General features: G+C 39.8%; 2 protein-coding genes across 31 annotated transcripts; both read right to left on the bottom strand.

Moving 5' to 3' along the window:
- Positions 1-8,125: 8,125 nt before the first annotated feature.
- synpo2la (synaptopodin 2-like a) lies at positions 8,126-19,064 on the bottom strand. Its single transcript, XM_066680106.1, has 4 exons — positions 18,963-19,064; positions 15,211-15,362; positions 14,044-14,729; positions 8,126-10,668 (listed from the first exon to the last, which is right to left on the bottom strand). Exons 1-4 carry the CDS (start codon positions 19,062-19,064, stop codon positions 8,126-8,128), a joined length of 3,483 nt encoding a protein of 1,160 aa, XP_066536203.1.
- A 7,283-nt stretch (positions 19,065-26,347) lies between these two features.
- camk2g2 (calcium/calmodulin-dependent protein kinase (CaM kinase) II gamma 2) lies at positions 26,348-114,544 on the bottom strand. Of its 30 annotated transcripts, XM_066678590.1 has the most exons (23): positions 114,428-114,544; positions 110,732-110,826; positions 71,732-71,791; positions 67,705-67,759; positions 67,436-67,501; positions 61,461-61,533; positions 57,738-57,840; positions 56,451-56,534; positions 56,270-56,364; positions 55,927-56,049; positions 55,594-55,677; positions 55,207-55,249; positions 54,839-54,901; positions 51,614-51,654; positions 44,573-44,653; positions 41,626-41,670; positions 40,607-40,661; positions 34,461-34,565; positions 30,147-30,275; positions 29,320-29,395; positions 29,076-29,170; positions 28,701-28,949; positions 26,348-27,269 (listed from the first exon to the last, which is right to left on the bottom strand). In XM_066678590.1, exons 1-22 carry the CDS (start codon positions 114,490-114,492, stop codon positions 28,717-28,719), a joined length of 1,869 nt encoding a protein of 622 aa, XP_066534687.1. In that variant the 5' UTR covers positions 114,493-114,544; the 3' UTR covers positions 26,348-27,269; positions 28,701-28,716. The 30 variants fall into 30 exon arrangements, with proteins under 30 accessions (XP_066534687.1, XP_066534658.1, XP_066534655.1 ...); XM_066678561.1 differs by lacking the exons at positions 30,147-30,275; positions 44,573-44,653 and adding an exon at positions 50,796-50,828; XM_066678558.1 differs by lacking the exon at positions 30,147-30,275.
- Between the last annotated feature and the right edge of the window lie 838 nt (positions 114,545-115,382).

The raw sequence follows: 115,382 nt of genomic DNA, 5'->3' as shown, positions 1-115,382 counted from the left end.
TTAAATACAATTCTTTTGCATTCAGACCTACTGCATGTTTCAACACTAGCTTGTATTTATGCAGAATATATAAAATTGAAAGAGGCAACTTTATCCAAGTACTAACATGCCAAGACATATGTCTTGCTGGTTTTGATGGAGGTGGTCAATTACTTTTCATTCAGTCATTCATTGTCTGTAACCGCTTATCCAGTTCAGGGTCACGGTGGGTCCGGAATCATTGGGCGCAAGGCAGGAACACACCCTGGAGGGGGCGCCAGTCCTTCACAGGGCAACACACACACACACGCACAATTTTGAATCATCAATCCACCTACCAACCTGTTTTTTTGGTTTTTTTTGGAACACGAGAGGAAACCAGAGCTCCTGGAAGAAACCCACATGGACACAGGGAGAACACACCAAACTCCTCACAGACAGTCACCTGGCGCGGGACCAACAACCTCCAGGTCCCTGGAGCTGTGTGACTGCGACACTACCTGCTGCAGCACCCTGCCACTCAGGGATCAAGCCTCCATAAATTTACAAGGACTTCTTTTAAAATGTAACAGTTCAAAGTAATGTGCATTTCATTTTTATTTACCTCATTTAACATGTCTTTCCACGTCTCTTCTGTTGTCTCCTATCACATGATGATGCTCCTCACTCTCCTATTAGATAAGATCATCTCTATGGAGGAGCATGTTTTTGCAGATCCTGGGAGTCTATCTAATGATGCAGGAGGGCACTTTCTCCACCACATTCAGCAGCTCCTGGAAATGCTGGAGGCCACAAAACATCCAAGCCCTCCCCTGGAAACCCCTGCTCCATCACACACGTACAACTCCCACCATTTAGTTAGTTTGTTAGTAACCATTAGTTTAATTTTTCTTTACTGTATGTATTATAAACATGGTAAGATAGTATAATATAGTATTAGATACACTAAAATCAAATATTACAGATAAACCAATCAGCCAAAACATTAAAATAAAGACCTATTCTTCTACATTTATTGTCAATTTCACATTCTGAACATGTTCTAATAAAAGTATTCAGAGCAAAAGATCTGAACAAACCACAGTCTGCAATTGTAGAAGTACAGAGTGCATACATTATGCACAGAGCTGATAAAATGGACAATGAGATCAGAAATTAGGAGATAATTTTAATGTTATGACAGATTGGGGAAGACCTCCACCTACATTGTTTTGAGTTAACTTTCTTTTGTTGTTAATAAAATTAGGAAAAAATAATATTTGACCAATGCCAGTTTATGCTACTTTACATTTCATTTACATAATGTTCTAGTTCTAGCTACGTCTAGTTCTAAATCGTTGCTAAATCGTTGGAAGATAAAAAATGCAAAAAGGTTCATAGCTTCATACTTTTCCTGCAAATTCCAACTCTGGCCAATCGAGCACATTGATATCACTCATCTTAGCATTAATAAAAATATAAATGTATTAAAAAACAGTAAAAATGCTTAACATTGTGTTAGCAAAGTTATGGCTTGCTTATAGATATATATAAGTGTCAATGTCCTTTTTTAAAAGTGGTGTATTATACTTCAAGGAAACTTCTACGATGGTGGACAAAGGCAGTACTCTGCTTGTTTACATTCTGAGGCTAAGTGCCTTTTAAGGTGGAACGCCGTGTTTGAGAGGAAAAAAACTCTCTTGTTTGTACGTGGATGAAGTTTAACTTGTAAGTTTTTATTCACTGTTGGATTTACCTCAGAAACTCATTTGTTTCGTAGCACTTCCGCTAATGCGGTTAGCCGTTTCCTGAATTTGGAGTCATTTCCACCTTAAGTGACCTGAAACAACAAAAGTATCCTCATTTAGGTTCATGCATTTCAAGTCATTAAAAAATAATAATAATAAAAATAAAATAAAGGGCGTTGTTAAAAAATGAACCATTTTTCTTAAAAAGCAGAGATGTTTCTGTGAAACAAAATGAAGAATCATATAATAAAGTTGTAAATAACATGTTTATATAAGACGGGGTAAGATAAAATAGATTAAATAGTATAGGACCACAAAATTTTGTGAATGTAAGTGTAGTATAATTTAGGGTAAGGGTCCTTTACTGACCTGCACATTCATGTACTGAGTGAATATATTTAAAAAAAATAATAATAACACAATAATTCAGCAGAAGTAAAGTAATTACAACTATGCTCAACAATAAAACAACATTTCATAAGGTGGCTGAGCTGAACAGAATTAAGTCAATATTTAGTTAAATAAATATTTTAAAGCTATGCAAACTGCACTGACAATGTACAAATTAATTGTATATAAATGGCTTTGAAGTCTCCAGGGACAAAGAGTAAGTAATAAGATTAAAGTGAACATGAACATGAAGTAATACTTATAATATTAATCTAGGGTCTGTGTGATATATTAAACACTTACAGATGTTGCCTTTGATAGGACAAACAAGCAAGATTTCAAGAGATTCATTTTACTAACCAGAGGGATTTTTGCTGTTACTAACTTCCCCAGCAGGGGGTGCTATTTAACACAATCTGGCTGTTTATTATTAACGGGTAAGATGTTGTAAGCTGTTTTTAAATTTGATAATAGTAATTTTAATATATTCTATATACATACTGCTACAGCACAAGTCTGGTCATAGCATATTTCATTACTTTATATTATTATTTTTGTTTACTGCATTTATAATTGTTTACCCCTATTTTCTCTTGCTCAGTAAGAGATAGTGAGAGACGAAGGATATTTTAGTTCATATGGAGGAAAGGAAAGTTGTTTAGATTTCCAATCACTACTAAACTGATCAGGGGGAGTTTACACAAGTGTTCCACGTGGATCGAACCACGTGGACCAGCTGTGGATCATCTGCAGTTTATCTACCAGTCAGGCAATCATTTACTTACTCCACAAATCCCACGCTCATTTGAAAGGGCAGGAAGCGCTGTTAGAATCATGTTCTTTGACCCGTCGACTTCTTTAAACACCATAAGGCCCACTCTATTAGGGAGCATTGAAATTGTCACAACCTACTAGAACTGGGTGTTCATCTAAACAGTAAACTGGACTGGTTGGACAACACACACGCACTGTATAAGAAAGGCCAGAGTAGCCTGCACCTGCTGAGGAGGCTCCGGTCCTTTGGAATACAGGGTGCACTTCTCCACTCTTTCTATGACTCTGTGGTGGCATCAGGCATCTTTTATGGTATTGTCAGCTGGGGAAGCGGCATTACAGCAGCTGATAGGAAGAAACTGGACAAGCTCATTAGGAAGGCAAGTTCTGTCCTGGGCTGTGCATTGGACTCAGTGGTCAAGGCCAATTTGAATTCATAATGAATGCCGGTCAGCCACTACAGGGGACAGCTGCAGTACTGGGCTGCTCATTCAGTGAAAGGCACCTCAGGAGAGATAACTGCTGCTCTTTTCTACCTACTGCTGTTAGACTCTACAATCAGAACCTCTCCAAGCCGAGATTCAGACACTGTCATAAACAAAAGATGGACTCATAACTCACCCTATCTTAAACACTCTACATGAACCCATAACCTGTTCTATCACTAATGCACTATAAGGACCCATACCCTATCCTTAACTACTCTATTTAATGTGCAATATTTGCTGTGAAGGACTGGCGCCCCCTCCAGGGTGTGTTCCCGCCTTGCGCCCAATGATTCCAGGTAGGCTCTGGACCCCCGCGACCCTGAACTGGATAAGGGTTACAGATAATGGATGGATGGGTATTTTGTGGAACATTCCGTGTTAATTGTAATCGCAAGTCTTTCTACTTTCTCTCATAACGGTTATTAAAGTAAGATTCAGACAGGATTATTCTTACCTTACCGGACGTGGGGTGAAGTAATTATTACCAGATTATCTCAGAAGTTTTAATCCCGTTCAAATAGACAATCTCAGACATTTTCCCGGAATGCGCGCTCCCGTTTCAGGAAAGACTCCTGAGCCGTTTAACGAGCAGTAAAAATTAACCCCGTGTTATATTAATCCGGCGCGAATTGCCTTGTGGGATAACATTACGTCATATAACGGGGAAAAGGAGCTTTTCGCGGGTTTTCTTGAGAACGGAGGAGATGTATGACGCGTTTAGTGTTGAAATATATGGTTTAAGTAAAAGCTTAGCGGTTAAACGAAGCACCACTAGAAAACGACCTGGAGATTACGTATTGTTATGAACAGGTGTTCTACTCTTTAAATGACCATTAAACTGTTCACAATAAGTTCTAATAGCTGTGTTAAGGATAAGTAAAGGTTTGGCCATCTTCTTGTTTGCCATGTAACCTAAAACGGCAAGTTTTCGTATTTACTCGCGTGGGCCCCCACGTGGCCACCTGCCCATAAAACCCGTGGATAATTTGGGACTGGCTACACCTCATTACCTGTACAACTCTCTTGACTGCCAATGTCAGTATTTATGTAACTGCTGTGATAGAACAGTACCTACAATACCTACACAATTTATGTGCTATATCCATGCTGTGAAGTTGTATAATGTATAGGTTTTATTTTTGTTTACTTATTTTATTTCTCAGCTAATAGATGTTTACATATTTGTCTACAGCATATCTTATATTTTGTATAATGTGCACCGATGTCTGCTTTTTATTTACTTATTTTTTAAACTCTGCTGCTGTAACAATGCAAATTACCCCAATGGATAATAAAATAATTCTATCATCACTTCAGTGTTGAGTAACAGAAAGGTTCATCATGAAATGTAAATAATATTTTTTAATTTGGTATTAGGCGGGGCGGCACGGTGGCGCAGCAGGCAGTGTTGCAGTCACACAGCTCCAGGGACCTGGAGGTTGTGGGTTCGATTCCCGCTCCGGGTGACTGTCTGTGAGGAGTGTGGTGTGTTCTGTCTGTGTGGGTTTCCTCCCACAGTCCAAAAACACACGTTGGTAGGTGGATTGGCGACTCAAAAGTGTCCATAGGTGTGAGTGTGTGTGTGTAGCCCTGTGAAGGACTGGTACCCCCTCCAGGGTGTATTCCTGCCTTGTGCCCAATGATTCCAGGTAGGCTCTGGACCCACCGTGACCCTGAACTGGACAAGGGTTACAGATAATGAATGAATGGTATTAGGTGTAGACTGCGGACGCATGACCTAGAGTGTGAAGCAGCAAGACAAAACCTATTATCATTTTTATTTCAGCTTGACTTTAAATCAGAACTAGAGAAAGAGCTCCCTGCTGTGTTCAGTTCTACACACTGCACATTTGTTTTTGCCTCTTCAAGGAAATTTGTAATGTCATTATTAGATGAGTGTCATGAAAAAATAATCAGAGAGACACAAAATTTAAATTAATTTTTTTTATTTCATGAAAAATAATATTTTTCCATCAAGTCATTCAATCCACTAGAGTCGCTCCCTAAAAATCTATTCACTTTTACACTCATTTGTACTCACCTAAGAGTCTAAATCAGTTATATAAAGCCCATACACATCATAAACAGTAGTGCCATTTCAAACTGACCGCTCAGCCCAGTGGACTAAAACAGCCACATTCATTGGGTGAGTTTGCAAATAGCTGCGCATCATTCACTATGAAGCTTTAATTGCAGTTCACAGAGTAAAACAGAATTCAATTAAGAACACTAAACAGACACATTCATTACGTAACATTTTCAGTGCTGTATCTTATTCAAGTTTTGGCAAGTCCGTTCAAATAGGTCAAGATCAATCAAGAAACTAATCACTTGAGCTTTAATCCCTATTTTCTCATATATTCTCTCAGTAGCTCACAATAACTTTGGTATTATCTGAGTTCCATACAGATTTCTTTAACAACTTCCTATCATTTCCCTCAATGCTGCCTGAGAACAGCTCGGCCTGGCCTTCTATTTACCTTCCTCTCTAACTGATCGCTCAGGGAACTCACTCAAATATCACATCCAGTTACCACAGACTGGTCTCAAATTCCTCTGCCTCTTTGTCATCATACAAATGTCCCTATATGACATGACCGTGGTGACTATCAGAAGGAAAACCTGATGCCTAATCCCAGTGATCCAGTGAATAACCCTCATAAACTCCTGAAGCATTAGCCAAGAAGTGTCACCGGCCTCGCGGTTCAGGTGTCACCGGCCTCACGGTTCAGGCCACTTCGGTTTCTGAAATGTACTATGGGACGTATCACATGTTGGTTTGACCACAGAGTGTGAAGTCACCATTCAAATAAAATAAAAAAATCACATATGCTTTTTCTCTATGTCATCAGTTTAATATAAGTGAGCAGTTCATGAATGCAACACATCTAGTCAGGACCCATTGGGATGATCCCGGTTAGCTGTTTACTTTGCTCCCACAAATAGGCTCTGACACTCATGCACCTGTTCCGTCTTGACTGTGCCAGAAGAGATATCGTTTCTGATAGGCCTGTGAGAGCCAGCATGGCCTACAGCTACACTCCCAGGGCTGCTGCTTCCATCTGAACAATGCTCTGCCAGTCTGTTTAAAGACCCAGTAAAGGTGTCAAAAAACAGAAAATTCCTGGTGGATTAGTGTGGCACATTTTATCAAAAACCCTTAACACATATGTGTTTTTAAGGAACACTAGGTAATATTTTTTCAATCTTCAAATTACCCCTTCAAAAGAGAGCTGGACGATATGGCCAAAATTTATATCACAATATATACTCTAATTTCTGTCAATATGATATAAATCCGACATCGATTTAAACAATACATAAAGCCACAGAAAAACTGCCAAGAACTGAAATCAACATGAGATCACCATCAAACAAAAACGTTTTGGATTTGTCCAATTAACTAACATTAAGTTAAATTGCAGTGAACTGATGGCGGAGCCCTGTAATGACCATCAGTGACAGATGCAGTAATAATGTGTACTGAAATACTGAACATGTGTATAAAATCATATAATTGTTACTGAAACATTGTATATTGCGATATATATTGATATTGAATTATTGTCCAGTCCTACTTCAAAATCACTGCAATGCTGCACAGACCTGTAACAGGGAGAATAGATCCTCCTAGTACACACTGCAACTCTAAGGGGAGCCCAGTAGCAAAACAAAAAAGAAAAACTACCTACCTAAACTTACCCAGTGTTCCTTGAAGTCAAGGTTGTCAATGTAGTTCATTTGCCACAGTGTTGTTTATAGGATTCTCTAGTGCTCCCCTGTCTGTAATCCCCTGTGACTTAGGGCTGCTCTGTATAATGCTGTGATGATCTATATGTTGTTAATGCTCTGATCTGAAAAATTATCTTAAGAGTATAACTAAAGGAACGCTAGGTAGTATTTTTACATTACAATTACAGCTCCAATATCACTGTGATGCTGCATAGGACTTCGAAAACTACACTTTGTAACTTCTGGAGGAGGGTAGGAGTGCTGTAAAAGTGAACTACACTCTGCAATTATGCTTATTTTTTTTATTTACGCTCCTCACGCTCCCCCTAGTGAAATTCATTTTTACAGCACTGTACTGAAATCAGGGCGGCACGGTGGCGCAGCAGGTAGTGTCGCAGTCACACAGCTCCATGGGCCTGTTGTGGGTTCGATTCCCGCTCCGGGTGACTGTCTGTGAGGAGTTTGGTGTGTTCTCCCCGTGTCTGCGTGGGTTTCCTCCCACAGTCCAAAAACACGTTGGTAGGTGGATTGGCGACTCAAAAGTGTCTGTAGGTGTGAGGGTGTGAGTGAAGGTGTGTGTGTCTGTGTTGCCCTGTGAAGGACTGGCGCCCCCTCCAGGGTGTATTCCCGCCTTACAGATAATGAATGAATGAATGAATGAATGTACTGAAATCAGTGTGGTGGAGGAGGGAGGGGGTCATTTCTTACCCTCTTCCAAAAGTTACATGGTTCAGTTTCTGCAGTTGCCGAGTACAGAGTAGCAAAGAGAGAGGCTCTATTCTCCCTATTACAGGTCAGTGGAGCATCACAATGGTTTTGATCCTGTTATATTAAGGTCAAAATATTACATAGTGATCCTTTAATACAGTTGAAGACTGACCGGTCAGAGTACCCCCCTCGGCTACATTCAGACTCAGATTTCCAAATTTAATATTTAACTGAACTTAACTTCTATGATTCTCTTTTGCTCTGCTTCTTCAGAATGCTTTTTTGATGGAAGCATGAAAGGGGGAGGATTTGGTTCTTTGCATCTTTTCAGTGGTGCAGGGCACCAGGCCTCCAGACATGGGGCTGTATGCCGGCTCGTGAGGCAATAAAGTTAGGCTTGGGTGCCTGCACCTGAACCCTCAGAGGATTGGGGGGCAAGGCACTGAGTTCAGGAGCACTCTTGAACTGTTTGGCAGCCTGGAGTCCCGAGTAGCTTAGGCTCAACATGCTGGACATTGGAGCGGGTGGTGAGTAGGGGGTCGGGAGAGATATAGGGGTGGCCGAAATTTTGGGGAGCTCTGGCAGACCTGGGGCTCGTGCCTGCATGGCTGTAGGCTCAGGCACAAGCTGAGGTGGAGGGGAAGCAGGTGTCATGGGTGGCGAAGTCATATTAAAGCGAGATATAGGGTCACCAAGTGTGGTTTGTGCACGTGGAGCAATCACAGTGGTGGTTAGGGTGGAGCCTGACATAGGCGTAGGTGTGGAGAAGCGTTTGATCTCATACACACGTGCTGTTTTTACAGGTACCTGCCTAGGTGTGGTTAAGGTGTGGCCCTGCTGTGCTTGCCTCTGCTGCTGGTAAGAGGGACCTGTGTTAAAGCTGAACATGGCTGGGTTGAGTTGGTAAGGCTGGCGCCTGATGAAGTCTATGGCCTTGATACCTTCTTTTTGCATCCCATAACCACCCCTACCCGCCTTAGAGCCACGCTCAGTATGCTTTGTGCCCCCACGCTGTAATCCTAGAGGACAGGAAGGGGACAGAAGTGGGTTGTACCCGATTGGTGGAGGAGCACGCACATTTGGGGAGTACTTCCACTGTGATGCTGTGAGTGAGGACTCTGGTGGCTGGACCATGGCCGTGACTGACTGAGGTTGCTGAGGCTGTACATACAGATGTGGTTGTTGTTGAAGTAGTAGTTGTTGTTGTTGCTGGTGGTTTACGGGTGCAGAATCGACGACAAAGTGATCCATGCGACTCTGCCTTCGTGCAAACAGCTCAGCCCCCTTCCCTTCTGCCTGAGGAATCTGGGTCACCTCTGTGATGACACGTGGTTTGGGAGCCACTGGTGGCGGCATTCTTACCCTCCTGTTATCTATGTCATAAGAATCCTCTTCAAAGGTAGTAACAGGGTCGAAATACACATGCCTGGGAGACTCATCCAGATTATGCACCAAAGATAACAGGTCAGGATTGGGCGAGTTCTTCTTGTTTTCTGTTGCCTTGAACATTGGCTTAAGGCCACTACGGCGACGAGCCACTTGAAGGATGCCAGTCCGGCCTCCAGCCCCTGGGGCTTTATCTCTGTACGCTACAGGAGACAGAGGAGTCATGGGGCTAGAAGGGGTAATTGGACTTGCAGTGGTAATAGGGGCAGCAGAAGGAGGGGGGATCATTGTAATCTCGGGGGAAGGGGTCACAACGGGAGCCATGGATGTTACGGTGGTGTGGTCAGTGGCTGGAGCATGAGGAGCAGTCATAGTAACAACGGCAGGCAGAACACTTACATCAGCTGGTACAGATGGAACAGCCATATTGTTGTCCATTGACGAGGAAAGATGTACAGGAAGGGATTCCACAGGTGCTGGTACAGCAACCGGAGGTGGGAGAGGGGCAAAAGTAGGCACAGTGGCTATTGTGGGGGGCATTCCAGGAGGTACAGCAGTACTTACATGCTCAGCTGTCATACTGGGAGGTGCAAAATCTATTGGTTTCTCCTCTGATGTGAACGTAGGTGCTGCCACTGCTATTGAGACGGGTCTAGCAGCCTTTTTAGCAACAGCAGGGCGGAACACAACGGGTGCAGTGGATGCTCTGTGGCTAATGAACCCAGGGGCAAAGGGGCGGGCTGTGCGGTTTAACACAGAGCTAGCCGGCAATTCTGGAAGAGCAGTGGGAAGAGGAGGCATCACATCAGACATAGAACTTACTTGCTGATTTATTAACGGCATCTCAGTGGTTGGTACTTGGAGTGGCATCTCTGCAACTGGAGCCTCCTGGTACAGCATTAACTCAGGTGGTCTGGCAGGTTTTGGTGCAACTGGTGGTGGCTGGGCACTGGGTTTCTCTTTCGCATACATTTGCGCAGGAGTTCTGGTCTGTGTTTGGCTTGGCATTTGATACTGTTGGACCTGAGCAGCGGCCATCTTCTTTGCGTGCTCCTCAGCTCTCTTCCTCTGTTGCTCAAATAGCTGGGCACCCTTACCTGTAGTGTCACTCAGGCCAGGGCTTGTAGCATCCTCTGCTCGCTCCCCTTCCAGACCTCTGGATGCTGATTTTTTATCCAGCATGTCCAGGACTTCGCTATCCCAGACGGGATCGGGTGCTGCACTGAATCCTTCCTCGTCAACCTCTGATTCACTGCCCAGGAAGATACTGTCCTCCTCTTGGGAGTCTAGGTCTTGGGAGTCTTCGTCCACGCTTCCATAACTTGTAAGAGTGTATTTCTTGGAGCGCTGGCGGCGTTTTTTGAACATTAGAACGCCCTTCGAGTGGGGGTTAGGTGCATCCGTCAGCAGGGAAGCAATAGTGCGGCACTTGGTCCGGGCCTCCTTTACCTGCTTGTCTTGCAGTGTTTCAACTCGGTTCAGCTCTGAATAGGGAAAATAATATGTTGTCAACAAATTTATATATTTTATATATATATATATATATAATTATTCCAAGAGTATGACGAATACCCGTGCATTTGTTCAATGTCTGATGGTACCACTGTGGGATGTGGTCCCTCGTTTTAGCTTCCAACTCAGCTCCATTCCCTGCCAGATATAGGCCTTTTATGGGCTGGCACAGTGTGTAATGATGCCCTCCCCCATTGATACACAACCAGATCTGACCTTTTAGACCTCAGATATCATTGTCTAAATCAGCCTGAGAAGATGTTTTTCAAGCATCCATGCATTCCACATGCTACTGAGGGGCATCTTATAAAAACATATCTCTTAACCATGACTCCATGGACCAGAAAAATACTTTGTAGGCCTGTGGATTGCCAAATTAACAACAGTACGCTAATGGCTCTCTTCCATTGCACGACTTGGATCTAATCGACTCTTGTGGTTTCTATTATGTAAATTTGGTACCTGGTACATTTCTTTTAGTACCTGCTCTCTCTTGTTGTTTCATACAAGTCGAGAAGGGACCAAAACGTGACGTGAAGATCTTGTGTGCTGATTTGGCTAGAGAGACTTTTCAAACACAACAAAATATAGACATCCACACATCCAAATACAAAACGTTTGTAAAATCTCCAAGCTACAGTAGAGATTCACATTTGTTTTTAAAGGACTGATAATGGCAGCACCTTGGTCTATTGAAGAAGTACAAACGTCGGTTGGATTGGTGGCTGATGAAAGACTTCATGCAGCAAGAAACAAAAATAATTCCACTGATCTGTTGGAACTGCTGCAAGGCAAATCTTTGTTCATTCCCATAAACTACACTTGAATTCGACTAAAGTAACTTCTGCCGTTGTTTCCTGTGGTTACCTTTTGAGACAGTGTTTTATGACATGACCAAACGTTGGTACAATTCGGATATTGGGAGCGTTGCTAGTGGAAAATTGACCATGAGTACAGCCAGGTAGAGTAGGTGCCATGCAGTGGAAAAGCACCATAACAATACTTAAGCACATCAGTCAAGTTTTAGAAAATCATTATTGCATCTTAGTGTCTCAGGTTAGAGCTTGAACTAAAGCATTTTCTCGAACATAATGAGTTTGATCTCAAAGGGGTATTTCTCCGGTTTTCAGGAATTGAAGGCATAGGAGTCATTCAGAGTGGTTTGATGTGAAATGCTTTGTTCTAGAGAAGCTTACCCAATCATAATTATTCACAGCAGTGGTGCCAGGAACAAGATGTTAATACCTCTGAAAACTACCTTACAGGAAAGTCACAAAAGTCTATTTTAAATCCATCCACACGACTGAGAGGCAGACATATACCTCTATGCTCCACTAAATAAGATATTATATGATATAACTCAGTTCACAGCTCAAAGACAATCTTGACAATGTTGGAGCTCAGTCCAGTGTTGTGCAGAGATTTATGGGAGTTTACTTATTTTACCTTCTAAAACAGCACCTCCTCAATTATCCATGTGCAGGATGGCTTATATTTTCATGTGCCGGTCCAGATTTCGGGGCAGAGCCTAGCTTTAGAAATGTTCAGTATTTCTCTTCCTCTTTCAGTCACTGTACATTTACGTGAAGCCCTTATTTAACACACAGTTTTACTGTCTAATTGAAGCTTAATGAGCAGTGTTCATTTAAGTCCGTATTTCTCCAGCGACACAAACATGAAATGCAAAACCCTGCTGGCCAACTGCCCTCGCATCAACAAACACAACTAGGATTAATGAAAAAGGTTCTAATGGTAACTGCTTGTTGTGTCTGGCAATTATAGACAAGCACATGCTATAAATAGAACACGATAATGTGAGCGTAAATGTGTGTCTTGTGGAGGGTCTTTGTGCAGTTATATTTGCAAACCCAAACAAGTGCAGGAAGTGAAAAGCACTGAAATAATATATATATTTATATTCCTAGATTCCTAGATATATATAATATTTGAAAGAAGAGGTGGAAAGGTTTGAGGAGGTGAGAAGGCTGCATAAGAGAGGAGTTTGGGGTTTGGGGGTGGGAACTGCTACTTGACACTAGAGAGCAGCTGGAGATGCTTTGGCCGTCTCATCGAGCCAGTGCTCAGGTTATCCTCCCACAGAAGCGCAGTACAAATATAGACCCTCAGTTTGGCTCAAAGAGCCACCACAGGCAGCTCTCTTCTCCTCAAGTGGTCCCATGAAGACTATCACATTGCCATTTAATAAAATATGCTAACTACATTACCTGAGACAAGTGGTGACATTCAAAGCACAAGCCACACACAAAGGCAAACCAGCTGTTCTGGTGGGTAGTTCTGGACTTGATCCAGGCTACTGAAGTGCCACTTCAATGTCCTTTCTAAAGAGCGATATATTCTAAGTAAAGAGACCCACTCAGAAATACCTGTCATGCATCTCAGAGATAGACTCATGAGAGGTCATTATCACTATCGTTTATCCACACATATCCCAGGTTAAATATACATTATAATGCTTATTATTCAGAACGTATAAGGAACCATTCTGCAACTACAATTAATCTAATGTTCACAGCACAGTCCCACATTCATTTCATAATTCAGCAATTAACAAAACTATTATTAACAAAACTAAAATTAAAAAGTTACACTAAAATTTCAGGTTTATATTTTTTACAATAATAATTGTATTTTTGCTCTTGAACCCACCCTCCTCCAGAAGTTACATAGTGCTGTTTCTGCAGTGCTGGGCCTGACGTAACAATAAAAAAGGCTTGATTCTCTCTATTACTGGTCAGTGAAACATCATAAACAATTTAAGCTGTAATTTGAAGGTAAAAATACTACCTAATGTTGCTCTAAAGGAACACAAGGTAAGATTAGGTGTTGCACCTGGGCTTCCCCTGCATTTGCAGAGTGTAGTTATGTTTTCCAGTACTCTCCTCCAAAAGTTACATAATGCAGTTTCTGCAGTGCTAAGAATGGAGTAGCAGCAGAGACAGATAGTCTTTTCTCCCTATTACAGGTCAGTGGAGGATTCACAATACATTTTGAAGCTGTAATTTTAAGGTAAAAATACTACCTACTGTTGCTTTAAAAGTTGCTTGTACTTTCTGCTTCACACAATTCAAGGAATCTCAAAGATATTAAGGTTTGGGCTCTGGTATCGTCAGTCCATATTAATGCTGTGAAGAGTAATGGTTTAATTAAAAATTAATGAACAATTATGTGAACATAATGGCTGCCTTGAGTGGACATGACATCAGTGGAGGTTGGTCTCTGGGTTTTGCACAGCACTGTAGTTAATATGACGTTGTTACGAGAACGAGGAGAAAGTGTGGTCTCACATATGGGTCTTTATATATGAAGGGCTTACTACATATACTCACTGGCTTGTTTTGCTTTGTCCATGTAGGTCATTGTAAGCTCTTCATCTACTGGTTTGTCGACTGGCCCCACCATGGGCACCAAATGTCGCCTTGAGCTCAGCATCAGTGCCTCCTTTGCTCTCTGTGGAGAAACCAGAGGAGGAACGCTGGTGGGCTCCTGGAACCCAGAGTCTTCCTCCATCACTGCAGGGCTCTGGTCATCTGCACTCATGGAGGAGGTTTCAGTGGAGGTGTTGAAGGACCAGCTGCCAGCCGGAGGAGGCTGGTAAACCACTTCTCTGCGAGTAACCCCATGTAAGGTGTCCCCTCCTGCCTCCGCTGTGTGAACTTGGGCGTCTGGTGCGCTGTCGTAGCCACTCATCTCTGACGTTTCTCCTTCTGGGGAGGCCCGACCCGCTTTCCCTGGCGCGTTACTGGGGCTGCGTCGCTTCGGTCTGCGTTGTTTCTCATGGGCTCCCACATCCGCATCACTGTCCGTCTCTCCGTAATAAGCCTCACTGCCCGGTGGTGAGGTCAAGCCACTGCGGCCAGCGGGGGATATCATTGAACTGCGGTGGACTTGTCGAACGCTGGCCTGCTGGGCTCTGGATGGCGACTTGGCCCTAAGGGCAGCTCGGTACTCTTTATCAATACGGGGAGAAGGAGCTCGTTGCACCAGAACTACCGACTGGAAGCCAGCCGGCGTCCTGCCACGCGTGTAAAGAGGTAAAACGGCAAAGGGCATGTAAGTAGTACGACAGTAATACAAAATTGTAACTGATATTTTTTTAAATTAAAGGAACACTACGTAATTTTTTTTAATGTAATTCATTTTTACAGCACTTTACTGGAATCAGTGGGAAGGGGGTGGGAGAGGGGTGGTTTCCTACCCTCTTCCAAAAGTTACATAGTGTAGTTTCCCACAGTAGCATTGACAGAAGCACTATTCTCCTGACTACCAGACTGTGAAGCATCATAATGATTTTAAAGCTGTAATTTTAAAGTAAAAATATTACGTAGTGTTCCTTTAAACACTTGTCGTCTATAACATACTAACGCAACTAATAATTTCTGGTTTAAATATATATAAAAAAACTTAAAATATAAACATAATTCAACACAGTTTACACATGAAACTAATCACTGTTATTTGCCTTTTATTTTATAAAGAAAGAGGAAATGATTTACCTCTTTACCCGGATGCGCAGAGCTCCAGGGATGCTGTCAATAAGGTTCATGGCCTGAGCGTGAGACAGATTCCCGCAGGAGCTGTCATTGATGGATACCAGCTCATCTCCCTCCCGCAGTCCCGCTCTGCATGCCTTACTGCGCTTCCGCACCTACTCCAGCAGAGAAAGAGCAGCAGAATTGAACAGGGCACTTACATATTCAAGTCAAACATTAAAGAGTACATTATGAATGTAACATGTAATCCAGAATTGTTGGCACTCCAAATATAGAAGATCAAAAAGGCATTTTCAAGCAGTTAGGTGTGGGAGTACGTTTAAAAGCATTTTCTTAGTGTTACAGAAACTGTAATTCAAATAGGTCTATTGTCATTTTATGGTAACAGTTGCATGGTAAAATTAAAAATGACAGTTGTCTTTATTCAACAAAAAATTAACCTAAGAATTAAGTCTGAAATTGGCAAGTGAGAATATTATTTTGAGTTCCATCAAAGAAAAAGCGCTGCGCAAACACAAGTGCATTCGCTTGTTTTGTTCTTGTGGACAGTATCGTATCCAAAAATACGTATGAGTTTGTCTTTAGAAGAGTTAAAGATTGTTGATGTTAATGATCATGAATGTAGAACTACTTAATTACTACTTAACTTTTACTATTTTGAATTTACTGATTAAATTCAATGATTCATTATCTGTAAGCACTTATCCAGTTCAGGGTCGCAGTGGGTCCAGAGCCCACCTGGAATCATTGGGCGCAAGGCGGGAATACACCCTGGAGGGGGCGCCAGTCCTTCACAGGGCAACACACACACACACACACACTCACACCTACAGAACTTTTTTGAGTCGCCAATCCACCTTACAATGTGTGTTTTTGGACTGTGGGAGGAATCCAGAGCACCCAGAGGAAACCCACGTGGACACAGGGAGAACACACCAAACTCATCACAGACAGTCACCCGGAGCGGGAATCGAACCCACAACCTCCAGGTCTCTGGAGCTGTGTGACTGAACACTACCTGCTGCGCCACCGTGCCGCCCCCTTTCAGTGATAATGTTATTTAACTATAACTACAACAACAACAACAACAACAAAAGACAGTTTTTTAAATGGCCACAACAAGGATCTACCACCTTGATTCATACTGGAGATTACATCATCTTATTTGACTCTTCCTAAGAAAAACCCACCCTTGGTATTTGTTACTAAAAACCCTTTTTGTGGCTGACCCGAAGACAGTTTTTGTGTTACTCGTGTGTGACATTTACAGTTAGTCATGGAGGATAATAACCTTGTTTTATGCTCAAAATGTGGAACCAACCTTCATAGGTTCTTCACAGGAACAAAATGAATGATGTCACTATTTTCCCAAATACACTCTGATTCAGGCATTATACATTTGAACAAAGTCTGGGGGTAGTACATAGAAATAATATATAAAGCAAATAACTGGGTAATGTCTGTATTTGTTCATTTTTCAATTCACTGAATCATTCTCAATTAAAACAATGTTTCTGTTCTTTTATTTTTAAAGAGTTTCCTCCCTGATATTAAACACCCTCCACCCCACAGTGCTGACCAGGTAACCCTCCAGATCCAAGCTCAACAGGCTTGTAGGAGAACACCAACTACCCAGATCCATTATTTTACCCGGTGCGGACTGATAGCTCTCCTTCCCACCTGGAGAGAACGAGTGCCCTCTTGGACCCCTGGCCTAGACTGTATTAAAAATGTACGAATGCCAGTTAGGTGGCAGTTTCAATGCTGTTGATCCTGACGATACTTCAATGAACAATTTGAAAGGTTAGCTTTATCTAGAACCTGCTGAATGCAGTGCTACTCAGCAGTGACATGGCTCTGTATGAAGCACACAGATAGAGCAGCACATTCAGGCTAGGATCATTAGTGCTGTTTGTGACACACTAAGACATTAAAATGCCAGCCAAGAGAGGGCAGTGCTCAGAGCCTGGTTCCAGCTGGCACCGCCAAAACACATCTGATAAGGTCAGTTCTGATCAAGTCATTTCCCTAAACCTGGAATTATTACAAACTCTCTAAACACTCCACTATCTCCAAAACCACACGTTGATGTCCAGTTAAAAACATGTATCTCCAGAAATAGTATCTTTACAGGAGAAGGGGAAAAAAACTGTAAAGAGAAGTCATTTTGGAGCGAATCTCTAAACTTGGGATCTGGGAAATCTGTGTGTATACCTAATCGCACATTGGACGTCAGTGTTTGTTAATAGGTTTCGACACACCTGCTCATACATCTGATTTGAGATCAGTCTTCTCCATATCAGAAGATTGTTCTGACTAAGAAATAGCAGAGAAGGCAAATTCAGGATTACAGGGTCAAGTCCTTGTCAGAGAGAACTCTCCTGAGATCTCTGAGGCTGGTCTGAGATGATTAAAGTAGTCAGGCAAAAATACTTTTGCCACCTCTGATCAATAGCAATGTGATCTGAGATATAGAGCATGCTCATGTCTCCAGTCTCATGACAAACACTAACACAAGCAGAAAACCTCAGAAACTTTGCATCTCAGTAGTCTCCAAAAGACTACTGAGCCAGGACTCAGATGGACACAGACATATGTGTGAATACAGCCTGTGGTCTGAGGCTGGGTGCAGGTCTAGGATTAATATGAAATGTTGGTGATATCTCACTGGTGTTCTATTATGCTATGATGAGATTCTCGCCCAATGTGACCTGTGCATAACACCCAAAACAGTCTGAGTGGCAAACGTTCATCTGACATTTGAGATGTCTGCAGTGAGATTAGGGTAAGAGATAATAAGATTTCGGCATAGTCAACACTCGGTAAACCCAGCTGTAACTGTGTGCTTATACAGGGCAACAGATGATATCCTGTCCAGAGATAGGACCCCTGCTCCAAAACAGGAGAAAGTGGATTCCTCTTAAATATAACAGTAACAGGAGCTTAGCATTGCTGGGAAAGTTCTTAATGGGGTCTGCGTCTGTGTGAAATTCTACTATGATGTGTATTCTCTACTGCAAAAACAGAGCAATATCACTTTCAGAAGCTCTGGCAGCAAACAATCATTTTCACTACAACATCTGAACACAGCAGCTGTCCTTCACATTGTGTGAAAATGTCTTGATGAATTGGCCAATAGAAATGCTCCAAGGTTTTTTTTTTCCCCTTCCTCTATAAAGTTGCTATTTTGGATATACACGGTTTACTTTGGAGAGGGGCGATATATAAACCAGCTTCTTTTTTTCCCAACATGCAGGACCTATTTGTGTTGGCCTCCTAAAGCCCCCCCAACCCACAAACCACCAAACAAACAGAACCAGATCATATTCAACAGATTTCCCAACCGAAACAGACTGGACTTGGGTTTCCGTGTCATGTCAGTTCAATAGAAAAGCAATATATTCAGCCTGTCGTATCATGAAATATGTTAATGCCATTAATCCAGCAGACATTAGCAGCAATGTTAATGTGGGACTGCTCTGGATTCTGAGAGATGAGTTTAAAGTTCACCGTTCTATCAATCACTTGGCTGTCTTCATCAGCGATCCATTCCAGATGAGGCACATGACTCACTGCCCTGTGCCTCAGGCCTCAAAACATTTGAGTTGGTCCAAAGAAGACCAATAATCGGCTTTATTAAATCAACGGTGGGCACACACAGTAAACACATGAATATATAAGAGGTACTCTGGACGAAGGAACAATTTCAAAACACGCAGAGCTGATAGATCTGTTAGTGAACATGTGAACCATACCTTGGCAACCTGCAGGGGTCTTTGGTGCTGCACTCCCCCCTGTAGCCTGAAGCCCCATGGAGCTCCTCCGGACAGTGTAATGACGACCTCCTCCGCCACCATGGCTCAAAATCCGATGCTTCTCTCTGCGTTGTCTGGGGGTTGGAGCTGGAGGGGACCTCAATTTTGTTTCAGAAGCCCCATGTTTTGTCTCAGGGCCCCCTCAGAGGACAGCCACATTCTACAGCCACAAACAATGTTCCTGAGAGCACTATCTGTTTGCCAACCTGAATCCTCTCGCTCTCTTTCTTTTGCACAAAGACTCACACATGCCCCCCTCCCACTCTCTGAGCTGGAGATTGGTGATAGGGGTAGAGCAGTTAAAGAGAGTTAAAATAGAGAGAGAGAGAGAGAGAGAGAGAGAGAGAGAGAGAGAGAGAGAGAGAGAGAGAGGATTTGGAGACATCCACGTTTGCTTACATGGTGGAATTCAGTGCTGGTTGAAGGGAGGGCCTAGTAACACTTGTCCTGTCACTCAAAACAAACTGACTTTAGAGAGGATGGAGGGTAAAAAGGGGAAGGGGCAGGGTGATGTGCTAAAAATAGGACGCCTTACCAACTGTAGTAGGTTTGCAGACACATTAATACAATGCAAACACAAAACCAAAAGTCACAGCTCTCCCTGTTTATGCACATTTAATATGCACACTTATATACTTTGTTACAGTTGTTACTGAAGCCATCATGTAAAATTTAAACTACTGTACGTAGAAACTGCTGACAACCGAAACGATAATAAAAGTGCAAATATTTCCAATCAGGTTTAGTGCATGATACAATTAAGATTATCATTCTGCCACAGGCAAGCATTCCTGAACAGGCCCAGGTGACCCCACTTTTGGCTGAATACTAACTAGAATTTCAACAGGAACAGCAACTACCTTTGGCAAAACTATGGAATCCCCACCCTTAGAGGAAGATCACATAGCCTTTTATTTTTTAACAAGTAAACAAGTCACAGATATGGCACTAGTTTTGTGTAATAGTGGAACACTCCAGCTGCGTGACACATACCTTAAAGGAATTAAACTACGTGAATCAATGGCAGATTTTCCCTGATCAGTTAGAGAGAGGAAATGGGGAATCACTAAATGCTAAGCAAATAGTGGAATCATCTTTGTGAATTCCATTTTCTAAACCAAATAACATCACAGTTCTCAAAATGCAAACTAGTCTAGGAGTTTTTGCTTTTACAGACGTTAATAAACCGCTGGGCTTGGCTAAAGGAATGCAAACACGGTCCCACCAAGAAAATGTCTCATAGAAATACTTAGAAAGAAAGAAGGAACACCTTTATTGATCCCCTTAGGGAAAGTGCTTCTCTGCATTTGACCCATCCATGGTAGTAAACACACAAACACACACTAGGGGCAGTGAACACAAACACAACCGGAGCAGGGAGCTGAAACTTGGGGGTTAGGTGCCTTGCTTAAGCCGTATTTCAGCCGTATTTCGTATTTCTGCATTTCAGCCGTAAATTATGCAACTTTGTCGAAATGTGCTGCCATACTGTACTTTTATACATAGTTTAAATAAAATAGTCGGTAAGCTAAAAGTAGTGTATCAGAAAATACCCAAATCCCTCTATTAAAGAAATGATAATATTACTACTGTGATAATTAATGGTTTTATAGGTTTTTTTTTTTTTTACATTTAATTCGTCGTGTACAGTTTTGGAACACTCAAACTAATAATAACAGTAAACTACAATTTTGTTATGCGCCGGAGGAAAACGTTTAATACGACTAACACATTAAAACATAAAACATTTTTGTCTGAGCATGCGCTCATAAGGTATGCACAACTCGTCAGAACACCATTCATTCATTCATTATCTGTAGCCCTTATCCAGTTCAGGGTCGCGGTGGGTCCAGAGCCTACCTGGAATCATTGGGCACAAGGCGGGAATACACCCTGGAGGGGGCGCCAGTCCTTCACAGGGCAACACACACACACACACATTCACTCACACCTACGGACACTTTTAGGTCGCTAATCCACCTACCAACATGTGTTTTTGGACTGTGGGAGGAAACCGGAGCACTACCTGCTGCGCCACCGTGCCGCCTGTCAGAACACCAGTCCCAGGAATTGAACCGACCCTTAGGCCTGTCATGGAATGTGGCAAACATTTAACTTTGTCTGTACATTTTTAATCACTATTCAAATTACCAAAAGAAACCCATTTTCACCTCTCGTTGTTTAGTTTTGTAGCACTTGCGAGCTTTCATTCAGTTAGTGCTCTCCCGAATGTAGAGTCAGTTCCATCTACAGCAAAAATGTCAATATTACTCACTTAAGGACCAGGAATAAAGCAATATCCTCATCTCGGTTCATGATTTTCAACATTTAGGGATCTCTCTAATGACTCTGAAGCCTTTTTTAAATCATTTACAGGCACTGGGGTTTGTAAAATCATTAAACCAGGTTTGAGCATTCAGACTGAAGAGACAGCACATGGTGAGGAAACATCTTCCAAATTTCATAAAAAAATATTTTTTGATTTAAACAAAGCTTGGTTATGCCATATCTGTGATTTCTTTATTTGCTACCTGTTAAGTCCCTGTGAAGGACTAGCGCCCCCTCCAGTGTGTGTTCCCGCCTTGTGCACCATGACTGAAGAGACACTGAACTGGGTAAGAACAAAAGAGTACAAATACGAATACAAACAATGAATGAATGAATGAAATAACTGAGTGAAACACTTCTAATTCAAACAAACAATTCCATGATTTCTGCCAGGGCGTCTAAAGACTGCGACATCTGCATTTCAAAATGTGAAAAAAGACATCAGTAAATGGTCAGAAAATATTATTGAAAATGTACATTCAGTGACAGATGATTTTGCCAACTGTGCTATTTAAAGAAAAACAGAACTGCTGACTCTCAGGCGACAATTTCAGAGACTAAATTATAGTGAAGTTACAGTGCATAAACCTATAAAACCAAATGTACATCTGAGATCTCAGTGACACAGAAACCTAAGCATTGCTCTACAGAAATGTGAAAACTGAGATCATTAGTTGAGTGCTTCCAAGTTCTCCAATGAGTGTATCAGTATGTGTGAGGCGTATATCAAGAGAACAGTACATGCCTGAATATCTCACCCTTACTTTGTGCTTTGGGTGGCTTATTTATGCTGTGGGGGCATTCTGCAGCTATAGATGTGGTACAGAGGGAATGTTCTCTTAACGTATACATTTTCTTTCTAAGGTATGTTCTGTGATAGTGTGAGAAGAAAGTAGTATACAACACTGACAAATTCAATAGTTAATTTTGAAGACTCAAGTGTTTAAAGTTGTTATGCTGTTTTTTGACTGTGGGGGGCAACTGTTGCCTTCTTTATAAACTTGACAAAGGGTTTCAAAGCTGGGATGTGTGGCCAATAGAGGATTGTGTGCAAATCTCCTCAGCTTGCACTGGATTTCCACACATTCCAGTACTGAGCATGTTAAATCTGCCAAAGTGACATATTTTTTTCCAGCAGCAGGACTTAAGCTCTTTGATCCACAGTGTCCAAAATACTCATCCCTTATTTAACATGACAAACCATCCCAGATCTACAATAACACTGTTGTGAGTGGTTTTAGATGTTTTGGATGAATATATATTGGAAAGTCATATTTTCGGTACCATAGTGAATGTTATTTATGAAGACCATTGTGGTCATACAGATTAGATATTTTGGGGACCATCTAATTTAGCAGCTTTTCAGAGGGAAAGAAATCAGCCTGTTTTTAGTGAAACAATGTGAATTAAATGGTATTGTTCCTTATAAAACGGATATTTCCACACAGTACATTAATATGTATTTTATGTATATTTAATAAAATAAATAAATTATTCATTAGTAGTGAATCAGGCACCATCATGGTGCACCCTTTTTGGACATTCAGTGAAATAATGGGGGGATTACTAATGACAGAGGCTCTGTTCTCCCGATTACAGGTCAGGGGAACATCACAGTGATTTTCAAGCTGTAATTTTAAGGTAAAAATACAACCTGTGCTGTGTCCAAAACTGTGCCCTACTGGCCATATGGAACAATATTTTGGGGTACCGACATTCTGTAACAATCCCACATTGCACTGCAATACATAGGGTACAACACATGTAGACTGACACTAGTGACCCATAATGCACTGCGTTGTTTGGTTAAAAACCTGCATGACATACTGTCCAAATTGTTGACTACCCTCCTGATTTCAGTTTTATGAAGTGCACTGTATAGTGAGAAATACAGGGAAAAGTGAATATAGAGCCATTTCAGAATCACTGGTAGTGTTCCTTTAAGTACAACATATTTTTATGCACCCAAATCTATAACTCTACCGTTTGTTTATTAAAACACACGTTACAAAGACTGAACGCATATCCAAATACTACCTGAGACATTATAGAGATGCAGAACAATCACTGAGGGCTATTCGAATGTTCTGAGCAGGTTTAAAAGACAATAATTACGATAATTTTAACGATAATCAATTTATATATAAACTGTGTGATGTAGTATGTGTATATAGTTTAGAAACTGGCAAAATGGGCTTTTCTAAATCTGATTAAACAAATGTTTGTCAGGAATTTGTATGTTTGATGAAATAAATACATTTATTAAATCCACGCTGAAATTGAATACATCCACATTACCCAAACCTTTAATATTCTCTGTGGATTAACTCTGATCACCATTAGCCCCTTAGTCTTATTGTGTGTATTATAGCAGGGTTTAGAGCATGAACATTTCAACACAGACACTATGTTTAAATGTTATTTTTATTAAATACTTTCAGACATTTCAATAATAACAAAGCTATTATGAAGATCTACTAACATTCAAACAAACACTTGATATTTTTAAACTCATGGTTTCATTAATCGTATGGTCATGCAAAAATCCAGCATCCAATTAAAACTCAGAGTATACTCATATGTAGCCCCGTCATATGGTTACAATGCAATAAATTGACTAGAATCTGGGCAACATACCAAGCTAAGGCTTTGTTAACCTTATTTTCTTTTTTTTTTTTAATTATTTTTTGTCTTTTTTAAACATCACTTCATTTTAGCATTTGAAACAGAGCCATTTTTCAATTACCTTGAGAATGCAGGTAACATATACATATAGATAGATAGATAAGATTTCCATTTTTAAGTAAACACAGACAGTGAAAAATATTACCAGAGTAGACATGCATATTTTCCTCCTTCTGTCCAACTGCATATATGGTTTGGTTGTTAAAGTGAATGGCCTTTTTGTATATTTTTTTGGAGTTTTCAGTTAGCGTATCTGAACTCTCATAAGCAAACAAAATGCACACTAGCTTTTCCTGTAAATCTGGAACAATCTTCTCCATTTTCTTCATCTCTTTGTAATTAATATGAAGTTTCTGTGTCAGACTGTTTCGGGTTAACATTCCTCATGACCGTGTGGACACACTGGGGACGAGCGGAAAGGACGGGCCTCGGGGCAGGACGACGGAGTCAGAAGAGACGCTACTCAAACCAAAAACGACTGGAACTGTACACACTGCGCCAGGGCGTGAAAGAAAGGGTGGAGACGTGGAGGGTCACAGTGCCTCGCTGTGTGCTCTGCGGTGGGGTCGTGTCTGATATGTCTAAATGAGGAGGGCAGTGGACTTCATTGATATTCCTTTTTTTTTGTTCTTAACAGTCTGATGAACTTTCTCACTCTGTTAATTACAATGGAAGAAGCGGAATGGCCCTAGAACACAGTGGAAAACTCTTTTCCCCATTTGGAGTCACTGATATTCACTTTTTTTTCTTTTTTCTTTTTTTTCTACTTTGCCACAGTGAAATAAAAAAGCAGTATTTGGATGTCACACAGAGATACGCACACAGATATGCCTTAAAGGGAGCACATTGTGTCTGAGCATTAAACACAGCTACGCCGGTGAGAGGAACACGTGATCGTCTGCTTTGTGAACTCACGTTTTACGGCATGATTGGCTTCTAGCAGTGAACTGGAAGTCCGTGAGGATGGCAGGATGAAGATGGACAGAGAGGGCGTGCGAAATCGGCACAGCCTAAGCTCCACCCACATCTACAAACGGGCACTGCATTAGTATTTACAACAACAGAATAAAAATGATCCAGAAGATACACCAACACTAAGAACACTAACGTTAGAACATTACAACACAAACTGCACAAAAGGGACAAAGAAACCCAACTGCCTTTAGCATGACCTGGTGTCACTGCCCTTCCCTCTCTTACCTCCAGTCTAGAGGTGGGTACATACTACTTATTTTAACTCAAGTTCACGTTCTTGTGTAAAGGTTTGGTGGTGTTGTACTCTATTAAGTAAGGTGATAACACTTGCAGTTATACTCAAGTAATTTACATAGACTCAGTAACATTGCCAGCATTCAATGTGAGAGTGTCTGCTCTGCTTTGTGATAGGTCACATCCCACACTTTCAATGATTTATTATTTAATTTTAGAAGAAAAAGAAACCAAATGTGAAGAACAGAGACGTACTTACTTCAAATGAATTTCTGATAGTTTTGCACTTCTTCTAAAAAAGATTTTTCTGCTCAGCTGCTCTCACATACACTTGTGTATAGATTTAGTCTACTCTACCCACCTCTACTCCAGGCCAAAGTCAGATTTCCTTTTCTTGTTTCGGGTCTAACATGCTCCGGCGTCGCTCGCAGTGAGCCCCAGAGAAAGTGAACAGGACGCGAGAGAACTGACAACAACACACGCAGACCAGACCTCAGACGGCAGACAGGCAACACACGCAGTGGGGGTGTGTAAGGGCTATGGGCTGGTGTCAGGGGGTCCACCTGGAGAATGGCCCCTCAGGGAGGGCTTTCATAACCTGAAGTTGCAGAAAGAAAAGTCCACGCAAAGTGAACAGAACAGCATAGCGTCTCAGGCTTATGTGCAAAACAGTACAGGCCATTTCAATTCAATTCAAACATGCTTCAAACAATACAGAAGGTAAAGCAAAAATGATATGCACAAGCGGCCGCGGCCGTGGGAAGGTGATCTACGTGTCTGAGAGAGAGAGTGCGAGATAGGAAGATTCAAGAGGAGAAAGAGAGAGCTGAGAGCCAGGTTTATATGTGAGTAGTGTTTATCTCTCCCTAGTGGCCAGGAGGAGATGGTGAGCTCAGAACACGCTGCTAAAGTGAAGTGAGAGCATTCTGCAACTTCAGGTTCTGAGGATACTGATGGTCACGGCTGCAAAGAGACAAGCAGGTGGGTAAACTGACCCAGCTCACATGCGAGCTTTAAGCAGGTGTGTGTATGAGTGTGTATAATTGGCTAACAAGCCAATAAAAACAAGTGTATATATATATATATATATATATATATATATATATATACACACACACACACAAACACTCTTGCTCTCAATATCTCCCTTCCCTATACACCAACACTAAAGATCCTTTTTGATTTTAACTTTCTCTATAAATATTCATGTATACACAACTATATTAAACCGTTCCCCACTTTTAAAAATCAGCTTTTTTTGATAACACAAAATAACTTTTAAATACAGCATTATTCAGGAGATTAAAAACCAAACAGTTCCAGAAAATAACACAAAATACTTAAAAAAACCTAAATAAAATGTACACCCCCTCCCCCACAATTCCAACCCTATCAACATACGGTAAAAATATTGTTAAAACAAGTTCATGTCAATATCTAAATTCTACACTTTGGTGGCTTTACTTCTGAAATTAAGCAATCATTATTTTTGTTTAGCCCCCCTCTAATATTCCATTCATATTACTTCTCATAATATCCCCAAAAAAGTAAAAGAAAAGATACAAAACCAAACAAACCAACAAAAAACCCCACCAACATCCACTGAAGCAGTGGCTTCTCCTTTTACAAATTCACATTTCTGATTCCAAACTGCCATCAATTTCAGCCCTGTTAATAGTGTGAGGATTAACAATCTCAAAATCTCAACATGGTACAACATATTAATACTTTAAACACTCTCTCTGAACGACGGGCAGAAAAGATGGGATCATGGGTAAAGGACAAGACAGCGCCCCCTGTGGGCATCAGAAGCATGCAGCATCCGGAGGGCGGGGCCACTGCCACAGCCGGCCCCACGTCTAGCTACGGTTGGACTGAAGTGGTGGCCACGGTTGGCTTTTAAATATATATATATATTTTTAAACTTTGTTGCTTTATTTTTTCCCCCCTCATGTTTTCTCTTCCGGCCGGGCTCCTGGCGCCAATCCGGCCACTGAGAAGAAATGCTCCAATCATCCAGGCAAGCTGAGGAAAAGATACTGAGGTTTAGACATGTATTTGAGGCAACAAGTCTCACGAAGAAACTGATACACTTGAGGACACAACTGCTCGGGTTGAATGACACAGGATTTTTAAAAATTTCATTATTATTATTGACACAGCTGGACACATTCAGAGTTAATCAATATATCATCATTCACAATTAGTGTAAGTATAAAACCTGAGGTAACTTTCAATGCCAATCTTTATATATACATTCCCTGGGTGCTCATGAGTTTGGATAAAACTGATGCAAGTTTACACCTACTTCACACAAGACTTTACGTTATTCACGCAATGCTGATGAATCCAAGATTTTTATCCACATTTATCTGATCAGTTTATAGCAGATGATGTCTTAATTCCATTAAGGAAAGACAATTAACATAATGGGATATGAGCTATCAGCTAGTGTTTGAAGGGAGTGCCGGTTTGCTGCTTTTTTTATTCACCAGTTTAACTGTAAAACCGTAACAAGAATAATATATCTTTTGCAATGACAAGCATGTGCCAAGCATCAAATAAAGATACAAAGTGTACTTTTTTTGTGCTCTTAACATTAAATTAAAAGTGGCACTAAGTAGTATAAGTGGCACACCAATCTGGAAGTGCTAAAAAGAGGGACATTAATCAGCGGTGCTCATTACAATGCCATGACCACACCCAGACAAGTCTCAGGTTGTTAAGCAACGTATCTGTCATAGGAACATATTGTTTTCATTCAAATTCTGTTTGATGCATGCCATGAAAAATAAATAGAAAATATTTCAAACATTAAAGGGACCATCTGTAATACTGACAGAAAGCATTTAAAATGGCTACTGCAGTGCAAATTCTAAACACTGGAGTAAACTGCCTCATGGATTGCCGGGTTGATGAAAAAGAACCTACATGTGCCATAATCAACATATTAATATATTTATTGTCATTTTACTCTGTTTCTGATCATGGAGATTATCAGAAAGATGCTGAAGTTGTTAGATGCTCTGTACACCTGACCACTTGCATAGTTGAAGCACATTGTGTTTGTCTGCTATTGTGCTTCACACCTAGCAACGCAGGGTGTGGAAATGGTACTGGGGATTGGGCAGTGGGTGCGACCATAGGCCGAGTTCTGATTTGGAACGGACACTCATCACAAAGGAACATACTGTCTGTACACAGTAAATTCACTGCTGTGAGAGATGCCAATGAGACACACTGGTCATTTTACAATTAATTACAGTAAATATATTACATATAGCTCCTTTTACAGACTTCAATTTTGTCTTTGTACCTGCTTTTTTTTGGTTTTGCATTAGAGATGTTTTAAAGCAAAACACCATACTATGCAGTGTGGGGATACTCCAGGCCTTCTGGCAATGCTTATGGAAATTCATCTGTTGACATTACTGTTTGTGAAGTGTCTGGTGGTACCTGTGCCTGGTGTTGTTCACTGTAAAGGTGCAGCAGGTGCTCCTGAGCAGTGGAAGTGTACATTAAGCCACTTTGCATCACGGCGATGCCACACGCGTGTCTCTTCTGACTGGCAGCTGCGTGGACGGCCCTGGCTATCTATGTACTGCGTTAGCCGAATATAGGCGATGCAGGCCGCATCCTCTCCGATCAAGTGAACATGAGGGTTTAGGATGGTGGTGTGCACTGGCTTGCTGTTCTTACTCAAGACTGCAGAGACATACAGAGTAATTGTAATATATTAAAAGGTAAATCTGGTAAATCTGCACAGTTTAGTGTCTCTAAATTCTTAAACCTATCTGAGAGTACATTAGACACTGTGAAGGAAGTACTCACGATTCTCAAAGTAGAACTTGTGAAAGTCCATGCCCTCCACCAGATTGCCCAGTGCCTCAGGTTCAAAAGAGGTTAGACCCGGGTCACAAATTCTCCTGAGAAAAAAATAAACTTTAAATGTATTACTGAAGTATTTACGAATATGTGTCTATTTACTGTCCTTTACTTACTGCTCTAATATCATTTTAGAAATGCTTGGTGATTAGAGATATAAACGGTCCAGATAATGAGTCTGGAAACTTACGTGTAGGCTTCAAAGTCTCCATTGTTGATGGCCTCAATCAGCTGTTCAGTGATTTTAATGATCTCCTGCTTGCGTGCTGATTCCCAGAGAAAAAGAATGGTTAAGAAAATGAATAAAGCATAGTTTATAGATTTATTTTAACTGAATGAATTTTTAAACTGCATGCTAACCAGTCCCACCCCATGCAGATCCCAGGCTGTCTACCCTGAGCACTGTCTCTTGCTACATTAGCTGTCCTATGAGATGCCTGCGATGCTAAACGCTACAAGAGGCAACAGGAATGTAGATGTAATCTGGTTTAAAGCCTCCAGAACCTTTCAGTCCAACTTTTAAAGTCAAAATGATAGAATGATATTGAGTTATTCCAAAACACAACACAGTGAAGAGCAATTCAGCTGTCAGTTGTGTAATTTGTGAAAAATTACAAATACAATGACACATGGAGAAACTTCAGGACACGTTTGTTTACATGGTGTGTTCCTTGGAACAATCTTTGGAACTAAGAGAGAGGCACCTCTTGCCAATGCTGCAAACAACTCACAGTAGAAGAAGTTCAAACAGGGTACGTTCTGAAGGAAAGAGCAAGGTTACACTAGGATTTATGGCTAGGGATTTGTTTTTCTGTGGGAAAAACATTAGAAAGTCTAGACCTGACTGATAACATGCCATGGATGACTTGTTGTGTGAGTGCTGCTAATGTAAGTGTTAGAAGTGTGCTCATTCATTATGGATAAGGCCTTCCACAAGTCAACCACATTCTAATAGGTCTCTCCTCCGAAGGCGCCACACATATGGCTCGTTCGACAGCTCCTGAGTCTAGCACTTACACTGCTGCGAGCTGCTGCCTGCTGCTGCTGCTCCGGAGGCTGGGGCAGACACAGCAGGCTCCAGCTCAGGACAAGAGCTCTGCCCTGTACTGCTCCATGCAATACGCTGCACATCAGGCTGCACCTCAGCTGTAAGACCATGAACCAACTACAAAAACACAGTCCACTCACGCTAAAGTCACAGCACACCAGCACGAGGGGAGCAGAACTAAGAGGGTCAATCTGTCTCAAACCAGATTTAAAATAAATAAATAAATAAATCGCTTTCAGGAGATACGTATATTGATTTTGTGCAAATGGTCTTCCTCTAATTCTTCATCATAGGACACAAGACGGAAAGTGACACTGAGGGCTTTAAAAACTCTAGAGAATGACAATGATTCACCACAGAAACCCTATCTGCCCTATGGAGGTTCTGATTATTGAACAGGGTGAAAGGGGGCTAATAAAGTATGCAGAGAAACAGGTGCACTAGAGTACACTCTCAGAAAAAAAGGTATGGTCGAGGTACATTATTGGTCACTAAAGGTACAAACAGTGTAAATGTACCTTTAAAGGTACAACAGTGTTTAAAAATTTCAGCTGTGTTCCCTAAAGGTACATTACACTCTCAAATATAAAACACACAACAAAAGTCCTGGAGATGAAACGTGGCGTATGAAATCAACACAACTTACTACAACTATAATAGAATAAGGTACAATTATGTTCCTTAATTAAAGGTACAAATATGTACCGTTGAGAGTGCCACCACAATGACAGCAAAAGGTACCACAGTGATACCTTTCAGACAGTGCACATTTGAAATATTTTGGCACTAATATATAACGATTCTTTTTTTACAGTAAAGCAAACAGTTCTATTACAATACACACAACAATACATAATGACATAGGAACACTGACCCCAATTCAAGGCCCCAAATAACAACACTATCAGTGAGACCATCAGCTGGAAGGTCTTTAGTGATTTCAGACAGACTGACCCATAAACAATTTTCACACAATCACTACAGAAACTATGTCTAAAAGAAAAACACACGTAACAAACCACTTCTCACTGCAGTCAGTAAACCACACCAACACAACTCAGGTTTGAACATATACAGGAAGAGGAGATGATTATCATATGAAAAGCAGTATGAGAAATCATGACACAAGGCTCCAGTAACACAGAAATATTTAATCAACAACGGTATAACAGATGAGGTTTAAAGGAGTACACAAAGCAGGCAGCAGGTGGCAGCAGTCACCCACTAACTACAAGCCTCAACCTAGCAGAAATAGCAGAAAACAAAAGCACAGATAAGACTGCCAGTACAGGGCTGTAGGGGATACAACTATTACTATATAGTAAAAGTATTAACTGAATAGATACTAGGGCCAGAGTAGAGGTAAACGAGCTATGTGAAACGGCTTACTGAACAATAAACACCACCATAAACTATTTATTTGCTAATTAAGGAACAGTGTTTTGGTTTTGGTATTCTAGTGCACTGTGTTTGAAATTAAAAGATAACTTTAATGTTAAAGGGTTACCGAAATCTACACAAGATATCCAAAAGTATGAACACACCCATTCCAACAGGTGAATTCAGCAACTTTAATATGTACAATACAGACATCTGCAACTGACTGGGAGCACAACGGTTACATCTTGATAGCAAACTTGAAGCGAAATGGGAATGTGTGGAGCAACCGCACAACAATACAAAGTGTTGGCTAGAATTATCATTATCTGTAAGAACTTATCCAGTTCAGGGTGGCGGTGTGTCCAGAGCCTACCTGGAACCATTGGGCGCAAGGCGAGAATACACCCTGGAGGGGGCGCCAGTCCTTCACAGGGCAACACAGACACACACATTCACACCTATGGACACTTTTGAGTCGCCTACCAACGTTTTTGTAGGAAACTGGAGCACCACGTGGAAACCCACGCGGACACAGGGAGAACACACCAACTCCTTACAGACACCTGGAGCGGGATTCGAACCCACAACCTCCAGGTCCCTGGAGCTGTGTGACTGCGACACTACCTGTTCGCCACCGTGCCGCCTACAATCAATCATCCAACACAGAATTAATCAATCAACACATCAGAACCTGCCCTCACTCATGTTAATGTGGCTGATCACAGTCAAACCTCCACAATATTGCACCACCAAGAAAAGTCTTACCAGAAAAGTAGGAGCTGTTAATAGAGTAAACAGAGACAAACTCCTTATTAATTCTCTCGATTTCATTTGTTTAAGATCACCTACATGTAACCCATTCAGAAAAGATAATCCCTGTGAGCAGAAGAGCATTATTATAAGCCTTTTCCGTCTTCAGAATCTCAACTATTTTTCTTATTAAGTCCTATCAAATGAAGAGTACCTGGGAAAGATAAGCTGAAAAAAAAATAATTCCAATATTTGATATTGTAGGCCAAGAACACACTTGCGCTCTCTGGAAAACCTGTCTCAAATTAACCTCTTTTCATGAGGCCATTAACCTAGAGATCCACATAGTTTTCCCATCAACTGCCTTGGTTTTTTCAACCTTTGATTCTCATTCAAGCATGGCACTGAAATGTGTTTATTACATTAAAATACATATAAAAAAACTCTCTGGTCCATGCTGTTTCTTTCTATGTGCCCAGTGATTCTAGGTAGGCTCCACAACCTGCGCAACCCTGAACTGAATAAGAGGTTTACAGCGGTTATGAATGAATGAATGAATAAATGAACTCTGTACTCTATATACATTTTACAACTTTCAAATGCTCCGTACTGTTCTTGATTTTTAACTAATCCAGTCTTCCATTGTTCTTCCATGTATTCTTTATCATTGAAAGCATTCTTTTGTCACCCACATCTATGGTCTTCTGTGCTCTATCAAGCTTGTGTACAAACCTCAAGAGCGGATTCTTTCTTGTTGCCAGTGTAGCAAACAGCTGATTTTGGCACAACTAATGTTTTGGCTACGTCTCTGACTGATTAATTAGGATTTGTCATCCTCGCGGTGGCCTGCTTCACTGGAACTGACACTACATTGGTCTTCAAAATGGCAAAAGACTTCGGCTGTGGACGATGTGTCTACGGAACGTTTGTGAAGTAACAATAAAACGAGAAGAACCAACCGAATGGCCCACAGAGTTGTGTTTTGTGTAAAAATGGAGTGTGATTCCTGTATCAGTGACTCAAAATAGATTCAAAATTCTCAAGAGTGCTGACTTAGTAATTGTTTCTTTTCCTAAAGTACATTTCATTTCAAATTCAGTGTGTGGAATATTCAAGTACTGTTTTATTTTCCCTTCAAAATCAGTCTTTCAGGCAACTGTGAACGCAGCGATGCACCAGTTTTTCTTATAAATCACACTGCTGAGGGTCCACTGATTTGCTTCTTTCATATCTGATGTAAGATGACTGAGATTACTTCAAAAACCAGCAAAAAATGTTCAAAAGAAGACAAGAGTATATGAGTGATGTGTTCACACATGTAATCTCTGCATCTGAGTGCAGGTTCCAGTCCCCTGCCTTAGTATCCACACCAGACAATGTCAATAAGAGTGATTGGACAAGATTCCTAACACTACATTCCCTGACATCTTAACATGATTTGAACTGGAAGTCGCTTTGCTGACTGCTGTAACATGAAGGTACTCTATTGTACAGTCTCTACATGTACTGCACGTCCTGATATTGTCTCTGCACAAGCTTTATGCACAAATCTCATAATCAGTCAGTTCTCAGTGTCACATATTATAAATGAAAAGGTTATTTAGTGTAGTCACTACCAAGGAGTAATGATGAATCATAAGAATGGAGTTAAAGGAGTGCAGATTGCAACACTGTTAGACGGGTTCAATCTACACATTAGTACATGTATTCTTACATATTCTATTCAAAAATTAAAAAGCGTAAATGTAGAAAAACACTGACAAAAGTAATGTTTTTTTTATATGCTTGTCATAAATCATGTTTTACATATAGTATAAAATTAAACAAAACAGCATGGCGTAGACGCTATTAAAGATCTGTATGTACACACTCCAAATTAATCAGAAGTATTTAACAAATGAAGCAATGTTTTTCTTCATTTTTGTGTAAAATGACATCACTATTTGAACAGTGACTCTTTTAGAACACTGCATTTGTGAAATGGCGTCAGAGAAGAGACAACAAAGTCAGAGGTTTAGAACTACAGAGAGGAGCAACACTGTAAAGATACGTTTCTGAGATCAGTTCAGATCACTGTCTGAGGAAAAAGGGACAGTGGGAAAAGTGTGAGATCTAAGGTCAGAAACAGGTCGCTGTCATGGAAGTAGACTTACTGGGCGGTAGGAGTGGGGGAGGAACCTCAGTCTGAGGGGTCTGTTCCTCAGAGGCACTGCATTGGCTGACCACTGCGCTGTCACTGCTAACCTCGCCAACTGATACTGACACAGCCAGTGAAGAAAAACAAGAACACGTGATGTGCTTGAGGTGTAATTCATGTATGCTTGTTTACTCTCCTCCTTTTACAGTACAGGGGAAAAAATATGATTTGCTTTGCTTATGGACTGTGTGTAGCTTCTGCTATTTGTCTGGCTTCATAAAACAAAACAAGAGCCAAATGAAACCAGTAAATACACAGTTACAAGCTTTAAATAAGATTCATATTTATCCTGTTTCATACAGGTTCCTGAGTTTGAAATTTCACATCAATAGACTGCTCTTTCCTTTGTTTGCTTGTATTTAATTGCTCGTGGTTTTACATAGCAGTCAAAAGACTGTTAAATTTACATTTTATTTAATAACTAAGACTTACATAGCAGTCTTTGGATGCAAAGATTACCATTTTACCGTTTTTTAAAACATAGAATTTTTACAAAATTTCAAAACCAAAACTAGGGCTGTAAGTTAGAAATATAAATATAAACTGTTCCATTAAAGCTGTTAAATATCATTATAAAAATCAGAAGTGATAAATATATATACAAAAATAAGGCTGAAAAAGGACCCATTATCATTATAACTGAACGGGTTATTTGAGAGTTCTTTGTGATATAATAATGAATAAGAATTGCACTTTTATGACATCCCATTTAAAATCCATAGGCATTAATATTAAGTTGGTCTCCACTTTGCAGCTACAAGAGCTTCCATCTATAAAAGTCAGGCAGGTAATGTTCTCCTGGCACTCACCAAACCCAGACTGCTCATCATTCAGACTGCTAGATAGACAAGTGTGATTAGTGACTGCACGAAAGACCTTTGCACTGCTCCAGAGTCCAGTGGTGGCATGCTTTACACCACTCCATCTGACGCCTGGCATTGTGCTAGGTGATGTAAGACTTGCATGCAGCTGCTCAGCCATGAAGTCCATGCCATGACGCTCCAGGCGCACAGATTTTGTGCTGAAGTTAAAGCCAAAGGAGGTTTGGAACTCTGCAGTTACTCTTGCAGTGTCAGCAGAGCGTTGGCCAAACTGTGCCTCAGCACTCGATGACCCCACTCTGTAAATTTACATGGTCTGCAACTTCTTGTCTGAGTTGCTGTGGTTCCTAAGTACTTCCTCTTTTCAATAATACCACTCACAGTCGATCTACAATAGAGTACATTTCACCAACTTACTTGTTGCAAAAGTGGTGTCCAATTACAGTACCACATTTGTATTCAGTGGGCTCTTAAGCTCTTACACAAACATGGTTTAGTGCTTGATTTTATACTCTGTGGCAATGGGGCTAAAAGAAACACCTGAATATAGTGATTTGTAGGTGTTCCCCAATGCAGTTTTCCATGCAGTATTTTTTTATTCCTTAACAAATTACTAATGGTGATACATATTTGTAGTGACAGTAGAAGTTAAATTATATTATTAAAATGCAACATTGGGAATGAGGTTCAGGTCTGTAGCATTTTGACAAGCTTTAATTAAATGCTGTCCATTAATTCAAACAGCAAGTTTTTTTGGGGATCCCATGATACAGTGGTTTGTACCTACCAAAAGAGGAAGGACAACTGGCGAACCAACAATATGGTCACAAGCACCTGAGGTGCTCTGATGTGGGAGGGGGGTGAAGGGTAGACTGTTTGGCCTGATCCAACAAAAGATTAACTATAGCACTAACCACTGCATACCCCATAAGATCTGCCGTTTTGGAAATGCTCTGACAAAAACATTATGATCACCACAATTTAGCCCCTGTCAAAGTCGTTCAATTCATAAGCTTGCCCATTTTTTTGGCTTCTAATACATCAACTACATGAAATGACTGTTCACTTCTTGCCGAATATATCCCACTCCGTGAGTGGGTGCCACTGTCAATCCATGTTATTCACCTCACCTCTCAGTGGTTTTAATTTTGTGGCTAAAATATGTACGCTGTAAACTAAAGGTCCCCGTTTATTAAGGCACTTCTACACCTTGATAATGTAGGATATAAATAAAATTGTAACATGTGATACAAAAATTGCCCTAATTTTAAAGTTCTGAAGTTTGATATTAAGAAAAATTATTCATCTTTTAGCCTTACAAGAGATTTTGATAGAGCAAGTGGATACCAATGGCGAACATATGCACTAGGAAATGAGGAATCTACCCAAGGATCTTTGAGGCAAGAAAATATCAAGCATTGGTGGGTCTGGTGAGTGCCCTGGCCAAGAGAGGTGATCTGTGAACATGTTTTCAAATAACATACTCCAATATGTTTAGCTTTTAACCGAATGTAATGTGTTAGTTTGTTCAATTACAAATGGTTCAAGGTTTGAGTGATAATGTTTAGCTAATTTCAGCCAGAAATTCAGGGATTAAATCATCCCTGAATATAAATTTCAGTAAGCCTTGCAGCTGCTGCCACAAAAACACAAGCCTAGAAAGGTCAATGTCGATCAGCCAGTGATATTTGGAGCTGGCACTGTGCATAATTCCCCACTGCATGTTTTCGTCACAGAGTGAGAGAGAGTGAAAGAGAGAGAGTGTGCGGGAGAGTGCAAATATGGTATAAACTCTGAAAGACGGCTCTGTCCAGGACAGAGTCTCACTCTGGTACAGAATGTGGGATCGTTGGGCTATTTCTCAAGAGGAAACAGGAGAATTATGAGACTTTGACAACCCAAGGTAGAAAAATGACTGCAGCCTTCAGTCAGGATGGGATTAGGTTAAATTATTGTAAATTTGTCTATTAGAAATGTACAATTATACATTAAAAAATGCACAATGCATAAATGTGTACAATCGCCACTAAACATTTGAATATGCAGCAGATTAACAATGCTCTTTAATTCACAGTGGGAAATAAACATGTTTATGGCAGTTTGAATAAGAGGACATAGTCCCACTAAACATCTTGTAATGTGCTGAAAGTATTTACGGTACCTAAATCAATTAACCCTTTAAACTGCAGGGTTAATCTCAATGTTTATCTTTAAGTGCTTAATATCCCATTTTGAATTTAATATTATTTTTTTGTAATTTTCAAGTGTGGATTCACACATCAACGTAGTGCAAACAGACTCAGTACCATCTTTTTAAACATCATTTTGAAACATAACCTCTCAAAACACTCTCTCTCTCTCTCACACACACACACACACACACACACACACTCCTTAATCAACTACACTAAGCTCTTAGTTCATTATTCCATTACCACTCAGACGAAATGTCTTAATTCATCAATGTCCTGCGAGCTCCTGCAGGCACAGTTACAGAAGCTGAACACCCACAGCCTGCTCTCTATAGCTTTGCCTGCACTGATTCCTGATACACAGCAGTCTGTATGACCCCATTTTGTTCCTCCACTGCAGGCTGGACCTGCCTCCTTTTTAGCTGCTTCTGGAGAGTGTTATGCTTTTAAAGCTGTCAGCTGCAGAGGTTCTCTCTCACACATACGTTCACATCTCTCTCATTATAGCAAAAAAAAAAAAAATTAATTCACTGTAAATATCACTTTCTGTCCCTTCCTTTTGTAGTGCCTCTTATGGAGGCAACTTGATAATATTATCTATGTAATTATAAATAACAAAACAAGGCACATCAGTAGAGCAGAACACTCTACCCCACTTATAAAAACATAAGTGTAAACTAGGATCATTCTCTGAAATACTGATTTTCTCTCTGAATGTATTAAATGGTTTTCATGTTACATAATGTTTTTAACTTTTAAATCTATTGCTTCATATACTGTTCCTCCAAAATAAAGAAACTGCCTGGATGCTCGTTCTATGCAAACTCAGATCTTTCTTGCTTTTATTAAATGCTTAAGCTACTGAAAAGATGGGATGATGGCTCGAGAAAAAGCCAAGAAGTTCAGAAGAGCTGTCTACAAATGGAGCTGTTTCGCACGAGCATTTTCAATGCATTAAACTGATGAGAAAACTTTTAAGCTTCAAAAACATGTGCTTTTCTGTGAAGTTCTGGCAAATGAGAGTTTAAAATCAGTCAAAATGTATGACACATGGCGATCAAGGTTTGTTCCCCCCTTTTCCACTTCAACCGTTTGGTTACTCTGACGTCCCTTTGGCTTTGAGTGTCTAATACATATGTAGATTGCTTATTTTGAGATTGCTTATATGTATAAATACACAGCACTGGGCAGGGGTTTCAGTCATCTAAGATAATTATATATATTTATACTAATGCCTTCTCAATAAGTGTGGTGCTTGGATAAAGTTATATATAATCACAGTAAATGCAAAAAAATAATAATATGAAACAAGAAATATGAGGTTTATTTTTTCTATAAAGTAGTAGGTGTGAGTGAGTTTGAAGAACAATGTTTTGCTCAGAATCTCCTTGATTGCATGAATTTGTTAAATCAACAGCACACAATATTTAAAATAATTATTTATTAAATAATAAATACTAGGTACTGGACGATAACCTCAAATAATACGGAGTGCCACAAGGACAGATTTGGAAAAAAAGTTAAACCAACACTTTCACACACAGAATATCACACTTTACTGGAATAAAGTTATTTGGATTTATTCTAATGTTTATTGTTTGTTTGTTTGTAGCAAATAAACACTTACTGCTCAGATAAATAGCTTTTTAAATAACATAATCTCTGGTGCCTAAAACTTCTGCACAGTAATATATATATAATTTTTTTTTGCTTTTCTTTGCACTTGTTAAAAAATTAACTTTACAACTTTACAAGTTCCTAACGTGTGTTTATTGATAGTCAGAAAGCATGTTATTTCTTACTAATTGAAGGAATAAGGTTTAAAACACCCAGACGGTGTTCGGAAACTGTAATAGGCGTCTTACATGCGACGTAGATGGTGGACAACAACTCTAGAAGTTGCACTTAATTTAATGCAAAATGACGAAAAGGTGTGTTGTTTTTGGCTGCAATCATTCAATGTACAGTGGGACATCTGTGCACAAATGGCCCAAAGATCCCAAAATATCCAGAAAATGGACTAAATTTTAAACGGGCACTTTGGAAAGGACCATCCGCTCACTCTGTTATCTGTAGCTCATTTCACTGGCGCTTTTCCAACAATATGGGCATGTAAGGACACTAACGAAAGCTGTTCAAGAGCCTCTGTAACATGGAGGTAAACAGGGTAAGGACACTTACTTCGCCTGTTTTAGTTGGTGTTAGTTAACGTTAGCTTGACTCACTAAACTCGGTGGCTCAGATTATACTCGGCTACGTAGCTGCATTACGGAGGTTTATAGTGTCGGATGAATTCGAGTTCGACTTCGATCACATTTACAAGAATAACGGTACCTCTAAATTTGAGTTTAGCTTATTGCCAGGCTATTGTCATGAATAATGTTGGTTATTTAGCTAGATACTGTCATAACAGTCAGTCATAACGGTGTTTTACCGCGGCGTTGTTCAGCTGTTGTCCACCAGTGACGTCACGGTTGCGTTCCAGAATTTCCGTAGCGAGCTCGGGTTTTTCAGTCAATTTAATAAAATTCTCAGTTTTAAAGCAAATTAAGCTGCGATTTTCATTTTAATTCATATTTATATATGAATAAGTAACTATATATATCAGTAACTACAATAATGTGAAATATTCATGGAGGTCCATTAAGTGGTGCTTAGCCTTTAATGCTTGAGGGAGATTAGCCATTACAGTGTGCTGTCAAATCAGTGGGTAGAGAAAGAGAGGGCTTGCAAAAATTGACCATATTTTATGATGGGTTCACAAGGCAACAAGTTTAAGAAGCTACTGTCGTCGACTGCTTATCAATTTATTGATACAATTCAAATAACAAGAAGAATAAAATATTGTTTTGTTTGTTTGTTTGTTTGTTTTTAACCATGTGCTGTAACATGTCGTGGGTGCATTTTTTTCTGGTTCCAAAGCTCCAAGGAAACTAACTATATGTTCTGCATTGTAAAAATGTCTTTCGTAATTCACATTAGTCCCTTTAAATCTAAAAGTCATCACTGTCTTCTACTCTCATCTTCTGTCTAGTTTCCCCAAATAGAAGAAAAAGGCATGCAGAGTACATAAAGGGTTGATAGTGTACCTTTCCTACCTTTCATGTCCTCCTCTTCTGTAGTGTTACAACTCTCTGTGGAACCCTGCAAGACATAAAAGAGATGGAAGGGGGAACAAAAAGGGTAACAGAAAGAAAGACAGCAGAGGGACAGAAAGGTCAAAATCTAAAGGGTAATTTAGGTTGACTTCCATTATGTTTGATAGACACTGCAGCCCTCCATCCTCCCCACAAACATACCACCACACACACACACAAAGACAGACAGACACACACACACACACACACACACACACAACCACATACACTTTCTCAGTGGAACACACCAAGCCCTGCACAAACCAGCCAAGTCCAGCGAGAAGGCAAGCTCAATAAACCAGCCACCATGGCACACTGAGTTAACTGGGGGTCACACAAGTGAATGTGAATTCAGTTCCTATATTTACGAGTTAATAAACTAAGTGGAATCCAATACCATTTACGATCACAGTGAGGGGAGACGGCAGACAGGTGAGAATACCTGGACAAGAGTGTGAGAGTGGGGCCATCAAATGTGAGTTAAGCCAATTAAAAATCTAAAATCTGTGTCATTCAAAAGTTTGGAATCTATGTTTTGCATGATACAAACATAAATGTTACTAGATGGTAAACCTGTTTATATGCATAGCATGAGTGGATATGGAAAAAAATAATATACAGAAAATCTCACAATGCCAAGATGAAGTTCATATTGTTAGGTAAGTAACTTGAACTGTGTGGGGGTGTTATATTGAATAGATTATTATTCACATATTCAATAACATTTCAAACTCTGCTATTATAAAAAAAAAACATTTATGTGCGCAAGGGTTCCAAACTTTTAAATGGTATACACCAATTTAATTTAAACTTATATAAAAAATGTATTATCTGTATTTAAATGACTTCTTCAACTGGCTGATTTGTGATTCCAAAGGGGCCCAACCCTGCAAGCGGCAATGGTGCAGTATTAGTGGTGTTAGGTTGGTGGACTGCAGCAGGCAGCAGAGCTGGCAGCTGAAGCAGCTTACCTTGATGCCATCGGCTGGGTTGTGCACAACAGTGGTCTGTGGTTCCTGAGAGAGGTAGGAGACAGTTGACCATGCAGAGGAGGGGGCAAGGGGGAATTAGACAAAGCCCCAAACTCTAAATATCTAACAAGCTCGCTCAATACTAGACTGCTGTTACTAAAGCAAAGCGCAAATGCTAGAGCACAGAGATCAACACACACTGAAGGATGTAGAAAGCACTATACCAGAGCTATTTGGAAAGAACTGGGGCTATGTTTTGGCTAACTGAAACTCGAGTATGCAGAGAAGCGATTATGAGAGCAAAGAATAGGGACGTACTTATTGTACCTTTACTACTGGCACTAAAAGCTGCAAAAGCTGACAGCACACACTACATCATTCATTCAGTCAAAGGACAAAAGCTGGATACATTTTCCAAATAAGCACTCACCCCACACACACACACACACACATTCACACATGCCCAATCACCCCTCTACCAAGCAAAGCAGATATGTGAAGATGCAGTCCCTACATAGTGAGCCTTCTCCAAATTCCCTTACAGCAGTCTAGCAATGTGGAAACAGGTTTAGCCACTACTGCATATTGGGCTCCTCTCTCTCTCTCTCTCTCTCTCTCTCTCTAATCCTGTTGTTACAATAGACTTAAACATCTTTTTTCAACCTGGCTTCGTCTGGGGTGCCATCAAAAGGATTCGAACCTGACACAAACATAAAAATGATATTTACATGATTTGAGAATAAAGTCTGAATATTTAGAGGAAAATGTCAGAAATATTCCGTATTCACTTTTTCAGTATTTTTATTGGCGGAACTGCACACGGTCTACAGAGTGGGACAGTGGGTTGATGTTGCGAGTGGCATAGTGGACGCAGCCAAAATGTAATTTAATTCTCAAGTAAATAATTTAATAAAAACTCCATGTGATCTGCTGTTGCCATAACTTAATTTGCAACATAGATTGTATTTAAAAATATGACTGAGAATGTGTGTGTGTGTGTGTGTATATGTTTTGAGTGTTAAATGCAGAAAGTAAGTTTGGGGTTACTTAAAATGTTGCATACTTTTAAAGCGTACTGTGATCGAAAGTGGGGTTGATTAGAACCATTCATGTGAATTAAAGTCAAATTAAAACAGCAAAATAATGCAGGCCAATATGGAGTATATGCTCCAATTTAAAAGAATAAAATAAGAGCCTGCCCAGGTATATTTGGATGGATTAAGCATTGGCTAATTTTTGTTCCATTTTTAGTTCTCATTATACAGTATGCAGCAGTGAGCCGCATTTTCAGGAGTTAACAAGCAGTCACAAATTCCATGCAGTGGACTCAAGGAACAAAGCCAGTTCTTGCAGTCAGATCACGTTCCAACTGGAGTGAGGAGATACCTCATACAATTTAATAGCCTGGCATATTCATGAGACTACAAAATAGTTATTTCACATAGGTAGTCAAAAATATCAATGCAGATTCCCCACTATTACACACTAAAATGAAGTGTTGAAAAGTAACTAGTAGCCAGAAATAATCAAATCAGTCAGTAGAATTGTTTTTTACATATACACTATATATATAATGGTTTCTGTATGTTACTTGAAAATTTGTAAGTGATTTTGGTGATTATTTTTGGACTTGTGCAAATGTGCAATGTGGACTTTAGTATTGATTAATTATTATTATTTAGATATTTATTTAAAAAAACCCAAAACAAAACAAATCAGGCTCAGCATTAGTCGATATAATAGAACATGAATTGGGGGGGGGTGTCTTGCTTATTCTTAACGGTTCATCAGTGTAAATCTGTTGTGAGGCTCTTTATGACAGAAATATGTAGCAGAACAAAATGCTGAGTGCCTACTCTAGTCCTCTACTGTAGTGCCCTCCCTACAGAGGAGCTACAGGGCTCAGGACCACATTGACTGTGACATTTGGTGAAGTGCTGCAGTGGACAACCAGGCGCTGATGAGGGCTGTGATGTTACTGTGAGAGAGAGAGAGAGAGAAGCAACCTTGGAGAGAGACAGAACGAGAGACAGACGCACTCAGCTTCACAGCTACAGGGTTTCCCTTCTGTCCCTGCGTGCACTCCAAAAACAAGCCGCTCCAAACAGACGCCAAGGGGGACAGTGACAGAACGCCCCTGCAGCTCTCTCACATTTGTTCCATTTTAACTGTTCACCCTTCTCCCTTTCTACAGAGAGAGGTCTTTGTTGCTTACAGCTTTCAGAAGCCCTTGGACCATTCCACTGGGGCCATGTACTAGTGCTAGCTGTTTTTATTGATGCCATTCGTTATCCTTAATAACAAAGTAATGTAACCTTGACAGGGAGCCAATTAAGAAGACATTTGGAGATCTGTTTCTTTATGCTTTTGGAACACATCTGAACCTCTGGAGACAGGGAAATGGATCTAATCTAATCTATATCAGGGACTGCACCTTCTGAACAAATAACATTTCTCCTTCCTAATGCAAGGAGATCCAGTTTTACCCATAGGCCCTTCTGAGACTGCTGATATCTGGCAGATAATGGCACATATCCTTCATAATGTTTCCAATGGTTTCACTGACCAACTTGATTGTATTTTACAGAGGTATACACACGTTTACAATCTACAGAAAACTGATAGCAAGGGACCCTCTTAAGAAGGGAACAGGGATGTACATCACTTCAGGGCCACTTCTCTGAATGTACTGGTCTCAGGGAGAGGGCAGACGGGTAAAACCTGACTCAAGGAAGAGAATGACAAGCACAGATTTGTAGCTTAAGTTTAAGTCATCAAAAACACATCTCCAAACGGAGGGCGGAAGGGAGGGATGGATGTCGGAGGGAGGCAAAAACCAAAGAGGTGAGATGAACCCATGGAAAAACTACTAAACACAAAGGTATGGGCTGCTAAAACAATCAGCATGAATGAAGCAACAATGAAGAAATAAAGAGAGATGAGGTACCATTGGTGCTGTGGATGATATGCTGCTGTCTTTGGTGCTGCTGCTGCTTACTACACTGTTTTTATTGTTGTTTGTCTGTGGCTGGGGTAAAAACAAAAAATAAACAAAAAACAAAAAACAAAATGATTTCTGTTCGAGACTTTCCAAACCCAATTAGCACCAGGGCCCATGTATAAGTACAGAAGAGCTGCACTGGTCAAGCCGCTCCCCATACAGTCCCCAGTGCTTTCTACAATAACACAACAGGAATTATCTTCAAGATCTAACTGTACAGGGCAGGCAATGTGAGAATATGTCATTCGTTTTGGAGGAAACTGCAAATGTTTGAAAGGATAACGTGGTGTATGTGTGCTTCTTAAATGGCTAATCATTGCTCACTATGTTATTACACTGAACGATCACTGCATTAGGAACATCTACCTACATTCATTCCCCATCTTATCAGCTCCACTGACCATACAGGAGCTCTTTGTAGTTTTACAACTACAGAGCGTAGTCCATCTGTTTCTCTGCATACTTTCTTATCCCCATTTCACCCTGCTCTTCGACTGTCAGGACCCCAACAGGACAACCACAGAGAAGGTATGATTTGGGTGGTGGGTCTTTCTCAGCGCTGCATTGACACTAACGTGATGGTGATGTGTTAGTGTGTGTTGTGCTGGTACCAGTGGATCAGACACAGCAGTACTGCATGAGTTTTTAAAGACCGCAGTGTCACTGCTGGACTCAACAGGTGAGATAATGTCTCTGACTTTACATCTACAAGATGGACCAACGAGGTAGGTGTGTCGACAGAGTCAACAGTGAATGAACACAGTGTTTAAAAACTTGAGCAGCACTGCTGTGTCTGATCCACTCATACCGGCGCAACACACACTAACACACACCCACGATGTTAGCATCACTGCTGGGTGGTGGAGAATGATCCACCACCCAAATCATACCTGCTCTGTGGTGGTTCTGACCAACAGTGTGAAACAGGGCTATGAAAATATGCAGAGAAACAGATGGATTACTGTCTGTAATTGCTGAACTAAAAAAACATGCTTCTTTATGGTCAGTGGATCTGATAAAATGGACAATAGGTGTAGATACAAGGTAGGTGTTCCCAATCTAGGGCTGCCCCGAATACCATTTTTTTGTGTTTCGGAGCTTCGGCCGGGATATTCGTCAAGTATTTGAATACTCTGAGAGCAGGGTGGTGTATATTGTTGTCATTAACAAAATGTTTATAATTTTGTATAATTGTAAATTGTTATATTGTCAAGGCTGAATACATGTGGAGTGGAGGATTGCCTTTATCGCCACATTTATCAAAAAAAAAAAAAAAAAAAAACAACGAATATCCGAATCTCAAAATTATAAACCGAATACCTACCCAACGAACAGATATCCGAATATTCAGGGCCAGCCCTATCCCAATCCAGTGATCGATGTGTGTAGAAGAGCAGTTTCAGAAAGTAAAAGCAAGTCAGCCATTAGCACAATATTGTTTTTTTGGCTGATTTGTGTTACCATTTGGGAGTCTGGCAGGTGCACTCAGACTATATTTGAATCCAATAACTATATCATATATATATATATATATATATATATATCAGCTATTGGTCAATTTGACTGTAAAGAAAATGCAAAATCAGCTACACATTCACAGCCGTGTACCTCTAATTTCATAAAGGTATATAAATAATTAATCCTTTCACAGGTTTGTAGATTTACAGATCAGATTAAGTAAAGGATGGTCATTCTCCTGTGTGGAAATATACTGGTACCTGCCAAGACAAAAAATTACTGCACATCATTTACATTTACAACCCTGTAGCTACCACATTATACCTGATGTCAAAATACATCGAAAGACAATGTCAAGATTTAAAAAAAACAATTCTACAGGTCCCTGGCAGTCCACTGGTGCATGCAGTGAAAGGCTTACTTAAACAGGTTGTTGCTTAAATAGTTTAGAATATATGGTTTCCCTTAAGGTAAAAACTAAAGAAAAGAGAGTGTGTTAAGGGAGTTAAGCAACAGTGTGTGTTTCTGTCTCAGCCCCAGTTGATTTAGAAGACAACTAGATTGTTTTGATTTGGGGTTTGGGGTGGCCGGCATTATTAGCCCAGAATATTATTACTATTATCACTACAATTTTATTTTATTTTATTATTACTACCCCTTTCCAAGAATATAAATAAAATTACAGATTTTGGGGATAATTTTAATTTTTATAATTCATATAAACCATCTATGTATGTGATACACCTCTTGGTAAAAGACAAACAGCAGAAAAACTGCCGAAAAATGCACATAATATGGACAGACAGAAGCATGCATCACTGCTCCAGATATTTTCTGAGTGTCCTTAAGATTCAAGTTAAAGTGGAGCACAAATGTTCTGTTCTTACAAAATAAATTAATTAAAAATAAAAATAATAAAATAAATAAAACAGTGCCTTTACAGATACTGTTTACAGATAAATGAGTATATTTACTTCTGAGATACTCATTCTCTCCTGTCATTCTTACCAAGAACTTGCAGACAAAGAAGGATGATTTATACAAAGAAACAGAAAACACTGTGAAGTTAAAGGGAAGTTAAAGAAAAACACTGCCTAGCTCTTAAAAGAAGAAAGAAAACAGACACACCAGACAATAAAATCAACAAAAACGCAATAAGAAATTATGCTAAAGACAGACAATTTTATGCAGACATGGAGAACTATATTATTTACTGACTGATTTTCTCTGTGACGTAGTTTTTTAATAACCCACTCAAATTGCGGTCTACAACCACACTTTCTGAAAAGGTTCAATAAATCTGAAAGAGGAAAGAGTCCTCATACTGAAGAATATGAGGGTTCTGAAATTTGATCCTCCCACCTTAGTCTGCGGTCAGAAATCCTGCCTCAAACCATGACAGAGAGAAATGTGCAAAAAATATGCTATGCATCTTTATATTATTTGCTTCAAATCCAAAGAGAGGAAATATTCCTTCAGTTTTGAGGAGGGAATAAGTTAAAAATACTTATCTTTGATCCGCTGTTCAACAATTGGACTACAAAGACCCATGCCTTAAGTATATGAATGATGCTGCCTGCAGTCTCTCCAGATTTAAAAAAAATTCACTTCAGCATACAATCACATTTCCAGAAAAGCTGGGACATATTGTAAAATGCAGGAATCTGAAAAAATCAAGTATCTATGAGGTGATAATTCTCATGAACCATTATTTAACTGACAAAAGCATAAAGAAACTATTTCTAATGTTTTCACTGACCGACTTGATTGTATTTTGCAAAAAAAAAAACAACAACATTCATCTTTACCACTGTGTTACATCACCTTTCCTATTGATTACACTTTTTTGACATTTAGGATGAGAATTAAACTTTTAACATTTGATGAGAATTAAAATTACTTAAGTTTGGGAGTGGAATTTTTCCCCAGTCTTTCTTATCGTGTGCTATCACCACTGTCTGATTCTCCTTTTTAAGAAACCAGACGGATGTAGACTGCAGACAGTGCAGCCAAACACATGCACACTGTGTCTATGAAGCCACGCTGATGCAGCAAATGCAAAATGAGAATTGGCATTGTCCTGCTATGATACCACGGATAACTCGATGAGGGCATATTGTCTTTCATAAATCTGTATATATACATCCACATCATGCCTTCACACATATTCATGTCAGCTTAGCCATAAGCAATGATGCACGTATAGCATCACTCTCACGAGAGGGAAAACAAATGTTAGGACCAAAATTCTTTGCATTGAGAAATGTTCTTTCTGAACGGTTGCCAATTTTCACACATTTGGCCCAAAGTGGTGAGCCATAACTCCTCTTTGCTAGGCACGACTGGGCCTTCAGTGGACGCTTCCTTTATATTTATGTTATATTGGTTTATATGAACTAAATACATAACACTCGGGTCAGTAAAACAATAGAGCTAATTTTAATTGTAGATTTGCCAGTTAAATATTTATGAGAATGAACAAATCATACATTCTTGGTATTACTGCATGTAAAATCTTGTTTTGGAAAGAGGATTGTAGTACTGTATGATACTGCAGTGGTCTCCAACTCTATGTCCCTGCAGTTTTCACCTTCAGCCCCAATCTAACCCACTTCTATCTCCTAAATCTCAAAACTCAAAAAGAGGGAATAATAAGATGGATCAGGCAGATGGGTCAATTACGGATGGAGCTGAAGATCAGGTTTGGTGACCACTGCTGTATGGTTCTGTGAGGGAACTCACTAAGCTGTGCTCAGTCAGTGTGATGGGGAGACAGCCAGCGGAGTGAACGTGTTGGTGTGTGCATATGTGAGTGTGTGTATGTGGTCAGGCTTGAACTCGTGCAGAAGAAGCAGGGAATGAGTGGTGTGTATTGTGAGAGATGACTTCACATGCATAGATAAGCCTGGCCTTGGCAAAACTTGGCCTAAATCATTGCAGACCAGAAATAAACTAGTTCCATGTATGCAGTTGTAGTCACTTCATGTTAAAGATAACAGACCATTCACATTCTTACAAAGCTAACGAAAAGTTAAATATACAAATTCTATTAATAATAGGAATGTCAGAAGACTTCAGTAGATACCATGTATATATATTGATCTTATAGGTGTATACAGTCTCTGAATTTCATTTTGCACAGATTAAACAGATTTCAATTCATATTTGGAGAACTAAAATGTAGTGTTATTTATTTATGTGTTGTATTGCTCACAGCAGTATGTTATTTCTGTCTCTGATTTTCACATGTAGGAATAAAAGTCACAGGAATTGACAGGAACTGTTGCCACAGCCTATTAACTGCAATCTACCAAAGACAGAAGAGCCCTCTTTTCAGAGGAATCAACCATAGTTCCATTTGGTAAATAAGCATGACAGGGCCAAAAAAAAAATAATAATAATAATAAAAATAATAATAATAATCATTATCATTATTATTATTATAATAAAAAGGTAAATAAAATAAGAATATGGAAAGGGCCTTTTATACTATTGCCCAGCCACGTCTGTCACAACCTAGAAAGCAATTTCCCACATAAAACAAAACAGAAATCCCCTCTTTCATAAGGGGTGGGCAGTGTGTGTATGTGTAAGTGTGGCTAAGACTATGTGTACTGCAGTTTATGGAGTTCTGTGGAAAAATGAACCAATAAATAAAAAATTAATAAAACTAATTTCCAATTGGAAAATTTTTCTCACTTGGATTGTGACCAATGTCAGAAATTCTAGAGAGGTATAATGCATTCGGCTAAGGAATAATGGAAGTGTGTTTCCTGTACGTACTCCCAATACATTTGGGATGAGAACACCAGTACCACAGTAATGCACTGTGGCTGAATGCAATCAAATCTCAAATCTCATTTTCATAATTTTCACAGCATTCTACCCACTTTTGGACATATATTACATATATGATATTTTCTTTGTTGTTTTTTTTAATGTGTGAAAAGCAGGGTAAAACTGCACCCATGAGCTGAGATTTAGAAAAGAAAAATCCACATAAATTACGTGTTGAAAGGAAATATAATGATGAGATGGTGACTCCTAAACAGAGTTTTGCAGGAAGCGCTCATGTTACAATTCCACAATCTAACCATTAAAGGGCCTGATATGTAGGATTACGGCTACTAAGCAGAAATTGCTTTAGATAACAGAGGGGAGGGCTGGAAAAGTGCTCACAGGCTTGGACACATGGCCAGTCTGTTTGGGGTCAAGGTGAGGGGCTCTGAGACGGGGAGAAAGACAAACCGCATCATGCTTGACCTTACTGCTAAAAGAGGCCCTAGGATGTACTGGTTGCAGCATGTAATGAGACAGCAATTTGTGAAAGGTCCACTAAGTAATAAAATTCAATTCAATTTCTCTAATGACACTCAGATATTATTGGCTGACAGCTACTGGATTGTTGTGAACAGGAAGCGAGAGCAAAACTCAACTTAGTGGACCTTGAAAGACAGTCTGATATGTGCACAGACACATGCTTGGGTGTGTATGTGTATAAAAACAAAAGGGTGGACACAGCTGTGGTGATGCTTAAACTGACAAGAGCTAATGAATGTCCACAACAGGACGACAAAAATTAATACATTAATTAATTTGTTTAAAAAGAAAAATAAGAACGAAATATTCCACACTAGAATTTCAACCAAGTAAAAGAGATACAACTACAGAGAGAGAGGAAAAGAGGGGAGAGACGTAGAACAGATCTCACCATCAAATAAACACTGGAGCTTGACTTCCTTTTCTGAACAGTGTGAAACATAGGAGGTAAAAAACAAGGTAGCACAGGAGCACAGGAAAAAAAAAAAAAAAAAAGAAAAGAAAAAAAAAAAAAAAACGAAGCCAATGAAAATAGAGATAGTAGAAAAAAGCTGCCGATTAGATCTTAGAGACAAAGCGGGGGAAAGGGGTACAACAGTCACAAAAAAATTCAGAGTGATGAGTGAAGGGGAAATTAAACAAAAAAAATAACAAAAAAGTTTAACAAGGTTATTTAATTGAATTTAGCTGAATTGTTATTTACCTTTCGAGACACATAGTTTTAAGCTCTAGTCAAATAATTATTCACTGCATGCACTGAGACTTGGACAGGGAAGAGTAGGTCTATCCACTTCAGTAGACTTACACCTGGTTAATTGTCCTAGCTCTGAGCGGTAAACAAATGAAAAACTGAACAAAGGAACAATCACAAAACTGCCCGACTTGTATTTCGTAAAGACTCCTTATTCTTTCATTTTTCAAGGTAAAGACCTTCAGATTATGGCAAAGCAGTCAGGAAATGAAACGTGCTTTAGGTTTATGTGAATTAAAAGCAGACTGCATAAAGCTGCACTAACAAGAATTTAAGAAGTGAATATAAACACAAAAATAAAAAATTTTAATAAAATTAAAGGTGAAAAAAAAACATTTCAACATAAATACTGGGAAAGAATCATGTACTTTTTTATGTCTCCTATTCTACATGTGCTTATATGTATGAGTGCGAGAGAGAGAGAATGAGAGAGAGATAGAGAGAGAGTTATATCTTACCTTCACTCCATCAGACTTTTTGTTCAGTAAACTTTTGCATGCTGAAAAACAAACAAACAAACAAACAAACAAAAACAGTTTATAGAATGTAATATGTAATGAACGTCAAAATGTAATGAATGTAAATGTCTATTAATCACAATAAAACATACTGTTGTAAAAAAAAAAAATACAGCAACAGAAAATCGCCTTCTACAGAAGAAATAGCAGAAATTTTGTCTCTAAATGGAAAGTCCATCAGACGGAAACTTTCCTGTTCCCTACCAGCACTGAGCCCAAAATCCTCCAGATCTGCAGTGAAATGAAGAACTTGATCTTCCACCAATCCACCAATGGGGCATTCTCTCCCTTTCTAATCCTACTGACCAAATATATTCTACATTGGCATGCATATAGCTTTCATATGTATATCACTCCTCTACTTTACCTGCATGCCCCTTTAAGACACACACATGCATGCTGTTACAGAAAGACAGGTACATGTGCACACAGAAAACACTGAATAACTGCAGACACACACAAAAAAACAAACAAAAACAAAAAAAACGACAGACAGTGTCCTGACAAACACACAAAAAAATGACAGATATTAATATTATAGCAGACTTCCCAACTTTTCTTGATCCTAAAATTCCCTTACCTTCCAATGTGCAAAAAAGTAGGAAGGAAGGCAAGAAAAAGAGGCTGAGATTAGAAGCAATCAGTAATTTTGTTTTGAAAAGGGGGGAAAATTAGAAAAAATTGGTAGTCAAAATAAATATATCATGCTTGGTCCATGCAGCAAGGTGGCTACTGCCTCTACATGCAGCTCTGGATAACACAAGCAGATGCCTTTACTGCCTCCAGTGCAATTGGAGTAATGCAAGACAATTGATTAACAAAAAGTGTTATTTTGAGTAATAACATAAAACAAGGTTGGGAGCTCTGGTCCTCTGATTCCCTGCACGGGCACCTTATTCACCTCTTGCAGTTCTTTACCATGTTTACAATCTTCCCCTGTAAATCATTATAATCTCAGATGTCTAGTCTACTCATTAGCTACAAGAAAAAAAGTGGTTGAAAAATCTTCCATTCATGTTCTATACTCATTAAAATCGTGTCTTAAAGCCATATTCTCAAATCAAACTTTTATTTTTATTTTCAGATGCTGCCCTGGAGATCCTTATTAGAAGTTAAAGTTCAAAATAATGTTCAAAGTTTTCAAAAAATAAAAAATAATAAAGATAAGCTTGCTAAATTACATGGTCACCTCCAGAGAACTTTTCACCACCAAGATATGAACAATAAATCAAGAGATACACCACCAGGCAATTTTCACACCTCCTCAGATTTCTGGAGCATCTAGGGAGTGTTAAATCATAACGCAGACAAAAAAAAGCAGAACCTAATGTCTGCACAGAATCCTATGCTGGATTCATTAAAACACACTCAGGCAGACTTTAGCCTCCAAACAACTGAACCAGAAGATATGCGTTTAGGATATAAGTGCAGGACTCAAAGGACTATTCCAATGCATGCACACACATATTCCTGGACACATGCTGAGCAATGAAACATGTCTGATCAAACATGTGTTAGCCCTATCAATAACTACCTGGTCAGTGTGTCCTACACAAATAAATACATATTTAATAATAATAATAAAAAAACCCATGCTGACAGAGTTGCAAAAACAGAAACATACATGAACTCTCATACACATTAATTTTAACATACACTTTCATCCTTTCTCTCCCAAACTGTACAAGCAACATGGCATTGCAATACACATCTGCATTCAAACCCACTTTCACACCAGTGCTCATGTGTGCTGTGGTATGATTCGCAAACAGGACTGAGGCCTGGGGAGTTGGTCACCGTAAGACACAGCATGATAACGAATTCAGCCAACAGCGCTCAAAGAAATTTACTCTCAACAGTGCACTGTGGCCTTACGGTGTCCCTGATCGACAGGTCAAAGCCTTTTAACTGGCCCTCCACCTTTACATCACCCTTCACCATCTTCACCAAGCCCATTCCTTCAAAGATATTAAGAAAGAATAATGCATTCTGGGGTCATATCTCCTACAATGACAACTGGTCTGCAGTAACAATATCTTTTAAAAAGTTTACATGGCCAAACTTGTTTAAAAGATGTTGCTGTGTCATGTAGGCTTTGGGTAAAATTAGGACTTGGCAGCAAATACAGGTCTTTTTGAGCCTAAGCTTGATCCAGTTCCATGAAGCAAGGAAGGCTTGTCCATAACAGGAATGACAAAGTGTGGGGACTCAATTCCACTTCAACCAATTCAGAATGTTTATTAATGTAAACATTTACATGAATTTCAATTGAGAAATATTTTACACTAACCCTGTAAACTGTAAGGAGACAGTTTTAATATGTATATACTATTAATTGATTTAATATGTATATTACTCTCATAATTACATTAAAGGCAACATCAACGATTCTGCGTAAACTGCAGTTCTCTGCTTTGTTTACGTTCATAAGCTCTGCTTCTTTTAAGTTAGAACAGTTTGTTTGAGGATCAAAACAACGTTGTTTGTACGTGGCTGATGTTTAAATTGTCTACGTTTTTATTCACCGCTTGAATTACCGCAGAAACTTTGTTTATAGCACTTTAAGTCTGCGTTTACTTTCATGCAAATAGCCAGCTCCAAATTTAGAGTCAGTTCCAATTTAAGTAATGAGAAAATAAGTCAATATTACCCATCTATGGAGCAATATCCTTATCTCGGTTTGTGCTTTCCAATGTTTGGTGTTCTCTCTCATTTCTAAACAACTCCAGATTGTGTTTCTCTGCCGTTAGCAGAGAAAGAGAGATGGAGGCAGCCTAGCATATCGAACCAAGACCATTTTTCAAGCCACGTACTGATACAGGGGCTTCGTAAAAACACATTCAAACAGGCAAACAGGCTGAAAAGCTAGCACACGGTGAGGGAACATCCTCGGAAGTTTATAAAAAAAAAATGTTTTGACTACAACAGTTAATGTTGCCTTTAAATAACAGTAACATAGTAAAATTCCTAGTGTTTGAAGCTATAAAATCTCACCTGAATTGCCTGACGTGGAATTAAACTGGCCCCAACACTAGTGTGTGTGTCTGTGGGAACATGTGCAGTGCAAGTGGGTGGGTGGGTAAGCAAGGGCAGGGCATTCTCCCGCGGGCCACACATGCGGGCAGAGCGAGTGTTAGAGGTGGACAGTGCCCTCTTCACACCTACCTTCCTGGGCCAGCGCAGCCGTGCTGGTGGTGGGGGCGGCGGGGCTGGTGTGCTGCCGGCCCACTATTGGACAAAGAAGCATGCTGTTGGGTGGGGCTAGTCTAAGAGGCCATAGCTCACCACACTTATGACAAGGTGAGTACACCCACATAACACAAAGCAACATCTAGCACAGCTCATGGAAGTCTACAGGGTGAGTAGCTAAAGCCAGTGAGACTGAGTCTTGAAGATCACTGCCAAATGAGCTTTAGACCTCTTTCTAAAAGTGATTAATGAAAGATATAAAGCACTATTTGTTATTCACAAAGGAATATTATGGCACTGTGATAAAATAAGCTGAAGTTATGACCAATTCTTCAGTCACTCACCAGAGAAATTTCTCGACACCAACATGGTGGTTAGAATGGCTCCCTGTGGATCACATGAAAGACACAAACTTAGATTTAGGTGCTAGGTAAAACTAGTAAATGTCGAATTACTTAATAAATAAATTGATAAAAAACTAAAATAACATTAATAATAATAATTATTCACAAAACTAAATGTGTAGATTTTTTAATTTCCTGAGTAAAAGATTCGGCGAGAGCTTTAGCATTGAACACAGAAGTTTTATTGGGTAAAAAAAATTGTGTTAAATACCTGCATGGGTTAACATGTCGATTTGACATGTGCTAAAAACTTTATATAATCCCTTACTGGCAACCTACAATACTGATAAAATGGCAATAGATATTTTCTAGATCTAAATATCATACCTTCAGTTTTCTCCTTGCATTGAACTTGCGCAGACACTCAACAGTCTCTTGACGGTGCATCATGGAAGCCACAGTGGAGCGTTGCTGTGTAAGATAAAGAAAAGGCAGATCTCAGGTGAAACAATGGCCTTGCCCAGATTTAACAGATAGGCTCGGCCATGACAAACAAGGGATAAACTGGCAGTGAATCAATCAAGGCTGCTCCATTGCATTTGAATGATCTAAACAGTAAGCAGAATAACAGGTACTGAAAGACGTAAAAGTGTAAGTGCTTTTTGTAAACATGAAAATTCCAGTCTTTTAGCACATGAAGCTAAGAACTGAGCCACTTACGCAGACCCACGGGTGCTTGAGGGCCTGGTCAGCAGTGATCCTCTTCGCTGGGTTGATGGTCAGCATCTGGTTGATAAGGTTTTTGGCCTCTGGGGTAACAGTGTCCCACTCTGGAGAAGGGAACTGAGAAAAGAAGACGGAACGGAATTAAAGATAAAAATCTATTAACACCAGCTTCCAGTGAAAGTTAAGAAGTTATTTTTACTTCTCCTGTAAAGGTTATATTTCAGAGATTGGTGTTTTTTTTTTGGACAGCGACAACATTTTTCTCTCGCTCTTGTATTCTCTCTCTCTTTGATTATAAAAGACACCAACAAGACCAATTAAGAATCGGAGCACTCACATCATAGGCTCCTGCCTTGATCTGTTGATACAGTTTGTGCTGGTCCTCATCCCAGAAGGGAGGATAGCCCACCAGAAGGATATAAAGAATCACCCCTGTGCACACACAAACTGGGTTACCGAGGGCACAAGTGAACTTTATCACAGGCCAAAGAAAACATATATAAGCCCAGAAGACGCACCACAGGCCCAGATATCCACAGGTTTTCCATAGGGGTCCTTCCTTAGAACCTCAGGAGAGAGATATCCAGGAGTGCCTGCAAAACCTGCAAAGGGAAAAATACAATCCTAATGCATTTAAAACAGTCAAGAATCGATCAATCAATCAATAAATAAACAAATAAAACTCCAAAGCTTATTTCATTAAAATCACCTGAAGGTTGTAAAAGTACACAAACTAAAAAAAATCTTTGGAATATCTTTTTGCACGGTAAATGCCGAAAGTGTCCTACTAACTAATTAATTAATAGTAAACACTCATTTTAACATGAACCCACTGCTGAAAAAGGCATTCAACACTGTACAGCAGCTGGACATGAGCATATTTCACAAGCCCACTGTAAAGTGTAGATCAGAGGGACAAAAACAGACTCCACTTTTCACTGTAGCATTAGATGTGATGTATGAGTCAGAGAGGCACTATCCAGAATTAAACATCCAACATCAGTAACTGACAAACGCTTACAGAGAATTTTCCAGCATCTAGTGTAAAGCGTTTCCAGAAGAGCAAAGAGTTTCCTGGGAACTAACATTTGGACATGCAGTGCATGACAGCTAAACTCTATTATCATCACTATATACACTGGAGACAAAACTTACTGAGTGACTGGGGTGTCAGTGATAGCCCTTCTCCACCAAACGAACTCTGGTTCTTAAACTGGTTCCATTTGGGCTTTCCACAAACTAGCATGAATTTACACCAGTTTTCGTGGAACCGAGCATACGTCACATAATACGTCATCAAAAGAGGGTGTTGCACAATGGCAGTAAACGGAAGTGAAAAGTGCTCCTTGCTCCTGTACAACTAGACGTTCCCAGAGATATTGTCACAGCCCATGCTGAAAAACCTACTATTCTTTGGTTCCCACTGCACACGAACCTTTCGGGTTTCCGAGACCTATTTTTGTTGGTGGAAATGCGCCAACAAAATGGTTCAAACTTAGGTTCGCGAACCGGAACGGTGTCTGTTCCACTTGGGTGGCAAAGTGCTGTGTGGTGCTCTATTTGACCCCTCTCTCAACATCCTCTAGAGCCCTATTCAATAAAACTGGCTGCTCTACAGCCTCCAGACAGTTGACGAATGCAAAATGAAATTCAGAGAAGAAATGTGAGTAAGAGATGATTGTAGATGTTGATATTTCAGGCAAATCCTGGCTGTGGAAATTACTTAATTATTTACTAATAATAAATATATTTTTTTAGTAAACCATAAGCATATGGATTATCTGTGTTGGTGTGAAGGTTCTTACCAAACCAGGCCTGTTGGTCACCCTGCACCTCTATGGCTAGGCCAAAATCAGCGAGCTTCACCGCAGCCCCCTTCATCTTGCTGGCCAACAGCAGGTTTTCAGGCTGAGAGAATGAGAGATAGTGAGACACAGAGATAAACAGTGGAATATACAATACTGTGCAAATGCAGAGAAGACATATGGTTATGTGTCCACTTTCACTTTGTCGTGCTGAATTTTTGGGTGTGGATATTTGCATGTCTTTAGAGAAAGGAAGCAAAAGAACTGGATGCAAAAGAGATCCGGTCTGTTTGTGCAAGAATGGATAAACAGAGTGGTCACCACATTCACTTGCACAAAGTTGAACTCATCTCGTAACCTGACAGATTCGATTTATCTGCATCACAAACCGTCACGCACCACGACGATACCGCAGATCTCTCTACTGAAATGTATAGTATGCACAGAGAAAGTTTAAGATGACATGTATGGGATGTCATTTTTCAGTGTCAGAAAAAATGCAGGAAACACCATTTAAATAATTTTGAATATTATAATTCTGCATTCATAAATTAATCTTCATGCAGCTTACTAACTGACAGCTGAATCTGAAACTGAATTGTGAATTATATTATATCTGAAGCTTGAAAAATTGAATTATATTTATTATTTGATAAACTTGAAATATTTAGTGGTCATTCAATAATCTGAATTTCACCCATGCTTTTTTATTGTCAGTTATTTAGTTCCAGAGCTTTTACTACAACTTCCGTTCTTGTTGTATAAATCTGTAGAGATATTTTTCCACACTTCCACAATGGTCTTATTGTCAGGTTGTCACAATCTCAAGAATTTCTCCTTGACTAGAAATAAAATAAAAAATGAAGCTGTGATATCTGAGTTATACACAGACCACAGACTACTCTACATTGGCTGATCATCATAATCAAGTCAAAAACATGGCTAGCAGTAACATAAGCACCATTAGGGGCACTCTTTCTACTGAACAGCAGTCTAAGACCATGTTTCCATCAGCTCCCATATTCATCCTAAGGCCAATTATGTTGAAGGTGATGATCAAGCCTACTGAGAGAGAAGGCTTAAGCATCTGTGATCAGTATTAGCGGACATAAACGCACACAGCATGTCCCATCAGGGGAGTCTCTCATCACTAGCTGGCAAGAATACTAAGCAGATCTCAAGCTAAAACCATACATATCTGTGTGTGTGTGTGTAAGTAGTGCAGAAGAAGATGTGACAGCATACTAATGGCTCTCGGCTGTATAGTTCACACTGAGACAGTGTGGAGGGCATGTTAGCTTGTGCTAAGATGGCAGAGGTGGGTCTTGTTTCACCCTTTTCACCTTACTGCCCCAGAGGCCAGCCTCTTTCTGCATGTTAAAGAGACCCCCCCCCACCCCCTGGAATCCTGTCAGGCTTCATAGCACACACAGTGCAAGAGATGAGCGTGAGACCTTCTAGTGCACCACTGTTACATTTTGACCCTTGAGGGCTGTGATTCTACAGTTGAAGTTAAGAGCAGCATTCCTTACATTGGGAGTTAAAGTCCCTAAGATGTACGCTTACTAAATTAAGTTACTTCTGCTGATTGGTGGAATGGCCATTAGTTCAATCCCCAGTGAGGACAAGAGAACACAACTGGCTTCACTCTCTGGATAGCCATGGAGGACTTGGCTGCATCCCAATTGTGTACTACACACTAATACTATACAGAATATACTACGTGATAAATTGATCAGTATGAGTTCAGCAGACTAGTGAACAAACTATTAACTTACTACACCATTACTTACAATGAGGATGTGATGAACTGTTGCTATGACAACGCATGTCATACCAAGCTGCAGCTACAATGCTGTCGCCTTTTTTAAAAAAGCTGGAAAATATCTCTACACACTCCGTAGTGCACAGGGGACGTCATAAAATAGCTATTTATGTACTCAAACTGTGCATTGTATATTAGGAAACAAACCAATTTATATGTATATACACCTCACATTCCCGTCTAACATTTAGTGCATTGTGTAGCAGAATTAGATTAATAATTCATGAAGTGCGCTCTGTAGGGAATATGTCTCTATTTTGGACAGACATTTGACTGACATTGACACTTGTAACTGTACTACATACTCAAAAACTAGTTAAAATTAGTATTAAGTGCACAGTTGGGATGCAGCCCCTGTCTCTCCCTTCATAACCTGCACAATGCTAGCCAGTGTCTATTAGCTCACATAAAAACTCTGGACCCTAAGCGTTCTCCTCTAAGCATGTTGAGCTGTCCAGTGAGGTTGTGTTAGCAGCAGTTGGTTTCACATATTTTGTACGAAGCACCCTCCCAAGTTGGTGACATTGTGTCACATGTACAACTATACAGGTGAAGAAACTGGATTTAAAAAAATGTATTAAGTTAATTACCTAGTCAGTTACCAGTGTGAAAAAAAGAATAACAAAACTAAAGTGCTTTGACCTGGAAATAGGGCAGCCATGTTGAAGTTTTATTCTGCACCATAAACTTAGTGTGTGTATCTGATGTGAATCATTAATAATGTAAGCTAATAAACATTAGCAAATGTAGGCTCATAAAATAATATCTCTTCAACAATGTTGTGAAATGCTTGGGGCAGATCACTCCAGACATTAAAAATGCAGCATTTCATAAAATAATGAATTATAGACTATTAAATACAACATCAATTAATGACTTTGAAAAGCCCTTTGCCCAGGAGAGGAGGATGAGACTGCAGTAAAAATATCCTGCAGGCGGACTCTCTCTCTCTCCCCAGCCCTCTCGTCTAGTCTGGGTTGTTTCTGCTGAGCCGTGCCTCTGCCCACCCTGCCTGACGTCACACCTGTTGCTATGGCAACCGTCCTGCCACTTGCACTTTTCTTGTCTCGCTGTTTCTCGTTCTCTCTGTCGCGGTATCTGTTTCCTTCCCTCTGTGGCTTACTAACACAACTCACCTTCAGCATTTGGCCTTTAGCCAGACATAACACCCCCCCCACACACAAACATGAGGAGAGAGAGAGAGAGAGAGAGAGAGAGAGAGAGAGGGTCAAGTCTAGTCTTTCTCTCTCAAGCAGCTGGTCTCTCAGTCTGTCTTACTCTTTCTCTGCTATCTCTTCATCTCCATGTCAGCCCTCGTGGCCTCTCTCATGAAGAACCAGAGAGGCCCATATTCCCCCTCAGGAACTGTCAGGGGAGATTATTCTCCACAGTTCCACACTTTCCTCTCTCCTCCACCCACACCCCACACACAGAGCTCATCACCTACAGCTCACTGGATCATTTACAGCACATTCAGTGGATAAGCAAGGCGATGGTAAACTGTAGAATTTTGCACTATAAGGATACGACCGGAGTTAGTGCTGAATCTAACAGAACGCCCTGATACACAGACACAGCGTACAGGACAAATGCCTCCCCTGTGTATTTGATGTTTTGTCTCCAGTGTTTTTTTTTGTTCAGATAAAAGCGATAAACAGCGCTCTGACGTCAGGGGTGCTTTGAGCTCAAAAACGGCGCAGTTGGAGGGAAAACGTTAACTTCACTCTTCAGTGACACTCCTCCAGACCAGAGAGTGACGTCTGCAGTCACAAACCTGTGTGTGTGCGCGTGTGCATGTGTGATGCCACATGGTGGCCAAGTGGAGGGTTTGGGATTGGGGTCGTCGGATGACGCGCTGTCCTTTCGTGGCAAGTTGCCACAGCAACAGCACGACTCACCTTGAGGTCCCTGTGCACAATGTCATGCTGGTGGATGTGGCTGACGCTCTCCAGGATCTGATTAATGCAGTGACTGTGAGAGAGAGAGAGAGAGAGAGAGAGAGAGAGAGAGAGAGGGAGAGAGAGAGAATCAGAAGGAAAGCAAGAAAAAAAAGCCAGAAAGAAAGAAAGAATGAAAGAATAAAAATAACAAAGAAAGGAAGAGAGGACAACAGAAAGAAAGAAAGAATGGATAGGGGGTAGGAAGGAAAGAAAGAAAGAAAGAAAGAAAGAAAAACAAAGGCAGAAAAGAAAGAGGCAGAGAGGACAACAGAAAGAAAGAAAGAAAGAAAGAAAGAAAGAAAGAAAGAAAGAAAGAAAGAAAGAAAGAAAGAAAAGGGAAATAAAAAGAAAGGGACAGAGACAAATCCATTAACTTTACCAAACTTATAACCCAGTGTGCTGTTAAAGGTGCAGTGCAGTGCTGCTGGTTTGTGGATCTTCTCTGGCAGGTCAGAAGTCTGCTGTATGTGTGGACTGAATAACTCCATGTGGATGGATGGTTTGTTTTGCTGGTTATAAATACTGCCACAGAGACACTGCAGAATAGGAATAGATATATTCGCCATGCCACCTCAATGCCAAAGCAACATTTTTTTGCTGCTGAACTGTCATTTATCACTGCACTCCAAACTAGACAGGCCAAATCCCAGCGGCCTGGACACCGAAGGGCATTTTCCTGTGTTTAAAGCTTTCCCTGTTCTACACTGTAGGCTACTGTGTTGTTGTCTGGATAAATACTACTGTCAAAAACACAAATGAAAAATGATTTTGAGTAAAAAAAGAAACACTGGAACAAATTGAGTTAACGTCATACCTTACAGTAAGAGCAAAATCTACTGTAAAAAAAAAACAAGGTCAATCTGTCAAAAGTGAGTAAAGGATGAAGAGAACTAGGGCTTTAGTGAAATATTCTCATGCTCTCCCATGGAGCTACTGTGCCCAAATTTGGCCAGATCTGTCCACCCTGCATTCCTTTCCTTTTCGTTCCACAGACAAGATCACTTTTCAGAATCTGGCATCACTCATAGGTTTTTACTCATTTCAACATGCAAATGACTGCAGATGTTTACAGATCATCGATTAGGAAAACCTACCTTGCCCATTTTATCAGCTCCACTGTCCATACAGGACACTGCAGTGACACTGACGTGGTGGTGGTGGTGTGTTAGTGCGCTGACACGAGTGGATCAGACACAGCAGTAAGCCTGGAGTTTATTTTTAAACACTGTTTCCACTCACTGTCTGCTCCGTTAGACCCCTACCTCGTTGGTCTACTTTGAAGAAGTAAAGTCAGAGACAGTAGTTTGTGCTGATCGCCTTTAGTGCTTCAGAACTGACAACAGGATGCTGGAGGTTTTTTTCTAAGCGGACTATTCTCAGTCCAGCAGTGACAGAAATGGTTTTTAAAAATCCAGCAGCACTGCTGTGTCTGATCCACTCATACCAGCACAACCCAAAATAACTCACCACCACATCAGTGTAACTGTGGCACTGAGAATGATCTGCAGTGGTCCTGACCATTGAAGAGCAGGGTTAATTGGGGATAAAGCATGCAAAGAAACAGATGACAAAGTCTGTAATTGTAGAACTGCAAAATGCTCCTATGGACAGTGCAGTTGATAACTGTAGATACAAGGTATGTGTGTTCCTAATGCAGTGATCGTTCAGTGTGTTATTCATTTCCATCATCAATACCCCTGCCTCCTCAGCCCCATCTTTCTCTAAGTTTCAACTGTCTTCTTTTTTTCTCCCCTTGCCTGCATTCAGTAAAATGTCAGAGTCCCAGAGGCATGCTGCACCCTATCACATTCTCTCTGTGGCTGCTGTGTTTAATGAAAGGAGCAGCATGCTGGCTCCACAACACCGCTTCACATACAGCAAGTGTCCATCTCTCTGCAGTGGAGGAGCACAGCGTGATATGTTTTGTTTGTTTGTGTGTGTGTCTAAATTAGAACAGTGGCACTGGCTGACAGGCTTTGTGTGGGTCTGTATGTCTATATTTGAGGTTGTTGAGAAGGGGAATGTGCATGTGTGTGTGTGTGTGTAAGCACACCTTTCTACATTCATATTACAGCTAAAATGATTTATCTGGAACCAACAAGATCGGACAGTGGTCACCGGTTGTGGACTAACTGCAGGGCAAATCTGATTTGTTTCTTGAATCTGATTTTCAGAGTGAGCGTCCACATCCACACGTTACAAGTGACCGAATCCAATTTGTATGCTCAGACTGTCGTTGCATTTTCTCGTGTAGCCACAATAGTTGTCATAGTAACGATGCAGGCTTGAGCCACTCTGAGGGTGGGAAGGTAAAAGGAGCCTCTGCCCAAAAATACAGTTATATCTGACGATCAAAGTGAGTTGCAATTTAAAGACATACTGGGGATCATTCTGAGCGCTGCAGTGACACTGACGTGGTTGTAGTGTGTGTTAGCGCGTGTTGAGCTGGTGCGATTGGATCAGACACAGCAGTGCGCCTTGAGTTTTAAAAAACTGTGTCCACTCACTGTGCACTCTGTTAGACAAACCTACCTTGTTGGTCCACCTTGTAGTCAGAGACAGTAGTTTGTCAGCTCATTTGTTGCTGCACCGTTTGTGTTAATCTTCCTCTAGTCCTCCATCAATGGACAAGGAACGCTGCCCACAAGACTCTCTGTTCACTAGCAGCAGTGCTGTGTCTGATCCACTCGTACCAGGACATCCCACACACTCACACCACCACCATGTCAGTGTCACTGCAGTGTTGTGAATAATCCACCACCCAAATCATTTAAAATTAGGGTGAAATTGGCAAAAGCAAGTATGCAGAGGAACAGATGGACTCCAGTCTGTAATTTTAGAACCACAAAGTGCTACTGTATGGTCAGTGGAGTTGATAAACTGGACAATGAATGTAGATACAATGTAAGTGTTCCTAATCCAGTGATCATTCAGTGTATAAAGTAATGTATAGAGTAATTAGCTTATTATATATGACATTATAGTCGGTCTTTGTGTGTTTGTGATACATTGGGCATTGGGTGCAAACAGCTATGAATGGGAGCAGAAGTGAGCAATAATATAAATTCACAAAGCAGTATCATCTGCATAATTATCACAATAATTTATATTATCATAGATGAAATGTAACAATAGTCCCAGTACACCTTAAACTATAGCTTGTCATGGGTTGTATTCCAAACCACACACTTCTTTACTTCACATGCTACACCAGGGATATTCAAATATTTTCCTGCAGAGGCCACTAATGTGTGGTTATTAAGAATGTGAAAGCTATAATGTAAACACCACTGTATTTCCCTGGTAATGTACTATGTCTTGTGGCTGTACAATTACCAGGACAGCTACAGGGATTTTTGAGGGCGTTCACAATGAATCAGTTTAATTACTGGTAAATAACTGGGTAAAACAACATTTTACAGAGGCTTAGAATAACAAGGTATATATCAAATGTGTCTATTTAAGAGTTATGGTCAACCACTAGTTGCTGTGTGTATGTTTGTGTGTGTATATGAGTGTGTGTGTGTGTGTGTGTGTGTGTGTGTGTGTGTGTGTGCACATGTATGTATGTTGTAAAAAGGCACTGGGACACAAGCTCAGCCTTCAGGCCCCTCTCTCCCCATATTGTTCACAGTGTATTCCTGCTGTCTGCTGCTTTGCCAAAGCTGGCCTCCATATCTCACCCGGAAAAGCCAGTAACTTCTGCTGGTGAGAAATGCAGTTAATATGTATTAGTGCTGCCCTCCCAAACCCCTTACAACAGAACACGCTGGAGGAGACTGGCAGGCATGGAAAAGAAAATTATGTGCAGCTGATGCAAGCACCAATCAGGAACAGGAGAATAACAGGCCAGTTTTCTGCACTGTGGAATCTATGGGTTTTCAACAATAATCCTACAATTAAGTTGTGAAATATATATATATAAAAATATATATATATATTTATATATATATATATATATAAATATATATATATTTACCACACTCAGAATGAATCCAGGCGGTGATATAGAAATGTTTAAGCTATTAGGAGAATTTTTAGACATTCAGTGCATCTAAAAACAGAATATTAGAGTCAAATGTGACGTTTAAATAAAATGCAATGTGTTGTTTTCACTAGCAGTTGCTATTACATTCCCTGTGCACTTAAGATGAACGAACGTATGTGGCTCAAAGAGTGTTTAAATGTATATTTTCATAGTAAATTACTATCAGTAAATTGTGTCACTTATATTTAACTCTCTCTATGGAGAGAGTTTAATCTCAAAATACTGTAAATGTGTAAATAATATTCCACAAATCACAAATATGTTTTACTATTCACAAATAAATACACTCTATTGCCAAAAGTAAAAGCTTGGCTGCCTTCGCACGCATATGAACTTGAGTGACATCCCATTCTTAATCCATAGGGTTTTATATGATGTCGACCCACGCTTTGCAGCTATTACAGCTTCAATCTTCTCATATTCCTTTCCTTTGTTTATGGGAATTTTTGACCATTCTTCAAGTCACACACCAATGTAGTACTAGAAGGTCTGGCTCCCAGTCTCCACTCTAATTCATCCCATATTTGTTCTATAGTTACCCCAGAGAACATGTCTCCACTGCTCTAGAGTCCAGTGGCAGTGTGGTTTACACCACAGCATCTGATGCTTTGCATTGCGCTTGGTGATGTAAGGCTTGTTGATGTAAGGTGACCTCTGCGCACTGTGCGCCTCAGCATTTGCTGACCACGCTCTGTCATTTTACATGGTCTACCACTTTGTGGCTGAGTTGTTGTAGTTCCCAATCGCTTCCACTTTGTTATAATACCACTAAATGTTGACTGTGGAATACTTAGTAGCGTAAATTTCACGACTGGACTTGTTTGCATTCTATCACAGTACCACAGTAGAATTCACTGAGCTCCTGAGAGTGACTCATTCTTTCACAAATGTTTGTAGAACAGTCTGCATGCCTAGGTGCTTGGTTATATACACCTGTAGCCATGGAAGTTATTAAAATTCAATTATTTGGATGGGTGAGTGAATATTTATGACAACATAGAGTACTTTCACTTTTCTTTTTTCCTGTAAAGGAGCAAAGATCCCATTACAAACACAGTTCATATTATTGGCTTTTGTCACTGCTATACATGCAGTGTAACGAGATTTGACATGAGACTACATTGAATGTTTTCTAAAAGTTGCTGTTAAGACAAAAAAGAACCACATTCATCTGCCCTTTTTGGATATTCCCTACACGTTACAGAACAGGAACAGAGGGGTCTAATTAAACCCATGAAGACAAGAGTTTTCCATGAGGGAATGAAGCTGCGTACTTGATTTACTTCAAATTCACGCTTTGCAGACATTTTTCTGCGCACCTTGCTCTAATGTCATTTGTAAACAGATAAGATCTTGGTTTTGTTTTGACTGGACCAGCAAATGGATAAGACCCTTTTGTTTTTGCATATATATCCAGGTGAAGAATTTGGATTCAGTGACGTTGTTCTATTAACACATTGCACCCCCTAAACCTTCATAAAGCAGCCCAACTGGGCAAGTGATTTTTCATGCTACTGCCCAACGTCACGTTTTACTTGACTCTGGCATTCAGGTTATAATTATTGTGGAATCCTGGTCTTTAAGTCACTTTGAACATGGCTTTTCCAAGCTTTCTGGAGAATTGTGTTCATTTTTATAGTTCCTAACTTATACTTTTGTCAGTGTCACAGTTCACCATAGTCACCTCCAGAAAAGGTTTTCTTGGTTTTGTGACTGCAATTTAAAGCATCTTCTACAAATTTAAATAAGTTACTGCACCGTTTCTATTTATTCACTATTTTCAGGGAAGGCCTGGGTAAGCAAGACACAAAGACAAAAGTGCTGTGCTGCAGTCTTTGAGCCTGTGAGTGTGTGTGTGTGTGTGTGTATGCTGAACTGGACTCACCTTGCATCAGCTTCACTATAATACTCTCTAGCAACAATGTCTTCAAACAGCTCTCCACCAGTGACACTAAAAAGGACAAAAATATGGAAAGCTCATTACATAATGGTTGTGAACACTGAAGAAATATCCAAAGTGCTCTGGCTTACTCATACTCAATCAGAATTAAAATGACCAAGTGTTTGTACAAAACCTTTCATCTGAAACATAGTAACTTTAAAGAAAAGGAAAAATTCTTTCTTGACTTTGAATGGATCGGCTGAGGTACTCACAGGTCAAAGACGAGGTAATGGAAGCCTTCCTCTGAGATACTGTCATGAAGTCTCACTGGGTGGGGAGAGAGAGAGAGAGAGAGAGAGAGAGAGAGAGAGAGAGAGAGAGAGAGAGAGAGAGAGAGAGAGATTTGATTTGTGCTTTGCAACAGCCAATAATATCACAGAAAGACATCAACTTCCTGCTGCAGCTTTGTAAACATGTACCTACTTTACCTACAAATATGCATCTCCTTTTATATGATTTCTAATATTATGCAGTGCTGCCCTTCCCACAGCTTTCTCTACACTGCTGCTGAGACAAGCTTTTTTTAAATGAGTGTGGTCAGATTATTACTATACTATAATCCATTTGTTGCTCTGTATACTTTTATACATTTTTAAACATGGTATCCACTTACTGTCCACTCTGTTAGACACTCCTACCTGGTGGGTCCACATTGTAGATGTAAATTCAGAGACAGTAGCTCATCTGTTGCTGCTCAGTTTGTGTTGTTCGTCCTTTAGTCCTTCATCAATGGACATGATGCTGAGCCTCAGGCTGGATGCTTTTGGTTGGGGGCAATTCTCAGTCCAGCAGTGACACTTATGGCTTTGAAAACTCGAGCAAACACTGCTGTGTCTGATCCACTTGTACCATAACAACACACACTAAAACCACCATGAATCATATCTGCTCAGTGGTGGTTCTGTGGGGTCCTGCCCATTGAAGAACAGGGTGAAAGCGGGCAAACAATGGATACAGAGCAACAGATGAACTCCAGTCTGTAACTGCAGAACCACAAAGTGCTCCTGTATGGTCAGTGGAGCTGAGAGAATGGACAGTAAGTGTAGAAACAAGGAGGTGGTCGTAATGTTCTGGTTGATCTGTGTACGTGCAGTCAGGGTAGCAAACAAGCAACTGAAACCACACACTGCTACATACCTACAACTCTTCAACTGTGTTGAGTTGTGAAGTAATCTCAAACAGAATTGCTTCAGTGGTTTCGGACACTGTAGGACAGACTATTCCCTATAATATGCATAAAAGCTTGAGCCAGGTCTAGCCTTCAAAACGACTTCTGCTACTGTTTTCAGCTTTGCAACAAACCATATACTTTACAATGACAATTTAGTATGTTGATACATGGACACGTTTATTAGGTGACAGAGCTTATGAGCATAAATAGAAATCTCACAAGATTCAACAGCCATAGCAGGCTGTCTACGGGCTGATAGTTTCCATGCCTGCAATAACTGTGGGGCAGCGCGGAGCCAGGGACTTAAGACTGGCACGAGGAGAGGGAAGCTGCCCAGCTTAACACACACATAATGCAACTAAACACACAGGCTAAAGGAAGAAGCATGTACATGGATTCCATGGATTATGTGAAAATATCCATGGGAAATAAAGAGAAATTGACCCAAAACATTCTTGGTAAACACAGCTAGTGCACCAGCAGCAAGTGTTTAGTAGTTTCATTTGAAAGGGAAAGTGAGAGTGTGTATGAGAAAACAGAAGGAAATGGAGTAAGAGAGTCACAGAGAAACGAAGACAGTCAAGCATGAAGTATACTGGCGTGAGCATGGTCTGCCAGGGGCAATGTGCAATCTCCCCCTCTCTCTCGATTGCTCTCTTTGTTAAGAGTTTACTTGCAGTTCAAGCAGAAAACATGACAAGCTGCCCCTTTGAGTCGCAGATAGTGTGTAACGGTGAGAGAGAAAGACAGAGTTTTGGTGAGGATAGGAGACGAATGGTGCTTTTCCCTTGCACGGTACCTACTCGACTCGCCTCAGCACGGCTTTACATGCTTTACGGTCCTGGCCAGCTCCTGCAAAATATAGCTGTTGACGTCGCATAACCCCATGTCTAATGGAAACCGCGGGATTTGGAAACCCATACAGCGGCAGCGGAAACCTAAAGCGCTGTTTACTTTTTCTTTCTTTGGACTTAACATGTCTCCGTGTCCCCATTCTCACAGACCAGCAGTTTTTTATCCGTTCCTTGCTGGAGTTTTTGTCAGGCACCAATTCAAGGAGCTTTTGATCCTCTTCAAAAGACCACAGCTAATTTTAAAAGCTGCTGTTGTAACTCAGATAAAAACGAGTGTAATCACTTCTGTAAACTGAAGAGTTCACAGATGGTGAGTTTGTGCGGGACGTCTGTATTTCGTGGTGATTGACAAGTCTCTCTGGTCAATCAGAGCTCTTCAAGGTTTATATGTCAAGTTTAGTCCCTATTCAGCTCGCTTGGAGCAGCACATGAGCTGTAACTAAGAAAGTACTGGTACCAGGCAGTGAAAAAGCACCATATTAAGGAGAAAGAGAGGAACAGAAATTGAGAAAAGGAGGAGAGGTGAGAGACTGTGGGGGATGGGGGGAATAGAGAAAGTGAGGATAAGGTCAGAGAAGGACATGCAAAGCAGTCATAGGAGGATGAATCACATACAGCCCCATCATGCTGCATGAATCCGCAGTGTGTTGTATATATGTATCTGGTTTCTAACCATAATATTATGGGCTTAGTTTTCATGTATATGTACATACACCTACAGGCTATGTATCAAGACATATATTGAAACGCCTTCGCTGGTCAGATCACAGTCTGAGGAGCAAATTCTGAGCACCAATAAAGCCTGTCAGGACAGCAGGCCTGTCAAACTGTATTTCAATTCAAACCGGACTTGTGCAGAAATAGGAATTGAAGATAAATGTGTCATATTTTTTGATTATCATTTATTCATTGCTTATCATTATCATTTATTCATTGCTTGTGAAAGCACTGAGTATGGGCTACTATCCAGCAGATGGCGTTGTGGCTCTGAGCCAATGACAGTTTACAAATTAATTTATTCAACAGCTCTGTTTCCAGTAGAACAAGAAGCCATTATCCTGCACATTAAGAAAAGCTGACACTGCTAAAAAGCACTGCATTTTAATAAACATATTTTGTGACATGAATTCAGAATTAAATTAACGCTGTGTGAAATACACAATGGCTTGTCTGCATTCACCACCACCACAGCCTTGTAGCAACATCAGTAACTATACTAATTTTCACAGTCATTTCAAATAGAAGTAACTACTAACTGTTATTTTAACCGTGATACTGACATTTGTGGGTTTACTTCCCAACAAATACATAACGGAAATATGGGATGCACCTGAATATCTATTAATTGTGGTGTGGGCCAACATCATTTATACACTGTTTAATAATGTAGTAAACCTTCAGAATTAGTTTTGCCTGCTTCGCGATACAAATCAACGAACAAAATGTTGGTTGCTTGGAAAAACAGTATGAAAACCCCTGATCTAGTTGTTCATCAGCCTTTAGTCAAAGCCGAGTATCAGAAAATATCTACTCCGATGTCTATCTTTTATCTGATTTTCATTCACAGCAGAGATGTAGCTAAACTTGGCTGCATGAACACACCCAATGAGTCATGCCCAGCAGAAGCCCAGCAAGGCCAGCCACCGCTCACACTGCTCCCGGTCACTTGGAAGTAAGATGATACCGCCATCATTTCCATGACTTTGCATGAGGTGTCACTTGTGATGGTAAGCTTCATGCACATTCTCTTTCACTTAATGCAAATAGGCCTCACCTTACTGCATCAGTTAGCTCACTGCCTGGAGCCCATTTGCCTACACTGTTTCTTTCCCTCATGTGGTGGATAAAAGTTTCTATTGCTCCACTTACTCTTGGCTTTAGCCTTTAACAGCTACCTACGCACCGGTTAATGTCACACTATTCAATCTGAACTTTATGTAAAAAATAGTGCTGTCAGTGTTAACGCATTAACACATAAGATTAATCTGAACACTTTAGAAACTTCCTCCCATAATTCAATCGTTTTACAAAGTCTAGTGACATATTAGTGGTTTTATTAGGCAACGTAAACTAAGTGTCTTTTCTGCAGAGCTCAGTAGGTAGATTACATTATATTTACAATGAAATTGTGATTAACACGATACGTTTTTTAAACCAGTGAGTGAGTTAGTGTGTGCGGGGCAGACGCAATGACATCATCAAGGTCCCACTCACCTATGTTGGGATGTTTGAGGAGACGACAGATCCGTGCTTCTCGCTCCAGCTTCTGGTGATCTGCGGAAACAAACACACAGAGGACTAAGGTGAGACCAAAATCAGGAGAATGTGCAAAAAAAAAAAATAAATAAATAAATAAAAAGCAGGGCAAGAAAGAACAAGTATCACAATATAATGTTTTTCAGAGGTTTACAAATGAGGAAAAAAAGAACAGACAAACAAAATGTACCAGCACATAATGTTCCTGCCCTCCACACAACAGGGTAGCAATCAATTCCCAGCTTGGGCATGAACACAGTGTAATACCTGCTAGACTCTCAACACTACATTAGCCTAATACTAACATGATTACAACTGCAAGTATCTCTGGATGAGAGTGTTTACCAAATGCAGTAAATGAAAATGTAAAATGTGAATATGTACTGAAATCATCATTGGTGTGTCTAACAGAATGGACAGAGAGTGAACACTCGAGCAGCACTGCCGTGTCTGATCCACTTGTCCCAGCGCAACACACCACACACTAACACACCACCACCACGTACGTCAGTGTCACTTTGTTGGATGGTACCACTAAAGCTTCAAAAGGTCGGCCTGACCTGAAAAACCTTACCCGATGCTGTTTAGTGATTTTGAAACGCTAACCACACTCATGATACGTTCTGATGCTGAAAAAGATCATTATAAGAGGTTGCTGTACAGTACTAAACCATTTTCCATGCTCTTGTAGTATCTTTACATGAATAAAAACTTCCGGTAAAGAAGTCATATCATATATCAAATTCCCAAACTCACAGCACATCGGAGCGGGAACTTATTTTTGTACCTCAGCTATTCAGGAACAGCTGGAGGGTCAATGTCTGGCATGTCCATAAGTCCATCTTTAGAAACCAATCTATGGCAAGGTCTATATGTGGACTGACAATGAATTGTGGCCTGTAGCTTAAGAGAACAGAGTTGGTCACTCTGTAGAGCAAAAGGTACAGAAGCCTCATGTTCTCTTATTGAAAACACTAAAGCCTTCAGGTCAAGTGTGGAATTCAACAGGAACTAAACAACACATTTATATACACACAAGTATAATACATTCAAACACAAACAAACAGGGAATAAATATATGACATTATTCCAAGTTTCCCAAATAAACCAAGGGGCTTAGAAGTGCTCCCACACACTGTTTGGGTTTTTCAGTCTACCTATAAACCCCTGTCATAGAAGTGATACACAGAATCAACGTTCAGAAGGTAATAGGATATCTAAATGTCTGCTATGTGAGTCTATTATCCAATGAAACATCATGTCTGTACAAAGGAAAATATTCATCTCCAAAACTGTAACTCTAGAGAAAAGAGTTTCAAAGTTGTTTTGGAGCATTTCTTTTGGTCCATTCATCCTAAACAACCTATATATAAACTACCTACAGTATGAAGAGAACCTGAAGGGTTAAATCTATGTAGAAAGCTAAAAGGAGATGGAGAGACGTTTGTCTTTGCACAGTGACAATATGAAAACATTACTACAGCACTGCTGTTCCTCATTCCTCCTGAACATGGAGATAGTGTGAAAGAGTAGGGCATATGCTCTCCATCTACTTGTTGTCATCTACAGAGAGGGTGATATCACCACATGTTTTCATCTCATCGGTTTGCAATGGGTTGATCAACAGAACTATCAAGAAAGGCAGCAAGAGAGAGTAAAACAGATTGGAACAACCCTCGTCATCTCCACTTTCCTTGTTGCACCGCAAGTCATGTTCGCACCACCTGCAATCCCACAATCCCTTGTGCATTTTTTCATTACTACACATTGAAAATGAATGGGGGCAAAATTTCAAATGATGAATTTACATGCAGTGGACACAGAGGCATTTATATAATTTAATAATAAAAAAAAACATTAAAAAAAGTTCTAATATCTATTTAAGAACTAGGAGGGGTGCCCCCTCCAGGGTGTGTTCCTGCTTTGCGCCCAATGATTTCAGGTAGGCTCTGGACCCACCGTGACCCTGAACTGGATAAGCGCTTACAGATGATAGATGGATGGATGGACTAGTGTTGTATCTGCTATTTAAAACAGTGATTTATTTTTAATAGAAATTAAAATCCAAACCTGTGGTCAAAAAGACCAGTGAATCCACTTTCCTGGTATAAACCTATGTCCAGAAGACATTTAGCTGTAGTTGTGTTGTCAAGGCATGGGTGTTTGGTTGCTTTTGATTGGTCTAACTCTTCTACAGGCGGATTACAAGCTTTGTGTTATTGGGTTAAGTTCTTCCCCTTAAGAGGCAAAACAGCACTGACTGTAATTTAAAAAAAAACAGAAAAAAATCGTACATATATACAACAATCCTAGATCTGATTATATGAATATCACAATCCTTTCAATTTAAATTTCAGTTTAAAACCCTACTACATAGTGTCAGACTATAGATAGCATGTCAGATATGCAGCGGTCTTTACACATATCTACAGGTCAGTACAAAGCAGTAGTAGAACGAGTAGTTGGTCGACTGAGGGACAGATGTGCATGTCCTAAGGGAAAAGACAGCTGGTCCACAAAGAGAAAAAGAGTATGTGTGCGGTTCTCTTTAATCCCCATCACAGTATTGTACCATTTCCAGGATGGTGGATTTAGAACAGAATATGTAGGGTGTTATGGAATGCCAGCTCTGTGCAAGAATGTAGCTGCATGTCTGTTTACTTCAGACATTACTAGCACAGTGTTATCAGTTCCGATGTAAAGGTACCAACCCTCGAATAACAATACCACGCTTGCGTTCATCTGTTTAAACACCCACTTAAACATACACACACAAATCCTCCCATCCTGTTTGCAGTGAAGAGTCAGAGTGCTAGTTAGGCTGTCATCTCCAGCAGCAGGACTGTGCTGGTTGGAATTCTATTCATGCACTCAATGCAGTGACTCCTGCTGGGCCTGCTCCCACTCTCGCATAGTCTTCCAAATATCAGAGCACACACTCCATACAGCTCAGCAACTAACACACCAGGGCTAAATCATTTGATGTAAATATCTAATTGCATTATGATTTAAATGTGATTATATTCTTTTGCTGTGATCAAACGCTGATTAAAATATTAAGGCAAGCCATTTATACCACAATAGGTCAATTCTACAAAAACTCTATTAGGAATAGATCTATAAGGAATAGAGGTCTATTTGTTGTCTAAAAACTGCCAGATGCCATTTATTTGCCATGTCCACACACACACACACACACAGAGAGAGAGAGAGAGAGAGAGAGAGAGAGAGAGAGAGTGAGAGAGAGAGTGAGTGAGTGAGAGAGAGAGAGTGAGTGAGTGAGAGAGAGAGAGAGAGTGAGTGAGTGTGAGAGAGAGAGAGTGAGTGAGTGAGAGAGAGAGTGTGAGTGAGTGAGTGAGAGAGAGTGTGAGTGAGTGAGAGAGAGAGAGTGAGTGAGTGAGTGAGTGAGAGAGAGAGAGAGAGTGAGTGAGTGAGTGAGCGAGCGTGAGTGAGAGAGAGAGAGAGAGAGAGAGAGAGAGTGTGAGTGAGTGAGCGAGTGAGAGAGAGAGAGAGAGAGTGTGAGTGAGTGAGTGAGTGAGTGAGAGAGAGAGAGAGAGAGAGAGAGAGAGAGTGTGAGTGAGTGAGCGAGTGAGAGAGAGAGAGAGAGAGTGTGAGTGAGTGAGTGAGTGAGAGAGAGAGAGAGAGAGAGTGTGAGTGAGTGAGAGAGAGAGAGAGAGAGAGAGAGAGAGTGTGAGTGAGTGAGTGAGTGAGTGAGAGAGAGAGAGAGAGAGAGAGAGAGAGAGAGAGAGAGAGAGAGAGAGATTAGATTGGTTTTAAACATGCAAACAGACTGGAAAGCAAGCAAATTGTGAGGAAACATCCTTAGAATTTTATTGCCTTTAAGGTGGAACTGACACTGTCCGCTAACTCTGCGTGAATGTTAATGCATACCGAAAAAGCTTTACTTAACAGCTCGATTTACAAATTTGTTTCTGTGTTAATTCAAACAGTGAATGAAAGCAAACAGACCATTTCACCATCAACAGAAAACAAGGAACAATCAGCTTCCATTGCACTTTAAAAGTTACACAGCTTCTGAATGAAAGCAAACACAAGGGGGGATTTTGCTGTGAGAATGGTAGTTCTCCAAAATTATCCACCTTGAGTGTAACTTTCTTAGCACCATTAATTAAAGCTGCTGAAAATCTCATAGGGAGGCACAGCTGTGCAACAGGTAGTGACACAACAGTCCTGGGTTTGATCCTCGCTATCTGTGATCCTCCTTCACTACCTGTGAAAAGATTTGCACGTCACTTGCACAGAAATGGCTACGTATCCTACTAGAAACTGTAAATAAAATCACTTATGACCTTTAAAAAACACTGGAACAGCAAATCAGGTCTTAATTAAATTGATTATAAAAAGTGAAATAATAAAAGTGAGAGAGAGAGGCACTAAGAGAAAAAAGAGAGACATTCCCAGCATCCAGAAGAATCATGATCTGATGATATTTGACCGTTTATCACAGTGCACTCAAGTCAGAAAGACTACAAAGTGCAAAGTGACTGTTCAATTAATACCAAGAAGTTTTGATTAAGTTTATAAGTTATATTGGTAAATGTTATAGCACCGAAACATTCCTTTTTTAAGACATGTGCTCTGTGTGTGTGTGTGTGTGTGCGGAGCAGGAACAGATGTCTTTATTACCTAACCGCATTAACACTGGACACTCAATATCCAGCACTACCGAAGCTCCCCACAGAACAGTTAATCTGGCTCCTAGCTGTTACCAGGGATGAGTGCTCTACAGCAGCAAGAGCAGTCAACACTTAAACCCCAGACAGACAGACAGACAGACAGACAGACAGACACACACACACACACACACACACACACACAGACAGACACACACACACACACACACACACACACACATACACACACACACAGGCCTGCACAGATCATAAAACTGTAGCCAATTGCTGTCTCGTAAATAACTGCAATTACATTAATTCAGGGCAGGTTTTACACTATAATATTATATATATATATATATTAAAAAAAAGCTTATAGTATGAAAATAATTAAAGGCATGACTGGCATTAAGGCTGGATTGATTAAAACAGTGCTGGACTGAATACTAGAGAGACAATTCTAATAAACAGTGATGAGTCGATATGTATATTTTCAGTACTGTTCCAACACAGACACTCAACTGCTGACACTGATACAGACTCCGATTAGAGGGGCACTGATTGGAGTTTTTTTGGCCAGTTCCAATTTCTGATTTTTTTGACAAATCACTGTCCGTTTCTGATTTTGGCCAATTCCGATTTTCTTTCTAAGAATTATGAATCACAACATACAGTAACATATTTCGTTCATATTTTCTTTTAACCCCTTTGCGCAATTGCAGTTTTCGGCTCAATTTAGAGGGGTTTGTAATATTCCACTTTAAAGGCTAAACACCACTTAATGGACCTCCATGAATATTTCACACTATTTTAGTTACGGACATATATAAGTATGAATTAAAATGAAATTCACTGCTTAATTTGCTTTAAAACTGACAATTTTATTAAATTGACTGAAAAACCCGAGCTCGCTATGGAAATTCTGGAACGCAACCGTGACGTCACTGGTGGACAACAGCTGAACAACGCCGCGGTAAAACACCATTATGACTGACTGTTATGACAGTATCTAGCTAGCTAAATAACCAACATTATTCATGACAATAGCCTAGCAATAAGCTAAACTCAAATTTAGAGGTACCGTTATTCTTGTAAATGTGATCGAAGTCGAACTCTAATTCATCCGACACTATAAACCTCCGTAATGCAGCTATGTAGCCGAGTATAATCTGAGCCACCGAGTTTAACAAGTCAAGCTAACGTTAACTAACACCAACTAAAACAGGCGAAGTAAGTGTCCTTACCCTGTTTACCTCCATGTTACAGAGGCTCTTGAACACCTTTCGTTGGTTTCCTTACATGTCCATATTGTTGGAAAAGCGCCAGTGAAATGAGCTACAGATAACGGAGTGAGCGGATGGTCCTTTCCAAAGTGCCCGTTTAAAGTTGACAAATTTAGTCCATTTTCTGGATATTTTGGGATCTTTGGGCCATTTGTGCACAGATGTCCCACTGTACATTGAATTATTGCAGCCAAAAACAACACACCTTTTCGACATTTTGCATTAAATTAAGTTTAAGACGCAAATTAGAGTTTCCGAACACCGTTGGGGGGGGGCAATGGTTTTTAAACCTTATTCCTTGAATTAGTAAGAAATAACATGTTTTCTGACTATCTATAAACACAAGTTAGTAACTCAAATTCCACTGTATTTATTTGTTTGACACTTTCATTTAGCTGGTGCTTAGCCTTTAAAGGATATTTTAAGTTATTCAGGCTTTTGTTTCCATCATTTAAGTTCCTATTGAGAACCTTTAAGACAAAAATTATTATTTATGAGCTTTAATGCAGAAAATAAAGGCTTGTTTACTGTGGCGTGGTGAGATCTTTTGGAGCTTTTTGTTGTGGAGTGTTTCATTGGTGCGTCGCGATTTTTTAAGACAGAATTTGAAGAGATTTTACATGTCTGTTATGGTTTAAAAGTCCTGGTGCATCCAGATCTAGGTGTAAAACATCAGTACCGAGCAGGGTGGGCTCTCTTTGTCTTTTCTGGAGAATGGTTGAGTGTAGGCGGCTGAAATTCGGTGTGGTAGTTGTGCTACTTCTGAAACATATGAGCTGGTGTTGAGGGCTGTGTGATAAAAACATTTAGATTAACAAAATGTGCGAGCTAGAGGGTGTTTCTGCACAATGGAGGTTAATGGAAATGTTTTACATTCCAACATAACATTGTGCACTAATACGACAAGTTTTGTACTTGAAAAAAATATAAATAAAATAAAGAGCAATTTTTTAACGTTTCCAAATGAAAGCAAGTGCACAAGGTAGTTGTCACCCCTTGGCCTTTTCCCGTCACAGCCAATTAATCTGTACATCTCTAATTCTGATACAGGTGCTCTTTTTACTTTAATATTATCATTATTGTTGTAGGTTTGTGTTTAAGAGTACATCATGAGGCTGAAATAGACCACACAACACTAACAGAAGTATTACAACAGAAAAAGCCACATAAATGCAGAGGTTTTTGTCTGTTTTCAAATTATCTTCATCTACACCAACAGCGTTTTCAAAAATACCCACATCTACATGAGAAGGCAAAAGGACTCAAAACCACTGTTCTTTCTATTTATTTTCTCTGTTTTAATTGCTCTTCTTTTCTGTCTTCTTATCTCATTGTCTCTCTCTCTCTTTCCGTTTGTGTTGTAATAGTATTCTCCCTTAAACCTTCAATACAAGTCTCTCTCTCTCTCTTTCTCTCTTTCACTCTCTCTCACATTCAAATAAAGAAAAGATGCAATGCTATGCTGATGATATTATGCCTGCTTCTTTAACCAGATGTATATCCCAGTGTTTAAAAAATGTAGCAAGATATATTCCTGGCATTTTCTCTTCCTGAATTCCTCTTACAGATAAATAAATTATAGGGTGGTGAACATTTCCAAAACCCAACTAAGCTAAGTGCTGCAGTCCCATACCACACACTGACTATGACATCACAATCTAATTGGTTAAATGCTCTCACTGAGACATGGACAAAAAAAAAGAGAGAAATATATAGGGAGTGGGAAGGGAAGAGAAGAGAAGAGAAGAGAAGAAAAGAGAAGAGAAGAGAAGAGAAGAGAAGAGAAGAGAAGAGAAGAGAAGAGAAGAGGAGAGGAGAGGAGAAAGTGGTGGAGGTATATGTAATAGATACAAGGCTAACCCCTCAATTAAGATTATTCAGAATATTCCGTTTTATTGCAGATTGATGAGATAATTCCTGTTGCTGCATGCCACATTACACGATAAAGTATCTCTGAAGACAGACCTGTGATGTCAAGGAACAACAACAGACTGTCTGTGTCATCCATCTAAACCTCCATCTTCTGTTATTGTGATGCACAAATCAAGAAATGCAGGGGAATAAACAAAAGCAAGCTGTGATAGCATCTTGATGAGACATGCACACATCCTCTCTGCGGTCAAAAATCCATTATTCTCTCATTTGTATTTGGAACGAGGATGTGCTGATATGGGAATTGTGGGCCAATGCAGATATCCAATATTTTTCAGGTACATATCTGCCAGCACTGACATACCAACATTTATCGAATACTGAACCTGGGACCAGATCGAAGAGCAGTACAGAAAAATGAACTATTTATTTGTACAAGGTTGTAAAAGTGGTTTGAATCCATGCAAATATTTTAGAACACTTATTGAGCATTGACTAAATAGTCCACTATTCTACAATACAAAAATTGTTCATGGTCTATCTGCAAGTTGGAAAAAACTCCTGTGTTTGTACACATCCCTGGCTCTGTAATTCAGGGAAAAAGAATCTGGGCTCGAACTGTGTCACAGGCTGATCCATGAGAAACAGCATCTGGTATATGGATGGCAGGAAGACCTCCAACACTGAAAAATCAAGTGTGTAGGATGCTGCTCTATTTAGGCACCACAGATTACTTAAGGTGGAACTGACTCCAAACGGCACGAAAGTAAACACATACAGAAATCAGCTGAAGTTACAAAAACTGCTTGAGCTTCTGAGGTAATTCATAAAGTGAATACAAACTTACAGAGAGGTTAAACTTCAGCCAGGGACATGCTACAGTACCGGTGCCTACCTAAATATACAGTTTCACCTTAAAATATGCAGAGCTTCTGAATGAAAACAAAAATAGTTCCCCAGAATTGTCTAGATTCCTTATAAGATTCACTGCTATAACGTACAAAAAAAAAAACTGTTTCAGATTACATTTTTCTGAGCACTATTGTGGTTCAGCAGCCTCACGTTATGTCGCCTTAGTTTCCAATGCCTGCATTACTTTAAAAAATAGGATATATGAATTAATTCATTGTCTTTAACCGCTTACCTAGTTCACTGTCCTGGTGGGTCCGGAGCCTATCCCAAACCACTGGGTAGAAGGCAAAAACACACCCTGGAGGGGGCGCCAGTCCATCAGAGGGCATTACACCCTCTCAATTCACTCACATACTCACACCCATGGCCTCTTTTGAGTGGTCAAACCATCTACCAACATGGGTTTTGGACTGTGGGAGGAAATCTCAGAATAAACCCACGAAAACATGGGGAGAACACACCAAACTCCTCACAGTCACCTGGAGCAGGGCTCGAAATTAAGATCCAACTAAAGCCAATTGAAAAAACTCACTGCCGGGGATTAGATCGCTGATACTGAAAATATGTTTTTGACCCAGGGGGCTATCAAAGCAATTAACAAATATTCTATTGGACTGGCACTAGACTGCAACTTTTAGTAAAAATCCAAGAATTCACATTTTGTAATGTTTAAATAAATTACATTTTTAAAAACATTTTATTTATTATTTATTCATATGTTTCTTTTGTATCTACAGCACACTCTCTAAATGCTTTAACTCTCATGTACAAGTGTCCCAAAAACTGAAGTGCACTAGTCTGAGGCAAAGGTCAATAAGGACAAGCTGGTAAGAGAACAGCCTATGAGTGCCGTGGAAACAGCTGTAGCCTTTCTCGCTACTAGCTAACACACACTCGTCGCAGTACAGTCACAGCAGGGTCTCAAAGTTCCACTGGTTCACAGGCTTAATCTATGTGAAGTGAAGCACATTGCACGTCTGTGTGAAACAAACAAACTATTACAGTATCACAACACTTACATTTTCTACATTGTATCTAAAACTAAAACAAAATATTGAGGTTTTCCGAGGTCAAAAAATCATTTCTTAGTACATCTGTCAGTTAAATAAATTTTCAAGAGTATTAACAAATGGGCTTTGAAAAACACTGGGTGGTATAAAGGCGGAGCCAGCAATATTCGCACCCGAGGCAGGAGCGGAAATGAGGGAATGAGCTATGGTGGCAGGGAATGAGAGAGATTAAGGGCATTTCCAGGCTCCATGAGGCTCTTTACCCTCACAGCTCCACTCAGAGGTCAGACTGGCCCAGACAGCTAAAAATATGCAATCCTGCAGCTTAGCCCTGAGTCAGCTACACACTGCACACAGCCGAGGAGACACACACAGACATATACATGTACACACACACACAGTCATACACATGCACATCCACAGACACATGAATGCATGTCCAAAGAGTGATTACTGAAAAGGGCAGGTTTTTGTACAATGGTTCAGTAGTACAAAGATTGTACAACTCTGCTAAAGATTATAGGAAGGTAAAATGTCGGCAGAGGGAGAGTGGGGTGGGGGCGCGGTCTGATTGCACAGAAAGAGAGAAAAAGAGAGAGGGAGTTTTTTCAGACTGCTCTCTAGCCTAATATGTCTTGCTCTCGTGTCGCCAAACAAGCCTCCCTACAAGGGCTGCTTTACAGATTTTCATCTGCATATTTGTGAGCTTGTCCATAACTGAATAAACATATTGCTAGGGAACTGTGAGCCCTTTTCAACTAATGTGGAACTGGTTTGACTGCCGTTCACAAACCTTATTTGGAACTGTATCCACAAACATAAATTTGTTTGCGCACCACACAAATTTGTTACCAGCTGAGAACTGTGAAGTGTTAAACTAAAGAAGCTCCAGAAAGATCACAGAGCCTCAAATAAAGTGATATTGTGCAGCGGAGCTGGACAGGGTCCTTCACAACATGTTACATAAATAAACAAATGCAAATAAAACAGTAAAAAAATAAAACTGTCTCCTGTGCCACAACAACACTGGAACTTAGTAGAAACCAAGTAGCAACCCAGCAACCAAGCATGTTTGGTTCCCATCAAAACTGGTGGAAACAACAAGTATTCAGTTCACTGTTTGTTGGGCTGAATAAATGTAAATAAAAAAACTCATTTTCTTCCAGCCCTTCCTCCAGGGGCACCAGTCCTTCACAGGGCAACACAGACACACACACACATTCACTCACACACTCACACCTACAGACACTTTTTGAGTCATCAATCCACCTACCAACGTGTGTTTTTGGACTGTGGGAGAAAAACCGGAGCACCCGGAGGAAACCCACGCGGACACGGGGAGAACACACCACCTCCTCAGAGACAGTCACCCGGAGCGGGAATCAAACCCACACCCTCCAGGCCCCTGGAGCTGTGTGACTGCGACACTACCTTCTGTGCCACCGTGGCGCCCGCAAGGGTTATTAATTAAAAATATATTCTACATAGAACCTTTTGCATGATAACAGGGTTCTTTGCCTTATAAATCAGATTGATGGAGAATGTGCACTTTTCAGAAAAGGCCTCTATATGGCACCAAAAACAGTTCTTCTATTGTAAAAATCTTAACATCATAACAATAAAACATCCCTTTATTGTTTCATATTGAAATCGTTTCTAAAGGTGCTATATAGAACAATCTTTAGCACATTCTCCATCAAACTTAAGAACCCTTTAAACATGCAAAGGGCTCTTTAAGCGCTCATGGGCCTATATAGAACCATTTTCTTTATTAAAGATCCCGTGAAGAACCATATTTTTTATTGAAATTGGAATCTAATCCGATGTTTATCAATGTGAAACCACAGAAATAGGTTGATGTGGTCATTTTAATGAATATGAATGAATGCACTTATAGGCGACTTTCATGATTTTAATTAGAAACACTTTTTATTAAATTCAGATGATGTTTCCTCATCAATTGCTAGATTTCCAGTCTGTTTGCATGAAACATACTGGTCTAATGTGTTTACAAAACTCTAGTGTCAGTAAAAACAAATGGGTTTGAGCGCTCCAAATGTTGACAAACATGAAAAGAGATATTGCTTTATTCCTGCTCCATAGGTGGGTAATATTGACTTATTTTTGCTCTTTCCTATTATTTTGGAACTGAGCCTAAAATTAGGAGACTGCTGACTGCATTAAAGTAAACAGAAAAAAGCGCTAAAAACTAAACAACACAAGTTACAACAACAACAACAACAACACACCGCTCTACCTTAAAAGATGTGGAACTTCTGAACGTAAACAAACGAGAGAACAATGCAGTTCCCCACAATCATAGATGATGCCTTTAAAAGAACCACACCTACTCCTATGGTCCTGGTGCAGGGGTGCTCAGTGCTGACATAAAGACAGTGCAGTGTGGGCCAATTAACAACTTGCGAGTTCAGACAACATAACAATAGACATCATAAAACGCACATGTACTTTCAACTTCCCACCAATGGCAGAGAGTGAGCTTAGACTCCAGCATGGGGGCAGGCAGGCTATACTTACATAAGAAAACCTCCTCCTCAGGACTGCCGTTCACACTCTGCTGCCCAGTGGCAAAGAGAGAGAGAGAGAGAAAGAGAGAGAGACAAGGGAGAACAAGACAGCGAACGAGAGGGAGAAAAGGAACATACTGGGCATCTAGTGGCAGCGGTCACAGTGCCGTAGCCTCTCACCCCCAGCCTTCATCATCTTCCCCTTCCTCCTACTCCACAGAATATAAAGCAGCTCCCTGCTTGCTTAGCCCTCCAGAGACAGGAGGGAGCATCACAGTAGAGGAAAATGGAGAGAAGCACTCAAAATAACTTGCACCATCTTTCTATTCTAACATGACTATTTTGGTTATAGCAAATAGCATTCTTTCCCGTATGGCTAAAAAAAACTAGCTTCTGCATCTTTTCAAACTACTCCTAAGTCAACAACTTTGGGCAGCTCAACACGTTTGGAGGAGCCAACTATTACCTCAGAACAAAGAACATAATTTCTAATTGTCATATGTAATTATGGTACCACTTGAGAATAAAACTACACTTATAATCTGAATATGAATATTTTAAAATCTGTTTATTAATGGTTCATATCAATTATGTTGTTAATACAATAAAAGTCATTTTTAGGCACCAATCTTAGGTGCCTAAGTGCTTGATGTTACACACCTGTGGCCATGGAAGTGATTGGAAAACCTGAATTCAATTATTTGGATAGGTGAGTGACTATTTTGGCAATATAGTGTATGGAATTCAAAGCTTATTCTTCAGCTTGACATTTTCAGTAAGATGACACTCAGTATAAAAAAAGAGGTAATTGTCATCCTTTCTATTTCTGCGTTAAAAATTATAGTTAATAAGGCGGCACAGTGGAGGTTGTGGGTTCGATTCCCGCTCCGGGAGACTGACTGTGAGGAGTTGGTGTGTTCTCCCCGTGTCCGCGTGGGTTTCCTCCGGGTGCTCCGGTTTCCTCCCACAGTCCAAAAACACACGTTGGTAGGTGGATTGGTGACTCAAAAGTGTCCGTAGGTGTGAGTGAGTGTGTGTTGCCCTGTGAAGAACTGGCGCCCCCTCCAGGGTGTATTCCCACCTTGCGCCCAATGATTCCAGGTAGGCTCTGGACCCACTGTGACCCTGAACTGGATAAGCGCTTACAGATAATGAATGAATGAATGAATGAAATTATAGTTAATATAAACCTTTATAAATAGTCTTCATTCAAATGTTAGCATAATGATTAATCTTGCCAAGTATCAAGAGTAGATATAATGGCAAAGAACGTCTCCACTAAAGGTTTAATACAAATTAAAAGCACAACATCCCACTTAATATGTAGAATACAGCCAAACAGCTGCGCCAGGAAGACCCTGCTAGCATTTTTATTCTGCGTTTTGTTTAAATGCTCAAACCTCAGAAAACAACGCACAGATTTACAGACCTGTGTCCATCGTGCACAGACAAATTTCTCATGTGAAATGCAGCACAGGATCTACATTTAAGTGATTCTGTAAGTTAAAAATACCACATAATATTTAACAGAAATAAGCCACATTATTCATCTTAACACTGAAATTTAAGATGTGTGGCCCATATTAAATCCTCAGCTTTCTTTTCTCCCAACATCACCAGCCTGTGCCTTTTATTCACCGCAGCTCAAGCTGGGCAGAGGCTGATGGGTAATCCTGCAGTGACGTAAGAGCCTGAGCACACATCCACACAAACACACGTCATCACGGTAGACAGCGTGAGTCAGAGGAGAGAGCGAGACACTCTTCCTGTGATCTGCAGCTCAGCACTGACTACAGATTACGACTCCGTGAGCATCAGGCCTGATTAACGGAGCTTACAGACACTGGAATCAAGTCTCTCTCACAACTCACAATCAGTGCAGTCCTGTACTGATGTAGACTAAAGCCATAGGTCAATGTTAAGCTGCAATGTTGAGATTTGAGTCTGACATAGCCGTTTGGTTACTGTGGTTAAAAATAGGCTTACGTTAAATAATGAAACTATGTATCACATGTGCAGCAGTACACTACACTACCTTGTATCTGCACTCACTGTCCATTTTATCAGGTCTACTGACCATACTCGAGGTGTCCACTCACTGTCCATTCTGTTAAACACCCCTACCTCATTGGTCTACTTTGTGGATGTAAAAGTCATAGACAGTAGCTCATCTGATGCTGTGCAGTTTATGTTGATTGTCCTCTAGTCCTTCATCAGTGGACACGGGATGCTGACCACAGGACGCCACTGCTGGGTATTTTGGGTGAGTGGACTATTCTCAGCAGTGAAAATGAGGGCTTTAAAATCTCTAGCAGTACTGCTGTGTCTGATCCACACAAACCAGCACAATACACACTAACACATCAGCACCACGTTAGTGTCACGGCAACGCTAAGAATGATCCACCACCCAAATCATACTTGCTCTGTGGTGGTCCAGTGGGGATCCCAAAAGTGTTGCCGTATGGTCAGTGGAGCTGATAAAATTGACAGTGAGTGGAGATACAAGGTGGGTGTTGCTAATCCTGTCATTATTCATTTTCTGTAAGCGCTTATCCAGTTCAGGGTCGCAGTGGGTCCAGAGCCTACCTGGAATCATTGGACGCAAGGCGGGAATACACCCTGGAGGGGGCGCCAGTCCTTCACAGAGCAACACAGACACACTCACACCTACGGACACTTTTGAGTCGCCGATTCACCTACCAACGTGTGTTTTTGGACTGTGGGAGGAAACCGGAGCACCCGGAGGAAACCCACGTGGACACGGGGAGAACACACAAACTCCTCACAGACAGTCACCCGGAGCTGGACTCGAACCCACAACCTCCAGGTCCCTGGAGCTGTGTCACTGCGACACTACCTGCTGGTTTAAAGGTTTAAAAATGTTTACAGGTTATATATGATTTTACGAGTGCTGCTGATAAATACCTAATATCAAACAGAATTTTTTGCCCAGTTTTAGGGGTGATGTATTGAACATGGGGAGTAGGAGTGTATGTATGTATGTGTGTGTGTGTGGGTGGGTGTGTGTGGTGTTAGTGGTCTCTCCAGGGTGCAGAATGAACAGTGTTTTGTGGACAGGGTGCAACAGCAGAAAGCAGAGTGCAATACAGTACACTATCTTACACCTCATAGCAGTCACGTCTCATTAGAGCAGCAAAGTCAAACTGAAACAGACTCTGTACCAGCAGCTAAGCCTAAAGGAGAGGGAGGAAGGGAGGGAAGGAGAAAGAGAGAAATAGAGAAATGGAGAAAGAAAATCACACTGTTCTAATGGAGAAAAAGTACTCCATTTGGCTCTTCAGCTCATACTGGTGCAGCGCTCTCTCGCTCTGCCTGACTAAGCTGCCAGAGCAAATAACCAAATGCCAAAAGTTTCCAAACTCTCTGATCACTGCTAAACACCAGAACACAAATCCCAGTAACAGCTCACACCAAATGCTTATTTCCATCTGATGAACAAACATTAGCAAATAGATATAGTACAAATCACTCAATTAAAACATGATCAGCTAATATTTAAATTCTCATGGAAGTGGCTTAGAAATCATTGTGCAGTATCTGCTAATAATAATAATAATAATAATAATAATAATAATAATAATACATCTGTTCCAAAGTAAAAACAAAAATCCACTTTAATATTTGCAACAATTTTCAAATGCGGGCGGCACGGTGGCGCAGCAGGTAGTGTCACAGTCACACAGCTCCAGGAACCTGGAGGTTGTGGGTTCGATTCCTGCCCCAGGTGCCTGTCTGTGAGGAGTTGGTGTGTTCTCCCTGTGTCTGCGTGGGTTTCCTCTGGTTTCCTCCCACAGTCCAAAAACACACATTGGTAGGTGGATTGGTGACTCAAAAGTGTGTGAGTGTGTGTGTCTGTAAAGTGTACTACTTAGGGAGTAGCATAAATTAGCTTTTACTGATATTGATAGCCCTTTTCCACCAACATAAATTGGTTTGTAAGCCAGAAAAATTTGTTCCTAGCTGGAAACAAAGAAGAGTAGGATCTTCAGCGCATCTTCAGTGGGTGTCTCAAGCTTTAAGGCTAAGCACCAGCTCTATGAAAGTGTCAAACAAATAAATACAGTGGAATTTGAGTTCCTAAATTGTGTTTATTGATAGTCAGAAAACACCCCCCCCCAACGGTGTTCGGAAACTCTAATAGGCGTCTTGCCTATGACGTAGATGTTGGACAACAACTCTAGAAGTTGCACTTAATTTAATGCAAAATGTCGAAAAGGTGTGTTGTTTTTGGCTGCAATAATTCAATGTACAGTGGGACATCTGTGCACAAATGACCCAAAGATCCCAAAATATCCAGAAAATTGACTAAATTTGTCAACTTTAAATGGGCACTTTAGAAAGGACCATCCGCTCACTCCGTTATCTGTAGCTCATTTCACTGGCGCTTTTCCAACAATATGGACATGTAAGGAAACCAACGAAAGGTGTTCTAGAGCCTCTGTAACATGGAAACAGGGTAAGTACACTCACTTCGCCTGTTTTAGTTGGTGTTAGTTAACGTTAGCTTGACTTGTTAAACTCGGTGGCTCAGATTATACTCGACTACGTAGCTGCATTACGGAGGTTTATAATGTCGGATGAATTCGAGTTTGAATTCGATCACATTTACAAGAATAACGGTACCTCTAAATTTGAGTTTAGCTCATTGCTAGGCTATTGTCATGAATAATGTTGGTTATTTAGCTAGAGACTGTCATAACAGTCAGTCATAACGGTGTTTTACCGCGGCGTTGTTCAGCTGTTGTCCACCAGTGACGCCACAGTTGCGTTCGAGAATTTCCGTAGCGAGCTCTGGTTTTTCCGTCAATTTAATAAAATTGTCAGTTTTAAAGCAAATTAGCATGCTGTTTTCATTTTAATTCATACTTATATATGCCAGTAACTACAATAATGTGAAATACTCATGGAGGTCCATTAAGTGGTGCATAGACTTTAATAAGCTCCATAAAGAGCACAGCGCCTCAAATAAAGTGTTATGGTGCAGTGTAACTACATATGGTCATTTACAATGTGTTACACGAATAAATAAAAGTAAATAAAACAGTAATCTACTTTTCACCAATGTTCACAAGCTCCTAAGGATGGCTCAAAACTCTGCAACATTTGCACACATATAATTTTTCACTTTGAACGGAACCTGCAGTAAACAGAGGATAAACAACGACCCTGTCCTGACTCTGTCCATTTGCCCTGGTGCTGGACTCATACACAGCGACGCTGGAACCGAGCACCCTCTTCGGTTTACCTCTTGTGACATTGGCTGATTCGCTGGAGAGCAACAAGGTTCCAAGAATCAGGAACAGAACTAGTTCAAGAACCAGATTTGTTTAGTGGAAAAAGGCTGTGTGTGTTGTGGTTACCCAGACAGGTGATCAAACCCCAGTTTTCTGCATATAAGGCAGCAACAGAAGTACACACTGCACTACACCAACCACTGAACCTTATTTTAAATTCTGCTTCTGTTCTCTATTAATGTAAGAAAAAAAGCCTAATACAAAAGGCACATTTCTGTCACACTATCATGCATGCACACGCAAAGGTGGTGTTAGTAAAAAATACAGTGACACTAAATGAGAATGCAAAATAAGGAACAGGGAGCCAAGAGAGAGGAACAGGAAAGGGAAAGACAAATGAAAACCTTTTCTGGCAGACAGGAACTGGACTTGACCTTTCTTCTAAATGTGACATTATTTAGATACAAGGATCTATAATCACACATGCAATGAGTGTAGAAGAGGTGCAGAATCACCACCTGCTGCGGGTGCATTCTGATGATATTTATCTTTCTAAATTTAGCTATGGTTAAAAATTCAGTTGGCAGACAGTTTCAGGCTAACCGCATTGAGGGGTTAAACACATTACACAGAATTCTTTATGTAGTTTCACACTGCACGACAGCCCCTAAAATATATATATTAATTAATCCAAAAATAAATGTATTGAATAGACAAAACCAATAACAGCCGCCACTGTGAAGATATTACTTTTTTTCCATTATTGATCACCTCAACACAACTCAAGGTAGGACTGTAGAGATATGAAGGTAGTATTAAAAAGTTTGAATACAAACAGTAGTAAAGTAAAAGTACCAATAAGCTCAAAAATGTCTTATTCAATTATTAATATTTTTCATAAAACAACAGACATATCCATATGAACACAACGTTTCATGTTTACTGCATTTTCTTTCTGGTAGAGTCAAGACCAGAGGTGGCTTGGCTAGAAGGGCTAGATAACAATGGTTAACATTACCGCTCCACAGATAGCCGACCAAGGCTAAATTGCCTATGATTCCAGGTATTAACCAAACCATATTTTATATCACAGTAGGGCTGCATAATATATTGTTTTAGCATCGTCATCGCAATGTTCGCATGTGCAATAGTCACATAGCAGGATGTGCACTGTGTTGTGAGTGGCATTTTTAATATTGCTATATATAATCACAAAATAAATAAATAAATAAATGTGCTTATTCCAATATTGTGCAGCCCTCTATCATAGTAATTAAAGGCAACATCTACGACTGTGGGGAAACACGGTTCCCTCTTGTTTGTTTACATTCAGAAGCTCAGCTTCTGAAAACCTACTTTTTTTGTAAGTGGCTGATGTTTAACTTGTCTGTAAGCTTTTATTCACAGTTTGAATTACCACAGAAACTAATTTGCCACTCAAGTTGTTTTGTTTTGTAGCGCTTTTGTCTGTGTTTTCTGGCATGTAGAATTAGCAGTCACCTGGATTTAGAGTGGGTTACTACATAAAAAATCTGGAAGACAAAAATAAGTCAAAGTTACCATCCTATAGAGCAGGAATAGAGTAAAATCTTTATCTCGGTTCATGCTTTTTTTTTACATTTGGAATACTCTCCATTGAACAAAAAAAACATACCGGACTAAGACAATTTAGCAAATTACACACAAAGAAGGCGTCATAAACACATTTACATCTGTTTCGTTTGTGCAAATAGACTGAAAAGCAGCAAAATGTGAAGAAAAATCTGTTTTTTATTATTACAAATTTGAATGTTGCTTTAAACACAACAAATTAAAATCTATTAGATTAATTGTAATGGTAATGGTAATAAATGGTAATATTGCATCATGGGACTTTTTTTTTGGATTTTTTGTTTAGGAATATACTGTGCTATTTGGTTTGCTAAAAGCTTCCAAAACCTAATAGCTACACTACAATTATATCCTAACTGCAAAACTAAAGAAGTGATGTCTTGGCTGACCAACTACAGTAACATACATTTTTTTCTGAATCTTTAGTTTAAGAAGTTAATGGGAATGAGGTGATCAAATACGGTCTAAGCATAAAACACCAGAGGGAATGTCACTGCTAACATTTACACGAAAGGCAATAGAAAGCTCAAACTGGGCTTGTGTGGCTGATCCTCACCACAAACTGCACAGCCCCCTACCCGCCACCTTCTAGGTGAGTGGGGCTAATCCACTGTTTAGAGCTTTGTGCAGGCAGAGAGCAGGAGAAGGGTATGCTCATGGCTCTCCACCAGCACCAGCACCTCTCCGTCTGCATCCCATCACACAGCTGCGTTATGACACCCAACCCTCTCCCCTGCCATAGCAACACTCACCTGCCTCTTTTTCCACATCACTGAGCACTTACACTCTCCCTCTCCCTTTCTCCATCTATCACCTGTACTGCAGTGCTTTGTCAAAGCCCCCTGCCTTATCCCATCTCTCTCTTTGTCTGTCCATCCATCCATCTATCCATCCATCAGTCTGTAAGTTTCAGCAGGCTCTGGAGGAATTTCAGTTATTGGAGGCAAATGGATAAGAGGATAAATCTTTCCCCAACCCCAATGAACCTGATCTGGCATCAACAATCCTGTACAAATATACTGTCAAAATATTACTCAATCATTCATTTCTTAAAAATGTAGATACAATGAAATTAAATGCTAATATATATCAAATATAATTGCTTAAAACTAACCTCTTTTTTAATCAATTTAGAACTTATTGCATGTTTTTATTGCTATATGTGTGAACAAAATAAGCTTAATCAGAATATATATATATATTACTTTCAATAACTCAGTAGCATTACTGTCAGTGTGTGAAAACAGAGTTCATATGATCCTGGAAATCACTTGATTTCCAATAAGGTGAACAAAGGTTCCACTTTTAATCACAGATGTCCAGTGAACGAGACTCTGGCTGCATGTTCCACTTAATTAGGGAACATAAATCATATGTCACATATATAGTCAGTGTTTCAGTGTCTTCTTGCACTCCCTTTGTACCAGGATCCTTATTACATTTCTAGCCAGATGAACTGTAGACTACTGTGTACTGAGTCAAAGGCACAAACGAGAAAAACCTATTAAACTGGAAACACAACAAATTACTAGCATTTTATTCATGTTGACATGTTATTACATGCGCTATAGCAAATTGAAATTATTTCATCATATACTGATGACTTTGTGATGGCCACACAAACACACACACACACACGACCCTAAAATATATAGCGTATATAGTAGGGCTGTGCCATATTTTATCATTCGCAATAATATCATCATAATTTTTAGGATACCATTATCATGATCATGAAATCCCTAAAATATTGTGATCCTGTTTATAGTGATATTATTTTAAAGTTGACATCAGAGCAAAATACAGAATATATAAGTTGTTTAAGACAATATTTTTCAAGCTTAGCCTAACAGCTATACCAGGAGTACGAGAAAAAACAACCAAAATATTAAAAAAAAGCAAAAACATCCTTGATATACCACTGAAATACCACTGAAATATTTAAAGAGAGCTAAAAGCATGTGGAGAGCAACGTATAGACTGCTGTCTGTAACTGCAGCACTACAGAGGGCAACTGTAAATAAAATATAACAAAATGAACAATGGATATAATAGACAATGGGTTGGTGGCTTGGTGTAAATGACAAAAAACTAAATGAGCTTTCCTTCACCTTTGATGAAATGACAGTTAATTACATTCACTAGAGGCCTAGACCCAGGTAACAGGCTTTTCAATATCATAACAAAAGCTTCTATTAGGACCTGCAAATAAACCCTTATTAGTTACCCTCAGTGTCCATTTACCGTTACTTAATCTCAACAATGCAAGACCCTGGAAGCTTATATAATATATATAACATCATCCCTGGGCGGCACAGTGGCGCAGCACACAGCTCCAGGGACCTGGAGGTTGTGGGTTCGATTCCCACTCTGGGTGTCTGTGAGGAGTGGGTGTCTGCGTGGGTTTCCTCTGGGTACTCCGGTTTCCTCCCACAGTCCAAAAACACACATTGGTAGGTGGATTGGCGACTCAAAAGTGTCCGTAGGTGTCAATGTGTGTGTGTGTGTTGCCCTGTGAAGGACTGGCGCCCCCTCCAGGGTGTATTCCCGCCTTGCACCCAATGATTCCAGGTAGGCTCTCGACCCACCGCGACCCTGAACTGGATAAGGGTTACAGATAATGAATGAATGAATGAATGAACATCATCCCTCTCCAGTGAAAAACATGTATCTCCATTTTTTTAGTTTACTACATCATTTAAACTTAGCAGCTAAGAAAGCAGACGGCACCTCATCTAGTTATGGTTTGTGCGCAGCTGAGTTTTTACTTTTCCTTCCGTAACAACAAACACCCACGCAGCAAGCAGAGTCAGTGTTAATATGCTTATATATAATAGTTAGAAACACGTACACTGACATATTGGTCTTGAAACACCAACAATAACTGAACATAGAGGTTGGATAGTTGAATGTATTTTATTATAACAGTGAAACAACATGCATTTCTGAGCATGTCTGTATACGGTCAGTACTTAAAGAACACTGAATGGGATGTTCCATAAAAAACAAAGCACTATTATTCATTCATTCATTATCTGTAACCGCTTATCCAGCTCAGGGTCGCGGTGGGTCTGGAGCCTACCTGGAATCATTGAGCGCAAGGCAGGAATACACCCTGGAGGGGGCGCCAGTCCTTCACAGGGCAACACACACACATCCCTAATTTTTAGTCAGTAAACAAAGGTTTAAACATAACTGTGTATGCTTTTATGTCAGAATACGTTCACTGCAATGGAATGGTAGGACTGCTGTCCCACAGCGAGCAGGGTAAGCAACAGCTTATGTGACAGATTTGTGCATAAGTCCACAGAAGTAAAACACACATCTGCTTTCCTCATACAGAACGCAAATGCTCATGGTTTCCGAGTTGGCTGACCTTGCTTTTCTACTAATAGTGACATAATGAGAGCATGACAATGACAGATTGTAAACAAGCTGCTTCTCACACGCACATTATAAACCACATTTCCTCATCGTTCCTCAAAAATAGCTCTCCATTCAAATGAGATTCCAATCAGGTTGAGGCCTCTTTTTTTGGATATTACGACAATGCAACCACAAAAAAAAGCCTCTGTGTAATGTGTTCAGTACAAACATACAGACTGTATGAACTGTATGTTCTGAAGCATGATCTGTATCTCAGCCTGTTCTGTTTACAGCATCATCTCTTTTTCCTGCATAATCATCCAAAAAGCACCAATCAGAGAGAGTCCACAGCTGTTGCTGGGCAATGTGATGTCACAGTGAATCATGACTGACTGATCTTGTGAGGCAGCAGATTCCAACCATGCAGCACAGTCAAGCAGCAGTCGAGCAAGGGCACAAACAGTGCTCACTGCAGACACCACACATCCAAAATTGTGAAAAACCTGCTCGTCTTTGGTTCCAGTTGGGAACAAACTTTTGTGGTTCACTAACCAGTATATGTCAGTGGGAACGTGCCGAACGGTTCCGAATATAGTTTGCGAACTGGAAGTATTCCGTTTCCTCGGTGGTGGAAAAGCGCTAACAGTTTACAAAAAGCTAGGTTTCACCTGTAAACACAACCACATTATAATGACGAAGATTTCCAAAATCTCCCCTTTGCCAAGCTTTTTCAAAAACCTGTTTTCAGTGATCCAAATCATGTGGACGGGAACACAACCTCCGTTTTTCCTTTGTAAAGGGCGTTAGTTGCAGACTGAAGTTGCAGTGGGTTTATAATAGGGGTGGGCGATATGGTCCGAAAATATTATCATGACATTTCAGTGTATTTTGGCGATAACGATATTCTTGGCGATATAAACAAAACACATAAATACTTTTATTCATTTCAAAATCAGATTATTGCAACAAAATAAAAGTTAAACCAATGTTATAATGCAACATTATAATAAATTTTATAATATTAAAGTCTTCTTGCATTTCTAACATGATACAATGGTTTTTGTACATCTGATATTTGGTAACAAAACCACCTCCACACGACTGAAGTCACCTGTTTTGGAGCAAATTCCTCCACCTCAAAGACACTTTCTACCGTACTTCACTGAGCCCAAACGACTCCTGTCATGTCATTACGTAAACAAGTCAGAATATCACTATTATCACGATACTGATGTATATTTTTTTAATAATTAAAAAAACTATGACGATATTATTGCGAATGATACAATATGGCACAGGCCTAGTTCATGGTAAAATGTGGAATGGAATCTGGAATGGTTGCAGCTGGTTCATGGTCCAGCGCAGGCTCAGCACAGGAATATGGATTTGTAAGTGTTCGTCTGAATCGGCTCTGTTCGTCTGATATCCGATTAGTGAACAACTGATACCGATACTGATACAGGATTGGCTCAGGCCCATCTCTAATACCTGGCTGTGTTTATCTTTGTTATTTTGTTCTATGTACTAAGTATTGTAAAGCAATCCTGGGTACTAGAAAAGGACTGGAACCCACAACCTACAGGTCCCTGGAGCTGTGTGACTGCGACACTTCTTAATACAAGAAAATCAGAATGGAGAATAGTGGACTGGAGAATAGTGTTGTCAGCGTGCCTGCCCTTTAACCCTATTTAAACTTCAGACAAAATCATGTACAAAAGACACCTGACCAGTCCAACAACCTGTAAGATCTGACACATGCTCATCCTGGTGCAACAGCAAATATTTTATTATAACTGAAGATAGGCTACACATTCACCTCCCTCTTTCGAGGAAGGGTTTGTATATGTGTTTTGGGAAAGGTGGTAGACACTGGCAGATCAAGGCAAACATTTAAAAAGAGAAGTTATACACACTTGATGTGCAAAGTGGGAGTCCAGTGGCATGTTAATAAGACCACAAAATAAAGTAAATATGTATGAGGCAGAGGATGTGTTTACTGCCAAAGCCCCTGTTGATTTAAAGGGAAGGCCCAAGTTTTTAAGGGCTAATAATCATACTCCAACAGGCTGCCCTTACTACATTTTCAGCTAGTGACAAGGTAACTTTGGCCTCTTTTCCACTGCAACAGTTCCAGTGGCTTTTCCACGGACACAGTTCTGCACGGAACACTGAACCGTTCTGGGGGAGGACTTAAATGACGTATGGATTGGCTCTTTAAGACTTTTGCTGCAACATTTTTAAAGCTTAGCAAAAAGCAAATATTTAAAAATGAAATGAAATTCATATGTGTTAGTAGCAATAAAGTACCTTGACCACACAAATCCTCCTGTTAGCCACAAATAGTCGCTGTCCAATTAAAACATTATATATTTAATTTTGTTTTTTTTAGTTTACTACCTCATTTAAACAGAGCACTGTGTGAAAATGAATGATGAATGCACCACTAGGCCTACAGAAATGTTCCAAAATGACTTGGAATAAAACCTTTTTACATTGACTTCCATTGAAAGTTTTTTTCCTTCACCTGTAAAGTTGCCATTTTGGGAGATACCTATTTTTAATTGGATTGTGACAATATCCTTTAAGTGTCCGCAGGTAAGTTAAGCCCCTTCTGTTTTTTTGCTGCCTTCACTCTTTATTCGAAGAATGTAGTCTGTGCTGCTTTGCACACAAAAAAAACAATCCCAAAAAACTCACAGTTCTCCATTTACTTAGCAAGCTAACTCAGGAAATTCAGTGCGGAAAAGTGAAACCGGACACATCCGACGACAGCTACTGTGGCGAAATTATTATGAGATGCAGTTCACTTCCTGCTCCAGAATTAGCAATGGAAAAAGAAACTGTTACCGGGTTAACAGGTCCATAACTGTGAGGAATGGTACAGAACGGCCTAAACACCATTTGACCCTGCAGTGAAAAAGAGGCCCGGGTTTACAAAAATGAGACTATCATGCCATTTCAACAAATAGAACAACAGTCAGGAATCCCGTTTTAAGTTTTCTGGAGGTCCTCATAAGTGCTGCTAGAAAAACTGCAAACAAAATATTTAAAGTCAGGTAAACTGACTATGCAACACAGATAAATCCAAATCTATACCCCACACACAGAGGCCTGAGAAATGTACTCAGTGTCTAGCTTCTGTCTTATAGATTAATAATTTGATTTGATAGAAGTGTGAAATACACCTTATTTAAAATGTGTTTTTTATTATTATTTTACATTAATATGTGTGTGTGTGTGTGTGTGTGTTTGTGTTTGTAAGTATAAGCCAACCCTGTGCCAGATGGTCGGGTGATGGACAGTGTTACTACGTCTCCCTGTGATCAGTCAGGATTATCCTGTTACATGCTTTGGATGCCTGAGGATTCACAGCAGTTAAAACAAAACAGGTCCTACAAACCCCCAGAGAGAGAGAGAGGGAGAGAGAGAGAGACCAACACACCAACCTACACACACCTGTGACATGGCATGATTCCACATGTGCTGTTCCATAATGGTGTAGTGTAAGCTCTGTTTGGTCATTCTCCAGTTCCCAGACACTTCCCTTAGCATTCACCAGATACAGTTTCAATGTTTTTCTTCACATTAATAGACACTTGAATAGCTCGGATATCTTCTGAACAAACATATAACTGATACCCAGACTGCAGTTTCAAAATCTGCAAGGCTAAATCAGGAGTTTCACTATAAACCTTTAGTGTGTACCTCACTGAGACATGAACACTCACACAGCAAGTATGACATACATAAATATTACGTATTCTGAGTAAGTTGTTAAACTATTATTTTATAATATTTGATATGTAAAAAGTTTACACACTGAGGATTTCACAAATCAAAGAGGAAAAATATGTTCACTTGGCCACAAATTATAGCAAAGTGATAACACCTTTTTGAAGTCATTACTAAAAGTCAACCACACTGCTGTGCAAGTTGGGACTAACACAAGGCAAACACTCAGCCTCTAAAACAGCCAGACCTCTGAATAATGATGTTTATATGCATCAGTGTTTGCCGTGAACACCGCACGCTGGTGTCATATGCTCGTCACAGCCCTTTCATAAACGTCTGGCTGCTGGTTTCTCTATGTATTAATAAGAGCAGATGGTTCTGTTATATAAAGGAGAGGAAAACAGAAGCATAGAGTGTTTTCAGAGAGGGTTTTCATCGTATTTGTAAATACCTTCCCTAGCAATATTTAAACATTTCACATTTTATTGATGGTACTGATGGTACTTTCTTGTTCATGTGCTACACCCTGAAGATACAACAGCATTAAAATTGCTAAAAAAATTGTACTAGGCCGTGGGACTCCACTTGAAACTGACTTAGAACTAGACATGAAATTGTTCAAAGGAATTAGCGCTATTACTGCGGAAAGAAAAAAATAATAATTTACAGTATCAACCATAGTTAGATTAATCGATTATTGCCATTTTGGGAGATGTGCTCCCTCACCCACCACAATGAATGGTGTTTATTTTATGACGGTAAAGCAGTGTTCTGGAGCTCCTAGAATCAGGCAGTGGAAAGTTTATACATAAAAGCTTTGTGAATCCAAAACTTCACTTCACTTCTCTTGAGAGCGTTCCTTATTGGGTTCAGTGTAAATGTGGACCAATGAGTGGCTGGGATTAGCTCACAGCTCTCAGCTGGTGGGTCATAAATGTGATTAGATCATATTTAGAATGTCTTATCTAGATATTTTGATTGAATTATAAATATATTTTCTATATTTCATGAACATATAAACAGTTATTTGAAAGGTGTATTCAAATATACTTCAAGTTGAAACAAAATATATTTGTGAAGAATACAATAAGAAAAGATGGACTTGAGTATATTTAAGTGCATCTTAATGGTGTCTCAAAATAGTACAGTTAGTACACTTAGCTGTATTTAAGTATATTTTAATAGTTCTAATGACATATAATTACAATACAACGTATATACATAGTACATTGAAAATAGTACACTTCTAGTATATTAAGCATGAGTGCATGGAAGGATATTAAGTATATTTCAGTGTACTTTTTTCTCCCTGCTTTCTGCAGCAGAGAAATATTATGACAAGTTTCCTTCAGTTTCCTCCAGCTCAGTTGTGGCCCCTGTAGGTCTTGCTACTTAGAAGTTCATTAACATGCTAACTTGGTATGTCTGGACCCTGGAGCAATCTGTCCTGTGAAGGTGCTCAGGATCTCAGGTTTAGTTCTCGGCAGCTCACACAGTACTGGAGGAACTCAAAGCAGCCAATATGACAGAAGTAGTGAAATTTTACGACCTAATGATTTTCACCCTGACCAAGCGAAGGCATTAAAAGTGGTCCCCGGGGAGAGAGAGAGCTACTGCATGAAGGCTGTTAGAGAGGGTCCCAGCAGAGCTAGAGTCTAAACAGGAGAACTCAGTCACGGCATGTCTTCCTTCTTAGTCTTTTGATTTTGCTACTTTGATAATACAACTCGAAACTCTATTTTATCTATCTTTGTACTGGTGGAAGACTTGAATAGTAAGACTTCAATAGGTTCCATGTCTAAGGATTTTTTTAAAATCAAGATGTAGTTTAGAGGTGTGTGTACGTAATAGAACGCTGGTAATTTAAATTGTGTCAGTCTCAAAGAGGTAACAGGTCACAGCTATTAATAAAAGCTTGCTATTTATGGAGATATGTTGGTGAATTATTGGTATACGTGTCTACAGAAAAAGAAAAAAGTCATGTTGTCCTTTCTGAACATAACTTTGGCTAAAATGCCATACATACCTTTCTTTAAAAACAATCATTTACAATAACAACACCAATAAAGTACAAGTAAATGTAGCCTCCAAAATACACAAAATGTCCAGAAATGTCAGAAGAAAAAACATTTAAAAGGAACCCTGTCTGGTAACACATGTAAACCTTAAAATGATGGAGTTACTGTAAATTATTAAGACAGTTTGGTTAATAAATAAATAAATAAATTACACCTTTATTCCAATTTTAAATATGGATGCAGCCATTATGTGAGACGTGTGATGGCTGTTACGGTTACAATCACTAATCTAAAGCAGTGAACTGCCCTTTGGAGTTATACTTATTCCTAATGTAATACGTCTGCCTTGAACTTTGTTATTTTTAAACCTAACTGTTCTAACAAATCAGTTTTCATTAGTAATCAATAAAGCATTAAGAAACACAATGCTTCTTCGTCATTGTGTTAGAGATAATAGCATGTTAAGAACTCAAAAGTAATTAAGACTGTTCTGCGAGTTCACCTACTCTCATTTCACCTACGCACATTTCTACAGACCTCCTCCCCTCTGAAGTATTTCATTTTGAGTGATTCAATAGTTCACCGATCATAATACCCCATTAGCAGCTGTGGAGTGGAACAGGTGTGGGAAGATTACTATGTTTTATGGCAAACTGTATGTGACAATATATCGTCACTGTCCAAAGAAAAACATATATCTCCATTTTTGTGTATTTTTAGTTCAGCCATATTTAACATTCCAGTTCATGAACTAAATTTGAAACCGTTCGGCGGTGACTCTGACATGTCCTCTTTTTGGGACCTCAAAAATGCGCCCGGCATTTTGACTGTTGCTGACTTTCTGATGAGTCAATGACATCTACACTTTTTGTTTAAATTTACATGAAAACAGGCAAAATCTCCAGATTACTAAAGCCAGAACACCAGACCGAGGTGTTACTCAAAATAAACGAGCCTGTCAATTAGTTCCAGCACTGTTTTACCAGTCTGACCCTTAAAGAAATGTAAGTCAGTAATAAATAATTAGTTCCCATCGATGTCCTGTTCCGTTATCAAGTATAGATTACTTGCTTGATAAAATGTTAAGGTGCTTGGTTTTAGAAATGTTCAAAAACTTAAATGCTTTAATGTCATCTCAACATGGTGCTTCAGTTTTGTAGCTTGATATGAACAGAAATAACAGGCTTTCCATGATCATACACACACTGTCAGCGACTGACAAGATAAACTACTTTTATAGTTTGTTATTATTTGTTATTATTGTAAACAAAGACATTGATATGAAACACCAAAGCTTCTCCAGACCTTACAATGATAAGAGTATGTCTTTTGGGCTTTCCTGTTTTTGAAATGCCAGAAACACCTCTGTGACAATGGCTATATGGCTAATGGCGTTCCGGAGGAACTAGGCTTGCCTAGTTTCTCTTTGCTCTTGTTTTCCTTCTCCTGTAACGTCACTGTTTTTGGAGAAACGTTTTTTTTTTTTTGGGGCGTTAAAGAAATAAGTATAATGTCCCTTTAAAATGCATTCTGAGGTACTCTCTTGCCTGTTGCGCAATGCTTTGACCATTTAATTTTCACACCGATGCTATTATGGTAGCTGGTGGCTATTTGTTCAATATCAATTCACAATATTACTTGCTTCAGCAACGCAGGTTTTATCACAACCCATACAGTATATTTAGTGTTTTACTGAGGTCACACCCTTTACAAGATGGCTACAGTCTAATAACTGACAATATCACAAGGCAGTTCCTTCCCTTAAATTCAGCCATTAAACAAGAAATAGAGCTGAGCCCTAACTGTATGGAAGTGCAGAGTATTCAGTGCTTCCATACAGTGATTCTCCTTCCCACATCCCGGTTGGCATGTATGCTTCCAACAGAACAAAGGGAATTGGGGAATACTGCTAATAGAAGGGGGAGGGGCGCTCCACTACATCCCATCGGTATATCTATACAGCACCGAGTAAACATCAGGCTCAGATTGGCCAACTGATTATTGTTGATATGGCGCATTCGATGATAGACAAAATCACAGCACACCGACTTGCATTCAGCCATATCAAAAATCACAACACATATAGACCAGCTACATTATTGAACACATACTCCACATATTCTCTCGCTCGACTTGGGCTCATTAAAAATGCACAGTTTGTTCCATTAAACATTCACAACAGCAGCCGTGCTGCTACGTTTATCAGGCCTCCGCCAATCAGCCTCCAAAGAACAGCAAGTAAGCCTTCCAAAGCCATGATAACCTAGAAAATAAATAAATAAATAAATAAATAAACAATGCAGCAGCAGACCAGATATAGATAGAGATGGACAGAATATGCTGGATGGGAAGACAGAGAGAGAGAGAGAGAGAGAGAGAGAGAGAGATTTAGTGAAAGAACATGAAGGAGGAGGGCCACTTTTACAGAGACAAAAAACATTGAGAGTGAGTTGTGGGGAGAAGGAGAGGTCCTTGCCCCCTTTCCCATTTCGGGCTGAGCCAGGAGGTGCATGTCAATTATTCAGCAGCACCGTTCTGAAATCGTCTGTGACCAACAGTATGAGTGTGTGTATGGCTCAGCAAGGGACACCACAAAGCTCAGAGCCACACTAATCACCACAAACAAAAAGTTTTACGATAGCACACAAGAAAACGAACATAGTTGTTTACATGGTTTTGCTACTTTGCTTCTTGGTCTTTGGGACCTATTCATATCATTAACGTAGAAACGAAAACAGCATTTCAAACTGTTTGCCATTTTCCAACTAATCACCACTGTGCTACTTACAAAAACACAAAGACTGGATCAGTATTAAACTATTTGATCATGCCTGTATCAATTAATTTATTTTTTATTTTTTTGTTAATATTTCCCCCACTGTATGTTCCCGTACTGTCTCCTTAAAACCACACTACAACATGTGGTCATGTTATTCTGTCCTATCTTATCTGCCTCATGGAAGCAACATGGAGGAGAACCTCTACACAGAAGCCAACCAAGCAACTCAAGCAGCAACTACCAAAGAAAAATGCTGTGTCCATCATTTGGACAAATTCTGACATTAGTGAATACGACACTGAACAAAAAGAAGTAAAATATAAAGTGACAAAAAATAATATCAGTGATCAAAGTTCTACCATTCTGTTTCGACACCTGAACAGCTATCACCCAATATGAACAGTGCCTGGCTCAAAAATGACAGGTTGAAAAGACATTTCTGAGACTCTCACAGCCACAATACAGTATCTGTGGTTACTGTGGGTGGCTGGACTCACTATTAAGAGTGAACTCTACGTAAGTATTTACATATTGTTACGTATATTATCTTGCACTTTATGCAAACACAGAGCTTAAGATATGAAAAGCACTTGCACTGCAGAGACATAGATGTTGGAACGTTTAATTATAAATATGTTATACTGAATGCCCAGTGTTAAAATAAAACTACTAATGTACGGAAAAATGTATTTTATTTAAAATCATAAAAGGAAATGACATGACATGAATACTTTATGCTCCGTACAATCGCTGCAAACTTTACACTCTGCATCTCTTGGCTTATACAGGACCTTAGTTTGCATTTATTAATCAAACAGCATGGAACAATGCTCTAGGAGCAGTGTTTTTTTTTACAATTTAGAGTACTACACAAAGCAAAAGACCAACCTTTGATTATTTAATATTTGATTAAGGCCACAGGGCAGAGACTGATTTATAGAGATCAAGCCTTGGCATTTGAATGGGCTCCCCCTAAATGAATGAGGGGGCTACTTTTTAATTTGATGCCAGCCAAACTGAAAAAGTATTGGAAGAAAAAAAAAGGAAGCGGAAAGGTAATGCAAAATAAGAGAAAATTACAATAGCAAAGATAAGCAAATAAATAAATAAAATTATACAAAAGATTCAATTGAATAAAATTGCATATGCAGGACTTGGTAAACATTTGGCCTGACATGACGATACAATCATTTCTCCATCCTTTTAGATATTTTAGGTCTGAAAGGATGAATAGATTTTAAGAAGCCCTTAGAGAGAACAGAGAGCAGACAAAAAGAAGAAAAACAAACAAACAAATAAAGCCACTGCTGGTGTTCCCAGGGCAAAGGACTTACCGCCCTAAAGTCCAGACCTTAACACCACAATGTGTTTTGGACTATGAAGAGAAAAGGCATCCAACTTTTAAGACTTACTTCAGGACGTATAAAACAATATCTCTTATTATTTTCTTCTTTAAAAACTCAAAGTCTTCTAAAAATAGCAAAAGATTAATACATGATTTTTTTTAATTAGTTAAATGTGATTGTTTTGCTCTTTGAATGTTGAAAAATAAAGGAAACTCATACTTTCCATTTTGCGGCCATTTTGCCTCTGCCTCTTACACAGTGCCGTAGGTTGTTTGGACTTGGAGTGTAACAATGAAACTAAAAATGTTGTTAAATGCCGAAACAGACCTTTTTTCCCTCTCTGCAGCTAAGGACAATAAGTCAATTTCTGTGAGAACCATCAATCCATGGGTTTTGCTGTTTGTCTTCCTTTGAATATTGAACAAATAAATAAGGCATTGGCAGCAGTCACCGACATGCCCTTTTAACAGATGATGGAGTGAATGGCGGATCAGAGAGGGCCGATTGCAGCGCCTGTCTGTGTAAAACATGCTGGCATGAGCAAGGTTCTCGCTCAACTTTGATTAAGGCCACAGGGTAGTGGCAGATTTAGAGGAATGGAGCCCTGGCATTTGAATGGGTCCCACCTAAATGAATGGGACTGTTACTTTTTAATTTGGTGCCAGCCAACCTGATGAAGAGTCCAGAGATTAACAGTTGCCAGGATACTTGAAAAGAACCCAGTCTGTGTTGCCAAAAATGAGCTGATCTAATTATTTTTATTTTTTTTCCCCCAAGGTCTTTTAAATAAATTCTATGTTTAAGAGCCATCCGGAGAGACCAAGGCACAAAAGCAGAACCTGTTGTAATTCAGCTAGCAGCTCCAGAAACAAAGCATCAACCTTTACTTCCCCAAAGATTTACAGGTGCACGAACACAGGGCATGAAAATATTTAATTGTTATAAAACTAAAGAAAGGACACGAAGACTAAAGCACATTATTAAACATTAAATATATATAGAAAACAATCTATCTAGCTCATAAACAAGTGAGACTCATACAATATTTCACTGTAATTAAAATGGAAACAAACAGTTGCAACAACAGTTAAGTTTTATGCTTAAGATTAAGGTTTACATCACCTAAGGGAATTACTTAAGGGAGTTGCATAAAATGCCTCAGATGTTTCACTTAACTAAGTAAAAATGGTAAGGGGTTTACTATATTGACTGAAGTTTTATGGCTGTAATGGTGTACTGTTTCCATGACAACTCCTCAAAAAAAAAAAGTTTTTAAATAAACAAATAAATATTTTTTAAAAGCACCACTGTTTGAGAACTGTCTCAACAGTTTTAAAAAAGAAACCAAATTGAAACGAAAGGAGAGAGCATAAAAATAAACATATCTGGGCCAAAGAAGATACAAGGAAAAAAAAAATAATGGCTCTATCAGGTGCTGTAAAACTGCAGGTAACACATGGATGTGAGGTGTGGAGTGTCCGAGGTCGTCATTTAACTCTCTAGTGATTTCATAAATTAAATGATGTTTAAATCTGTCTCTTAATAGCTACATATTGCTCAGAGGTTGTAAAGAACCGTCTCTGTCTCAAAATGTTTCCCTAGTTACACAATCAGCTTCAAAAATTCATTCAATTTTTTGAGAGTTAAAGGGAGTTTTACGACCCTTAAATCATTCTGAAAGACATTCAAGAAGCTTTGGGCAACACTTAACAGTTTTATTGAATACTTAAGAGAACATTTAATGGTTTATAAAGATTTCCTTAATAAAACCCTTAGTTATAAAATTTTTAAAAGGCAACTTTAAGTGTTGTATGCAACCGGGCACAGATCTTTAAACTTGCAATGTATCAGGTGTGTGTTAGATAGTGTATTTGTTACCATTTCTATGTTTAATACATTTCTTCCTCACTTTTTAGTGCGGTCCGAACCAAAATTGCATGTGTGAAAGATGCCTCAGACCACGTCGGACCAAAAGAGCAGAATTTCGCATGAAGTGTAAACACTTTTTTTGTATGGGTCAAATGTTCAGACCAATTACAAGAAGCCAAGGAAGTATAAATGGCGGTGGACTTGACCAGGTGAAAATGTGGTAAAACTTTTAATTTAACTGTAAATTAACTACCAGAGCCATAATATCCTCCTTCAGTTAGAACTGTGTCATCAGTGAACAACATTTGAGATAGACAAAATTTTCCCAGTTGTTCTGTGTTTTAGTGTTCAGACTTGGAGATGAGGGAGGAAACCATATAACGCCTCTCTCAGTCTCACAACGAGTCTTGGTTTTTATGCTGTTACTCTAGTGAACATAAATAAAAATCAAATATAAACAACTGCGAATTTCAATGTGTTATTCTGCTCCATCCCCAACCACGCACTAGCACAATACACAGGATATACAAAATACTTCATCATTATCAGAGGGGCACTCAGTGGGATAGAAATTAAAGTGAAGGTTGGTGTGGTTTGGGAGACAGAATTTATCAGTGCAATGAGTTCAGCCATTTAAGGATTAACTGAAAATGCGAATAAGGAGCTCCCGAATAAGTAGAATAAGCACTGCATAAGCAATGTTTGTCTTTGTGTATTACATAAGATATATCTTGATCTGAGTCTGAAAGCAGTAAATATGTTTGAATCTGTTTGTTCAGACGTATTTCCCTCTACAAACCAATCATTATTAAGTGTGGGGTGATACACACCCGTGTCGACGTAAAAAGTCTTTTATTCTTCTCGATAAATTGCAGTGTGAAAGCAAAACTGAAAAAAACTAGTTTGGGACATTGGTCCGGATTTGTGAAAGGACATGGGAAATCTGAAATAAACTGGTTTCTGATAGAGAGTTTATCAGTTTAACGCTTGGGAGTCTGAGCCAATAGGAAACCAGTGGGCTGTGCTTAAAGACAAAGAAGACCCTCTGTTAAACATAATATTATAAAATCCAACTAATAAGTCTAACTGTACAAATCATCGAGTTCTTCTTGAGGTCTGCCTTGAGTTTGGTGACTGCAGTTCAACAGCCATGCACAACAAGTTAATTAACACGAATTAACATGCTACCTTTGACAGCCCTGTATTTAACATAATGAAAGAATGTTTGGATGACCTGAAATTAGCTGAGAAAGTTGGAAGGACTAAATACAAGTGATTCTTTACCATGCTGTACAACACAGTATTAACCAAGGAGCATTAGGCCTTTGTAAGCACAGAAAAAAAGGCAAATGCAATTTAACCACAGCTTCATCTAACCAGAACCTTTTATGTACCATTAACTGTACGTCATATTCAGGATCATTTTAAGGTATTACACTGCCCTAGGCTTTGTGCTATATATGTGTTAACACACCAATACATTAATCAAAAACAAGAAATATTTCCAGGGGAGATGCACATGCATTATTGTCATCCCCAATTAGAAATCCTCAGTAAAACACAGTGTTAGGGAGGGGGTCACTGAGCTAGCTGAAAATTTCACTATGTGATTATACGGGTGGAAAATGACACAATCAAAACATGAAGTGTGCTTTCATGGTGTTACAGGGTCAGACACTAAAGAAAGGTAAAGCTGATAAAGCATCTATAAATCTATAAATAATATATAATATAATCAGACGCATAAATGAACCAGCACAAACCTAGTAAACAGGACCGTTTTGGTGTCTAGTTGGCTCGAAGGCCGTTGTTAAATCTTTTTCACCCTTGGTGCGGTTCATTTGGGCAGGACATTGCACTCAGATGCGGACCAAAACAACCAAATCGAGACCCTTGAAAGGAGGTGGTCTCTGGCCAGTCCCAGATGAACTCTGGTGCGTTCAGTTTTGGTAAGAACGTGAACCGACCTCGACCGGACCCGGCTATAAGGTTTACACAGCACGTCTGAGCTAAAAGGCTCCCGTAGCCAGCAGGTAAACAGAGAACTGACTACATTTTAGCCGATAATTGGAAAAACAATTGTGTTTACTTTCTTGTTCCTTTCTCAGTAAGGTCTGACCAGTCAGTGGTGAGAAGACCCTTATTTGGTTTGCAGTGACGCGTTTTGATGCACCTGTTTGCAAACCAACCAAACCAAGATGAACACACTCTAAGAGTGTTTTCATCAAACTTCTTAACTGATTCGGACCAGAGCAAACTAACTACAGCTGTGAAAACACCCTAAAATAAAAACCACTCTTAAAAACAAAGGTTCTACATAGGGTTCTTTGAGCAATGCCAGAGAAGCACCACTTTTTGTTCAATAAAGAACCATGTTAGTTTAAGAGATGTGTGAGTGTGAAGAACCATTTAAAGTTTTAAAATCCATCACTCAATCTAAAGGTTCTTTACCCATTCAAATGTAATAGCTAAAATGGTCCTTCAGGAACCTAAAGTGGTTCTACTATGGCATCCCTCAAAGAAGCGCTTTCATATTTAAGAGCGTACATCATAATACACTGACATCAAACTAACAGTGATGTCAACACAACTTCTACATTTAAATACACTAAATCCAGGTACGATGCCAACAACTAGCTATAACTTTTTGCAATGAAAATTACACATTTCTGGAAACTAAAGCTTTTTAAGGAGTGATGCTGTTCTCCTTTGCTCATCAAGTTTGTGTAAGCTTGTAACTGCTGTGTAACCTCACCCCAATGTATAGTTTATTCATTCATTCATTCATTCATTCATTCATTCATTGTCTGTCACCTCTTATCCAGTTCAGGGGTTTTAGTGTAGACCAAGCTAAATTCTTGCAATGATTCCAGGTAAGCTCTGGACTCACCTGGACCCTGCTCAGCTGAAGTAGATCTGTAGGATGAACTACATAAAAGATGAATCTCCATTCATTTAATAACATTTACTTTCTTAAGTGCTTTTACAATCAATAGATCAGCCTCAAAAGCCCAACTGCTTTATAAAAGCAGACAGATTCAAGATGACTTCTCCTGCAAAATTATTACGTCGCTATAAGCCACATATCAGGAGTTATAACCTATACAAGAAATGTTATGTACTGAGAACATAATTACTAATTTTGGCAACAATAATAACATAAAAACGTAGAAATACGGAATATTAGACCATGACTTAAAAGAGGGGTGACTATCACAAGCTGACCCATCGCATGACTCACTGTGCACAGAATACGAAGAAGGTCAGCACGGCGTTGACCTTCACATGAATGGAAACATGGAATGGAACTTTTAGTTAATCCGACACCAAAGAAATACTGAGCAGGCTATTGATCACTGAAGGAACTTTTCCACACCCTCAGGTTCATGTCTAAGTGGTGAGCATTTCAGTGAGATTGCTAGCCGTACCCATATTAGCAATGTCTTAGCTATGTTACAATTTGTGCCGTTATGTAACCACTAGAGGACTGACAGGACAACTGGAAAATGGGAACGTACTAATAACAGCTCTTTAGGAACAGCTAATAACTTCGGTGTTCGACGCTCACTGGAAGCCTACATCACCGATGCATTAAAGAACGGAAGTGATTTCCATGTATCGGCAGTGTTAGGTACAAGTCATTTAAGCGTTTCAAAGAGAACAGAAATGCTGATGCACTGCTCTTCACTGAGGTGTGGATCAGGGAGAGGTCATTTTCAGGGTGGAATGTTATAATCTCTACTCAACGCTACAGTAAATGTTTTCATTCTTAGATATGAAAGCAGAAAAGGTGAAAGCATGGAACATTCAAAAAAGAATCAAACAATTATCAATCTCCATCTGTGTCAAACATGACAGCGTGAACTCGATAGGGTAAGGGCCAGGTACTCTGAGCATCCACTTTCCAGAAATAGAGCCGCAGCTTTTGTTTCTCTTGTGACAGAACAGGAGGCTAAGGCTCATGTGTCCAGTCCTTCCTTACTGCGAGCTTAATTAGCCTCAGTGATACTGTCAACGCTCATGTGCCACGAGTCTAGTCGCTGGATTTAAAAAAAAACAAAAAAACAAAAACACTTCCCTGTGACGTTACAGATCAGGATTTCATGGTCGTATTGTGCAAACATACACCGAATGAATGACGCAATATGATATTCTCTTTTTTGTTCACATTACAATGAAGCACAAAGAAGATGCAGGCCCAGATTAAAGATGCTTAAAGAACAAATGCCAGAACAGATATATTTATTATCCAGCACTATAAATCACATGCAGACAATGATTAAAAAGAAGCCGTATTTGACAGTGCCTAAATAGAAAACAACCTCTCCTTAGAGTGCGCTTTCACCAAAGATGTCCAACAGCAAAATCCACAGCTGAATGCTGAACTCCATTTGTTAGGGGGAGAGTCATGCATAAATAAACCGCACGTTTGGATGCCTTTAAATATTATATTTAGAGATCAGATGTAGCTGCCCATTGCTCACACTGCAAAGTGCAAACAACAGCTTTTTTGAAAGTGCTTGTGGCTAGAACCGGAGACCATGCTGGAAGTAAGTTATGGCTCTGGCTTTGGCTGCTGATGCTACATCATCAAGAAAACAAATGAATTAAGAATGCACCCTAAGATTTCTGGGGGGGAAAATCTTATTATTATTATTATAAATAAATAAGTAACACTTCGAGATGGTGAGCTAAGGTGCAGTTGAGGACAACAAAAGACTCAAGCAGCTGCATGCCTTACCTCTTGCTGACAGCTTTTTTGTGTTGATAATTTTAGCAGCATATTCCTGGCCAGTTGATTTCTTTACACATCGCCGCACTACAGAGAAGGCACCCCTGTTTAAAAAAAGAAACAAATCAGCGCTTTATACCTGGGCATACAGTCATTTGGATACTGGAAAATTACACATCATCAAGAATATTTTAACAAGAAGCTCATCCCAGACGGAGGTTAAGAAAAGCACTATAAATAAAACGTTACCATGAGTAAAACTACTACTGTTATTATGTATACCTTATTAATAATAATACGCAGAGCGGATATACTTTGGGTGGTGAATCATTCTCAGCACTGCACTGACACAGACCTGTTGGTGGTGGTGTTAGTGTGTGTCTTGCTGGTATGAGTGGCTCAGACACAGCAGTGATCTTTGGGTTTTTAAACACGGTGTCCTATCACTTTCAACTCTGTTAGACACTCTTACCTCATTGGTCCAACTTGCAGATGTAAAGTCAGAGAGAGTAGCTCATCTGTGGCTGCATGGTTTGTGTTGATCGTCCTCTAGTCCTTCGTGAGTGGACACAGGACGCTGACGGCTGGATATTTTTTTAGTTGGTGGACCATTTTTAGTCCAGCAGTGACACCAAGGGCTTTAATAACTCAAGTATCCCTGCTGTGTCTGATCCACTCATACCAGCGCAACACACACTAACAGACCACCATCATGTCTGTGACTCTGCAGTGCTGAACATGATCCACCACCTAAATCATACCTTCGCCGTGGTGGTCCTGTGAGGGTCCTGACCATTTAAAAGCAGGGCGAAATGGAGATATGAAAGTATGCAGAGAAACAGATGGACTACCGTCTGTAATTGTAGAACTACAAAGTGCCCCTGCATGGTCAGCTGATGAAATTGACAATGACAGTAGATACAAAGTAGGTGTTTGTAATCCAGTGATTGTTCTATGTATATGGAAATAAATAAACAATGTTACGGATGCTATGTATCACTATTTCCTTGTGACCTTTAACATGACCCAGACCTTTACCTTTTAACAAGTTTCACCTCTACAAACATAAACAAGGATGGTGTGTTATTCAATGTTCACCATTGTGTGAATAACAGATTAAACAATCATATGTCCTGATGAATGCAGCGACATATATTCAAATCACACCTCTGCCCCTGCCCAGGGTTTGTTTTAGACACATGGGAATTACTGTATTTCTAAATGGGTTTGTCACTTCTTATCAATCATTCAACAATCACAATACATACTTATCGCTGTCACATGATCCCTTGGTATCTCTTTCATGCCGATCATGTCCATGTGTTTACTCACACTGTTGGCTCCTATCACTTGCTGAGCCACACAAATGGGAACTAATGATGTCAGCACAATACATAGAGCCTTATTGGTGTAGCAGTGTGGGAAATAGAGTTAAAAGATTTATCATTTTTATATAGCAATTACAATTTTGAAGAGTGTCATTTTCTAATCGCAAGGGCTGCAATTCCTTCTTATAGCTGATATCATTCATACTGCTGTGAAGGGAAAGTGGGAAGCACTTTAGAATAAGACTAGACTTATAAAGGTTTGTAAATGGTTTAATATCTGCTTATTACATGGTTACTAATTAGGTGGTAAACAACTCAGAGATCGTTATTAAACATTTTTAACACTGAAACAGGATATGCTTATAACTGAGAATGTGAATTTAGTCATTTCGTATGTTAAAGTACACACCACATCATCATCAGTATCGGTGTCAGATTAATTACAATGTGGGGTTAAATGGTTAAACTTATTAACAAATATGTGATGACGCTGACAGGCTTAATGTCGACTGATGGAGAAGACAAAATAAGGTCAGTATCTGGCAAGACCTTAGGTTTAACAGTGTAGATGATGTGGGTTCCCTATTTGGCAAAAAAAAAAAAAAAAACAGGCCACTGTTACACTTTCTATACATGTGCTATAAATTGGTAGTAATGATTATTTATGTGTTTTTTTATGTGTTTACGATCTAATTAATAACCACTAATACACAGATGGTAAATCATTTGTAAATCTTTATAAGCTTATTCTAAAGTGGTATTGGAAGATTTAACCCAAAAACACAGAGACAATAAAACACTCATGTGCTATGACATCATGTGCAAGTACCTTGTTTTAAAAAAAAAAAAGCAATGATATGAAAAATGATCATTTAGCCGTATTTAGGGTTCAATGCCTCGCTCTGTAAGCACACATGAAAGTGCATGAGCAATACCATCACCTGGAATATTGTTCGAATTGTTAGTGGCTCTCAGTAAAAACGTCTGCAAAATGCCATAGAGGTGAATGTAAATGTTCAGTGTGCAGAAACTAGATCTGAATAAAACAAATGCAGAACGGAGTGAGGTCGTTTTTTTAACCTGTTTATTAAAAAATCTGCTTTGACATGTAATTGTTTCATTGTAAAACTTGGAAATTCCCAATAAATAGACCCTTGTGAGAGAGAGAGAGAGAGAGAGAGAGAGAGAGAGAGAGAGAGAGAGAGAGAGAGAGAGAATTGAGTGCGTTGGACACATGGCACTGCGCAATGAATTAATGTCCATCAGATGAAAATGAAAATGAGGTGAAGAAATGGACGATGCGCTCAGAGAGCCCCAGGTGGAGTGCACCATCCTCCACTTCACCATCCTCCCAAACACAACCGCACTGCTGAAGAGCAGCCCAGTGTGGGAGCAGTGTGTTACGCAGTAAAATAACACGGGCTACACACACACACACACACACACACACACACACAGGGGCAGGCCTGGTACAGATTAAAGCGAGGCGAGAAAGCACAGTGTGCAGGGATCACGTCATTCATTTCCAGTAGACCCCAGTCTAAAGGTTCTCTAAATGAAACCGGACAAGCAGAACCCAGTCAAGAGAACGTTATGAGTGAAGCACACATGACACTGGCTCACATGCTAATGCAGTAAAGGACTACTTTACGTCTTTCTTCTTGATTTTTGTGAAAGCCAGTCTAACAACAGTAGCTACTGTCTACGACTCTGTCTGGCAAACGCCCGGCTTTATATCTTCTGTTTTTAAACAACACAGAGACGTAGTTTGAACGCATAGAACCCAGCGAACGTGAATTGACGTTAGCTTCTAATTCCTTTTTCCGTCCCACCTTAAAAGGTGCAGGCGCCAGAATGTAACCGCTGCAATATTTAAGGTGGAATGGAAAAATTCCGATAAGAAGCGGAATTCCGCGCCGTTAAAATAACGCTACGCAAAAGAACACAACACGAAATCAATTACAGGCTTAAATGTTAATGTCTGGAGTAGCATAACCACCACGTAATTCAAACGGCATGACAATAAAACACGAACAATAAAATAGTGAACATTTGGCTTCAGTAGCGAGTTAGCACGATGTGGAAGTCTCTATTACAAACCTAAACAGCATAAAGAATACGATATAGTTAAATACCGACTACTATGTTGTATATCACTATCTTATATATAATTCATATTAAACAGAAAGCTTCGCTGACTTGTAATTATTTGGCTTTTTTCTGACAGGCTTCTTCTCTGCAGAGGCTCCAGTAAAATAACCAACTGAAACCAAAGCACGAGCCAAGAACGAGAAGGTGAAGCGAGCTGTTAGAGCGAATGAAAGTAAGGGGAAAAAAGAGGAAAACGTTTAATCAAAATCGGCTGCTGCGTTCTTACTTTCCGAGCTCCTCGTAGAGCTGATATTCGTCTGTAAACCTGGTGGAGGTTGCGATTGTAGCCATGTTGCTGTGCTGCTGCTGCGACTGCTGCTGCTGAGGGTGTTCTGTCGCCTCTCGACTCACAGGGGCTCTGTCTCTCAGGTTTCCGAGAGAGAGAGAGAGAGAGAGAGAGAGAGAGAGGTGTGGGGGGTGTCAAAGTTTGAGAGAGCTGCTTTGCCAAACCACAATACCCCGCCACACTTTCATACTTAACATATTAAAGCAACAATATGCAATATATGTGCCTTAAAATAGAGCTTTGCAATCGTTGCGATGCTTCACTGCTATTCTGGGCTTAGTATTGTAATATTTGGAGGATGATAGAACCACCCCATCCCCATTGAATTCAGTACAGTGCTAGTGTTTCTTTGAATTCTACAATTTTTTTAAATTAGTTAATTTTTTTATAATATCCAAGCTGTAATATATTCTCCATACAGCGGGTCCCCAACATGGGGCGGGGAGGAGGGTGATGGGGTGGGAGATGGTAGGAGGGTATCCAGAATCACTGACACATTCAGGCCACTTGGTGTCAGTATTATGTCTGTTTCCTAACGTGAGATGGGTTTACAGAGTTGGATATACTGGGGGATTACAGTAACTGCCTGGTGATAAGAGATTCTACAGCAAGCTGGAATTCAGCCAATCACTCAAGCACTGTTAGTATCTGTGATTAAAGCTTATTGATTAAGATCAATATGTTATTTGGGCAAAATTAATTACCTTAGTAGGCAATATTTTTAAATAAGACCCACTGCACCCCTGTTGCGGGGATGTCCTGTGTAGACAGTTCATCTTGCTGTGGGATTGTTTTGCTTTATATTTTATACACAGCATACAATCATAGACAGAGAGAGTAAACCATAGATCAGCACTTTTAATCTGTTAGTTGATGAATGTCTTGTATTTATGAA

Source organism: Hoplias malabaricus, chromosome 8 (assembly GCF_029633855.1).
Source record: "Hoplias malabaricus isolate fHopMal1 chromosome 8, fHopMal1.hap1, whole genome shotgun sequence".
Taxonomy (NCBI): domain Eukaryota; kingdom Metazoa; phylum Chordata; class Actinopteri; order Characiformes; family Erythrinidae; genus Hoplias; species Hoplias malabaricus.
This window is presented reverse-complemented; position numbering and strand designations above follow the sequence as displayed.

Excerpts from the sequence above, each read along its gene's own strand:
- synpo2la (XM_066680106.1), bottom strand. The coding sequence starts at position 19,064 with ATGGTGGCGGAGGAGGTCGTCATTACACTGTCCGGAGGAGCTCCATGG. Across the intron at positions 15,363-18,962 it reads GACCCCTGCAGGTTGCCAAG|GTGCGGAAGCGCAGTAAGGC; the intron begins GTATGGTTCACA and ends CTGCTGGAGTAG. Across the intron at positions 10,669-14,043 it reads GGACAAAGCAAAACAAGCCA|AGCTGAACCGAGTTGAAACA; the intron begins GTGAGTATATGT and ends TTCCCTATTCAG.
- camk2g2 (XM_066678590.1), bottom strand. The coding sequence starts at position 114,492 with ATGGCTACAATCGCAACCTCCACCAGGTTTACAGACGAATATCAGCTC. Across the intron at positions 56,365-56,450 it reads TGTGGATATCTGGGCCTGTG|GGGTGATTCTTTATATCCTT; the intron begins GTGCGTCTTCTG and ends GTGTGTGCACAG. Across the intron at positions 44,654-51,613 it reads AAAAGTCTGATGGAGTGAAG|CCACAGACAAACAACAATAA; the intron begins GTAAGATATAAC and ends TTTTTACCCCAG.